This window comes from Dermacentor albipictus, chromosome 9 (assembly GCF_038994185.2).
Source record: "Dermacentor albipictus isolate Rhodes 1998 colony chromosome 9, USDA_Dalb.pri_finalv2, whole genome shotgun sequence".
NCBI lineage: Eukaryota > Metazoa > Arthropoda > Arachnida > Ixodida > Ixodidae > Dermacentor > Dermacentor albipictus.
Genome location: NC_091829.1, coordinates 81,338,137 through 81,482,315, shown reverse-complemented (window position 1 = coordinate 81,482,315; position 144,179 = coordinate 81,338,137). Strand labels below are relative to the sequence as shown.

Here is a 144,179-nt window from a genome sequence, read left to right as displayed (position 1 = left end):
GGGTTTTGGCTGCACAATGCTGTATAGTAGAATGTATGCGAAGCGAGAGAACTTATCGACAAAACGAAACGCGAAAATGTAGCTATGGAATCGTTTGAGCTTCGATCTATGCTCTAAATACGCAGCAGAAAAGAACGCTATTTTGGGGCGGAGGGTGTGGCACGAATAATGAAACATCTGCTGCAGAGAAAAAATAGTAGAAAAGCGTAGGCAGCACAAGTTACACTCACAGTCAAAATTTAACGGCGATTTGGGCTTCTAGACAGCAACCGAGAAAGTTTTGTTTTGCCACTCAAATCAAATGAACACCATGTGCAGGAACCACGTTGATGGTTCCGGCACATGATGCTCACTGCGCATGTTCTTCTAGATTCTGCTATCTGAAAGGAGTGAGACAACAAAATGATGTCATTGGAGAGTAGCGCTTTCTCCTGTCGTCTTTCTAGTGCCCGTTGTTTTGCGCTAAGCAAAGTAATTATGAATTTGCTACCAACTAGCCCGCCAAAGCATTGTGCTAATTAATCACCAAACAATAATTAAACGGTGATCTTTTTTAAAACTGGCGCCACAAGCACAGGGGTTGATCTTGTACTCTCCGTATTGACAGTCCGTAGAAATCATTCTCCCATCTTTCTGTTTTGGATAAGCCAGAAAAACGCAGAAAATTTTGTATATATCTGTATACATAGGACAAATGTACTCGCATATGTGTAGGTATCTCTTGCTAAGGCAGGTTGTAACCTTAATTGTGAATTGTGGTATTACAGACGTACATTATATGGGTGCATTACCTATGCACTTCGCAGTCTATGAAATTTTATTCAACGGTTTACTTATAGGTTTAGTGAACTAATCATCGCATCAGCCAAAATTCAAAAAAGAAATCTAATGCTAGGAAAATGGATTTGCTTTGTTTTGTTCCTTCGTTTGTTTGTTTGCCGCAATATTAGGAGTATCTTCGTCACCATTTTCTGTGTATGCAACGACGGAAATTCGCTTTGATTGAAAAGTGGCTCTTCAATATTGTTCCTTAGATGAAAAGAATGCGTATTTCGTTTCTCCGTGTTATACATTAGAGTATACATCACTATGCTGCCGAAACAATGGCTGTAAAGCAGAGTTTAAACTTGGCATTTCTACACTACTTGATCCACGAGTGCTTTTATACTAAATTTCTCACTCTTTGTGGTTCATGATGCCATTATTCATTGGTTTTGTAGCTGATTTGACAGGTTTCATAGGCAAACGTAGCCTTGGTTATTTCATGGTTTAAAAAACTTGTTTGGTAAACACACACCAAAATAAGGAGAGACACAGTGCTCCGAACAGGTGCCCCTCAAGCGTTATATCGCCAAACTTCACCTGCAGTTCCCTTGTTCTGTGCAGTTCCCTGGTGTTGTGGCGCAGGAATGGCAACATGTATCAAAAGAGCAAAGACTTCTATTCCAAGAATTCATAGACGAACTATACGAAATAAGATCTGCATAATAAATGGACCTTTTTGTAGAGTGCAATTTTCAGCAGCAGTCTCAAATTCTCCCACAATGTCAAATGCAATTGATATACGTTTATAAGAATTACTGTTCAAAACCTAAACGCATTTTGCACGCTAGAATAGCAAATTGCAGCTAGTTGAGTGGCACAACGTCTGTAACTAATTTTTAATACTTTTCAAAAATTTTGGATAAGCAAAACATTTTTTGAAGCGGGAGAACAAGAAAACACGTGCTTCGCATGCGATGCCTACTTTTTTGTACAACGTCCATACATCGTGTGTGGCTCGTACACCGCACTGTGGTATAAACTTTTTTAAAACAGGGTTGAAGTGCCTCAGACAGGCTGGCCAACGTTTCGATAGGTGGACCTATCTTCGTCAAAGGCGGCCTCGTCATCCTCCGCGTGTTAGTTTTAAAGGGTTAGTGCAGTGACGTCACGTGCGGGTGTTGCCGCCAGCGACAACACCCGCATGTGACGTCACTGCACTAACCCTTTAAAACTAACACGCCGAGGATGACGAGGCCGCCTTTGACGAAGATAGGTCCACCTATCGAAACGTTGGCCAGCCTGTCTGAGGCACTTCAACCCTGTTTTAAAAAAGTTTATACCACCGTGTGCCATTCCATCTGCCAGCCCCTTTCTTGTTTTTGGACGTACACCGCACTATAATTATTGCCCCTCATTCTCGCATCTCTCTCATTTCGCATCTTTGAGCAAATTATTACGTCCTATCTATGAGATATTCTTTTCTACCATTTGCTCTGCGACACATCCAGTAATCTTCACATTCTCTTTCAGCTCGTAGGCTCAGTCGAATAGCCAGTAATGCTGCAAAGTATCACGGTTTATTCAGTCACATTTATAGAAAAATCTTATTACTATACACTACGATTCATAATTTACCCCCTATACGTCATCATGGGCAAACTTGTATGAAGACACAGCACAATCAATCAGCTCATGTCCTACAGAAATCATTTAATATGGGTAAAATATTTTGTGAATGTGCTACAGCCTTGAGATGCATAGAACCCTTAGAGCATTGTTTAAAGAAACCATGCGGTTCACATTTAACATAAAATTTTGTCGACGGTAATTTCGTTCGGCACGAGGTAACACGAACGCTGAGGGAAAGTTCTAAAAACGAATTAAATACGCGGAGCATGAATATTCTTCATCTGATTATTAGGCGCTACAAAATGAGAAAAACTATTCCATTAGTTTGACGGGCCGCACTGAGTGAAGAGAAGGTCCTGCATACATTAATTTGCGCGTCGTTTAAGAACGGTGCTCTAAATGAGGAAAAGACGCGTCACTAAAATACAGTAAATGCACTTTGCTCAACTTGCCTGTCATTTCAAAAAAATTCTTTACAATACTGACACATAATTTCTTTTCGCAAGCCATTAGCCTTTTTTGAGTGCGCGCTTCATGAAATAAGTGATTTTGCTTCGCGCGCAATTATGTTCTGATGCCCTTTATACAAAATGCGTATTTATTTTCTTATCACCAAATTATGAATTGAATGACTCTTTTAACGTAAATTTCTTCGCATAAGGTTTTACAATAGCTAGAAGACACATGCCGTTAGTCATGTAATGCATGAGATTATTTATTGCTAAACATTTCCCACCTCAGCAAATTTGGTGCTCCGTTACAGTCTATGTGATTCGTAATTTTAACATTTTTACTGTTGCATATGCCGCTATTTTCAGTCAATACATTATATGTTTCCATATAAATGCTTGTAGTGACGGCATGTATTAGCACAGGTAAACTTCACCTTTGTTTTCTAACCACAAAAAAAACGAGAAGAAAACCGGCAAGGTAGTAAACCGATTCATCCACAGATGAACACTCACTTTCTCTACGTTATGTATATTTTCGAAATGTTAATGACTACTAATTTCAAGAACTAATATTACCCTTTCAGATATTTCACATATTTCGAAAATTCGCACAGAGCATCCATGCTATGCATTTCAACTCGTGTGCCCTTAGCCCATATTACCTACCTGGTTTCATACCATGATCCCTTTTGATCATAAACTGCTACCGTTGTTCACCATTAACGTTTGTGTAGATTAAACTTCATTTATTATACCGTTTATTATAGCTAATATGCGAATAGTTCATTGGTTCGTTTGTTGATTGACCGTTGTTATTGGAAGCCGCTTTACACTTGACGCAGTGAAAAAATATGAACACAAGAGCTCAGTGTCAACGGATGATTGATATGGCAAGACAGCCATTATTGCACATGCTAGATTACATAGATGCACGGTACAATGGCTTGAAGAACACGTAACCGGGCAGCGAGAAAAACAAGGACGAAAAATGGAACGTACTTCCCCGCAGGGGCGTCTGCGCAAGCAGGCGTTTGGTGTGTTGCGACACCACGGACCCGAGCACACGAGGGTTGGACCCTCCCGCGTGTAGCCGTGCGCGGCTTAGCCGTGTCTGGGGAAAGGGGGATCCTGGAGGTTGAGCCGATGCTGGGTGTTTGGACCTTTAAGGCCCCCCAGCGGAGGCAACACACCTCTTTGGCCTCTGCTTCACATAGACGGCACCCCCGGACTGACCCACCCGGGGGAAATCGGCAGTCGCCTTTTTCATCTTTCCTGTCTTCTCTTCCCTTCTTCTCACTTCCATATTTCCTGGCGGCGAGGGTTAACCGTGTGTAATGTATCCAAACTTGGGTATATACATTAGGTTATAGTGGCTGTGTACTGCTGGCGCTGGCAGGCTGCATTTATACAGAATCTTGTCACGTCCCCGTGCTGGGCTCCATGGTGGGTGGCTGGCATAGCTGCCGAAATTTCAGTAATTTCTATGGCTTCTAGCTCATTCCCAAAGCTACCTGATCGACCTCTTTTGAAAAGAGGCCGCACCGATGAACCCTTCAACTTTTTCGCCAAGAGCAAAGATATTTTCCCACATTTTCACGTCATCCACACCGAAACGAACCAAAGGACTGTAAGAACGCTTTCTCCATTTGTTGTTGCGAAGTGCCTCACTGACACACTAGGCCCTGGATACAAAATTACTAAAATGGCCAGTGGCGACCTTCTCCTTGAAGTTCGTGACAAAACACAACACGACAAATTGACAAATCTTGTTTCATTTGGTGAAACCCCAATTTCAGTAACCCCTCACCGTTCCCTCAACAGCACAAGAGGTGTAGTTTCAGAGCAGGACCTTCTAGAACTGACTGAGGCAGAGCTGCTAGAGGGCTGGAAGGAGCAGCATGTCACGAATGTACAACGAATCAAGATCCGCCGAGATGACAAGGAAATACCCACAAAACACCTGATCCTTACCTTTTGTACCAGCACACTCCCCAAAAGCATCGAAACAGGCTATATGAAAATTAATGTCAGACCGTACATACCAAATCCACGACGATGTTTCAAATGCCAAAGATTCGGCCACGGCTCTCAGAGCTGCCGAGGTCGTACCACCTGTGCCAAGTGCGCGTCCCATGACCACCCTGCGGACAACTGCAACGACCCACTTCACTGTGCAAACTGTGACGGCGAACACGCCGCTTATTCTCGCTCCTGCCCTTCATGGAAGAAGGAAAAGGAAATCATAACACTTAAAGTAAAAGAAAATATCTCATTCAAAGAAGCGCGAAAGCGTCTTTCTATCGCACAGAGACCCACATTTTCCGAAGTGGCACGGCTGGGGGCACGGCCACAACGGTACTCGGCGGCTGTTAGGACCACCCAGAGTGGAACGGCGGCATCGCCACTCGCCCCCACTGCGGGACCAGCTAGTGCTGATCCGCCACCCTGCAACAGCCAGCAGCCCTCAGGGTCTGCCGTCTCTAGTGCTTCAAGGGCCTCTACACGCGTAGAGAAGCCCGCAACACCCGCGAGCGGACACCGCGAGCGGACATCCAGCGCCTCGTTAGAGGCCATGGATACATCACAAAGTGCTTTGGCGTCCCAGACGCCGAAGGCTCGGCGCAGTTCTCAGGAGCGCGCCAAAAAGGACAAAACCCGCATCACGGGGCCTGGAAAGAGCCCTGTGGGCCTAAAGTAGCTTCGCTTTCCTAAACACACAGCACATATTAATACCAACATGGATACATCAATATTACATTGGAACGTTAGAGGTCTTCTCCACAACCTCGACGACATCAAAGAACTGTTACATAAATATAATCCCAAGGTGCTGTGTGTACAAGAAACACATCTAAAATCAACACAGTCAGGCTTTCTGACGCAATTCGCCATTTTTCGCAAGGATCGTGACGATGCCGACACCTCTTCCGGTGGTGTAGCAATAATAGCTGATAAGTCCGTTGCATGCCGTGCTCTGGAACTTCAAACACCTCTCGAGGCAGTTGCGGTTCGGGCATTATTGTTTGGAAAATTAATTAGCATTTGTTCTATCTACATACCACCTAACTTTCGGCTCCATCGAACAGAACTCGAGGGAATTATAGATGCCCTGCCAGACCCATACATACTGGTTGGGGATTTCAATGCACACAACACCCTTTGGGGGGATTCCCGATGCGATGCAAGAGGTCGAATAATTGAACAAATCCTGTTTTCTTCAGGCGCCTGCGTGCTGAATAAGAAACAACCAACATTTTACAGTCTTGCACACAACACATACAGTTACATAGACTTAAGCATACTATCCCCGACCTTAGTACCCCGTTTAAAATGGAAAGTTATTCAGAACCCTTATGGCAGTGACCATTTTTCTGTGATCCTCCAATCTACAAGAGAACATGATCCTTTCACACACGCCCCTCGATGGAAGATTGCATCTGCAGACTGGGAAAAATTTAGGACTCTGACGTATATGCCTCGAAACGCTCTTAACGATTTTAATATAAACGACGCTGTTGCTTATTTTACCGCTTTTATGATTGACGCCGCATTGGAGTGCATCCCACAAACAAACGGGAGCCCGAAAAAAAGGCGAGTGCCCTGGTGGAACGAGGATTGCAGGAATGCACGGAAAAAACAGAACAAGGCCTGGGACATGCTGCGCCGCTCTCCAACAACAGAGAACCTTGTTAACTTCAAACACATAAAGGCCCAAGGAAGACGAACACGGCGCACGGCTAAAAGGGAAAGCTGGGAAAAATACATCTCCAGTACTAACTCCTACAAACAAGAAGGAAAAGTATGGAGTCGGCTGAAAAAATTAGTAGGCCACCAACCTTACCTCCTGCCTTTGGTCGGTGTCCAAGGCAATAACCTTGAAGACCAGGCTAACTCCCTTGGACAGCATTTCGAACATGTGTCCAGCGCCTAACATTATTCGGAGCTTTTCCACAAACTAAAAGAATCTGCAGAAAGCAAGCCGTTAAATAGAAAGTGTCGAGAAAACGAACCTTACAACAGTCCCTTTAGTGTTATGGAATTCAGAGCATCATTAAACACTTGTCAAAGCTCTGCTCCCGGAGCCGACCGTATTATGTATGAGATGATAAAGCATCTGGACTCTAGCGCTCAAATGGCTCTGCTGTCCCTCTTTAACACTATTTGGGCAACTGGGTTCCTTCCACTGGTTGGAGAGAAGCCATCGTGGTACCCATTCTAAAACAAGGTAAAGATGCATCCTTAGTGGAAAGTTACCGTCCCATTGCTTTAACAAGTTGTCTTTGCAAATTTTATGAAAAAATGATAAACCGCAGGCTCTTACATTTCCTTGAAGAAAACAAACTGCTCGATCCTTATCAGTGCGGCTTTAGAGAAGGCCGTTCTACAACAGACAGCCTTTTTCGCATAGAAACAAACATCCGCGAAGCTTTTATACACAAACAGTTTTTTCTGTCTGTCTTCCTCGACATGGAAAAAGCATATGATACAACGTGGCGGTTTGGAATATTACGAGATCTTTCAGAAATCGGTATCCGCGGGAATATGCTCAACATAATAGAAAGCTACTTAACAAATCGCACATTCCGCGTTAGAGTTGGGAATGCTCTGTCCAGACCATATACACAGGAAGCCGGGGTGCCGCAGGGAGGCGTACTCAGCTGTACGCTTTTCATCATAAAAATGAACTCCTTACGTTCAGCAATACCACCCGGCGTGTTCTACTCCCTATATGTAGATGATATACAGATCGGGTTCAAGTCGTGTAACCTCGCAATTTGTGAACGACACATCCAAATTGGACTGAACAAAGTGTCTAAATGGGCCAGAGAAAATGGCTTTAAAATCAATCCCAATAAAAGCTCATGTGTGTTATTCACACGAAAGAGAGGACTGACCGCATATCCCAATGTAGACTTAAATGGACAGCGCATACCTGTAAATACAGAACACAAATTTCTGGGCATTATTCTGGATAAAAAATTAACATTCATTCCGCACCTAAGATATCTTAAGCACAAATCCCTAAAAACAATGAACATTCTAAAGATCTTGTCGCATGCAACATGGGGCAGTGACAGGAAATGCCTCATGAATGTCTACAAAAGCCTTATACGTACACGCCTAGACTACGGGGCCGTAGTTTTCCAGTCTGCCACCCCAAGCGCCTTAAAGATTCTTGACCCTATTCATCATTTAGGTATCCGCCTGGCTACCGGTGCCTTCAGGACGAGTCCTGTGGAGAGTCTCTACGTTGAAGCCAATAAGTGGTCGCTTCATCTTCAGAGATCGTACTGCAGTTTCCTTTACTTTCTGAAAGTTAAAGCGAACCGCGACCATCCGTGTTATGAAATCATAAACAACCTTGCATCTGCAACGCTGTTTGGTAATCGACCTGCAGCTAGAGAACCATTTTCCCTGCGCGTTAGAAAACTTTTTGAGGAAATGGAAGTTCCGGCTCTTGAGCAACACCTTATGGCCCCAGCAAAACCACTGCCGCCGTGGCAGTGGCAGCACATAGAATGTGATACATCCTTCATAGAGGTTACAAAACACGCTCCAGAGGCACACATAAGAATGCATTTCTTAGAACTCCAGCACAAGTACCCGTACACAGAATTTTACACTGACGCTTCGAAGTCGCACGCTGGCGTTTCTTACGCAGCTGTCGGCCCATCGTTCTCCGAATCCAACGTTATGCACCCGGAAACAAGCATCTTCACCGCAGAGGCTTACGCAATACTGTCTGCTGTCCAACAAATCAAGAAAACAAAGCTACAGAAAGCCATTGTATTTACAGATTCCCTATCTGTCGTAAAATCTCTGACATCACTCAAGAGCCTCAAGAATCCCATACTCATCAAACTATATTCACTCCTGTGCAAATTATATTCGTGTAATAAACAGGTCATTGTATGTTGGGTGCCTGGGCACAGGGACATCGAGGGCAACACGCTCGCTGATGAAATTGCCAAATCGATTACAAAAAAAGCTGGCAACTCTTCCATAGGTATCGCACCTTCAGACCTAAAGCTATTTTTGCGCAAAAAACTTAGAAGGCATTGGCAACAGATGTGGGATACCGAAACTTCTAATAAACTCCATTTAATTAAGCCACACTTAGGAAATTACGAACCAATAACAAAAACAAGGCGAACTGAAGTCATTTTCTGCCGCCTTAGGATAGGCCATACCTATGGCACACACTCTTATCTATTGACCGGTAGCGAAGTTCCAACCTGTTGTAAATGTGGCGAAACACTGACCATCCTCCATGTCCTGCTGGAGTGTCGGGAAGCGGAATCTCAAAGAAGAAAGCACTTCCCTCTAGCGTACCGACAGCAGATCCCTTTACACCCATGTATGTTCCTTGGTGCGGATCCGCTTTTTAACCCCAAAACAGTTTTTAACTATTTACAAGATGTTGACGCATTACAAATACTAGGCCCACAAGTTTCGTAGCACGGCCTCTAATCAGAGGCTCCTGCTGCGAAAGCAGCGCTTTGTATAGCACTTGCCTCCGGGCCCTTTCAGTTAAGGACCTTCTTGAGGCAGCAGTACTACTGACATATATGCATTTTTAGTACCTCACACCTTCATGGTATAACGTTTAGGTTAACAGCACACCTCACAAGCCATTGTCATTATGTTAACATGTTTATACCCTGCTTCTTGTCTTATGCCTCCATACAGCCACACTATCTCGTCATAGATAGCCATCATACCCTTTGCTGTTACTTTTCTCACCGAGTACATAACACCATTGTTTGGCGCTCTTTGGCCATGACTGGCCCTTGCGCCACAAAACGCTATACATCATCATCATCATCATCATCATCATCATCATCAGGAACGTACTTAGGATGGGCGTCCTGTGCACGTTCTTTTCTTCGTTCTTATTTTATCACGCTGCCCTGTTATGTTGTTCAAGCATGCACAAACTAACACAAACAAGAGCTTTAAGAAGTGGTAAATGCATGAACAAAGTCGTAAACCATTAAACCAGAACAACGACGACAACATTCCATCGTCTTCATTCTGGTGTCGTCTTCATATTCCAGTCATGCGGTCGTCCTAATACGAGGATGATAAATCCTTCTCTTCTTCCTATAGATCCCTAGATCCCTAGATAAGGATTTACAGCACCCTGGTGTTTCAGCGCCTTGGCGTTGGGAGGAGATGCCAAAATAAGAAAAAAATGGTGCCACGCAATATCCTTAGAGTGACGTCATATTGTTTGGGACTCAGGGAAGAAGCGGGAGCAGACACCACATTCAATATTTTGTTGTCAACATTGACTTGACATTTCTATAACATTTTACTCTGTACCAGCATGCAGATAGAGAAGCGAGTAAGCAAAGCAGCAAATAATTTGTTGTAGTTTCTAAAAATGTGACAGGAAAGATTTACAAAACATAATTCCCTTCTTCAGAGCATTTCAGACGCTCTTTGTAACAATTTGCCGACACTCATACTTAAAAATAAAACGCTTACTGCAAAGAGGACAAAGACGTGCCATACATCGATGTGTTGGTTTGTGTTTGTCGAATTTTTAAAATTATATTAGAAAGATGAACTGTTCGCTACTCTGCGTAGAAAGAGATCTGGCATTATTTTTTGCGCATGGCTGAGGTTACCAGAACAATAGCGGAACCGGGAATTCGTTTCCTATGTCTTCGTCTATCGCGACATTGACTTGTAGGTTTTGCCACCCAGCAGGGAGCTCGTTCCATGAAATATAGGCACTTAGATATCCTATAAGCAAAAATTTGAAGGACGCAGGCACAGAACAAAATGTGTAATGCAGTTGTCACACGTTTTTCCATGGATGAGCACGTCATGACTATCAGTCTAAGTTTTCTTCGGTGTTTCGTCTTTGTAACCATGTGAAACGCCTTACCCTAACATCAGCTATCATCCATGTAAATTCTCCATGAACAAGTGCATGTCGCAACAACTATAACAACACAGAAAATGTGACTTTATGTATGGCTACCTCTAAATACATTCAGCTGCAGTATATAACCGAGCCGCTTGCATAGGAAAGGAGACTCAAACTCGGTAGACATCTGCTTGATAATAAAGTAGTTTCATGCATAACCTTATGTTAACGTAGGCTAATATATCTCATGTACATGAAGCGGCGACTTCAAAACTGCATGCCTGTAAGAAAGGTATCGTAGCATCTGTCTTTTCAAATGCTAAAACAAAAAAATAACTTCTTCATTGGTGTTTTGCAATACTAGACTCACCTAGATGTAATGGCTTCTAACTTTACTCATGCTTGAACGGTTCCGATGACCACCGCGAAGCAAGAAATTTTCGATAATCTCCGACAAAATAATTAGACCTTTTCCTGCTGTTGGTGATACTACAAAACTGTCCTTTGCACAGCGCACTGGCGCATAGACCAGTGCGTCTCTGTTTAGTGCGACATCTCGTCATTCACGCCCGCGCGATGTCTCGGCAAGAGCAGATGGGTCGGCGACAATCCCAACTTGCAATAGTAAGCACTGCGCCATCGTATATTCGGCAGCAGTAACCATGGTAACAGAGTAAAGAAATAACCGAACGGGACGTTTTGAAAATTACGTTTCTTCTTTCTTTTTCCGCATCAGTAGAATTTGTCGCGCTTTGCGCTTCCAATTAGCGCAGATACACATCTTGTCCAAAAGAGTAGTGCGCCTCTAACCAGTGAGATTGCGTCGAGAGGATCTTGTCATTGTCAGCGTGAAGCTCCTTTGGACGGGCACAAAATTGCAAGCTCCACTGGAGTGGTCACTCCGTCATTGTCATTCCTTCGTCGTACTGCATGGGCTCCGCATGTTCTAGCAACGCAAACTTATGTCGAGGTAGGTGATTTCTGGTGAAAATGTGCCTAACTTGGGCAAGTGCTTGATAGTTTCAAATGATCGTTAGAAAAAGAACAATGTTCTTTGGAAACGACAGCAATAGTCTCGCTTAAACCAATCTTCAGAGAAGATCTTTGCTTTTGTTTTTGTTTTGCATTTAGAGCTATAGCAGCCTCAGTCTCTGCAATAGAAGGCAGAGTCTCTTTCTTCTTTCTTTTGTACTGATGCGAAGGCACAGTTATCACTGCGTTGAGATATCCTCAAATTTGGCCAACGTAAACACTCTTTCAAGTTCGCAAATTCAAACATACTAGCACTCAAATCAATGACGTAGTAGTTCTTGTGCGCACTGGAGTACCCTCTTTAATTTGAATGTTGCTGCTCCTCGGCTTGTGGTCGAACGGACAACGCTGCACTGGTGCCAAAAATTTTTCTTGTAGACTAGCCCCTCGACGTATTTTTCGACGATTACGTGAAAAAGCGGTCCCGTAAGGAATAGCCACTGGTCTTTGTATGTGGGCCCATACTTTGCGTGCCCTGCAGCCATTCTATGCGGTATTGCGTGTCGTGGTCGAAGTTTTTTTGCGAGCCTTCTGCCACTGAGGCAAGAGGCACCTAACCAAACCCCGACTGCTGAGTGGCTTTGTGCCGGGTTAAGGAAGCTGGCTTAACAACCATGCAAACACGACTGCATGAGGGCGCTACTGAGGCATGAGCTCACAAAGGCTCTTTTGGAGAGCTTTGAATGGGCCAACTGGAAGGTGTGAGGGCCGGATTTTTGGGTATTTCTGTATTTGTCTTTGCTCATAGCAACAGAACTCGCGAAGGAGCGAACAAGTACCGGCGTTGTGGTAGTACTTTAATCAAGACGTTGGTGGGCAACTCGGGCTGCAAGAACAGAGGTTCAGGGAACTCGAAAGCCATTGCGAGTGCCCTAGATGGCCAACCGACTGAAACAATCTAAAATTATACTGCCCAACTAAACAAACTCGTCACGAATTCTTCTTCCTTCTTTTTTTCCCTTTTTTTAGTTTTTCTTTTAAGATGCTATTTGTAACCGCCGTGGTGGTTCGGTGGCTTATTACGCCTTGCTGAGCGTAGAGTCGCCGTTCGATTCGCGATTGATCGCGCAGAATGCAATTGTCTTCATGTGTTGCGATTTAGATGCACGTTAACGAACTCCACGGGATCTAAAATTATCCGGAGCCCTCCACTATCATCCGCTATGCAGCACCGAGGCGTTAAACACCGTCATCCTTTCGATTGTCGCCCCACACCTGGTTATTTCACTGCGCACACGTTTAATCAGGCCTTTAGCTTACCTTCTGTCTTGCAACCAGCTATATTTCCTTAAGTTCAACGTTCAACGTTAGACGTTCTATGTTGGTCGATTTCAGTGTTATTTCCTTGTGTCTAGAGTCTTGGTGGTTTCCATAAGAGCAATGACTAGTTAATATGCTACTCTGCTCGTCGGGCGATGTGGAAAGGACAAAATTTAGCAATGCCTTTATGCAGCGATGCTTCTCGCTTTGATTGCTATAGAAGTGTCGGTATCACAAAATTTGTATAACTAACGTTAACCGAAAAAGTGCCAAACATATAAAGTGTAAAACTAGCTTAAAGCACAGTTCTTGTGCTTCATAGATCCAGGTTATTCCGCTAACGCACTTTCTATTCGTCAATTCTGAGAACACACGCCTCTTCCAGGGCGTGATTAGTTTTTATTCGAAAAGAACCGGATAGCAAAAGCTGTCTCCTTGTTGTTTTTACAACCGCTCGTAACTTTTGAAACCTGATAGGGGAATTAATTATTTTTTGAGGGGCCTACCTTGATTGGATTTCAGTAGCTTGAATTTCTGAATGGTTCACATAGAAATTTATTATCGCATTTCTGATGATTAACACCGCTATTGCTGCATGGCACTGAGAAACAAATCCAGGGCTCGTATTCGTCGAATACCACGGGCAGTAAAGCAGTTTGTATACAATCAGCTGTAATAGCTTACAGAGTACTAACGGGGGAGGCCAGTGAGTTACAAGGAGCTCTTGCAAGCGAAAGGCTTTGCAAACTCATTCCTACTAGAATGACTTCGCGTTGCTCAGTTTCGGCGACATTTCTGTGCAAAAGGGTACAGTGCTTTTCTTGCAGCAGTCTACTCTTAAGCTGTTGTGTTCTATTTTTTTTGGCAATATGAAAGGCGAGCTTTCAGGACTTCTCATGAAAAACTAGTGTAGATAATAAGAACGAATGACTCTCCGCAGCCGTAAAATTTTTCACGTAATCGGAGGTCACCTTTGGAGCCACACCAACAACTTGCAGTGATGATGTGCTCTTGTTTTGTTGCATCTACCACCCTTATTTTTACATTAGCGGTAAGGGCTGCGTATCCATAACGGTTAACTCGTGCCTTTGTTTGAGCATTTCTGTGACAGATAGTTCCACCATTTCGGCAGGCGACTGGACAATCTCTGGCATGACTTTTAAAGCAACACGCCATCTTTTCAGGTCAAAGCATACTGTGTCGTGCCATCGCGTTCACCATAGTATGTGTTTGCTTTAGCGAGGAAGTTTTCTATATCCTATAGCTGAGAGGCTTTCCCGACACTTCGGTGAAGCAAGATGCCGCTGCATGGCTTTATTTGTAGGTGTCCTTCGAAAGCATACTTTTCTTTCCATGCCCATACGAAATCAATGAGGGGAGTGGATCCTGGCAGAGGTATTGTTATCTCATTGAATGCTTTTTTTTTCTTTTTCGTACTTCTTTTCGTACCTTTTCGTACCCTCTTCCTACGTTAGTATAAGGACTGAGCAATCACGACATTTTTATCACCGCTTGTTCAGCTTCTCCTAATCCTAAGTACTACATTAACTCTAAAATGAGAGGGCATTAGCAATCCAATCTTCAGCACTACGTAGCACGGTTACACTTATTGCCAAAACAAAGAGATGCGGACCCTGGAGAACATGTCTACAGACGGAAGCGTGCGATCGCGATCTCAAAAGCAGCGGATTATTGGCGTCCATGCACCGCATGTCTCGCTGTCCTGTGCGCAGCAAAGGCAGTCTGCGGTAAGCGACGAAGATCACGGTTGATGACTCGACATGCTTCGTTAGCACGTTGGCCACTAGTGAAGCATGCCTGGTGTTTGGTGGTAGAGTTTGTAAAAGGAAGCACTGATAACCGATCCCGTGGAAACAGGTGCGAGTTTTGAAAAACAGCCTATCTCGAAACGCATCCTCAAAACTCATCGTCAAAACGGGTTCTCCCGAACTGACTCATCTGGGGCACATGGCACTAGGACGCTTCTGGAGGCTTCGGCCTCACACTATATTAGGCGCCTAGGGCTCCTAATAAGAACAACAAATGTTTGAAACGTTCTTTTACAATTATTTTAGCTCTAATTCTGTCATTCCTAACATCCAACATTTTCCTTTGTTCAGTTAATGATACCAATTATTTCCTCTACATCAAGGCTCATTTTCGAGATTTATTAATTGAATCTAACGACAAAAGCGGCGGACGTTCTTTTCAGGGATCACGAAACACATATTTCCGACCTCATCGCTATGTGACCACCTCACCTAGGACTCGAACCCTCGTCGTCATGGCTGAGGGACAGAACATGGGGGTTAATCAGCCGCAAGCCTGGCGACATTTTCGTTTCACGTGTTCATCGTCGTTCCTCTTGTCGCGTGTACCTTTTTTTTTTTGTCCCAAGCATCACACTTGCGGACGGCTCTATAACTCTCTTTAGAAAACGTCCGTGCAACTTCATTAAACTATTCAGGTAAGAGAGCTTTGCTTACGCCGCAGCGTATTTAGTCACCAATATTGGTAACATCGCGCATGTAAGGAAAGTGAGAATTCACAAGTGCTTGTGGCGGAAGACTGCAATCGGTTTTATATACTCCCAAAATGAGCGAGCGAATTACATTTTCACTAGACGTACGCCTTCCCAAAAACAGTTATGTAGAAATTCACAGCCTATTTTCAGATTTATGATGTTACTATACCTGTCCGTCCTGAAATCGCTTTACATTACCTCCAGTTACCTCTCTTGAGAAGCTCGATATTTGAAGCCTGCGCAATATTATTTACCGCAGATCTCGCACAGCGCAGCACGTATCCCGCTCTCGCGTGACAGTTTTCTAAGCAAGTTTCCACGAAAACGAAATAAACGAGAAAGCGAAAAAATTGCTAAGCATGGTCGGCCAGTCTGTGGACACACAGGCGCCGCCTGTGAACAATAATGGCTGATAGATCACTTCGCGACGCGAAACCCGCGGTCTAGAACAATACGCTTAACTGGAAAACTTCACCTTTTTTTCGAGACAAAACATCGAAATGCTCTCGACCAATGTTCTCAAAGATTTATTACTTGGACTGTGCGTTCTGAACCAAACGAAGTTCTTGGAGTCATTGCCAAGAACTTTGAAAGGAGTGAATTTCGAAACGGCAATATTTCTTCATTCACTAGCGAGAAATAAGCGGGCAGTTATGCCTTTCCTGGCTCAGACAAGCCTAAGCCTCAATACCTCTTAAGGGCGGCCTAGCTGGGGAGCTATCCTGGAACGATCTCTTTCGGCGATACTATTGCTTCGGCCGTTAGGCGCACGTAGATTGGCTGGTTGAACAAGAGCTGATTGGCTGGTTCAGCATTACGTCACGCGAAGGCGCTAGTACTGCCCAAAGTGATCGTCCGAGAATGCAGTAGTCCTCTCACGCATGAGTAAAAGCTGTTTTTTCGTATTCTTTGTGTGTTTATTTTTGTTTGTTTGTCAATAATGTTCTTGTTATTTCCAGTTTTTATTTGCAAACAACCTACCACATTTTACTATACTTGAATTTCTCAAAGTGTTCAGTGAAGGTGACGAAGGGCGGCTTGCACGACCATTTAGTAATAAAAATAATAACGAATTTTAGAACGCGTTCTAGTGCGGGCTGGGAGTTGTCTACGGAACATTTAAGAACGATTCCTTAAATTCGTTCTTATTTTCGTTATTAATTGTTCGTGCAAGGCACCCCAGATCCGGTCCATGCATAAAGGGCGCAATTTTATCAGTTGCTCTTGTATAACTACGCTTTCCGTTAAAAAATGCCCACGTGTATAAAATGCAGGTGAAATTCACATATGTACTCGTCCATTAATGTCCTTGTCAGCTGATTCACTGTTAACTTACTGAAGATTGAACTAATGAACATGACAAGGCAGGAAGGAAAGAGAAATGCAGAAGGCAGGGAAGTTAACCAGAATAACGTCCGGCTGGCTACCCTAAACCGGGGGAATTGAAAAGTAAGAGAACAAAGAGAGGAGAGAAGGAAAGAAGGAAATTAGCGGTGAGTTCACTGACGTGTGTGGGCTGATAGTAATTGCACTAATAGTCACAGACGTTCATACAAGCCCATCGTCCTCAACGAGCACAAAAGTGCTTTCACCGCTTTATAGGCCGACGAGTGACGGGGGCCGTGTTCCAGCAGCACCTGCATGGAAAGCGGCCGATTGTCTAGTTTTTGGAGAGCGCTAGCAAGTTCTTCTCTTTCTGGGGCACATCGTTGACAGTGCCACAGCAGATGGTCGATATTTTCTTCGGTGCCGCAGCCCTTGTATGCTGCACTGTCGGTCATTCCAGTTAATCTAGAGTATGCCTTTGTGAAGACAACTCCTAACCAAAGGTGACAGAGAAGCGTAGCTTCACGTCGGGGAAATCCGAATGGAGGTCGGAGTTGCAGTGAGAGGTTTAATTGATGCAGTCGTGTAAGTCTTCAGTTTGGCGAGTTCCGCTGGGTCAGCGAGAGACTGCATGACAGGTGTCGAAGCTACCTTGCAACATATGTCCTCGAAAGTGTAATTGGAGCGCTGTGCTCTTCTTGATGTGATGTGCGACATTTCCACTGATTCCACAATGGCCAGGTACTTATTGAAAGACAACCTCGCGACCTTTTTGTTGGGCGTTATGGCGAAGTTTCGCGATTTCGTATGTCAGCTGTTCATGACATCCGCGTCGGAGAATTGACTGCATGCACTGTTGTTTCCACTTTTGAGTCAGAGAACACGGCCCATTTTCTAGGTCTTTCAGAATCAATGAATTCCAGTGCGGGACGCAGAGCCGTTAGTTCTGCAGCCATAGAACGTGACTAATATGCCCATTCAACAAAGTAAGAAGAGCCGTCAGAATGAGACTACTTTTATTTCTTCAGTTGCGAGCTCATGAGTTCAATAATAGTAAAGATTGATTGTAAAACTAAAAAAAATTCAGAAAGTACCAGTACTGTTGTTCACAGGGAGAAAGCAAGGTTAAAGAACAAATGAAATATCAACATCCATCATAACAATGCTCATACGTGCGCATTCCAAGCGCAAATAAAAAAAAACATTCTAATACCAAAGTGTTCATTCTTCTCGTAAGCGATTTGTTTCACTGGGTAACTGCTAATAAAAACAGACGAGCTCTTAAATCAATCAGCAATATTGTGATGCCTCGTTAGTGTTTGATAATAGTTATGCTTTGTACGAGTTTCGTGTCGAACGCTAAAGTGTGTTGTCGTCTTATTGCTATAACATATATTCTGTAGTTATTACAACGCTCGATCTCGTGCAAGTTTGGCAAAATCTTCAAGCTCAGGTTGTACTGCTTTGTTTATAGCTAGCGAATGTGAATCAACTGTTTTGTATTTGTAAAATATTAGCCTATTGTTTTTCGCTGGATTCTCTCTCGCCTTTAACTTACTGCGTTAACGTACCGGAACCGTGGGACTTGAGTATAATCAAGTACAACTATAACGATTGAAAGTGCTAAAGCTACCTATTTACCTCTGGTATAGCTTCTCGCTGCAGGCGCCTTATGAGAAAATAGCAATTGTAGTAAAAATGTCATACCCTTCACGTGGAATTGCCACCTATGGTCGCCGCATGTTACGAATGCTGTAAGGGCGTAGCTTATGTGAACGAGCACCTTAATTAAGAATGCTAGCAAAATACGCATTAGCGTATAGCTTATCCAAAGACTGTGGCACCGAGATGAATAGTTTTTATTTCGCAACTGCCAGCAAGCATTCAAATTGTATTAGACCTTTCTAAGGCTGTGTTGCAGGATAAGCCAATTTTTTTATTATTATTTTAAGTGTTTCTTATGCTGTCTTAGCCATTAAATCCGCAAAAGGACGTGCAACAACCGGAAGGCACTGTGCACGTTTAGGGACTTTTTCTACGACACGTGATTCAAGTGGAGAAAGTTCACCCGTCTTTTCTGGGCTACCAGTATCGTCATGGAGGGGGGCCGGTTAAGAAAATAAGTAGTGACGCATAACACAGCAGCACGTCGCTAACCATAGAATATAATGCAATATTCGTAAAGCGGTATCATTTTTTTTCTTTGTTGTTATCTTTCTTCTATGGCATGCTACAGTACACTCTCCTAATCTTCACCAGCCCTCCAATACCGCAACGTCAGCCGAACAGGTACGGTATACTTTCTTGCAATTCAGAATACTAAAGAAAATAAAAATTTAAGTGGATCAGCAGGCAGACAGGCGTAATGCGTCTCATCGTTCGATAAGTAGAAGCTCGTCTATCGAATCGGAAGAAATTGAATTTGCGGTCCCAGAATCTACCATGAAGGGATCAGCTTTCTTTTTTCCTCTCGAGTGAGCAACTGAGTATTCGGCATAGAGTTTGGCTCGCGTCTGTGTTGATTGAATAAAAGGGTTTATTGTTTTAAAACTACCACATATGTAGGACCAAAGGAGAAGACGGTATTGGGAAGTGATAGGGGCGTTGCTAGTACAGATGCATTTTCACAAATTCTTGCTCGTGAACATGCACTCAAATACCTGGCACACGACTGCCTTCCTGTGGGCCCTCAATTGTATTATGTCCACCGCTACTACATGTTCAACCCGCTACCCTACGCTCACCAGAAAAAACGCTCTGCCTATTACGAAATCCTTCAAAATTACTGCACACGGAGTTATTAAAAGGAAGTAATTTGATATTATGTGGTAATTTTTTCTGGCTTGCAATGTACAAAACGTAGATAGCAGGTCATTGAATGCGTTGCCAGAGAACAGTACCATTATCGCAATGCCGATGCACGTGTGTAACTCCTACTCGAGTACCAGTGCCATGATACTGCGAGGAAACGGATACACGTTGAGTAATTGATGCTATATTGTCCAGCATTCTCCCTGAAGAAACAAGTGCTTGTCCTATGGCCAACGATGAGGCTAAAGAAAAGAACACTCGTGGTTTTACATATAACAAGAAAAAATACCAGGAATCATAGACTAATAATTCAGTGTCCAATCCTCAGCCCTTAATCACAATTTTTCAAATGCCATATATATATATATATATATATATATATATATATATATTTATATATATATATATATATATATATATATATATATATATATATATATATATATATATATATATATATATATATATATATATATAATTCATTTTGGTGATGTGCAGTTGCGTAGTTGTATGATCGGTTATGTGACGATGCATAGATACGTCAGCTGGCACGTCTGCAAAGTTGTGTGTGCGTGTTCTCGGAGTCTTTTGGCGCACACTCACTTGTTTACGAGACTGTGTGTGCTTCGAAGTGTCATTATATTCTGTTTACTCGTGTGGGGAACTTCGTAAATGTTCGCGATACTTGAGTGTCTGAAGTATTTTTGGGATCTTGGTTTGGTTTCTCTTGTGATAAACTAGCAAGCAGCAGGCGCCGCCTAAAGCACCAACCCCACTTTTAGCACGATAAATACGTGCCCATTAACTTTGGAATCTTCGGTAATCATATTATTATTAGAAATTTTAGGTAAAGAACTTCATCTTTGCAGTACCTAGACATTGAATACGTTTCCCGGGTGAAGTAGTAAAATGCTATATAAAAGAGGAAACACGACTAGACCAGAAGCATAGTAGTCTTCAGTTCGTTGTACTTTCTCTTTTCCTTTTAATTAGCAGGAAGGGTTACCACATATAGCACAATTGTGAAATTAAATGCCGTCTTATTCTATGTCCTGTTCATTAGGCAGGAAACCTAAATACCACCAGCACTGAGATATCAGCCAGTGGAATGAACGACAAAACACATTGGGGTTCCGCATCTATATGTATGCGCTGCATTGCTCAAAGCCCGCTTTACAAAGGTTTCCTGTAATCACTTCGTCACAATGCTCAGTGCCCCGTGAAAATTTATCATGACGACACCATATTGCATATCCTTGTCCACTGCCACTCGTTTGATGATGTAACGAAGAATTTGCAGAACGCTATAATCTGGCTGTACGACAGGTGATTCACAGAAGAAAAAAGTATTCTGGCTAGGACTTAAGCATCATGTGAACACAAAGCCACCAGAGACCTGCTTTGCTGCGTAAAGATGACTGGGCTCAGCAACGGCTTTGAATGAGCCCTAAACTATGTTAGAGGAGCGTGCGCATAACTTATTCCTGTTCCTTTTGCTTTTCTTTTTCTTCCAGCTTCCGCGTCACCTTCCGCAAACCGGGTCAACCTGACTAACCTAGTTGCCTTCCCTTTTCTCTGCCTCTGTCTCTTGCAGAAAGATAAGCAAAAACGGCAGCGCATTCCGCCACCATTTCGCAGAAAAGACATCTCGAAAATTGTGCCGTTCTCTAGTGCTGCATTGGTCGATGCCGCTTGAGCAATGGAGCTTCGGGATTTCGGAATCTAGTGCATGTACAAAAAATGGCTGTGGCTTAGGTAAGGTTAAGCCCAGGATGCGAAGCATACTAGCCTTCATTTTAGTTGTTGAACCACTGTTTAGCCTGGTGAACTGCTGTTGCTTGGCTATATTTGGTTCGGCTAGACGAAGAAACAACTCATGCATTACTGCTTCGCCTTCAAGAGTGGAACGCGACAGCGTTCCCGTCGACCCGCCAAGGGGTGTAAGACAATGGGCTACAGGGCAGCGACTACGCGCCCCGCATTGGACGCAGTGAGCGTCGAGCAAAGCAGCGTTCGGCGCGGCAACGAAATGTGCGCCTGAGCAAGAGAGGCACGCCTTAGAAACAGCTCGTTTCTAAGGCAACACCGCATTCACTAGAGGCGCTTTTGTACCGCTGTGAAGCATCGTACTCGTGGCTCAGTGGTAGCGTCTCCGTCCCACACTCCGGAGACCCTGGTTCGATTCCCACCCAGCCCGTCTTGCAAGAGTTCAGCCAAAGCCACTTCTCCTCTGTCGTGACGTCACGGTGTCACGTGGTTTCAAGGTGACACCGCCGCGCCTGAGGAGCTGGGTTGAGCTCTCGTAATATGCTTCACATAATAGTATATAATTAAAATGTTACATGCTGAAAATGGTTTCAGGCAGCATTATCGCGGAATTTGTGATGCCCGCCACTTATAAAAACCTTTCGCAGAAAAGGTTATTTTGCCTCAAATTTCCTCCTTCTCATATTTCGGAAGCAGTCGGTGACGACAACCTGTTTGTACCTAGATCCTTTATGATTCATCTGAATCACTCTAGTGGCAATACCAGGTGCTGTACAAATCAATCAGTCAGTTATTATTAAGAGAGAACGTGCGGCTAGTGTTTAATTGCGAATAAACGTACTTCTATAGCAATTAAGAATGTCAATAACACTCTAACGAGGTTTCAGTGCCGACGGTATATTCCTGACAACTCTTTGCTGTTTTGTGATGTGCTGGATAAATTTTATCCATGCAGGCATGTGCGAACCACTAAGAACAAGTATGGCAGACAGCCGAAAATCTCACGTACTCCCATGATTTACTATTCCATGCGGTTAATTTTGAGGCCTCTTCATTGCTCCGTATCCTACAGATAGCAGCGTAATCAGAGTGATAAGCGCGCAGAACACAACCTATGTAATCTACGCCATACATGCTTGAACTCCACGAAAAGCAAGCGTGGCCTGGAGTGCGCGAAGGAGAGGGGCGCACCCTGTTAATTAGGAATTAAGCAGCAGACGAAATGGACATGTCCACCAGGTGGTCACTTACAGAGTACCCCCTCCCTCCTTCCAGGTTACTGTGAAGTAGAACATATGGGCAGTGCGCCAAATGACGCATCCCGCACCCTATCGCGCTTGTTGCACGAAGTGCTGATCACAGCGGTGGCGCTGTCGTCGCAAACGATTCACCGCGTCTAGCGAACCGTAACTCTACGAACAGCCTGTCTGGAGCGGGCACCAAGTCAGAAGCCAGAAGCACCTTCGATACTTACCGACTACAGCGCCGGCGCTACTGGCGACGGAAAACGCGTTAGGCAGAGAGCCGTGATCGTGCAATTCAAAAAGGTTCTAGTACACTTTAGTCAGGCACCTGCAAAATGCTTCGCATATTCCTAGCGTCTGCGAGATTTTCTTTTCATAACGTAATGCTTGCTTCGGTCGACAATTCGGCAGCTATCAAACAGTGGTTGACAGGTGCATGTCCTACAATATTAGAGGCGAAAACTGTTCCAGCCGGTCATAAAAATGTGTCCGATCTTTCGGCACTTTTTCTCAACATATCCCGCCCAGCCAGCCAGATCTCTGCCGAAGATGGAAACGTGGCAGTGCAATACAAAGATGAAGCAGACGAGTACTTAAGGACTGGCACTTACTTCCAACTCAGGTTTATCCAAGAAACGCGATATTTGTGAGAACAGCACGAGGCTTGCATGGGTCATGGCATTCGTGATAAAACAAATGGCAAATGTCAAAGAATGTGCAGGATGCCCCTTCGCCCCCCCCCCCCCCCAAGCAACTACATCTAGGTAGGCACCGTTATACAACCATGCGGCTAAGTATACCACAAGTGGTGACAGGCAATCTGGACGTTAGCACAGCGCGACACTTGCTTCCAAAAAATTACGGGAAGGTGAGTTGAAGCAGATGCGCTGGCCCACCAACTGATAAAAAACGAAGAATATAACTTAAAAAAGGAATGCTTCGTGGCATAACGAAACCCACAAGAAATACTTTGCAGTGTTTAATGTGTGTTTTATTGCCAACTTTATTAGCCGGACGCCTTGGAATGGACGTTTCTATAATCTGCTTTTTTATGAGTGCTTTGTAAACCAACATTGCGTTGGACTAGAAATCTGTAAGGAATGACGAGATATATCGACAGTATTTCACATGAACTAGCTCTGAGAACAACTAAGCTCTCTGCGAAGCCTCTTATCTGTATTTGTGGTAATCCATGGAACGTTCATTATAGCCTGACAGACGCATCTATCTATAATTATGTGTAAGCGGCCGGACACTGCAATTTTTAGCCAAAAGAAACAATACCGGAGCGACTGCAATGTTATAGATACCGCGTTTGGAGAGCCACAGTTGTGGCGTCTACATAGTTGACGCTTTTCACAAGCACTGACAGCGAAACGAAATAAGAGCCCCAAAAGTTTTAAAACACTGCTTCACACAGATATTGCGACGTCTGTACAAACGCTTTTGTGAACATCTGAAACCATATCCCCGAATATTAAGCAGAGAGAAGCAGTTCATTCATTGCTAAAATTGTTCTTGTGAATTCAAGTAGGATGTAAACTCTCATGCGCAATTTTTTTTTAGACCAGCGTGAAGTAATTTGCAAAAGTTCACAGGGATTCTTGTATACTTGTCTTTAATATGCAAAGTGGTACAGCGAATGCTGCATGTGACCGTCAAATACTTTTAATCGTTGAGGAGCTGAGGAATGCGACTAAGCAAACCCCTTGCGCTTCTATATTTTTGCTACGTGGAGTTCTCAGCTTTGTCATTTCAGAAGTCTTCTTCGAAGGTAAATGATTGTATACGTCAGGAAAATTGCTTGAATGATTTACGACGGTATAACTTTGCTTCTCTTTTTTCCGGAATTTTATTATAGCAAAAATGAAATAACACAAAACAGCATGCAGGCGTTCAGAGGTCTTCGTTTATACGTGCCAATGCCCGAATTTTCGCCACATTCAGCTGTTATTACTATTTGAATACAATTTTTTTCCGTAGACTCTGAAAGAGAGAGAGGAATATAGGAAGGCAGTGATGTTAACCAGTCAAGAGTCTGGTTGGCTACCCTACGGCGGGGGAAGAAAGAAAGGGAAGAGAGGGAAGGGAGAGAGAAAGTGTAGAGACGTTTACGGACAGCACGTGAGCAAAAGCTGCCCGCGCAAGGGAGACGTTCTGAGAAAGCACAAAAGAACACTACGAAGTCAATGAGAACACTACTACAGTACATGAAGTTGGTGCGTCTCTGCCACTGTTTATAGACTTGTTGCGCATCATCGCGCGTGTCTGTGCGATAGTGATCTTCCACTCGCCTGCTTGCTCTGTTTGGTTCCCGCAACCCCTTCGCTCAGTGCAGGGCAGCGTACCGCACCTGCGTCTGCTTTTGTTCCAGGCCGTGTCTCTCTTGTCACTCTCTCACTTCTGTGCAAGCTGATTCTTGCCAAATTTCACTGCTTACTGTATTAATAAATGCCTTAACTTTATAATCTAATCGATTGCTGCTTCGCGATGAATAAAAAAATATTTCAAATAGTAGGTAGAATTCAGAATAGAGAAGTCGTCATACGCGTGATGGCAGCGGCGTTATGTTGGAGTTGTGAGTCGGGGAGCAACTTTTCCTTTCTCATTGTTTCGTTCTGAAAGGCAGGCACACCGGCATCCAACTCAATCCTCCGCTTCCCTTTCTCGGCATGATTCATTGATAACAGCGACTGTAAAAAGAAATGGAATAAATAAAGTGCTTCGGGAGATAAGAATCGAAACATTAAAGAAACAAAGGACTATCGCTTTGTTCTGTGACAGGTCGTCAAGAAACGGTGAAAAACAAAAAAGAAAGCGGGAAGGAGCTTACCGTTCTGCCAAACGGAGACCAAATAAACAAAACACCTTCCGTAGCTATACTCGGCGGGAGCCGCCAAAGGGTCCGTGATAAGTGACCGTTCATGTGCCACACCTTTTGCATCGGTGGAGAGATGGAGAACGTGGCTCAATGCGACCGAGATGAAAAGCCGAGGGAGAGTCGCCACGACTGCTCGCGCAGTGGGTTTTCTATGGCAATGCTACGGAATCGAGTGGTGACTCTCGGGGCTGTTTCAGAAGGGATCCCGGCACTCCGGCTGCTATTTTGTTCCGGGGTCGAGAATCACGCAGCTTGGCGAGAAGTATATTGGCTATTTTTTTTTCTTTTTTGTCTCCACAACTTTCTCCGTTTTCAATGCTATATGCCTTTGTTCCCCATTCTTGATACGCACAAAAGCTTGCACGAGCAATGCCGGGGTGGGGAAAGTGGTGGCGCTTTGAACGGCGAAGTCACTTTATTACCACCGGCCATCATTGTGAGGGGCTGCGGAGGGTGGCTGTAACTGCGTCGGTGTGAGGGTTGGGGGGGGGGAGAGAAAAGTACGCACACAACGCTCACTAGTCCAGCCGGGGTTGAAGCGAGTGCCGTATATAAGTCTTAGTGCAAGGAAGGCTATTGTTTTCTGTACCATTGCCGCGGCCCGTTCAAAACTTCGCAGAATGGCGTAATGTAACATTATTTTTGGAGAGCTATTTTATTACGCAATGCGACCGTTTTCCCCTCAGAGAGGGCAGCTTGAAAAAGAAGTCGAATGCTGCTCGCGTCGCGCTCATCTGGTATTAAACAATACTAAAGATAAATTTTAAATGAAATAAAATATAAATTATGGCCTGCAATACATGCAAAGGTCTTTTGTATTCTTGCGCGGATTCCACAAGGCTATGATTATATTTCCTTGCTTCTGCTTACCATTTAGCTATCGCAAAGATGTGAATCTGCTTCTTATAGCTCTACGCTGTTGAACATGCGTTTTCCCTCTTGTTCAGTAATGCTAAACTCTGATGAATTTATTTCGGTTGAAAGTTTACACTGGTTAAGCGCTTACCTTCTACGCAAGTGCAACGAACACGTTTTAGTGGAACATTGAGAAGTGTGGTATCGGAAAAGGACTGAGCGTGTCTATTCATTCCGAGAAATATTGTGACCAGAAAATAATATTTGATTAGGTTCTAGAGGTACCGCTTCTTGTGTGACGCTGCTTGTGGAGAGTGAAAGGGACAAAACCGGCTGGTCTAATGGATTCCTCGTATTCACAAAAGCGGCGAGGGTGATGTTGGAACACGCGCGGGCTCATTTCTAAACGAATTTACGCACAGGATGTTTTTTTTCTTATTTTTCTTTTTGGATGGACTATATTTTAAGAAATTGGCTGTGGTGGATGGCACATATATAATTGTTTATCTAAATTACTGCGTGAGGAGGCCATTAGTTTTATGAAAAATAAAAATGCTTAATTGGATAATGAAGATATATTGCGATAGTTAAGATGCAATTATTTAATTTGCGGCACATATTTCAATCTACGAGTCGCAACTAGTGAGTATGCATGGCATATTGACTTAGAACAAATTCTGAGGGTGATACCGTTTTCGAGATATGCGCCACCAACCTCGCGGAAAAGGTGTATTGTTGTTCCACTTAATCTTTTAAAAGAAAACGGCTGTTTTATGCGTTGAAGCACACAACTAACTGTAACACCAATGCGTTTCATCGGCCACTTTGAATATCTCGAAACTGGCATTGTGCTGAAAATTCATGTTAAATGAGTATACCTTGCGAACGCACCGGCTACAATTCGTAGATAGAAATATGTTCCATAAAGTAACTAATTAAAATGTTAATTGGCGTAATTACGTTACTCACTTAAGCACTTTCATTTCTAATAGATGCAATGACCACCTCATCGACTAATCAAATCAAGAGTTGTATATAAACTGTGTATCACGGAGAACTCTTAAAAAATTACTGGACCTAAAAAAACGCTGCCTGTATTTATTTATTCTTCAAATGGCGACTACTTGCGACGTATTTAAACTGGCGGGCTAGATTGTAGACCATCTTCCAAACTGCAAAACTTGGCACGCGCAAGACAAAGATTCTAGAAGGGTGTGTCTTCCTCAGTGGAGGACTTGTCTATGGCTTTCTCTCTTCCAAAGAACAGGAACGAACAAGGAGGAGAGAAGAGCGTTGTTGGCCTTTGATCACACTGAGTCCTGTGTGTGCCACAGCGCCGTCATTTACTGTATATATATATATATATATATATATATATATATATATATATATATATATATATATATATATATATATATATATATATATATATATATATATATATATATATATGAGGATCCGACGTGTATCTTGGAATCTATGTGACGCGAAGCTTTGATAAGTGGTTAAAGAAACGCTGTAGATTTGCCCCTGTCACTCTTTCTTTCCCCTAACGGAAACCGACACGTGCATACGCTCTTGCACACCTGCACTACGGTATGTGACACAAGTGGCGATCATCTGAAAGAGCCAATTAGTTAGCTTTTTCAGTTAAGACTTATCACAACAGATGCATACGTAAAGCTGCGGCCAAATGGTCCGAGCAACAGGCTGCTCTCCTGAATTACCAAACATCGATTCGCACCACATGCGAATATTTTTTAAGCTAAAGCGTCAAATGGCTCGTTGAGCGATAAAACTGCGTCTGTAGCAGCGAAACAGTACCTAAATTCTCATTGGCTGCAACGCCACGTCGCGAGCATGACTCGGTGGCGCCGAGAGGGCGAGAAGGAACACCTGATGCCTCAATATTGCGCCAGGTGTTGCGCGAGGGGAGAGGGCATCGCCACGACGTCACGTCATCTTCGCCCTCCCTCTCGAAAGCCGCGCTTTAACCTCGCGCACTGTTCACGCCACGCGATACACTCTCTCGCACCACGCTTTTTGAGGCGCCACTGCCGACGCTCCCAAATTGGTGTCGATGATGATGATGGTTCTCTTGCGGGTATTTGCAAAGAGTCGCTGTCCTCTTCGCCACCGCACGGCGCACTGCCTTATGTTTATACCTTCCACTCTCGCGTACCATGTATTATCACAATTTATATATTACGGTACATTTCTGCAAATAGTGTCCCCTGGGGCAGTTGTTTTAGGCTGCACTATCTGCATGATCGGTCAAAGAATGCCTGAAACATACCCGAGGGAGAAAAGCACGGGTAGCTCACCAGGCCAAGAAAGATGTTTGTCTCGTAAAAAATTCTGTTATAACACATTCATCGCAGAAATACAAATATTCCTTGCTTGTCAATGAATATAGCACTGCGTTGGGGAATAAATATCCTGTACCACTCTCTTCGTGACTTTGCTTAACACACCAGCGCTACAAGCTAATCTCTAACGTGAAGTTTTGCCAGCGACACGCAGGCGGCTTCCGAGTTTTCATTCGGATGAAACAGAAGCACACACACACGCTGTATTCACAACTTGTGGCAGAAAGTATGGACGTTCTTCATTAACCACTTCAACGGAACTTACGCACATTACCGCATGTAATCACTATCCGTCTGTCGTCACTTCCGTTTCAAATGACCGTAAACGCCCTCGCGGAAAATCGTGCCAATGTGTGTGGCATACGCTTCACGGTATGCAATTGAGCCATTTTAAACGGGCTTGTGAACCGAGCAACGTAAAACCAATGTGGCCATGTCGGGGGCCTCATTTAGGCTCGAAAATTGCTCCACGGTACCATCAACGCGGTTGTCCATTTAAGCTTCCACAACGACGTGGGAACCAATTGTTCCCGTCTCTGTTTTCAAAACAGCCACGAAAAAAAGCCCCATCAAATCGCACAAAAAAAAGGGAAGTGCAATATCTAGCTGGTACTTGTAGTCGGTGTTTGTGGAGAACAAAAAAAAAATGTTGGAGCAGCGAAGACGAAAGTAAAAGTGTTAAAGCAGCATGGAGTCGCGTGCGAGGGAAAGAACGGAGTTGCAGAGAGAGAGAGAAAAAGAAAGGACGGACTAGGGCGAAGCGAGTGTTTCCCGAGAAAAGAATGGCGATATCTGCGGTGCGTGCTCCCTTGGGGCCGACGTGACGCAAAGAATGCGGCAATCCCATCGCTGTTCGCCTGGCTGCCTACCGGACTCGAGATTTGATGCGCGTCTTCTCGCTGCAGGCCGCTTGCGCCACGTACGAGTACGCACGCTGCACTGTATAGTTGCTGCCGCGCAGGAATTCTGTACGCGGGGCTCCCCCATCTTCAAATGGAAAAACGAAAACGTAGGGGGGGGGGGGGGGGGCATGCTCAGAAAACGCGGTGGAGTCTTTTTCGTCGCTGCAGGCGATGTCGAGAAAGTGTTTTGTTGGGAATCGCTGCAACGCATTGTCGTGGGGAGTAGTTCTCTCGAGCATATTCCTTCTTCGGGTGCAGGCCTACTTGGTTACGCCTGCCCTGAACAGCACTCCACGGGCCCTTCTTTTAGTTGAACTTCCCTGCAGAGGTCGCGGCGAGTGCTGATTTCAGCATTTACTTCTTGGAAGTTTTGCAACGCGAGCTGTTGGGGAAAACACTTGTTTATCACGCAGCTTTCAGTTGGAAGTTTATGCACGGCCAAGAACACCCCCGTCTTTCCAGAAATGCTTTTCGTGATAGACAAGCATATATCTAAGCACTTTGAGCGCATTACATGCGGTATGTAGAATACATGGAAAATAAAACTGACATCTCAGTAAAACTGGTAGTCCTCGAAAACTTATTTTATCTCTGTTTTTTTAAGGCCGAGGCATAACACACGAGAGCGCGCAGTCCATGAAACGAGGCTTATTTTAGCGCTTGCGTGGAGTTCTGTAAATTTTCGATTACGACCTGTTTTTTTATGCATTGCCATCGGCGATGGAAACATTGGAACCGAGAAGGTTTTACGAATGCTGCCTTTGTTGAGCGAACGTCACGACGTATGAGCGCATAATGCTGCCATGTTCTCGCACGCTAGTCTTTAACTTATGACCACTTCTGGAAAGACACAGATGGGTAGTGGCAAGAGTAGCCGGCCAGATATAACTGGGATAGCCTTTAAAAAAAATTTCATAGAAGAACGTATAATCTCACGACGAAGCAAAAGCTATTCAAGTAGTGATTTGATTTCAGTAGGTAACACTTACTTGCGCTGTTCCGAGTCCCTTCTGCATTAATAATTCAGGGAAATGGATTCAGGTCCCCCAGTCTCTTCCTAATACCGTTGACAGTGTGCCGCTTGATCACCTAATTCAAGCAGTGAGGGCAAGCGAATGGGCAAGGGTTGATCTATAAACTAGACTATCCGCAAGAAGAAGGCTGAAAAAATGTCTTCAAGATCCCAATTGATCGAAGCAGGACACGTGAGCTAAAGAATAGAGAAAGATGGAAAACGACCCATGATTTCTCGTCCATCGTCTTCTTCGCACTGCAATTAGTCAAAGGTTAGCCTTCACCAAACAGTTGAAATAATGTTGTGAATTTGTGCAAAATAGCATTTTCATTTCTGTGCATGAGGTTCCCGGATTGGGATGGATGGGAGTCGCTACGTGGACGCCTTCACTCACGGTCACGACGTTGGCGTGCGAGGAGCGCCGCCAGTCGAGGCTGCTGCGCGTGCTGATCCCAGAGCGAACGTTCCGCGTGGCCGCTTCTTTAACGTTTCACTGTGCTGCCTCTTCCGAGACTGAGCAGATCATGGGACCTTTCAAGGGATGTGGTGAGATCCTACGATCACAAGCAGCAACGTAGCACGCATTAACGCACCAGACTTTGCTCCATCACTGTCGCACTGTTGCCCTCAACAGATGATGACCTCCGACAATCGGCGACCAGGACGCGCTTGCGCCGTCGCACATCAAAACAACACAGAGTCCGCTCGAGGGCGCTTTGAGCATCCGTAAAGCTACCAGCGCAGTGAGGAAAAGAGGAGTTATCAAGGATGTGCGAACATTCTAAACTTCACATATGATTCCTATAACATTTTTTACTTAAACCAATACCTTTATGACAACTGATATTGGAAAATTTGCAGATCCGTTTGTGGTATTACAATATGGGATCCGTACGATCTTTAGGCCTTGTTGCATCGTTGTGTTACGTCTTTGTATTCCATCTTCTCCGAGTATTCAACGGTCTTCGTGTAAGTGAGCCATTGCACCTTCACAGATTCCTGTGAAGGCTGCGACACGACCAAAGGATTGGGCACGCAAATCCTACCGGGCTTTCATGGGTGTCCTTGCAGCGGTGGAATTGTTCGGTATATGACGGCTAGAAATTTGTAGCCGTTATTCTTCCAATGCATTTATTTCACTCGGTGTCCATTTCACTGTGCGGGTGCCGCTTTTCACTGAACGCCTGTCACGCCAACGTTTTAGCGAGTTGCGCCATGAAGGCACTGGGCCCGTGCCGCCCTTCAGTAAACCGCTCGCCAGCTTGGGTCACTAAGTGTGCGCCACTGAGTGTGTGAGGGAACAGTTCCCAGCGTTCGCAGGCACCGGTGCGCCAACGCCTCTCGTCTCGAAGGCCACGAGCGGACGCTTCGGCAGTGCCGCTAGATGGCGCAGAGTGTGCAAAAGAAGCACGAGATGAGAACCCTGCTGCCGCACGACGCGACGGCGCGCCATGCATTTCGGAGGCCACGCGCAAGCCTCGCAGCGACCAGTTTGCGGTATGTTTGTGGTGTATTTTATGATTTGCCGCTACCGTCGTATAACATACCGGGTTTCTTATTTTATTTTGTTTCACTTTTGTATATTATGTGGCTCGCTCGCCTCTAAGATAATTTGGCGCTTCAGGCTATGCAAATAAGTAAATATATCCACGTAAACGAACAAACAAATAACTAAATGAGCTGTTCCACGTACTTTTGCAGTAACTTCCGTTCCTGGTCCTGCTCCCCTGTGACTGTTCCAAACATCAAAAATGCTGGCCACAGCCTTTGACCTTGCTTACCTTCGGGTGTTTCCTTGCACCTGAAGCTTTTCTCAGTATATCTGCACTAAGAATTTGTATCTATTTTTCTTCTGATGTAGCTAATCTCTTGTGTGCCTACTTCCAGCGTTGAATAAACTAGGCCCGTTTACGCACCCTATGCCTTTCCTTCATCGTCAGCTTTTTTTTTCCTTTTTGAGCCCAGCACCCCTGCACCAGTGTAAGCTGGCAAATCAGGCGCAACATGGTTATGCTCCTGCCTATATTTTTCTTTCTGTCTGTCTCTCTCGTTAACTCAACAACGGATCTTTGTCGACAAACATATGGCAATTCTCTGTGTTTTTCGAAGGACTTATTATTGAGGCCCAATTAAAGCCAATTGCTCTAGCTTTCCTGGCTACGAACAGAATAGCGAATGATCACTTATCTTGAGGTTGGCGTGACTTCGAGAATTTGTCTATTTCTGTAAAAATTTCTTTTTTTCAGCCCCGCTACACAAAATCACTGTTAATCTAATGTGGCGGCAAGTTGGTTTCGAAATGTAAAAAAGGAAGTGTGAAACTGAAAAGCTAAAATTCCTCTAGCATGATGAAACGGTGCGCAATGCAAGAACGCACGAATGAACACACACATGACACAATGATTTCTTTGAAGGCCTCACTTTTTTCTTCCAAAATGTGGGATAACATGACAGCATGACATTTTTTTTCTACAAACATGTTACGCACAAGTACCACTCAGCCACACACATGTGAAACGATAACTCCCAACAATGGCACTTACACACGTGACGACAGACAAGCATACGTGCGGGGCAGAGACAATGACCATTTCAGTTCATTGGGCTATAGGGAAAAAAATAACTCTATGAAACGCGGATTCAAGTATTGGATGGTAAGAAAGCGGTGACTCTCATAGATGCAAAACCACGAAAACCATGCACGGCTCGATGATGTATATCATTGCTTGTGGCCTATAAAAACACAACTTTTGTGGGTTGAAATGACTCCGTGTCGCCAAGCAACAATATCGATGAACACCTAGCATTCGCGACAGTTGACAAATTATTCACACAGTGAAACACTCTGCATGAAGGTGGAGCTACCCTTGCTAGGCTCTGACGAAGTAAGGCGACGTGAGTAACGGCTCTTGCGAGGTCATCTTGCAACCAAGATGTCACTTTGCAGCTATAGTGGAAGGAAGGCAACATATTCAATGCGCGAAATATATTAGCTACGATAAACATCTACGGCACAAAGTTACCACCACCAAGTTTCTTCCTAAGAAGTCAGCTACGAAGAACAGTTCGTTAAAACTGACCTTCAATCTTGGATAGCCTGCTTGCTTTGTACAAAGGGCACGCACTCACAAATTTACGCCAATGAGACAACACCAATTACAATTTGCAAGAAATAGCACATCCAAAAAAAGAGAGATAATATGGTGGTGTTTTTTTAGCACACTCCGACAGAAGTGTTGGCAAAGCCTTGGTTGGCTTATATAGGCTTCATTTTTTGCTGTCATATCACAAGATTCAACTTGAGCAATCATTCGTTTCGTCTACCGGCCACGCGAAAGGACACATCCTTTCGTGACCCTTGGTCGTCATATTGTTTACGTTTAACCTCCCTGCCTTCTACTTTTCTCTTTCCCTCCCTCCTTGTTTTACGTTACCTCGAACTGCGCCAATTTAATCCAATCCCTGTCGCACACACATTTGATCACTGCAAATTAACCCAACGGGCTTTGAAAGAGTAATATTCCTTGGCATGTCACACACAGGGTGAATCTTTTCGCAAAGTGCGACATCGCAACGTTGTCAGCTTCCGACGTTACTGAAAATTCAGGTTGTAGTCACTAGGTGAGAAAAAAAAATTACCGACGATTACGTTACTTCCTAATGCGAAATTTGAGCGCAGCAAATAAGCTGTTTCACCTTTTCGATAGATTGAGGCAAAGAAATCGAGCTACACATGTCTGCGCTATCACAGAATTTTTTTTTTATTTTTCACACGTATTCCTTTAACAAAGACTCCACTAACAGTTCTTGACAGTCATGAAGGAAGCTTTGTGGTCGGAGAAATAGACTGATATATGTTCGACTTGGTACACCAATGCTTGATTCTCAAAGACGAGATCTATACAAGTGCCTCGCGAGGTTGTCACAGCCGTGGGACGCGTTACGAGCGAGAGGAACGGGATGTTCTCCCGCATAAGTGTTAGGAAATTGCTGTTTGTCTTTATGTCAACATTAAAGTCCCCCACTACTAACATCGGTGTGGATCGATGGACGGTTAATGCGAGTTGCAGGAAGTGCACGACGTCTTTCGTGAGTGCGGTAGCGGACTCACGAAAGCGGTATCAGTCGGTCGCTGCTAGCGCTCGGGGGATGAAAGGGGGGCGGAGCTGGTTACGAGGCCGACGATAGAGAGTTTTAGCCCAGCGGGTTTACGGCCAGCGGAGCGGAGCGGGCGAGCGGAGACGCGACTGCGCATGCGCACCACGCTGAGGCGGCCAGCGGTTTTACGGAGCAGCGTTTACGCCCGCTGGAAAGCACTCCCCAGCGGAGGGTATACGCAGCGCGCGAGCGTGCGTAAGGGCGCGAGGGCGTGTATGGGAAATGCAAGACGGCAGCCGCGAACATGAACGCCGGCAGTTCTGCATCGAGACGGCGACTGCCGCGCTGACCCGTACATTAGTACTCAGTACATTATTAACAAATAATGCACTGAGAACATGTAATATATCTTTATTCAACATTTCTTGCATAATAAAAGCAAGCGTAATTCAATTTCATTTCTCAGTAACTCCTATTCGAACCACTAGGTGGGGCAGCAGAGCGCCCCGCTCTTTACCCCGCTCGAGCGGGTTATCCGCTGGGCTAAAACTCTTTTTTCGCGAGCCGCTCCGCTGGCGCAACGGTGGAGACCGCTCCGCTCCGCTGGCCGTAAACCCGCTGTGCTAAAACTCTCTGATAACGCCGACGACGACGCGAAACCCAGGAACGGACGCCAAAGAGCCATTTGTGTAGCCAGCCCTCCTCCACAGTCTCTCCTCCTCCCTTCCATCATCCTCCCTCGCCCGGAGAGCCGACAGCGCGCATGCGCGGCGGCGGAGCAGATTCGTCGGCGAGCTGGTTACGAGGCCGATGACAACGCCGACGACGACGACGACGACGACGCGAAACCCAGGAACGGACGCCAAAGAGCCATTTGTGTAGCCAGCCCTCCTCCACAGTCTCTCCTCCTCCCTTCCATCATCCTCCCTCGCCCGGAGAGCCAACAGCGCGCATGCGCGGCGGCGGAGCAGCAGATTTGTCGGCGAGCTGGTTACGAGGCCGACGACAACAACGCCGACGACGACGACGACGCGAAACCCAGGAACGGACGCCAAAGAGCTGCGCTCTAAAAAAAAACACATGAACTCTCAGGCATGCAGACTTAACATCCCGGACTGAACCGAGAGCTGTAGCAATCTACCGTGATGCTCCTGAAAACTTGTAACAAGACCGTGGGTGTCGGGGAGCCTCGTCTGACATTATTTCGGAACAGGTAGCGACGCTGCCCATGTCTGGCACAATTATGCAATGAGGAGCTGTCCTATAAGCGCATGCTTGAACATATGATTCTACAGTTTTAAACGCCGGTTGACAAAAATCGTACAATTAGCTCTCATGTTCCTGAATCACCCATGCCTGGAACGTACATTGTATCGAATTGTCTGTAGAATCTCTAGTCTTCATTTCTTTAGCGCAGCTGTTAAGTGCGGGGACCAAATCAACTCCCAGACATAAACACGTAATGTCTTGCCATACGCAGGCATCAGGCTGCTTCTAGAGTGCTATACAGATTTAACGGGCGAAAACACATTCCAGGTAGTGAAAGATATCGTTTTCTGTCTATAATTCTCAATTTACACTAAATTTGCAGGGTTGTAGAGTTTCACGATTGTGTAAAATTCGCTGGAAGTAGAATTTAGACCTTATACAAGTATAGATTTGATCAAACATGCTTAGACACATTTCGTCACGACGCCCCGTTACTAGACAATGCACCAGCTTCGAAGACACTTCCACCTTATTCAAATTTAGTCAATATTCAAGCGCACGGCATGTGAATATGAAATCAGACATTTTATTTCATAATGTTCGCGTTGTGTGCCTCAGTCGTCGGTTCGGCCTTCGTTACTTCCACCCACTTAATCCGGACGCACCCATAAAAACGGTCCATCACGTCCAGTCACACAGCAACCCAGCTGAGCAAATCTGTCACACTTTGAGAGGAACGCTGCAATGCCGCACTCATTAACATGAGAGTAGGAAATCTAGGCACGTTGTTGCATAGTCTTATGCCACTGCTCGAAAAAAAAAGTGGTAGTTCACAGGAATTCCAGAGCTTGCGGCAAGGAAAGGGCAAATGAGCAGGACAACAAACATGACACACTCCGTAGGAAAGATTCTCATGTCCACTTTCTTTTTCTGCTGGGAAAGGCGCAAGCACAGGCCTGTATGACAGAGGATCAGAGTCTTTATTCACTGTCGTTCACATTCTGTATAGAAACCGCCAACGTCTGCCTAAGACATTTCGTACCGGCAGGTGGCGGCTTCTGTGCCACCAGTGGCATTGGTAGCACAGGTTGACTGTATGTGAGGGTACAAACTCAGCAGAAACTGATTGTGCTCTTCTTTTTTTCATGTAACAAGTAAAACTCATAAGACCTATTTTTTCAAGAGTAATACTTTTCCGACTAAATAAAGAAAAGAACAGCATGTACGAATACAAAGAAAACTCTTGGCAATCAAGCATTACACAAGTATTAAAGTTGATTTAGATGTTGAAATCACAAAGTAATATGGTACAAAGACCTGAATAATCGGACCCCCCATTTCCCAGAATTACCAGAAGGGGTTTATGACGTAGGCTGTTCGCTGTTTTCGGCTATCTGCAGCCGAGAGAATTAACCGGCTTCCAAGAGCACTTTCGGAAAGTTGTCATCTTTCCAATTAGAGACAGGAAATTGCAGGCTAGATCAGATTTGGAGGTGGCCTTAACAGCCCTCTGGAACGAGACGGGATGTTCCAGATGACCACTTTATGTCAAAAATAAAGTTAGAACACCACACCTCTTGTTAACGAACCCTGGTGTTATTGTACTACCATTCAATTACCTTCAAGAGACGTCTGCATCTTCCATGACAAAGTTGCAGACATCGAAAGCGATAGAGTGGAAATTCAGTGGAAATGTGCCGTCAAAACATGAACGCCACTATGCAGAAAAAAGCGGCACGGTAAATGCATTTCGACGACCATCGGCTTCAAACGCAATCGTGAAAAGGCAGTGGCCTAGTGATCCGCCGCCGTAACTTGGCCATGTTGTCTATGATGAGCTTGTTCTTGGGATCGAGAGACAGGGCCACCTGGTAGTGCCGAAATGCGCCCGCGTAGTCGCTCTGGAATGAAAATTCACAATTGCACTACGAGAATAAAAACACAGCCCTCTCTGTGAGCTTTCACACAGGAGGGAGAGGGGGGGGGGAGGGGGACAGGGGGAGGACATGTGGCATGACACGAAATACTGATTCGGAAGATTAGAAAAAAAGATTAACGCAGCAGCAGAAAATGTAAACAGAAAGCAAATAAAAAATATTAATAAAAAGGAATAATTCGAGTTACATAAGCGTTATCTCAGTATTCTTCAAAGATGACAATAAGTATCTAGCAAAAGAGCTCTGCGTTTATATCTTGTCGTCAGTGCGACCTCCGCTAGCATTCCCTATGATGCATTCTACTCCTGATGTTACATACAAAGTTAGCCAGAGAGAGAGAGAAAGCAAGGACAGGAAACGCTGGGAGGTCAGCCAGAATAGTTAGCCAGAAGATTTAATAAAAAGAAGGGGCTATTGACACGAAGACAGGCGTTTAAAGTGCATTAGCAGTACTAGCGCACGTTGGGCTACAGAACAACTGTCATTGCTAAACAATTAGGCCAGTTATACGAATATATTAGGCTAGTTACCAGCTATGACCCTCTATGCATCCCTGGAGATGGTGGCGGAGTAGCAGAAAGTAAATGTTTTCTTTGTGTTCGGGCTTCTTGTTTCGTTAACGCTTTCAGTGCTCATTTTTTCTGAGCTCACGCACACACGGCGTCGGATGTTTTTGTCGGATATCGTAAAATAAACAGACGTGTTTATTTTTTGTTATGCATGGGGAATAAATTAAATGGTTAATGAAAACTGCGCCCTTGTTATTCGAGGGGAGAGCATGGAGAACGTAGGATTACGTCAGTGACATAGGACAGAAACGTGAAAACACACCTGTTCATCAGCGACACTGAAATGGTTAAAGAAAACTTAAAAAAAAACGTTTAAGTCCTTTCCATTAAGGTCGCTATATTAAAAACGAGACATCCTAATCTAGACGCTATTATAACGCGTAATGTTTCGAAACCACTATATAGTAAATGCGACGGGGTGGGTTATTGCAGAGTGACTACTATAAAGTATTTATCTGTTTAAATAACTTCTTCTACAGATACTTTACTTTACTACAGTGCTAAGGCTGAACTCTACATGCACACAGCGGTTCATGAAGCCCAAAATGTGTAACAGTCGCAAGAAAACACTGCGAAAGTTGACCACAATTTGGCGTAATAACAGCGCCCTAAATGCTGTTATGATGCTTGTAATGATACCCATAATACTCGCGAACCCACGTAATACGTGCGAATTAACGCTACTTGCATTCCTGTGGTCCATGTGCCTTGGCGTAATGATTATTTTGCACTCAGGCGGTACACTACAGAGACCGTGATGCAAGTCTGCGTACATTTTACATGACGCGCTTCATTCTATAATTAAGAGTTACGTGTTTTCAGAAAAAAAGCAATGTCACCTAAAGATCAGAATATCGGTACTCACCTCTAGGTGTTTTATCACGGCAAGGTTCAAATGAGCATGAGCGAGGTCTGGATCAAGATGAATAGCGACTTCGTAACTCTGAAAAAGAAAAAGAATTTTTTTCAATGTTTCTGACCTTTTCATTGTTGTTATTCTTCGCAAAATAACATTTCGAGTGATAACGAAATAAGTTCTTGAACGTGCTTTAGCATAAATATCTGTACGGTTGAAGCGAAAATCGCTTCTTCGACAAATGACATTTGTCCAATATTTACTTGCAGTTTTATTGACAGAGGGGACGCGAACATTGCGTTTTGTGAAAGTGGTGTGCATCGCTTACAACGCAACATCATAGACATAGTAAACGGGAAATGATGATTGCTTCTGCCATGCGATAACATAGTTACCGAACGTTTGTCGTCGCATAACCAATTATGTATTTTTATAATGGCAATGACTGCAGCAGTTACCAATAAAATTACTATTATTATCTTCAAAATTGACGCCGATCATTATGCGCAGCATTGCTTAGTTTCATGTAAATATCTAGCCAAATTGACTAAGTGTTCTAATTTACCAATGCCAGTTTTTGAAGTAGCAGTGTTTTTCCTCCATCATTTTCAATCGTTAGCTCGCTACTGTAGTCTCCCCATCTACCTAACGCGAAAACAAACAAAAATAAGGCGCCTCATTAGTATTTTTATCAGCCCATAATGAAGCAAAATAAGAACATCATACCAGAGCATGCTTAATACTTTGGCTGTAAGAGAATAGGTCGTTCGGGCACACTACTTTCACGCCCGAAAACTTGCCTTGAGCAGCGTCGTAAAGATTATCACACTCTGTGTACTTACCTGTGCGGACGAGCTGAGGTCGCCTATGTCCTTGAGTATGTCGCCGTGATCGCTGTGTATTCTTGCACAATGCGGTTCATCGACGCCGCACAGCTTTAGAGCTTTCAGTATGTAATCCAGGGCCTGCAATATCAGAGAGCATTTAAAAGCCTATGACAACTACTCTGCTTACCCTTGGGCTCAAATGCTACTACACTCAGCATTGCAAGTTTGACAGCGTTATAGATTTAAAATGTATAGCAAAATTATCTGTAATTCAAGCCGTTTATACAGCTCCCTTCATCATTAGTCTAGTGGTAAGCGCAGCTCCAAGTAGGAAATAAGCGAACCAATAATTCACCGCCCACCTGAAATGAGCTTGGAGAATAGAATCTGCCAAAAAAGCGTTAGCAGTCAATGTGCGCGTCCTGCAGTCCAAAGGGTGGTGAAAACTTCACCGCACGATGCAGCACTGTGTGGCTAAGCCATTCGGAAATTTAACTCATTTGCAGATTCATTGCTACGAGTAGGGTCGGCTGTGCCTGTCGCATTAATAGCAAAGGTTTTAGCACCTCCACAGTGCCCTTCATAAATCACACACGACACAAAGTCCACTATTAAAGTTCCCTTAAGGAATCATGTTATTTGAGTGACACAAAAGGTGACCAGTGCTACAACAATAGCGGGATTAGCGATTCTGTTACACTATCTAACCTATGATAACACATGCAAGGTAAGAACCAACGATTCGTTTCTGTGAGCGTCACGAGGTACATTGAACAGTAGGACTTCGAAGCGCCGGCATGCTAGGAGCGCGCTCATCTAGGCATCTTATGTGCTCTGCAGAGTCGGATGCTTGCATTGTTCTCCCTAAAACAAGATCGTTATGAATAACATTCATATACGATGAAAGGTACCTCGACTGTGCGGTTGATGTGGTTGTACAAAAGGGCAGCCGTGTGCAAGGCCCCTCTGTCGGTGCTGTTGTTCTCTATGACGTCCAGAAGGAGGTCTTCAGCCGCTCGGAAGCTTCGGAGCCTAATGAGAAGCTGAGCCTGGGAATGAAAGCATAAAAATGACCAACCATTCCCCTACCTGAAAATCGGGGTAAGCGAAGCTTGTCCTACGTACACTTAACCTTCGTCACGGTTAAGCAACCGAGGAGTTGTTCGTGCGCCTACGTGCCGTCTCGTGTTTCCCTTCTTCGTGTGTTGTTTTATTCGGCGCCGTTCTTGTAACCACAAATAAAGGTGCCGGATTGCTTCGTCTTAGGATGAAGTCCTAGCTCCCGCTCCTTCAGCTCAGAATTGCCTGGGCTCGGGCGGCTATAAAGGCGCGTTTATAGTCCTGCGTTATCGGCGCGAAGGCGAGCGTCACTCGACGTCAGGCACGTCGGAGCGCCTGGCTGCGGTTACGTTGGCTGCGGCAGCGCGTCGAACCATCGGTGGAACTATAGACGCTGTTGTTCTCGCCAGCGTGACGTAACCTGTGTGCGCGCTCACGCTGCGCCGGATTATATTTAGCTCTGAACAGCTGGACCGGCGCGCCGACGGCGAGTCTTTTCGCGGGCGAGTTCTTGCCGCCGCTCGTCGAAGGCTGCCCGTTCGTGGGGGAACGCAGAACGCCTCACCGTACAGTGCGTAGTCCGACACTGAATTGAACGGAAACGAAGCCGACGCAGCATACGCGCAATCCTTTCCTGCCATTACCCTTCCCAGCGTGAGGGAAACAACTCTGATTGCTGGCGCGCGTGGCGTGAGCGCGCGCCTATGCAGCTGCTAACCTCGCTAATGACTCACGGTCCGGCGCCGGCGCAGCTACACCTCATCAAACCGCTAATTCCCGCAGTTCGTCTGCTCTAAGCGCAACTCTTTCTTTTTTTGCGTGACCGCGACAACGCCAGGAAGACATCCAGGAAGACATATTGAAGCGTGTACAGGTTAAAGCAAAACGGAGACACCAAAATAGTTACCTTACGTCAGCATGTTTGCAGAAGCATACGTTCAACGTCTCGAAATACATTTCCTACTGTTCAAAAGAGCATGTTTGCGTAGCCCCGAAGTTTCCGTCATGCCTTCTCGATCGTCCAAATGTGTTTTTGTTTCTAACATGCCTTACGAAAAAGTTAGTCAATAAATGAAAACAAGAATATTCAACATTATTTTATGTCAGGCGGATACGACGGTCTTAGCTTTGAACAACAGATGACTGCAGGTAGGCAAAAAGTTTTAAGAGCGCTGTGTGTCTCCCTATGTGTCTTCTTTAGTCCCCTCTTTTAATCGCGCTACCGTACGCCGCTTGTTAATCCACCATGCGCCTTCTTCGGGGAGTCGGCAACGGCAGCAGGGCTGGCCACGTTTGGCGGACCATGTAATTTGGTTCATTTGCCGTGGCCTTCATGGTCTATTTGCAGCAAGAAGAGCTTATCTAACAAAAGCGTGCTTTGCGGTACGTTTTCCTCGGGCCCCAGGATTCGCCACCCTCTGCTGACACTTGTGGCGACTAACGGAGAAAGTCAGCTCTGGAATTAAGAGGCGCCGGCTGGGGTCAGGCGTGACCAGCTGGCTACGAGGACCCGCTCAACTCGGGTTCTGGGAATTATGTGAATGTGTGAGCCCTCCTCCTCAAAGGCGGGTCGACTACACCCAACGACTGTGGCCGGTCCGATTGGACGAAGGTTGGACAGCAGTTTTCCCTTCCCTAGGGATGTAGGGAGGACAGAGGCTTCTTAAGCAGCAGTTTGTCGGCTGCTAGAGTGTGCTCGTGTTCGAGAAGCAGAGTGCTTGGAGCTTTGTGCTGGTGGGCGGTATGCTTCGTCTTGTGTGCTCCATTTGGCTAGACCGTTGAATGTATCTCTTGTTTTAACGTAAATTTGTAAATAAATCTTGCACGCCTAGTTCTCGATGAAAAGAAGTTACTCCCTACAACCACGTTTCAAGCGTGAGTTCGACGATGGCATGGGCCCGCTGCCCCATAGTTCATGCCCGTCTACAAACCTTACAATGTTTACCTGTGTGCGCGTGACATCGTGCTTGTTGATTTAGTCAGTAAGCGAATGCTTACAAATTTGTACGGCCGATAAAACTACTATCCTCAGTTCGTACTGCTATCTACATCTTTGCGATCGCAATCACTGCTTTATCTTTCGGGAGAAACTTGCGAAATTTTTTTGATGCGCTAGTGCCATCCAGTGCAAGCATACCTATCGAGGGAAGACTTATGCAGATATTATGCTTCAGTTTACCCTCAAGCATTTCGCACCAACGTTTTTTGATATGTAACTAATTAATGAAGGATACTTGCAGTCGTTTTCATCGTTCAGGCTAGAGCTCATCATTTATCATTTTTTTATCATTTATAGACTCTATCATATTTTTTTTATTTGGGCAGATTTCTCTCAAAGGTAAATAATAAGAGAGAGAAATACCTTTTGTTTTAGTAGGCTTATAATGTCATTCGGCTAGAAATAGAATGACATTGTTCAAAGTAAAGCTCTACTTTCTGAGGGCCCTCACATGGTGAACCTTGCTGTCGCGATGCTCTGGGAAAAGCCGATGAATTTTTTCGAATAGCTGCCTTGCTTCGTCCAGGCGACCAGCACTGACGTAGAACACAGCCAGGTTGTCCATCACTTGAGGGTCTGGCTCAACTGCGAGTGCCCTGTTCAAGAAAAAAAAATCAGACAAAATTTTAGAGGTCACGCAGAGAAACGTATTTCACGCATAGGAATGTTTGAATCAATATTTAAAGCAAACAATGTTTTCAACAGCTTCTTTTAAAACCTATTGAATTTGCTTCAAGTAGTGCTAGCATCCGATTTATTAAGCGTCACCTTTTAAGATATTGAGTAAAACCAAAATATATTCTAAAGAGATGATGCCGAGTCCGTCTTGTGTAGGTCAAGGATTGTAAATAACGCACTTCTCCTGTGTTTTATATAGTGTTAGTGTCCTGCCGGTTCTTCATATGACAATTCAAAACATGAGTTTAGGCCTCGTAAATTGTATTGCAAACTCAAAGCAACATGGCAAAAACCACAAACGACACCTATACTAAATAACATGAAAATAAAGTATTTGAAAAATGTATCTTAAATAACAATAAATACCATTCCTCGCACTTGTGTCCAGAAAGCAGCGCACGCGAATATACATTGTGTTGAAACGTGAATCCGAGTACAAATTGCCAGCTGACCTTCGTGTTTGCAGTCTGCTTCCTAAAGCTCGTAGATCAGCAATCTCGAATACGGTATAGTCAATTTCCCAGGTTTGCAGCAACTCAACTTGCTAACACATTTCAAGACATTGCAGTTTGCGCACACACTTTTCTCACCCGTATGAAGGACAGGCAACATCGATTTGCCCATCTTTTGATATCTCGCGTTGCTTTTAAGGGGGCAATTACACGGCCGTCTGACCATTCTCAGTTTATCATTGTAGCCGAAAGTTTAGGGCTCAGTATGGCTATGCACGCAAAAGAGTGGCTCTAAGTGTGCGTTTCAAGTCAAAATTTCGGTTTAAATTTGCTGCCTCTAACCCCCTTCCACAGGAAGCGCGCCCATTATTCTTCCCATGGAGGAAGCAGAAATATAGGTGGGAGCAAAACGTCACGCAGTCAACCTTGGCAAGTGAACGCTCCGTGAAGCCACAGTGGTAGCCCAACACGTGACCTCCTCGTCGAGATCACGGAGCAGGAATCGAGGTTTGCTGAGACATTTGGTTCCCAGTAGCTGTGCCAGTAGTTTCTATTCCGTGCGCGCATGTTCGGCTGCCCTGACGTGGCTCTTCGCGCAGAGCGGGAATACTAAAGCCAACCGCGCACTTTGACGTGCCATCACGCGCTGGGCCGACCGGGTTGGCTTCAATCGCGTTGCTGTATGCTCCCTTCTATCCATTTTTCCTTCCTCCATGATTTTTTTCCAGTGACTGTGTGACATCAGGAAATTTGGGGCCGACGCAGTGTCATCTGCTCGTAAAAAATTCGAGGCAACATCAAGGATGTTCGAGCAACATCAAGGCATCATTCGAGGATGTTTGGCCCCGCATGCACTGAACCTCAAACTGCGAAGCAACGGCGTCACCTTCGAATTGTGCTCGCGATTCCTTTACACTCGCGATGAAAGAAAGCAGCAGCTGACCACCTAGACGCGCATGCAAAAGGAAACGAAGGACGGCTGGAACGACGTATTTCGAGTTTTCGCAATCATTTTCGGTACAGGCAGTACACAAAAGCACGGCCTTCGAGATTGGCTTCAATCACTCCGAGGTAGCTGATTCCGGTCTTATTTATTTCGTCACCATTGAGTGGATTCAGTGTTGCCAGGCAGCGTTGTTTCGTTCAACTGCGATATAAAAAAATAATAAAAATTTTATACCGCCGCCAAATGCACACAAATTTGGCCAAGTTGCTCTAGGACGCATATCCTTTGACTTTCAGTGCAGAATACAACCTCGAAAATGTGTTGACATGGCCCCTCTCAGATTACAAGAAACATTTTAAATGTAACATGATATTCTAGATACCTCCAGTGAGGTACAGAAAGGCCCCACCACACCCTAAGTTATTGCGGCCCTTCTCAGGTTACAAGACAATTCTTTAATGTAACATGATATTCTAGATGCATCGAGTGACTTAGAGAAGGGCTCTACCAATACCGCAAACATGCTCTTTCATATTTCGAGCAAAGCACCAACGAACCTGGGTCGAAGGTAAGCCTGAAAACAGTCGGCTGGCGTCCCCTGTTTGTTGGCGCCTTTTTATGTTAAATCCATACGAACTTCCCCAGAAGTCGGTTCTTTCGTAGATGCCTTTGGTTGCTCAATAATTTGTCTTTAGCCTGTATTTTATGCGTCACAAGCGTAATCTATTAGCGTACCTCTTGTATAGGCTCTCCGCCTGCATGTTGAGGTTCATGCTCCGGAGGCTTCTAGCAGCGTTCAGGAGAGCCACGGTGTGGTTTTGCTGGAGATCTAGGGCTCGCTGGTATTGCGTCATGGCCTCCTCCGCTCGCCCTGTGTAGGAAAGAAAATATCTGCATCAACAAGCCTTATATTTGGCGTGTTATGTGCTCAAAACACTACATAAAGAAAAATAAACTCTGAGTATTCATTGGTGTTTATTGAAACATACGTTGTCTGCCATCAATTGACTACACACAGATAAAACTGCTTTGCGAAGGACACCCTACCCACTCTGTGCTCATCAGATGCGGAAAGAAACAAGAAGAGAGCAGAATAATACGCAAATATCAGACAGTAAGATTAACTGAAGATTGCAATAGAAAAATATAGGGTAAAATTTTTCTTATAATTTATATGTATATTATATTCGTTAATACCGAAACAATCAGCAATAGGGCAGAAAAGCGACAACGTGGGGAAAACGTGCAAAACCCAATACAACGAATAAAGATATAGGAAAGAATAGCACGCGAAAAACTACACAGTGCACAAATAGTGTTTGCCTACAGAACCAAGCAAGAGATAATTCCTAACCTTGTTTTTGTTTTTCTTTCTGAGGCCATAAAATTTCCTGCACTAGGGAATATCAAGGGTGTTTCATTTTAGCTGGCCAAGTTTTCATAGATTGCCTGTGGCAAATAGCACAACGCTAAACATTCATCTAAGTTACCTGGTAAGGCAACCATTCCTTCATTAAAGATATAAATCATTATTTGAATAATATGACGTAAATATGAAATGCATTTTAATTAATTACTTTACGCCACATGCTTTAATCTACGAATTGTATAAAGCTAATGAGTTTTGCCAGAATGAATTCTAATAATGGCACTGAATTCGAGAAATGAGCCATCATAGCTGCGGTAAAAATGTAGTGTTGTTCCACTTGTTTCTTGAAGAAAACAACCGTGTTTTAGATTAAAGCACGAAAGTAACTGGAAGACCAGTGCACTTCGTCGGAGACTTTTAAAATCAATAATTTGAATCTGGTAGTCTCCTCAGAATTCATTCCCAGTGGATAGGCGTTGCGAGCTCACCGGCTGCAATTCATAGATTGAAGTAGGTGCCGTTAAATAATTACTTTAAGAAGTTTATTAGCGTAATATTATAAATTATTCAAATATATATTTTGATTTGTCGTAGAAGTAGTGACCGTCTGATCAAGGGTTAGAATTGTACTAAGTGCCACGGGCAATTTTAAAAAATTTCGTGCACCTAAAAAAGAACGCCCTCTATTAGCAATATCACAATGTTTGTATGGGGAAATCCAGTCTTAGGTAAGCCTGTGTCTTTGTTTCATCGTTAGGTTTGAACATCGGTGTTCGAATTCGGCTGTACCTAAGATGGTGTTGTGTGTTGTTCAACAGAGAAGATGAAGATTGAGTAGAAACGTCGCATAGAGCAGGCAGCAGCACTTTCCAAGTGAACCGCCATTTAGCATTTCGAACGCTTTGAGCCTCGCTTGTGGTATGTTCACGTGATCAATATTACAAGAGGACATACAAGTACAGAAAGTAATCTCTTAAAACTTTATGTACTTGAATAATTACCGCATCAATGATGACATCAGGATTAGACTTCAAGCATCAAGCTCATGGAAATGCCGTCGCAGCTATGCAAAGTCTTGCTTACCGTGTGACTGAAGGAATGTTCCGTAGTTGTTCCGGGCGTCAGCATTTCGGTCGTCACTCGTTAGCGCCATCTGGTGCAGCCTCTCGGCTTCGGCGAGGTCTCCCCTTTCGGCGGCCAGCGCTGCCAGCGACGAGTAGGCCTCGCAGAAATCGGGCTCCAGCTCCACCGCACGCTCCAGCAGAGTCCGGGCAACCTCCTTTTGGCCTTGCTTGCTGCGCGTGAAAATTGACAGCTAATTTTTGAGGAGCCGGAACAACGTTTATTCTCGGATAGAATTACATTTTTCCCCCAATTATTAACGCCAACGCTTTGGAAAAGCTCAAAAGCAAATCAGAGCCGCAGGCTCCTGTGTGTGATACTCTGTTTTCCTGCAACCATACATTCACCTGCGGGATACTATATTCTGGTGCATGCCCTGCTAGGCGCCAGTCACCTGCTTAACGCCCTTATGTTCGGTGCTTTCAAGATACGTCATCAAATAATGCAGAATAGCAGACGAAAAGGGGCTACATTACACAGGATCAGCTCGGCCTGGCTAGAATACAAGGTCGGAGCAATAGCGCTGAGACCCGGACAGAGAAGGCAAGACAACACAAGCGCTTGTGTCATCTTGCCTGCTCTCTCCAAGTCTCAAGTACGCACTACTGCTCCCTACGTTACCCCGATCGCACGCGGATAAGGAAAGCATATCGAGAGTTTAACCGTTCCTGAAACCCCTTGTTCGCGGTATAGCACATTGCCTTCAATGATCTTCATGAGTCACTCGTAAATGATCGCTTAAGCTCATTATCCCTAATATCAAATATAATGCCTCTGCATCTCTACTGAGAGGATTTAGGGATATATATTTTTTTGAACTTTAGAGAAAAAAAGACATTATTTTAACTGAGACCTTGTACCCTCGCAGATGACGAAAAGCAACTGTGAAGTTCGTTTCGAACAGCACAAGATGAGACTTAAATCAAGAATGTGGCGTCAACACGACAGCCCACCACAACGCTACAACTTCAAATGTGTAGTTATGCAAACAAAAGCGGTTTTTATGATACCAAACGCGAAGAGATGATTACTTCGTCCGCGTGAATGGAGATGCGGCTTTCGGCATGTGATCGTGGCATTTAAACAAAGAAGGGCCTATGTACGTAGGGAAAATTAAATAGGTTCTAACTTAGGAAAGTTCAAAACAGTATGTTTCTGGCAGCCCCATTTCGCAGAATGCCAAATAAATTGCTTTAAAATCAATAAATCAACGAAAGTAAAAAGGAATATTAGCACGCGCAACCATTCACCCATGCAAAAGAGAAAAAAGTTAAAGCCGAAACACTAATAGAGGCGAGGCATGGCAGTATTGAGCAAAGGGACAAATTATCATCATCCAAAACCTTAAGATTAAAGCAGAGCTGCTGTTTTGCGCGACAATTAAGGGGCAGTCTGGCTTTTCACATTCCTAGTATAACAGTTGGTCATAAGAACTAATCTTAAAAGTGAGTGTGTCCCTCGTCTATGTTCGAAACAGAGGAGGCTAAAGTAGGTGTGAAAAATTTTTGAAAACACCGTTACAAAAAGGAAAATCCCATGACTGTCAGGGAAGAGTTAGTCTACAACATTATTTAGTCCACTGTCACCGTCTATTGTTTACAATGCTGCCATGCTTCTTTCTAGATAGCGCTTGGTTATCATGACTCGTATGTTTTGATTTTCAGTGTGAACTATTCCCCCCCCCCCACCAACCCCGCACGCACGCACACACACACACACACACACACACACACACACACACACACACACACACACACACACACACACACACACACACACACACACACACACACACACACACACAGCCAAAATGTGCCCATGTAGATAAATATGCATGTGAACTGAGCTGTTTGAAAAGATGCAGAATCAAAATCCGAATCAGCCATCATTCACGATTACATATGTATCAGGTGGCAGCATGGCACAACCGCTCTCAATAATTAAATATGCCTAGACGCTGCTAAAAACGCGCTAGGTAGCTCAGTTTGTTTCTGTAATTGTAGATATAGGCAGAAATTTGTAGTGTTAGCGCTACAGGTTCAACATCACTTGTATTCGGCAGCGGGTTTTCATTTTATCAACGCACATCAGGCTCTATCAATTTCACCCCTTAACTGCTTCACGAGAGGTGGAATAATTCGTACCTGTAGATATTGGCGAGGTTAAAATGAGCCCCTGGATGGTTTGGGTTGACACGCAAGGCGTACCGGAAGTGACGTTCTGACTCTTCCGTCGACGTCAGCACAGTGCCCAAGTTATTGTGCGCGCTGGCGTGCTCGGGCCACAACCTGCGTAAGGAATCATCAATATGTCTAAGCCAACCTTATCGAACTGTGCCTAATGCCAAAGTCAAGGAAAGGGCGGGCAGATGGAATAGCACTGTGGTATACAAATTTTCCACAAGGTTAAAGTGCCTCAGAAAGGCTAGCCAACGTTTCGATAGGAGGACATATCTTACACAAAGGCGGCCTCGTCATCCTCGGCATGTTAGTTTTACGGCGTTAGTACAATGACGTCACGTGTGGTTGTTGTCGGTGGTGGCTGGTTGTAAAGGGAGACTCTCTACCTTTACACCATTACAGTGACGTCAGGCGCGGTTGTTGTCGATGGCGACTGGTTGCAAAGGGAGAGTCTCTCCCTTTACAACTAGCCGCCATCGAAAACAACCGCACGTGATGATGTCACTGTACTAACTCTTTAAAACTAACATGCCGAGGATGACGAGGGCGCCTTTGAGGAAGATAGGCCCTCCTGTCGAAACGTTGGCCAGCCTTTCTGAGGCACTTTAACCCTGTTCATAACCTTTATACCACAGTGTGCCTAATGACGTATTATATTCTTCAAAAAAAAAAAAATCACAGCGCGATTGTCAGAGCAACAGGAAGTGCCAATAACAATAAAAAAAGGAGCCTGTCGCCACAGCGTGCGACGAATCCACTCAACGTTTTCTGAAGGGCACGTTAGAAAGACCCGGCAACTTCTAATGGAATTACGCCCGCCGTGTCTGGTTGTTTATGGCACCTTTCGCGTTAAGACACGTCAGGCGTAAGGACGCGCTAAACGGCTGAACGCATGCTCCCCTCAAGTCCACGCTCATTTTTTGTGCGTTGTGGTGCAGCGTGCATGAGTGGGCGTAAATTGGCGTGCTGTTTATTGCTGCAGCGACTGCGCGTTTTCAAGGAAAAAAAAACGAATTCCATGAGAATCTCTACGACGCCGTACCGTGACAACATGCACTTCTTGAACATACGTCGATGATGTAATTACGCTCGATTGCCAATCCACTTATTTGATTGGTTGGAAATGCATTGTGACTGCTGCGTTTAGCAATTACGAAGATGTGGATGTCGAAACTCCGATGCAAAAATTAATAGAAACGTTATACAACCAAGGCGTACGAACTCGACTTTTCCCCATGCTATTTTAGCTCCGTTAGCCGTTCTTCAAGTCACCTTCAGTTTTAGTTTGCGATCAGATGTGAGTGAATCTTATCGTACTGTTTGCTTTGTCGCTCAGAAGCAGTCGTCTGTTCGTGCTTCGCCGAGGCCGCTTTATTCATCCCGCTTTGCGGAGGACTCATAAACTTGGAAATGGGTAGCGCGAACTTACAGTGTCGTAAGAGTAGTTGTTGTGAGTACATGTCAAGGCATATTCGGCCATATCCACGCACATTGTTACTCTAATGGGTTTTCATTTTTTCGCTGCTTTTAAGTAGTGGATGCTGAAGAGGTGGAGTTCTGCGCAAATGCGATGTAGAAGCTAGGAACGAGCACTAACTTTGACAGGGACGATGGAGGACGCAGATCAAGCACTTGTCCTTGACCGTTTTCAGTCGTTGGTTAATAAAACAAGCACAGAAATCATCGCAAGGCGGCCGTTTCGTTAGAGTTGCTGTAAAACCTGCCATCGCTACGATGGGTCATTGAGTTGGCTACCAGTCCACACGCACGCACGCACGCACGCACGCACGCACGCACGCACGCACGCACACACACACACACACACGCACGCACACACACGCACACACACACACACACGCACACACACACACACACACACACACACACACACACACACACACACACACAAATCGTGCTAAATCTAAAGAATGGTATTTTTTCTTGCAGTTTGCTTGACGGGAAACAAACCTTATTTCGCCACTTAATCTCACAAGGCAAATATGACAGCAAATAGTGGGCGTTCTCACTACTGCTGGACGGCAACATCAATCGGATCACCGAGACACGCGTTTCGTTGAGCTTATTGAGCTATATTTATGCGCGCTAGAGAGCCGTGGAAAACAACGAAATAATATTTCTGCTAACGGATCGCAACGAACGACTTGTACGCACAACTCGGTGGTGATACAGACGTGGCTGATAACAGGCAGCGAGGACGTGCAGCTTGCTATCTTTTGCCACAGTCAAATGTATGTGGCGACACCACTTTTTTCGCGTGATAAAAAGTGCCACAAAACAAAACCCTATGACGCGGAATCTAAACCCGGAAACGGCATGCTAATTCCAGAACCTGCCCCCATGCCACTTCTGGAACTTGCCCAGCTGCTTCTCTGGTTGTAATAATTAACACTGCCCCAAAATGGCCCAGTCTTCCAACGCATTATTTGGGTTGATTTCAAAATTTCGAAGCCCGATTATTGCGCAGTTTACCTGCATTCTGCTCTAACCTAATTAGCTAAGACATATATAGCGTTTAGAGCCTCTTCTAAACTCCTCTTTCGTTAGAATAGCCAGATCTCAACAGAACTATCGCACTGATTGCTGTCGAATTGAGGTACGACAGGTTCATTCTCGTTTCTTGTTCGCGCAGTATGCCATCTTGCACATTTCGCGACGAGAATGTAAGAGCGTATGACAAGTAGCTCCCCATACTTTCGGCTTCACATGAAACGCGAGCAGCACAGCGCGGGGGCGAAGCATAATTGAAGGTGTTGTGCGCACCGTCCAATCATCACCCACTGACAGAGCGGCACATTCGATTCGACCCTCAGTGCGCGGTGATAATAATAATAATAATAATAATAATAATAATAATAATAATAATAATAATAATAATAATACAGACGTGACACACACACACACAAACAAACACACACACACACACACACAACACACACACACACACACAAATCGCTCCACCATTTACTGCGACATTTTCGTTTCCGTTCTGTCTCCCTGCTATTTTGAAAGTGAGAGAAGATGACGCTCAGTAATGAGTGATGACGGCGCAAACTGTAGCACGTACAACCACTATTGCTAGTTTCATTTGAAGCCGAGAGCACTTAACGGTTTCACCGCTCTTGGCGATCAGACTTGCCCTATACTGCGATACTTTAGCTTCTTGTTTATTTTTTTGTTATTAGCTCGTGTTCAAATAAAAGCTAGCCAGAACAGAAACGCAAACATCGCAGTATAGCAGGATCATCAACGTGCAGTGCTGTCAATCCGGATGTGTGCGCCTGTCGTTGGTGCAGACTGAACCACGCACACTATATTTTAAGTTATGCTTCGGGAACGCACTCCGCCAGTCGCACTTCAATTGACGCCTGTATAGTGTGCGCTATAACCACCGTACTCCGCAGCTAGTGCCAAGGTTCGTCTAGTGGCAGTTGCGGAAGAGCTTTCTTTCTTTATGGAATCGCCGTATCGTTAAGAAGACAAGGTAGACTGTTCGCGCGTACGTCGGACGTAGCTGTGAATAAGGACGTCATTAAAGAAAATGTTGCGACGGGAGCTTTACTCGATTGCCAGCCTGTAGTGTTTGACGGCCAGGTCAGAGTTGCCGATGTCCTTGTGCAGATTGGCGTAGTTGTAGTGCATCTTTGCGTTTCCTGGGAGGTCCTTGATGCCTGATCTGAAAAAGAAATAGTGCCGCGTTCATCTAACGTACTTATATTCAGCACTGGAGCAAAAGAAGAAACTGGGAATCCTGTTCAAAATTTGAAGGACACAAAGTGCACACAGAAGTTTGAACGAGGTGAAATTAGGTCCTATTTCAACTCACTCGAACAAGGTTTCTCTAGAGGCCCACACGCCGTTCCTACTCCAGGTACGCGCAGCAAACAGCAGCACTAGAATGAAGCAGGAGACCCAGCTGCACCATCTGACCACTCGACCGCACTGCGTGTGGAGGCGGTGCAATCCTTGGGCCACGAGTAGAGCAACGCCGATGCTGCAATGGTGAATAAATGAGTGTACAAGAATGAGTACGCATCGGTGAACAGCGAACGAAAAATAAACTTAAAATTTTGGTAGCAAATATTAAAAAAATAATATTCTATGAAGCATGAAACATTTCAGTCCACCAACGCTGGGCTCATTCAAAGAAAAAATCTCGTGTGGAGATAGAAGTCATCGAAAAAGAAGTCCACATGGCGGATGGCTAATACTGAATGTCGAGATGTGCCAACAGTTCTGTTTAAAACCGCATTTGAAGCAACGTCACCGTCAGAAAATGGTAGACGAAAAATGCATTAAAAGCTCCTCGAAAGGTCAGACAATCGCGAGCAAGGACATGACAGCCATTTAGCCTGGGACCAGAAAGCAAAAAACGCGTTTTTGCTCCTGCACCACCCCAAAATACTCCAATTATTCTTTTAATAAAGACTACCTCATTCTCTCTCTCTCTCTCTATTCTAATAATCCAACAACGTCTTTGTCTCAGCTGCACCACGCAAAAAAAAAAGACGCACTGCACTTTTTGTCTGGCAGCAGTACATTCAATATGCCGCAGGTTGAAACAAAGTAATACCACTGTGAGGAGAGACTGCCATGTGGTCTGCCGTTTTCTGGTTCTAGGCTTTTAATACCCAAACACAGTTCCACGTCGAATAAAATTTAAATAAAATTATGAGCCATTCCACTCAGCGAAGATGAATGACAGAATCTTGAACAACTGTAGAAACACATTTGAAAGTCCTGATCGGTGTTCATCGCGACGATAGACATGCACACACATTCTCGTATAACCCGTGGTAAAAAATACCTAATCATTTCTGTGCCTAGCGAACAAGAAATTGGTCCATCTCGTAAGGCAATGAATGGCTCATACGCCCATGCGCAATAAAAAAAAAGAGATATCTACCTAAGAGGCTACTGATAACTAATCTGTTGAATATGCATATCCACGTTATGAAACGTATAAGGTTTTGCACAGGATAAAGCGATTTTGCATGAAATTCGGGAGCTTCGTTTTTCCATACGCACATTTGTTGAGCGACACGTAAAATCCACGCAACGCTAGCCTAAACAGCTTCAATGTAAGAGCACTCCCTAGTTCACCTTAATTTGAGTTATTTGCATTATAACTTGATTAGTAATGTATTTGTTTGCTGATATATCCATAACTTAGAAAACGCCCTAACCCATAGAAAACGCTAGCACAGGCTACGCGTAAGTTAATCGTGCGCAAATCAGAATATCCATGTATTAAGACAAGCATAGCATATCTCATACATTAGACATTATAGGTTTAAACATGACGTAGGTAAATTATTTGGCGGTTTTGTCTACAGGACGTCAATACGAAAGTGGCTCATCTGGCCCGTCAGCATCGAACACATGTGAGGACGTTTACGCGCGATATTGCACACTGAAGTGTACACACTGAAGAGCCCGTTTTAGTCGAATGTCATGACTACATTTAGGCAATGTAAAAGAAAATAAAAAAACACTTTTGTTAGTTTTCTCTTAGAGTGGCATGAGATATCAGCATTTTCATTGCATGTTTCCACCCTACAGCAACACCATGTTTAGTCTTGCAGTTATCATTCAGATCATTATCAGTAGCACAAGCTCAACACAGTATAGCTTACGTATCTTTTGATGAATTTTGACTCTCATTTTCTTTAGTCTGTAGAGGGAGTGGTGCCACTGCATAGTTAGAGAACAGAGATACCGCTGGCCAGCTAGTTGCGTTAAAATTGATGAAACAACGTTCGCGACTATATCTTTTTTTAATCCCACCTTTACTAAGCACTTTCCCCATCCGACAAACTAACCAATAGGATATTGTAATAGTAAGAACAAAAATGCAGAACGCAATGTCGACGTGAAACGCATTGTGGCAAGAGGCCCGTTGTTGGCAAAGTAAAGCAACTTGAGGATAAAAAAAGACTAGTGCGTCTTTGACAGGTTCCTGAATGAATGAGCAACGTTATGGGAGTTATGTTTCGTAATAAAGTATCAAGAAAAAAATAGAAGACAGAATGAGACAGCGGCTGCAACAGTAAGCGCTTACAGCGCTCTGTGCTAAAGTAGAATTCATTCACGCACTAACAACCTCTGGAGGAAAAACAAACAAGCAAATATTTCTGAACAAAACAACACAACCGTTCAATACGAAGCCAGCCCTGCCGCTGTTCGAGACAGCAGACGACCAGCTTCGTGGTGAGCAAAACGCAGCAGAAACTCTCGATGGGAAGAAAAATCAGGTGACGGGCAATTGCTGCAAGCGAATAACTTATTGCTGAGAGTAGACAACGCGTCGAGAAATGGCTGGGCCAGGCATTTAAAAAAAAAAGAAAGACTGGAATGGTGCCGAACGACCGTTCTGGCAATTTACTGCAGCAGTGAAGCAATTGCGTGAGGATGTGCAGCATGCCGGCGAGCGTTCTTTAGAAGCCACATAGAGGACACAAAACAAATGCAAAACTAATTGTTTGCAAACAAATCGTTTCTGTTTGCGTTGTCATTGAAAGAAGTGCTCTGTAAAGACATTTGTGCCTTTGCGTATGCATTTGTAGCGGCAGCAGCATCGGCGTCGCACGAGAGTTGACGTAGACGCTCGCGTCTACACGAGGCTCGAGCGGCTGGCGCGTTCCGGCGCGGGCTAGCGTTCCGAAGATCATTAAAAAGAATGCTACGCTAAGCGACGGAGTGTTGGTTTTTCCTCTCCTGCGAGAGCCCGATACTTTGACGGTCTACGTGGTCGCACGTCGCCACAGTTTGGTGACCCCGGACGTGATATTGCCATACGCTCCTGTGGTAGAGACGACCATGGACCAGACCAACGCTACGAGAGCTCAAGGCCAGAACCCTTCCGAGGAACGTGGTGAGCCCTCCTGTTCCGCCATCGCTGTTCGCCTCCCACAGTAATGGGACCAGCATCCTTCGGCGTGGTTTCTTCAGGCCGAAGCGCAATTTCAAGTCGCTGGTATCCGCTCTCAAGCCTCGAAGTTCCATTACGCCGTCGCAGCACTCTCGCCCGCCGCCATTGACGAGGTAGCAGATTTGTTGAACTCCCCATTGTCTGCCGCCGCCTATGACGATCTCAAGGCAGCACTGCTACAGCGCACAGCAGCTTCACAGCGTTCTCGCATCCAGCAGCTTCTGTCCGCTGAAGAACTCGGCGACCGACGCCCTAGTCAACTTCTTCGCCGAATGAGCCAGCTGCTCGGAAACAACGCGAGATCCGTCGATGACACGCTGTTGCGCGAATTGTTTTTGCAACGACTCCCGGCTAACGTGCAGATGGTCCTGGCGACAGCCTCTACCATGGACCTTACCGGACTTGCCGCTTTGGCCGACAAAGTCATGGAAGTAGCCACCCCAACCATCGCAGCCACGTCACCGTCTCCGGGTGACAATACAACCGCTCTGCAAACTCTTCCCTGCTCTTCTGCAGTGCAATCTCCGCTCGACTCCTTGTGTGAGCGCCTGGAACGCATCATCTGTGGAGCGGAGCATCGCCGCGCGTCTCGTCGCCCACGCAGCCGTAGTTCCAGCAGATCAAGACGCACGGGCACCCAAAATGAAACCTCAACTACAGCGCCTGGCGTTTGCTACTACCACCGCCGTTTTGGAAACGACGCTCGTCACTGTCGGCGTCCCTGCGCATGGCAGGGAAACAGGCCGGCCGACCTCTAACGGCGACGAGTGGTCCGGCCCAGCACACAAGTCGCCTTTTCTACGTGACGGACAGAGTTACGGGACAACGATTTTTAGTCGACACAGGTGCTGACGTCAGCATTCTACCCGCCCAGCACTCCGACCGAAAAGCGACACCTGTCTCGTTTTTGCAAGCCGTCAATGGCACCAGAATTCCAGTTTTCTGGTCACGCTCCGTCATGCTGAACCTTGGCCTTCGACGAGCGTTCCGCTGGATTTTCCTGGTTGCAGACGTCCGTCATGCAGTCATTGGAGCAGACTTCTTGCATAACTACGGACTCCTTGTGGACATCCAACGACGTCGTCTCATCGACTCCGTGACCCAGCTATCCGTTCCCGGCGTCCCATCATCAGGCACATCGCCCATAGCGCCTATTTCTGCCATGTTGGACGAACCTTTCGCCGCACTCCTACGCGAGTTTCCCACTTTGATGCGCCTACCGGACTGGACGCAACCGGTGCAACATGACGTGTGCCATCACATCGTCACCTCCGGCCCACCGGTCTACTTCCAACCCCGGCGTTTGTCCCCGGAGAAACTCAAGATCGCTCGCGCGGAGTTCGAACACATGCTGCAACTTGGCATCATCCGCCCTTCTTCCAGTAACTGGGCATCACCACTTCACATGGTGCCTAAGAAGACGGGTGACTGGCGCCCCTGCGGCGATTACCGGGCACTAAACAACGCCACAGTTCCTGATCGCTACCCTCTACCGAACATTCAGGACTTCACGGTAGCGTTGCACGGTGCGACGATCTTTTCTAAGATCGATCTCGTTCCCGCCTACCATCAACTACCGGTCGCTGAAGAAGACATTCCCAAGACCGCCATCACCACACCCTTCGGTCTTTTCGAATTTCTCCGCATGCCTTTCGGTTTACGGAACGCGGGCCAATCTTTTCAGCGCTTCATCGATTCCGTCACCCGAGGTTTGCCTTTCGTTTTTGCATACATTGACGACCTCCTCGTGGCAAGCTCTTCGGCCGAAGAACATCTTCACCGCTTGCGGTTGTTGTTTTCACGCCTTGCCAGTAAAGGAATTGTCATCAACGCCGCCAAGAGTGAATTCGGTCAAACCGAACTCGAGTTCCTCGGTCATATCGTCGACGCTAACGGCATTCGACCACTGCCGTCCAAGATTCGCGTCATCGAAAACCTTCCCCGACCGACCACACTCACCAAGCTTCGCCAATTTCTCGGATTTGTCAATTTCTACCGCCGATTCATTCCCGAGTGCGCACGAATTATGGCTCCGCTAGACGCTCTCCTGGTAAACAAACGCAAACAAGTGCTTCAGTGGACTGAAGAGGCCGCAGACGCTTTCGCAAAAGTCAAGTCTGCCCTCGCCGCCGCCACGCTGCTTAGACACCCAAAGCCAGACGCACCCACTGCCATCATGACCGACGCTTCAAATACCGCCGTTGGTGCCGTTCTGCAGCAATTCATCGACAATGAGTGGCATCCACTCGCTTTTTTCTCCAAGAAACTGAAGCCTGCGCAGTCCCGCTACAGCGTTTTCGGCCGTGAATTACTCGCTGTTTACCTGGCTATCAAGAATTTTCGCCATTTCCTCGAAGGCCGTGCATTCACTGTCTTGACTGACCACAAGCCCCTTGTGCACGCAACGAATCGTTCGGCGTCCTGTTACTCGCCCCGCGAGATTCGACAGCTTTCCTACATCTCCGAGTTTACAACAACGTTCCGCCACATCAAGGGCACCGACAACATTCCAGCTGACGTTCTGAGTCGTGTCAATGTCGTTTCCACGTTGACATCGGAACCTTTCATCATCGAGGCCGACTTACTCGCCAGTCAACAGCGTGACGACACTGAACTTCGCACACTCCGGAATTCGTCAACGTCCCTGAAATTGGAAGACGTCGTTGTGACCCCAGATGGTACGTCCATCGTCTGCGACACTTCTAACGACACACCTAGACCATACATTCCGGCATCCCTTCGCAGACGTCTATTCGAAACCGTGCACAACCTGTCGCACCCTGGCATACGCGCGACACAGAAGCTTCTTTCCAGTCGTTTCGTTTGGCCTCGGCTAAACGCGCAAGTTCGCGATTGGGTTCGCTGCTGTTTGTCGTGTCAACGTTCGAAGATCCAGCGTCACCCCATTCCGCCTGCCAAGTCTTTTCTTCCACCGGATGCTCGTTTTGACACCGTACACCTGGACCTCGTCGGTCCTCTTCCACCTTCGAAAGGATACTGCTACATACTGACATGCATCGACCGTTACACACGGTGGCCAGAAGCTACACCTATATCTGATATCTCAGCGCCCACTGTTGCAGCAGCGTTCGTGTCTACGTGGATAGCAAGGTTCGGCTGCCCATCCACAATAATCACAGATCGCGGTCGACAGTTTGACTCAGCGCTCTTCAACGAGCTACTCAAACTACTCGGAACGACACGTTTTCGCACAACTGCTTACCACCCGCAGTCCAACGGACTAGTTGAACGTTTTCACCGGCATCTCAAGGCCTCCCTTATGGCACATGAATCGCCGCAGAAGTGGGTCCTGCATTTGCCTCTCGTCTTACTTGGCATCAGAGCCGCACTCAAGAGCGACCTAGGTTGCTCCTGTGCTGAGCTAGTCTACGGCACCCACCTACGCCTTCCGTGCGATTTCTTTGTCGCCACCCCCCAAACGCCTATGCCATCCCCTGCCGACTACGTAGCCGAACTGCAAGCTTTCTTCAGCCAGATGCGCCCCGTGCCTACACGTTCACAAGAAGCAAGGTCTCCGTACGTTTCTCCCGCACTCAGCTCTGCTACCCACGTTTTCGTGCGTAACTGTGCCGTACGGAAGCCTTTGCAACCACACTACTCCGGGCCATATTGTGTTCTAGAGCGTCGTCCGACGACGTTTGTTGTCAATGTCAACGGCCGATCAGACACAATTGCCCTGGAACGTCTCAAACCCGCCTACATCGAAGCACCCGCGCCCTCAGCTCCACCAGTATGCGACGCGACTCTGCTGCATCCTTCGCCGCCGCCAGCGCACGTGACACCGAAGACCAACGCCGAGACACGCCGCGTCACGTGGACTTTCCATCGTTCGTCGAAGTTTCCTCCTCTCTAGGGGGGGAGCCCTCTGTAGCGGCAGCAGCATCGGCGTCGCACGAGAGTTGACGTAGACGCTCGCGTCTACACGAGGCTCGAGCGGCTGGCGCGTTCCGGCGCGGGCTAGCGTTCCGAAGATCATTAAAAAGAATGCTACGCTAAGCGACGGAGTGTTGGTTTTTCCTCTCCTGCGAGAGCCCGATACTTTGACGGTCTACGTGGTCGCACGTCGCCACACATTAAATGGTGCCAATGCATCGTTAAGTAAACGTGGTACATATGTAGAAATGCAAAGTGCATACGACCTTGCAGCATGTTCGAATACGTCGATATAGTCAGCGTTAGAGCAAGGTATGGCTGCGTACTTACGATGATAAACAGAAGCACTTTGCAGAGGCTACTGTGCGTGTCCCTTCACCACAGTTAGTTTAACGTAGAACACAATAATAAAGAAAGCGCTAAAAGACAGGCCGCTGTCTGGTGCGTCGTGTCATACCTGGACGATATGAATACAATCTATTAGCAAACGTGCTGTCTTTTCTGTGTCAAGGGAAAGAGAGCGAAAGGCCTTATTTCGATGGGGAATGGAGAGGGGTGGGTCGCCCGTTGTGGTCGGAGCCCCCAGTAAAGAGACCCCGCGGTAGTGGCAGTAATTTCGGCTCTGGCGGTCAGCTGTTGCTGATCCTCCAATACCGAACTGGTCAGTGCCACCTCCCCATACACGTGCGTTGCTTTTCGATTGGGGTATGTTAAAGGGATTTTCCGGCAGCCCCATATAGAGATAGTCTAGGGTAGCTCCCAATGTACAGAAAGGACAAAGGGTTTGATATGGCGTGGCGGAGTGCGAGGTGAGGATAGAGCTGCCGAAAAAGCTGATGAGCGGATGAAGCGGATAGAGCTGATGTTTAGAGCTGCCTCCAGGCCGTGGCTTCAGCTATGGTAAGCTATGGGTGTGGTGGCGGCATCGTTTTTACCGAAAGGCGGTAGTGTTGAAGTATTTCATAATAAGTGTGTAGTGCTTGTGGAATGAAGTCCTCTGCCGTCTCTTGCAGTCCCCGGTTGCAGAGTCCTCGGGCTATCGTGTGTGCACAGTGGTTTAAGCTGACAGCTTCGCGTCTCGGTGTCCAGATTATCGTGTTGCGGGATGTATCGTTGAAGCGGTTGCGGATATCGCAGGTTACTTTATGGAGATGGCCGTTCCAGTAGGCTCGACATGCTGATTGACAATTTCTTATATACTTTCATATCCTGTCTTGACGCCGATATTGCGAAGGCAATGGCGGCCTTCTCTGCTGCTGAAGCATCATGTCAGACCATAGCCGATCGGCCATGGTTCCACCTGTACTGTAAAGTATTTTACACCCTTAAAAATGAATAGGCGTCTAAATAAACCCTATAACTTTCACCCTTAAACTCTTCTGAATGTAAGGATGCTAGCTGCAAACATATTTATAGCATTTTTTCATCGTTTAGGAGTGTAAATTAAATTACAGTGCAAAGATGCCAGGAACACCGAAAGAGATGACAATCAGTTTAGACGCTGTGAGCGCCCAGAGCGGGAGTTTTAGGAGAGATTAGAATGAGCGAACGCATATTTCGCCCGTTATTTGCGATCAACGACAGCCCGAGCGCAGCCACCGGGTCAATTCGCACTGAATGAGATGCACAGCTGCCGCTACGTCTGATAACTTAATTTCATTTGCGTACGTCGTATTCGATGTATAGCGCATGTTCACTTTACCTAAGTAAATCACGGAAACAAAAATGTGAACGGAGCAAGCGCAGCGAGGGAAGCACTGTTTACTTACGTAGGTAAATAATTTACGTTTGCTTGCGTATTACGACGCGCCGTGGTTGGCTCGGTGGCTATGGTGTTGGGCTGCTGAGCACAAGGCCACATTTCCACGGAGACGAAATGCGAAAACAGCCGTGTAGTTAGATTTAGGTGCACGTCAAAGAACCCCAGGCGGTCAAAATTTCCGGAGTCCTCCACTATGGTGTGCCTCATAACCAGAAAGTGGTTTTGGCACTTAAAACCCCATAATTTCTTTTTTGCCTATTACGACGAATAATGTCTTTGACGCATGAAGCCGGCATAGGTTTTTTTCATGTATTTTTTTTCCATGGTCAAAAGCAATTATTCACTATGAAGCCATTTTCTGTCACACCCTGTAATTTATACGACAAGATGCAACTGGAAAAGTTATTATTAATATAACTCACTGATTCCTAATCAGCATGGCTTCCTCACTGGCCGCTCCACTATGACAAATTTCGCCGGTCTCATGAAGCAGACCTCCGCACCGGTACTTCAAAGGGGGCAGGTTGACACCGTGTACTGTGACCTCAGCAAAGCTTTTGATGTAGTCAGCCAGTCACTGCTCCTGATCAAGCATATGGACTTTAGTGTTGACTCGGCAATCGTAAATTTTGTGCGCAGTCATCTTCTTCGTAGACCATGCCATGTTAACGTCAATGGCCAAACTTCTTTTTTCAACATGGAAACTAGTAGCGTCCCTCAAGGACCAGCATTAGGACCACTTCTATTTTATTTTCTTTAATAATGACGTGCTTTCCGCTATTCGGAACCTTTCTTTGCTTCTATATGCAGATGACATCAGGATTAGGAAGAAAGATCACACTGTTCATGACTGTCGGCCCCTGCAGTCGGGCCTGTTTTCTTTTTCTAAATGGTACAGAGGTAATAAATAACCTCATCTTGAATGCGGCTAAGACCAAACTCATGTCTTGCACACGGAAAATAGCAAGCATCTCCCTTTCCTAATACGCAGACTCTGTATCGTTTTATCAACTCTGTGAGATCAATGATGTTGGTGTACTTTTACTGTGAGAGGCAATTGTATGGACACTTCAAGCGAATTTCCGCTTTCCCCGTCACCGTCGCCGTGGCCGTGATGTTCCGTATAAACTCCAAACAAGATGCCATCGTAGCTGCGAGGGTCAGCCGACCACCAGAACTCAATCTCACGCGCGCGAGGAACGAAGGCGGAGTGGAAACGCGCCGTCTTCTGTCGCGCGTGAGGCGCAAGGGGAGGTGCGAGAGAGGGAGGGGGTGCGTTTTACTCCAGCTGCTGCTGCTTACGGGACGGCCGTGCGGCCACCATATCTTCAAAGCGATCTGCGCTGTGGAGAAAGCGCGCGCTCGCGCGGGCCTCATCTTCGAAGCGATCTGCGATGGGAAGAAAGTACATGCGCCGAGTACCCGTAGCTTCATATAGGCTGTGGTTTCGACGTTTAGTTCGCATTCCAGCGAGAGACAACACGAAGGTCAATTCGCTCGTTGCGGCTGCCGCGTTTCCTCACTGCAGCGTTTTGACAGCGAGTTTCCGCGGTCATCGAGGACAATGTGTTCATGTTTGTCTGTGTACTCGTCACACTATGCTTGTTAATTTAGCTAGTAAGCGAATGCATACAATTATACACGGCCGACAAAAATAACATCCTTACTTTGTATAGCTCCCTGCTAGTTTCCTATCGCAATCGATGATTCGCCTTTCAGGTGAAACTGCGAGTTTTTCTTTTTTTTTAACAATCTTACACTTTTCTTGTTACACTAATTTGTTGCAATGCGGGGTTTGCATTATCTTGGCTTTGTTTGCACACTACCGAGGGAATTCAAGTCTCCTACATCATTCCGCAAGTTGTACACACAAGCCTATCTTCGTCAACTCGAATACGCGTTGATCCTCTCGAATAGTTCTTCTATAAAGATTCAACAGTGACATTACAGATCGGGTCCAGAAAACACTTCTAAGCACTCCTTTATTGATGGTACATGAGTGTGGATTTTATTTTCTTATTTAATCATTTGTTGTTTATATAATACTGCCAGTAGCCTTATGGCAGCCCAAGCAAGAGTGTTACAGGAAGAAACACGATAACAAATACAAGGGTAACAAATATTGTCGGAACATAGAAGCAACGCAGCTGGCGAGGGTAATATCGACACAAAAAGAAACCAAAAGGGCCCTAAGTCACTGCACGTGGCGAGAACAAACTGAAGTGGGTAAGCAAAGCCAAAAAAACATTCTTTTTTTGTTCCGCCCTTTAATTTTCCACATCTTTCTTCTCATTTCGTATCAAATGATGAGCAAAGAACCTTATTACGAAATATAAGAGACGGCTGATAAAAAGGATGCGAGTGACTTCACTTGTGTTACCTCGTTTGGCAATGAATTCCATTCCGACATCGTTCGCGGAAAGAAAGAACAGAGATATAAGCGTTGGCTCTCGTTTGGGGCATTAACAACGTTTTTTCGTGTTTGCCACAAAGTCTGTCTGGTGGTATTTAATGTGTGTATGCGAATGAAACTCTAGTTTTGTTGCACAGGTGACGGTACTGAAGGGAACCTGCAGTCGCCGAAGTTAGCGGCGCGATTGAAGTATGGCCAGTACGGATTGCGTGCGCGAGTTTGTCACAGATACGTTTCTGCCATGGCCAATGTAGATAAATCGGAGCGCCCTGTCTGGGACCTCTTCTATGCGACTAATATCCGTCTTTGTGCGCCGGTCCCCGACGGCATCGGCATATTCAAGCAGCGGTGGTTTGATACTCGTGTAGACGACTAATTTTGGTTAACGCGTGGCGTACTTCAGCCGGTGCTTCAGCAGCCACACTTTCCTCTTTTTTTCTTTTTTCTTTTTTTTGATGCAGACGACACCGTGTGGTGCACGTTAACGCTACAACCTAAGTTTGAAGTGATGTGGACGCCTAAGTACATGAAATCACTGACCGATGCAACTGTTCTGTTACTGATCATTTGTTTGCGATACAGTGCATGTTGCTTTCGCGTCATAGACATGTGGGCGGATTTAGGAATATTAAAATGCATATCCCAAGTGGGACACCAGTCACACCATGGCTGCTAAATGTCTTTTGACAGTATGCTGGCCTCTCTCCGATTTTACGTCAAGGTACAGAACGCAGTCATCCACGAAGATGCCTTCCACTGGCAGAATACGCATCCATGGTGTGTGGAGTGGAACTTTCAAATCCCACAGTGATCGACTCGAAAGAGTCTGGAAAGGAAGTTCGTTAGCGATTTACCGCCGTTGTTCTAGCACTGGCATTGCTCAATCTTGTAGCGCTTCCACTTTACTCTCAATACCGTCCCTCACCTGCCGACGTATTCGCGCAGACCTTGCGTTCCTGTATAAGCAGAGCTTCACGGAAAACTGGATTGCGCTGAGCAACCGAATTGTGACGCGCTTCCTAGCCTGCAGAAAGCCGCGAGGGAGCACATACCATTCTTCGCTCCTGCTCGTCACAGCAAACATTCTGCTGAGTATAGAATTCAAAACATGTGTAATACCTATTTCGCTGATCTTGATATTTTTTCATTCGTCGCTCTCGTCGTTATGCGCGCAGCTTCGTATTGTCGTGTGCTAGTTTTTTTTTCTCATAATACATACCTACTCTCCTTTGCCATGTGATATAACACATTTTCAGCTTTCCTGGCCATATGTCTAATGTTTCAGCGGTTTTTTTTTTCTTTTTCTCGTGGCTTTAATGTTCTTCCTGCATTGCAATTACAAGCATTTCTTATGAACTGTCTGCCTGTCTGAAAGCACGCTCGTCTACTGTACGTATAGTGCAGGTACAACAACACCACGTGTCAAAAAAAAAAAAAGAACTTCGGTGATCTCTACTGTAGCACCCATCCTAGCCCACAGTGAAACTTTGGAGCGTTAAAACCACAATATTTTTTTATATTCGACATTTCATCAAACATTCCAAGGTTCATTTTCTCAAATATACGTATTCGACGCGATTAAAAAGACAGCAAGGTTCGAACACCTTCCAATAACTGAGCACGCAGGCACGCGTGCAATCCCTGCCATTCGCACTGATTTCATACCTGTCCGCCCAGGTTCCGCTGTTTCATACCTGGGAATGTAGAGAACTCTCTCGGCGACAACGAAGCCGACGGTCACGAAGAGGTTTGACGCCGGCAGGAAAGGTAGTACGGTCAGGTGCAGTGCCACTAGCACTCCCGAACATGGCTCGTGTAGTTGCTCGGGAGTTCTGTAGTAGCAGCACTGCTGTCTTGACTCACTAGCAGACTTGATGAAAAATTTAAAACGGTACCGAGTTAGTGAAAGCAGCGATCGGCCAAGTTACACCCAGCTCACACACAAGAACACAAGCACACACACACACACACACACACACACACACACACACACACACACACACACACACACACGCACGCACGCACGCACACACACACACACACGCACACGCACGCACGCACGCACACAAACGTACGCGCGCGCTTGTGTGTGTGTGAATCCGCTTGAAGCCTTATACAAAATTGTCCGTGTACGTGCATTCGGTGCACGTTGAAGAACTCCAGGTGGTCAAAATTATTCCGGAGTATTCTACAACGGAGTGTTTCAAACCATATCACGATTTTGGCACGTAAAATTTTATAATTTAAATTTAATGAGTGGAATTATTTATGTGGCGAGTCGGTCGAAAAATTCCATGCGAAGCCCTAAAACCTCTTTCCCAATACGGGGAGACGATGCGCCGTCTTAATTCCATTGTGTGCGCGGTTGATAGCTGCGATCCGGAGCAGAGTGACAAACGATCCATTGTCCGCGATAACACTGGGCGCGCCGTCGCTAAACATTCGACGAGGCAATCCGCTTCCACTCTTGCCCTTCGGTTATACGTAGAAAGGACGCGTTATACCTTGAGTGACGAAACCTAAGCCTATAATAAAAGGGGAGGGGCTGATCATAAGCAGGCTGCGACGCTCTGGTAAACACCCGACCAGCGAGGAGCCAGGACGAGAGGATGCGATAAACCAAGGCAAAGGAAAATTAAGTGGAACCTCCCTGGACGGGAACTGTCAAAGAGATGGGTAGCATTATCGGCAGGCGGCCTGGTGCGGAATATACATGCTTAGAATTGTAATTATTGTTATATCTCTGATCATACTCCTCACGCATATGTAAATAACGCACACTACAGCACCACAATCTCCACCCATAGCACTTTAGGATGTTTCTGCGTATAAGTAGTCTTAGAGAACAATTGACGCTAACTTTCCAGTCAAGCGACGCGCAACAGCGATTTCTGTAATCTGAAGTTTTAGATTACGGTACTTTTTCCTTCGATGCGCCCACGACACAACTGCCACAAAATGACAATTTTCATTCACGAAAACGTGGACCGATGTTCAGACATCGTGTGACTTAGAGCCAGTACGCTAAACACACACAAGTTGACATAACGGTGCAATGATTGGGTATTTGCAAGCGCATGCAGGAAACGAAAAACTGTAAAACAAAATTTCAACTCACGTTGCATTTTCGATGCCATGGGCTCGAGGCCTGCCAGGCGAGGGCTGCTAGCGAAACGAATATAACCAGTGTTGCCAGATTCCTAGGATCTAGTGGTGACGTCACGAGAGGTACACTGCCCATCTGCCAATCGTAAGACAGGGTACGTGGACACAAGACGAGCCAGGCGTTGAAAGCGCAAAGGTAGCTGTAAGTCAGCAGCCTGTCATAAAGGAAACATGACAGTGTCAGTCAGCAGGCATCAACTATCCTTTTTATTCAGTAAAGTGACGGCATGGGTTTTCGTGCAGTTTTCGATCGCTTCTGCATTGCTGGTAACGTGTTCCGTTATTTCCTTGCAGTGTGCTTAACACAGGATGAATGTCGTTTAAAAAAATTTAATTATAGTGTGTTACGTGCCAAAACCACTCTCTGATTATGAGGCACGCCGTACTGGGGGACTCCGGAAATTTCGACCACCCGGGGTTCTTTAACGTGCACCTAAATCTAAGCACACGGGTGTTTTCGCATTTCGCCCCCATCGAAATGCGGCCGCCGTGGCCGGGATTCGATCCCGTGACCTTGTGCTTAGCAACCGCAACACCATGGCTACTAAGCAACCACGGCGGGTACAAAACAATGACATCTTTGTGGAAAAAAGCAATAATTGCTGCTGCAATAATGAAACTTACTAAAAAAATTTGTTTCTTTGGGATTCAGCATTTATTTTTGCAAGAGAATTCAAATTTTCTCACATTTTCTTCGAGATGTTCACTATTACTATAATTTCCTTGATTTCCTTCCTGCGTGACACTTCTCTTATTGCTTATAGCTGTTCTGAAACTTTTCGCTAAGCAGGCGGGACTTAATATTGAGATCGTAAGAAAAATTTCTATGGTTAATTTTGGGACTTTGTATCTCAAACACAAATAGAATTGCAGTCTTGTTTCATATTTTAGAGCCAGAAGGTGGCCAGTTTTGTTCCTACCAGTGAAAGCTCCCAATGGAAAAGTAAAGTCGTTGATCAAAGCATCTCGACGCTAAAGCACGGGGCGCCCCCTCCAATTGATAGCCTGCTTGTCAAACGCAAACACGACAAACGTTCTACGTCAAAGCACTTGCTAGCGTGCTCTGATACTCTCTGATACTCTGAGGAGGTTTCAAATTATTTTGAAGAATAAATGTTTTTAGCACAAATATCGGTATAGAAGCCACAATCAACAGATAGATAGAATTTGTATTTTTGCTATGGAGCATTTATCTTACACATGAAACTTTTTACACTAGCAAGATCACCATCATTACCATCTAGTTCAATGCCTTTGCGGTAGAGTTAGTTAATATTGCAGACATGCGGGAAAAGAAAACCCTTCGGGGCACTTTTTAATTGATTAAGTAGTGAATGAATCATTAATAAATAATGACTTATTGTTTGATTGATAGTCTGATCGATCAAAAGACCAATCGATTGCGCGGAATAAATGTAACAGCATTTCATGCATAGCTTTGAGACATCAGCATCACTTCATGTCTCCTTCTTTGTTTCATTTTTTACTCTTTGCAATATTCAGTACACTCGGTAAACAACAATATGACAGCGCCCAAAGCGCACTCCTCAGGTCAAGCCTTACCAACGCATGTGTGTTTTGTACCACATGTCAAACCCATACTGTTCGAATGAGAAGATATGGTAAATATCGTTAGTTTGCTTAAACCATTTTGTTCACCTCGTTCCACGCTTTGGTGAGAAGGAAGCAGGGTTGTCCATCTCGGAAAATTCGGGGAAGCTTCCTTGTAGCATCCATAGCCTGAAGCACAGTAGTAACGTCGTCTGCAAAAAAAAAAAAAAAAAAGAAACCAAGGGGGAGGGGGGGGGGCATGAATGTAACATGATACAAGTTATTGGTATGCGCCTGTTTTGTTAAATTGTTTATAAGAGAATCGCTTTGAAGATTTCGTGGGGATATTGCAATGAAAGGAAAGAAGTTGTCGTCCACGTTACAGTAGCGCGAAACTACAAATGAAACGCCTAAATGTTTTTTATCCGAAAGATGGATGGATGGAAACGACGTTATTGCAAATCCGGCGAAGTTTAAAGACCCGGGCCATGAGGGGACCCCGAGGCCTAGCCTCGTCGGCCCGAAAGCTTTGTAGTTCATGAAAAATTCGTCTTGCTCGCGGGACCGAACCCAGGCATAGAGCCTTTCGGAGTCCCTTGCCTAGCTATGCAAACGAACCAGAATCCTAACAGATCACAGGGCAAATCCGCTTGGTTAGCTGATATGGTAGAGTGGCCACGCCAGAAAAGCGTTGGTCCTGGTTAGATTACCCGATTATAGACCGATGTTCCTTGAACTGTGGAACCCCTGCGGACTTCCTTTGTAACTCGGGCCGCTGTCGAGTGGACATTTTCTTTTTCTTTTTTTTTCGATACAAGAAACTTCCTCCAACTCCAGGATTTACGGAGAACTGATTTGCTGTCATCATTGCAGTGGCTATCACGCCAGATACGCTCGCTGTTTCGGAAAGTTCGTAAATGTCATTGGCAGTAGGGTGACAAGACGGGTTTATCGATCTGGATGCATGAGCCGCGCATAGTACTGCGCGTTGTCGAATCTAAGCTGGCATTAGCGACTGCGCGCCGAATATACAATGACATTTGCGTAAATAGTTAAAGGGCTTCAAACAGGAGTGTAAATCCACCGAACGACGGCTGGCCATCTTTTCCGCAATGGTCCGTCTCGCTTGCTACATGCGAGATCTCTCAGTTAATAGTTTGAACACACCGTGGGACTCTTGCATAAGTAAGAAGTTACACACAATAAAACCCCTGCTTGGCGAGTGGAAGTCGTGCAGTCACCAGCAACGCTTGCATGAGGTGATTCTCTGTCGAGATCGAATTGGACATACACACCTGACACACAATTTCCTACTTCCAAACGAAAACGCGCTAACTTGCGAGAAGTGCCGTGAACCACTTACAATAATGCACGATATTATGACATGTCCACATACTGAAACACAGAGACGGAAGCTTTTACAGAATCTCTAGCTATAACCTACACATACCTTTACACTCCGCTCAATACTGGCCGCTAGTGCCCTTCACTGGCATGTTGAGCTTTTTAGAAGAAACAGGTTTTTCGCAGAGAATATAAAGCAACGCAGCTTTCGCTTCTTTAACATTTGATTGCTTAATATCTTGTGATTGGCGCAGCGTGGCCTTAGTCACTTTTGCGCCATTAAATCCAAATTAAGTAAATAACATTTACGTTTTCTCCTGGTGCTTCCGCACTTGCTAGCTCGTGAGAGTATAAGTTAAACCCGCTATATTCAAGTGAACAAGCACGTCTTGTCCTTAGCATTTCTCATAAGTATCTGTAGCATCCACCGATCGATCCGCAACACCCTTTGGTGAACGAATGATTTCGACAACCCGGTAGCGGACCTCACGAATTTTTGAATACGCGGAAACGACCTGGGTCAATAAGATGCAGCGCTTCCCTTCGTTCCACTACAGTTTCTCTAATATCTCAAAATTATGTTTTAAAGTGTAGCTACCTTCTCCCCGCCACCTTTTATGTCTTGTCGTAGCACGCGAGGGTTTAGTCGCCAGTTGCCATCTCCCAAGTTTAGGTATCACGTGACGCCTTACGTCAGGAAGGATGGCCTACATCTGACGCCAACGCCATGAGTGGCGGCACTGTCTATATTGCACTGCCTGGTTTAAGTCTAACACACATACATAAATTGCCAAGAAAATAGACGGAGAAACGGTTCCGAGGTAGTTCAAATGGTAAGAGTATCGAACGCGTAAAACGAAGATGTGGCTTCGTACCCCATCGGTGGTCATGTGTTTTCCATACACTTGGGCCTCCGCTTGTCCATAACTTTTACATTCGAAATGAGCAAACGAACAATTTCCCCTACGCTTCCCTTTTATTGCCTGTTGGCTTCACATGGTTGGGTTTTCCAATTATGCAGGAATTGCGGAAAGAAATGCGCTCAAACGCTCCCTAGACGACGCGCTCACCCTTCTAGAGTGTAACCAAAATGGGCAATGGGGCTTGGTGAGCAGTCTGCCCAGTTGCTTACTGTGCATGTGAACCATGTTTTGGTTCTCGTTGCATTTATTTTGCATTTATTCATATTTTTATACCGTCATCTCAGAAAAATATGTCAATACGTGGCCGGATCCCTCTGAGCTCCGTGATGCAAGTTTGATTCAAAAACATGTACAAACGCTCAAAGTGAGCCTTGCATAATCTTGTTCATCATGTGACTCCTTTATAATGCGCGAACGCTGAAATTTATTTTTTTAGAGGGAGGGGGGCGAAGGGCTGTCACACACGTCACCGGTATCTATTGCTTATTTGAAGCTCCTGAGCAATGAAAATGCACAAGTTTTATTGAAATAAAAGAAGTTTCTTGCATCCTATACCACGGGTAAATTTCTGAAATAACATTACGAGAGTCAAGGCACAGTTAGCGGGAATAATTCTGTTCGTTTTTTTTATTTCTTTTCATTATGCTTGCAGCCTACTAGCATTACTATACGGAAGGGAACTGTATTGTATATAAGGACATATATGTTTTTCAGGCTTTGTGCAACGTAGCAAAAGAGCGGCGCACTACGTCCAAAACCAAAACAACTCAAGTACTACTACGACGGTCCTACAATGATAACTAGGTTCATAGGAGAAGCCATAACTACCCCAGATGCCTGAAGACAAGAAGAAAAGAAAGACAATGTAAAGCCTACTAACTCGAAAACTAAACGCGCATAAAGTATACCAAGACACACATCACACCAACTAACGCCACAGTCAGTCCGTGTAAAGTGTAAAGCATTGCGCTGCTAAGCGCGAGACCGCGGGATCTTGATGGCGGGCTAGATGTAAGAACCACCATGTACTTATATATAGGCGCATGTAAATGAATTCCAGGCGGTGAAAATTAATCCAGAGTCTCCTACGACGGCGTGCCTCATAAGCAGATCGTGGTTTTGGCACGTAAAAATCCCTAATTTAGTTTTTATAGTGTAATAAAAATGGGTTGGAGGGCATACGGCATCCTGACTGAAAGCTTACCATTATCATTAAAAAGAAAGGTGTACAATCATTGGACTCTACGGGTGCTAACATATGGGGCAGAAACTTGGAGGCAGACAAAGAAGCTCCAGAACAAGTTAACGACCGCGCAAAGAAAGGTGTAACGAAGAGTCATAGGCGTGACGGTAAGAGACAAGAATAAAACGCTATAGATCAGAGAGCAAACGGGGATAGCCGATATTCTAGTTGACACTAAGAGAAAGAAATGGAGCTGGGCCGGTCATGTAATGCGTAGGTTAGATAACCAGTGGACTATTAGGGTTATAGAATGGGTTTCAAGGGATGGGAAGCGCAGTCGAGGACGGCAGAAGACTATAGGTGGGGCGATGGAATCAGGAAATTCACCGGCGATAGTTGGATTCGGTTGGCGTAGCATAGGGGTAATTGGAGAGAGAGAGAGAAAGCAAGGGTAGGGAAGGCAGGGAGGTCAACCAGAACAGCATCCGGTTTGCTACCCTACACTGGGGGTGGGGGAAAGGGGAATAGAAAGAGGAAGAAAGGGAGAGAGTTAGCACTGAGTACATGTGGGAGGGACACCTTACACAATGACACTATAAGCGGTCTCTTAAGCCCGTGCACTTTAAGTACCGCACTAGTGCACGAATCGCTTTTCGAGCCAGTGACGGTTGTGGCCACGGTCCGAGTATCTTTGACTCGGTGAATGGTCTCGAGTCTAGTCTGTGTAAAGTTGCCCGCAGAGGGAGGCGGTGGACATCGTAGCGAGGGCAGGTACACAATACGTGCTCGATGGACTCCTCGCACCCACAGGAGTCGCACATCGGGCTCTCGGCCATTCCCATACGGTAGGAGTATGCGTTCGTGAACGCCACTCCCAACCACAAGCGACACAACAAGGTTGCTTCGCCGCGGGAAAGGCTAGGTGGCAGTTGTAGCCGTAGCGTGGGGTCCAGTTGACGTAATCTGCAATTGAAGCCACTTGATGTCCAGAGATCTTGGGACTTCTTGCGCGCAAGTAGGCGAAGTTCTCTGGCAGCGTCCGACCTCGCCAAAGGTGTTGGACGCGTCTTTGTATCTTCGTGGGCACACTGGGCAGCCTTGTCAGCTAGGTTGTTGCCGACGATGCCACAGTGAGCAGGAATCCACTGAAATACAATGTGGTGTCCTCTTTCCAGAGCATGGTGGTGCAGTTCCCTGATTTCAGATGTCATTTGCTCGTAAGTTCTGTGACGTAACGCGGACTTGATGCTATGAAGGGCTGCCTTGGAATCACAAAATACGACCCACTTCTCTGTTGGCTCTTCGGTGATGTACATCATAGCGGCATGGAGAGCTGCAAGTTCTGCCGATGTAGATGTAGTCGTGTGCGACAGTTTGAATTTAACTGTAACGTTCTTGGCTGGAACGACGAATGCGGCAGTTGAGCTGGTAGGTGAGGTTGAACCATCGGTATATATGTGTATGCGGTCATGATACGTCTGGTGCAGTAATAGGAGTGTAAGTTGCTTCAGAGCCGGCGATGGATGATTGGACTTTTTTGTAATTCCAGGAATATCAAAATTCACTTGAGGCTGTCGCAGGCACCACAGGGGGGAGGAAGGCTTCGCCGCCGGTGTAAAACTTGCTGGTATGTACTCTTGATGAGCGTTAATCATTCGTGAAAAGGTCGCTTGAGGTCTCTCGGCTGGTAGGGAGGCCAAATGGTGGTCGGGGATCCTTGACAGATGGCGAATGTGCGCTCTGAGAGAGTCGACAGCTACATGTGTCTGGATTGTATGGTCTCCTGCGATGGCAATTGTTGCTGCTGTTGACGTGCACCGAGGCAGCCCCAAACACGTGCGTAGGGCTTGACCTTGTATGCTCTCCAAGGTGCGAAAGTTCGTCTTGCATGCATTGGACAACACTGGTAGGCTGTAACGTAGGAGTCCGAGAAACAGAACCCTGTACAGCTGCAACATAGAATGGACTGGTGTACCCCAGTTTTTCCCGCATAGAAATTTGAAGACTTGAGCAATGGCGACTAGCTTCTTCTTCAGATAGACGCAGTGAGGGCTCCACGAGAGGTTGCGGTCAATGATGACGCCCAGAAACCGATGTGTCTTAACATAGAATACAGCTTGACCATTGATGGTAACAGGATACGATGACATTTGTTTCCGCGTAAAACCAAGTAATGCGCACTTCTCAGTAGACACACTGAGGCCTTGTTCTCGGAGATAAGAAGCCGTCATGGTTGCCGCCCGCTGAAGCCTGGCTCTTAGCTGAGGGCGAGTCACCGCAGAGGCCCAGATGCAAATGTCGTCGGCGTATATTGAGACATGTACTGTCTGCGGTAGGTAATCCGCTAGTCCTACCAGGACGAGGTTGAACAAAATAGGGCTCAACACTCCACCTTGCGGCACACCACGGCAGATGTAATGGTCTGAAGTTGGGCCGTCTTCGGTCTGTAAGAAAAAACGCCTTTCAGTCAAATAGTCTTGAAGCCATTGATACATCCGGCCACCAACTCCAACAGCCTCAAGTGAGTTTAGTATGGCCTCATGGGTGACGTTATCATAGGCTCCTTTTATATCCAGAAAAAGTGCCGCAGACAGGCGCTTGAGGCTTTTTTGATTTTGGACCCATGTTACGATGTCAATGACGTTGTCTATGGTCGTGCGACCCCGACGGAAGCCTGTCATGGCGTTCGGATAGATGTTGAATCGTTCTAGGTACCATTCCAATCGGGCAAGAATCATTCTTTCCATCACTTTGCCGACGCAGCTCGAAAGCGCAATCGGACGATATGATGAGATCTCAAGCGGTGACTTTCCAGGTTTCAGAATGGGGATCAAGCGGCTCGATTTCCATTGTTTAGGAACGGCGCCGTTCTGCCAAGACTCATTGTAGTAGTTGAGAAGCTCATCACGTGCCTCATGTCCAAGGTGGCATAGGGCAGCATACGTGATGCCATCAGGTCCTGGTGACGAAGAACGCCTGCAAGTCACCAACGCAGCATCGAGCTCTTCGAGTGAAAATAGCACGTTGATTTCTGGTACACGTGCCTCAGGGATGTCATTCAATGCTGCGTCAGTAATGATGGCCACGGACCCAGCAATCCGTGCGCAGAACTCTTCAGCCAATTGAAGTTCCGAGCGAAGTTGGTAGAGGGCCAGAGCAGCGAAGGGCTTCCTTTGATGCGGAGATGAGCGAAGACCCCTAACCGTTCTCCATATGTGCGAGAGCGATTTTCGGGGATCAAGCGACTGACAGAATGTTTTCCATCGCTTATCTTCCAATTTATCCATGCGACGCTGGATTTTCTTTTGTATGCGCCGTGAAGCCCTCAGATCCAAGACGGACTTCGTGCGCCGATACCTCCTCTCCGCCTGTCGGCGTGTCGCACGCAGCCTATCCAGTTCCACGTCCAAGTCTGTTCGCCTTGTTGACCTTGTAAGCGAGCACATGGACGTTTTCAATGCCTCTGCGATTGTTTCTTCGAAAGTGTGTGAGAGGCCTTCCCGACAAGTGTCATCCATATCCTTCTTAAATTTTGTCCAATCAACTGTACGCAACACAGTAGAGGAGCGTTGGTCAATTCCTCTAATCGTTATGTATGTTGGAATATGGTCGCTTCCATGTGTTTCTACGTCTGTAAACCATTGGACGCTCGAGGCAAAGCGCCGTGACACCAAAGTCAAGTCCAAGCAGCTACTGTAGGTCGTGCCTCGCAGAAATGTAGGGCTGCCGTCATTTACACAGCACAAATCATGGTCGGCAGCAAAGGAGGCAAGGCTCCTGCCTTTGGAGTCCATTTTAGTGCTTCCCCATAGCTGGTGATGCGCGTTGAAGTCACCTGTGATAACCCAGGGACCATTGTTCATTAGTAATATTTTCTTGAGTCGTTCGCCGTCAAAGTGACCCGCTGGGGATATGTAGGCACCAATTAGTGTAAATGACACATTCTTCTTTTGGACATTTAGGCAGACATATTGGTTGTCGTCATGAGGCTCTATTGCGTTAGCGACATATGTGAAGTCCGTGCGGATGTAGATGATCACTTTCGTGCTCGCACCGCGTGTGGACGAGACGAAAGATTCATAACCGGACAGTCTGAGTGGAGTTGATGTATTTGGTTCGCAAATGACCAGTATGGGGAAGCGATTTGTGAAAATGAATTGGCGAAAGTCTGATATACGGGTCCTTAGACCCCTGGCATTCCATTGAAAGATCGACGCACTTTTAAGTTCAGTGCGGAAGGGGACTATTGGTCGAGCCATGGTGCTTAAACGATGCTAGCAAGCACTGGATTTAGTGCATCCAGTATTTGCAGAGCGCTTCGAGCTGCTGGTGTTTGCAGCTTGTTCAGTATAATGCGCATTGTATTAATTAGCGATTGCAGCATATCAGCCACCTGCCTGTCTTGGTCGCACACATCGCCGACAGTAGACGTCGGGGGTTGTCCAGCGAAAGTTTGCTGTGATTCTGTTGGTGAATGTTGTCGTTTTGGTAGAGCCGGCCAAGATTCGGCAGATGTGGCCTTCTCAGTGGACTTGCTCTTCGCGGTCCTTTCCACATTGTCTGGCCTAGGCGGTGGAGGAGGAGGTGGTGTTGTAGGAAGTGGCATGCGCCTTCCTTGAGAAGCCTGTCTTGAGGAGCGCCGGTGACGTGAACGTCGCTTCCTGATTTTTTCGGCGGCTTCGCGATGAGATGAATGATCTCTCGCCATCTCTTTCAAGATGGCCATTTCCTTCTTAATATGTGGGCACTTCTTCGATGAAGCTTCATGCGATCCTCCGCAGTTTGAACACTTCACCACAGTCGCGCCACATTTATCTGCAGTGTGGGGCTCTCCGCAGCGGGGGCATGCTGCCTGATTTTCGCAGACGCTGCTCACGTGTCCCAGTTTCATGCATTTGCGGCACTGGAGAGGTTTCGCAATGAAAGGCCGCACTGCATGTCTGAAGTGTCCAACCTTGACATGCGAGGGTATATGTTTGCCCTTGAATGCTATTTTCACGCAGCGTGAACTGCCTAGCCGCTTAACATCAACGATGACCTCATCATTGGCTGGCTTGATAAGAATCGGCAAGTCGTTATTAAGGATGGCGACGTCTACGTCGTAGATAACGCCGGTGACTACGTCAGATCCCAGAGGGATGTAAGAGCGCACCTGAATGCCATCGAGGTCCGTTACGCTGCGTAGAGTGGTCAAAGCAGCCGCATGCTGGACATCAACCGCCAGAAGATTTTTTCGGGTGTTCACTCGAATGTCCGATATTTCATTTGGCACCAAGGCATCCAGTGACATCGACACAGATTGCCTGTTAAGTAGCTTCATGTTGACGTTGGGAAGCAGGGGCACAAAGATGATGGTATTGGCGTCCGGCCTCTGTGTCTGTCTCACTGTTTCCGTGCTTGACGATGAGGACGTCCTGGTGTTCCGTCGCTTCGCTCTGCGGCTCTGTACAAGCTGGAAGTCGTCATCGGAAGTGTCCTCACTGCTGAGAGAGTAGACATGGGTGTCCTCGCTGTCGGTGTCGCTCTGCTGACCGATCCGCTTCCTGGAGGCGGCCGCCGCTGACGCCGCCGTCGCCGGCAGACGTGCGGGGTCGTCCACTTCCATTGCGACTGAGCAGGGAGCGAGGACCAGCGGATGAACTTAGGTTTTCACAGAAATAACCCGGAGCTAGAAAGAACAGCGCTGTATCAAAAGACACTTCGTCGTCGTCACCGGGGGGGGGGGTAATTGGAGATCGCAGGGAGAGCCTTTCGTTCTGCAGTGGACATAAAAAAGGCTGATAATGACGATCATGATCACGTATCTTGTATTTGTTACGCGTTTTGTTATTACCTACCGAGTATGTAACGTGTTCTCTTCTTTGTATACCCATACAGTTCCAGGCGTTTTATTACATCGCCTTATGAAGGCTGTTACATCTTTCAGATCTATTACCTATGTAACTGATTTTCGTTAGTGATTCACTTTAGTTTTCATAAAATAATTTGGCTTTGTTACTCAAAGCTCGTACTTGACCGTTACAGCTCCCTTGGTCTAATGGCTGAGTACATTCTGCACAAAGATCCAACGTTAGCTAAAAACTTTTTTAGCGACTAATCAAACAGTTTCAAGAATGCTTCCTTTGGGCGTATTGCCTATTTGTAGCGATTTGTCTTCCAGAATGCTGGTCGGGATTTTAGAGTGCAATTATTCCAAGATGTCTGATGAAATTACCAAATTTGCAGGCACAACTTGGAATTAGCTGGCGCTCATCAGCAGGGACAATTGGAGATCGCAAAGAGAAAGTGGTGGCAGTGGACATAAAGACAGGCTGACGATGACGATGCCGACATGATCCGCAGGCCTTATACTGGCGAACAACTTTTTCTTCTTTCTTTTCGGAGGGGGGGGGGGAGGGGGGCTTACAAAGCGAAGAATATGCATCGACTCTTGCATCTCTGCAGGAAGTATACCCGCCGTTTTGCTGACGTTTTCTTACGGCGAAAATAGAGAACAGTATTGTTTTGCTTTTTGACAGGTTAATGCATATTTAGTTGGCCTTTCGATACTTCGCACGCTCGAGACCATCGCAAGTTATACGCATTTCTCAAAGGCCAAAATTGGAGCCTGCGCGTAACGGTGAATGTTCGTCGCTCGCCCTCCCGACTGTCGGCTCAGCTGAGAAACTAATGGGCATGCTCAGCAGCAAAAAGTTGTCGAAACACAAAAAAAAATGTTTGTAGCGTCTACGGGGGCACCAAGCATATGCATTGAGAAATAACAAACGTTGGCACGTACAGTCAACCAAAAACGTTTACGGACCAAGAGATCTGACAAAAAGCTAAATATCTCCTCAGTCTCAAGACACAGCCTGTTATTTCTATTTCCAGCCTTTCGTGGCATATGGGAACAACATTATGATGCACAATTTTACTGGCTGCGTTTAAAGGCTGCTCGTATATTTTGAATTTTCTGAGATCCCATGGTCTGTAAACTTTTTTGGTCGACTGTACATAAATAGTGAACCAGTTGGCTTATGCTGCGTCGGCTCTACAGATGCCGGCGTCGGCTGAGAGTCCTAGTCCTAACCAACGCCGAGATCATACTACCGCTACGAGGCTCCGAGGCAGGCTGCCGTTGCTCGCTGTTCAGAAGTCGACGCACATGTGTATTGGATGTGTATAAACAATGATTAGCTTGAGCAATTTACGCCCAGTCCACTGTCTGCCTTCTCTAACGCTAAAGAGCTACACGAGGTTAAAGAAATCAAAAACGGAAACCCGTGCAAACATTGTCCAGATTACATTGTGCACATGTACACATATAGGTGCAGAAGCTCGGCTGTCATAGCTTTCACTTCATAGTGGAAAAAAACAAAAAGAGTTTACCGCGAGTATATCAGTCATGCTTATGTGGCATTTTTAATAACACGAGCCTCACGCAAATGCCGTACTCCAATAATTACCCGATGTGGCGAATAACTTTCGCCTGCAATGACCCCACGTGAAAAATAAGGAGTCGCTTGGAGCTCATTGGTTGCCAGGGTGTAAGCTCATTTAGAAGAGCGTGTCGCTCAAGAGTCTGCTGAGCCTTGTCGTTTCCAAGAGCACGTCATTTCCGTTGCGAAGCACGTGCACGAACCGCTGCAAGGTGCATTGTACGCCTTTCTGGCTTTCAAGCAGTAATCCTGGTCATCTCCTGCTGCAATGACGCGCGCTCATAACGACAAGGCGTGCCCCTTTTTTTTTTTGCTGTACGAACGAGTACACACCCCGTTCCCTGTAACAGAAGGCGCTATAGCAACGACAAACGCGCTGGAACAGGAAACAATTCGAGTGAGTGTCGCGAATGGGAGATTCCGCTCTGGGTGTTATGGCACTACCGTAAGGCGCCAAAGTGACGTGTGCTTCACTCCCGCCTACGCATGTACGCACGAAGGCAATCAACAAAGCAAGCCGGCACACGGTCGCGCATAGAAACGATGCTCATCAAGAGAGACACGGCAAGAGCAATGGTTACCACTGGGCTTTGTGCCACCACCTCTCCGGTGCGCCCATCTGATCGATGTGAAACGAGGCACTAATTTGCACCTGGTACCGCACTACGTCTGCTATCGATCGGCATCCATTGCTTGCGAAAGCGTGTGGGCGGCCACCCAGGTGGAAAGAAGCAGAGCGTTTGCATCGCTCACACTATGCCTCCATACTACGCCGGCTGTGACATACTTTTCCTGTGAGGGAACGACACACTACAAAGCAGCTGTGAGGGCACGATGCGCCATTTACACGTTACGCCTAAAATTTTCGTTTTCATTGTGTTTTCATTGTGTTTTCATTGCGTTCAAACGCTTTTCCAAGAGCAGCACATATTAGAAACATATTCTCGGAAACGGCTGGCCGGCTGCGTAGGCGGTATCGCCCAGTAAATACCTTGCTAACTTTTGAATAAGTGCGGTATTGAACGAAGTAGCGCGTGTATTGAAAACCATTCCAATGTGCAGCGCGAGGGTCTACGTAACTACCATCGTAAAATATTTCTATCTGACTTAGTCGTCGCAGTCTACCAGCCCGTGCCAACTGCCCGGCGACTTCCCGCGCTCCCTGCAAGCACAAGCCATGCATCTCGAGGTGTCGACAAGAGCCTTCCATCAATGACAGGCTCAGGGTGTGCACCGTACTTGAAGGCGTTCAACAATTTGATCTGTTTGCTTCCTTTCCTTGCTTTTTTTTCCACGAACATAATTTTGTATGAAAGCACGAACACAACGTTGGGTATATCTTTAGAGTCGTTGCGCCGCTATCGCTAAACCTCGTAATTGTACGAACCTACTTATATTCTTTTTCAAGGTTTATTTGACGCTCTGGGGGCTTCGAGAAAACCACGTCTACTATTTTGTCTTTTCTGTAGACTTATTCTGCGCCCTCACTGTCGCATTTTTGTTTTAGGCATCCGACCAAAGCACCACCGCAGGAAGTGGCAATTGTAGATTATGTCTCAGAATGGTAACACGCCCGCGAATGGTCATTCCATGGGCAAGTGACATAACGACTAGACAAGGGAGCAACATTGGAAACGTTGCGACGCGAAGCTTTATTAATGCGGTGAATTATATTAACTAAAATTGCAATTCATGCGGACGCACTCTGTCAGACGTACACACAAAGATGTCACCAAGGACGAAGGCGATGTGTTACGCTTCTTGAGGGAAGAATGGCGATGTCAGTCGTACGCACCGAAAGTACGGCATGCATCAAGTAGCATTTAAGAATTCTACACCTCTCGAGTCATTGCGGGACATGCCCATCGTGGATGACTGGCCAAGAACGGGCACATTCCCAGTGGTACGTACCAATTGGCTAAATTAAACAAATTCAAACAATCCGCGATGTATAATAAACTATTTAATAAACAAATCAATGTGCCTTAGACATATCTGTAAACGGTTTTGAAATGTTCACGTCTTATACCGCAATCATAGTGGGACATCGCCATTATCGATGATAGGATAACAATGCGGATACGCGCATACTTAGTGTCTAAATGAAAAGATCTACACTGAATCGGAGAATCCGGTAAAAATATTTAATGATTCTGATAATTGATCGGTGTGCGTTATTCATGCGTGATGGAGTGCTTTATCGGTGGGCTTTACAGACCTGTGAGTGAACATTATATATTCTCGTTTTGAGCGGGAATTATATTGAGTATATTTTATTAATTATATTATTATAATATAATTATTATAATATAATATATTATATTATATTGAATAATACTAATTAGGTTATTACTTGGTCAGCATGCAAGGGTTGTATAGGCCACTTCGCTGGTAGTTTCATTTTACATTTCAAAATATATCCACCGAGAGAGCGGCCGTGCTCCAAAATTCTGTTTGTGCCCTTGGACATATATTCCTTGACAGTTCTTTATGTGCAGTAGAGGCTTCTTGTATTAGCTGATTTCTACTAGATTTCGTTTTAGTGTCTCTTGTCATGTCACTGTCGCGAATTGCCGACCTTCATTGATTTCATATGTTTCGCTAAGTCTAATAAACTTCTCTTTCCGACCTAACAGCACACATTAGCCTGGAGCCAGGTAGCCACGCAAAACCTGCAGAAAGTAGGCAAAGAAAGATTCGCTTCAAAAAAAGGGCTGTGTTGCATGCTTCATCTATTTCTGGCCACGGTACTCCCGCTTTTACGTAGTGGGTATATATATCTATATATATATATATATATATATATATATATATATGATTGTTCACCGGCTTTATAGGAACAAAAGATCGTTAGTACAAGGGACTAATACTGTAACGTTTACTCCACGGATGCTTTTCCCGAACTCGGGTTTGCCGCCTAATCAGATCGTAGCTTTGGCACGTAAAATAGATGAACTTATTTAAATGTAATGAACACGTAATCATACGTAAAATGTGGACCTCTCCCGAAGATAGTGCAGTCTAAAAGTCTAGGATGATCGAAATTACTGCAATGAAAAAATTAGCCCGACGCTTCTCCTATTCCCCTCACGCGAGGTTGGACGTCATAGAGTGCCGTGTGCCGTAAGTCCGCCCCAATCGCGCTCACAACCAGCTAAAGAAGGTTCTGCCTTTTATGGACTTCGAATGGAGGTTGAATTGACTTCAACTTGATGTTTTCATAAAATGCGCATCGTGCTGTGAGAGAAAAGTTCAGGGTGATTATCTAGAACACGTACAGACACACGCACATACAAATACTCACACACATATAAATGTAGACACACACATACAAATACACATACGCACATTCAAATACACACACACATGCAAATACACACAAGCACAGATGCAAATACATGCACACATGCAAATACACGCGCGCAATACAAATACACGCACACATGCAAATACACACGCGCACATACACACACACATACATATACACACACGCACATACATATACGCAAACACACAAACAAATACACAAGCACATACACACACATACATATACACACACGCACATACACACATATATAACTACACACACATACAATTACACACATGCACATACACATACATACACACATATACAGATACGCAAACTCACATACGGATACACACATGTACATACAAATACACACAGGCACATACACACACATACATACACATACAATTACACACACGCACATACACACACATACAAATGCACACGCACATATACACGTGCACACACATACAAATATACACACATATAGATACACACATACACAAGTACACACGCGCACAAACACACATATACTTATACATACAAACACACACACACCAACACACGCATGCGCGTGCCACGATATCGAAACTGGCGCGCAGCAAAAAGAAGGGATTACATGTCTTATCCTGCCGCCACAAATTACTGGCTACATTTTTGCTAGTTAGCAGTCACAATTACCACATCCATATGCCGAAACATGCTTTCCACGGCTATTCACGTGTATAAAGAAATCGGTCTGCTGAATATAGTGACCAATATTTCCCTGCCCGCCTTTTCTTGGAACGTGCACCCCCCCCCCCCCCCCCTTACGAGTGCTCCCAAAAAACAGTCTATACTGTCACGGCATCCATGCGTTGTCTGGTGCATTTGTACGAATGGATGTGACCGTAGATTTGTCTCTCAAGTTCGTGCGCATAAAAACTGCAAGTATTACGTTTTGGTTTTAATTTCTAACCTAAGAATAAAGGCGTTGTAGTGTTACAACAAGGTTAGGGCGACTGGCGGATGGCATTGAAGTAACCTGGAATGATTGAATTTACTGCGGCAAGTGCACGGGATCCACCACTCAATTGCGGTTCATTTCGTATCAATTAACTATCCTGAAGTACGTGGCAATTAAATATTAATTGTTTTTAATGATTTCTGGACCTCAGCGTGCGGCTATGTATTTTGAATGCCGAGAGATACGGCTCAGCTTGCCCTATGAAAATCACTAGCTAGGTTATCGCAGACAAAAAAAAAATTGCCTCCTCCTCAGGCCACGACGTTGTCGGTCATACCATATCACGCTTTGGACCACAGCCTCCGGGCTTGACTGAACAGAAGATGTGCTCCCCGGTGAGCGACCTTGGAGAAGGTCGTCGGGTCAAAAGGTGTGTGTGTGTGCCGCTTTCAGCATATGATTAAGTGGACGCCATTTAGTCTAAAACATTGTTCGCGATTTTAATTTCGAGTTCACTGACTTTGTTAGCGCAATTTGATTTCTGGCTAACTTTCAATCGCCTAATGCGAACCTAACAGAAAAGCCTTTTCACTGTACTAACTCCAACAAATATCTTAGGTTATGGTGATGTATCCACGATTCATCTATTTTCCATACATCATAATAAATTATTTCTGTTTCATAATCCTGTCGCAAGAAATGTATGTTTCTAGCCCATCCAGGAGAACGCCTTAAAGCCTGCACTTAGCGTGACTTTTCAAGCTGAGTTGCTCAGTAGTGCATTGTCAAGCGCAATGAGAACAGAAAAAGGTAGAGACAAGTATGCTTTAAAAAATCACCATTCAAATTCCACGTATAGCATTCCTAGAGCGTGCGTCTCGCAGAGCCATCAGCGAGGTGGAAAGTGGGTAATTCCGGCAACCCTGTGACGGCAAGCGATGGCGCTTGGCGTGTGACTACACGGATATGCATTTGCACAGTATCGTGGCCTCGGTGCCACCATGACAATTTCACACAGAGCGACAGCTGCGCAGTAATCAGTACTGCATCGCGCTCCATCTGCGTGTCAAAGCGCGAACCCCAGGGAACGCATTCCGGCCTTGATTACCGGGCGCTCATAACGCAGTCAGGGGTGAACGCGACGCAGTTTCGTCAAAGAAACGTACGAGCAGCGGGCTCAACCTGGCCAATGCTGCATTTGCGTAACGGCCGTGGAGGCACATTAGAGCCGGCAGCGTATATTCTCGCCCACCGGAGACAAGCATAGACTGCGGTGCACGAATTCAATGTCGCGCGCTTTGTCGACCATGTTACATAGGGCGGGCGGCAAACGAGCGACGACTCGAAAAGACTCGTTGTAGACTTCGCGTGAGCGAGCTTTTCCCTGTCGCATTGCGAGGGCTGTTGGTACCGCAAAGACAGGTATAATTGCCGACTTTTCATGAAACACTTGGTTCTTACGCACCCTGAAATAATTCTGCCATTTTTACTCCCCAAAACTACAATTTTCATTGTGAGGGCATGCGCCGTGTTGCCGGACTGCGGAATAATTTCGACTATCTCTGGTTGTTTTTATTGTGAACCCAATACACGGTACACGAGCATTTTTCCATTCCGACTTCATTTGAGTGCGGCCACTGCGGTTGGGATTCGAACTCGCGACGTCGTCCTCTGCAGCGACGTCATAGCCACTGACGTTATAGCCACTGAGCTAATGCTGCTAGTGTTTTTTTTTTTAATGTATCCTCCGTATATCTATGAAATAAACACGAACAACACTACTCTAAACCTTTCCAGCTTTCGAACGGTTAAAGGACATAAGATTAGAGTACTGGTTTTCCCTTTCAGTGACCCGTACGGAATAGCTTCGATTAATCCGCAGTACATCGGAACATTTTACTTGCGCGTCAAGAAGTTGCAGAGTCACTCTCACTTCAGAAGTCTAGCCGTATTCGCACTCATGTTCTAGCGCAGTTTCCCAGTAGGCGTCTATATTCCAGTGTACATCTCAACACAGGTTAATGAGAAAAATAGTTACACTTACCAATGCCGCGAGAGCGGCAAGGTGAGGATCCAAGAAGCATCGGTAGACAGTGTCTCGTATGCAGTTTCTGCACATTGGCCTGAAAATTAGAGAAAATCGTTTTGAGAATCCAAGCTGTGTTTCTGAAAGACGTAGATATACGTATGGGTTTTGCGACATCCTTCGTGAAACACTGAATGATGCTCGGAGTTTATGCCTAACCTCAACCGTGACTTTCCACACGCCGTTTATGAGAATTCAAAGAGAGGAACGGTTTTCTCGACTGTGGATGTTCCAGGAAGGAGGTGCCGGGAAGCAAGACTGCAGGGCAGAGTGGTGTTATACACTCGAAGCTGATTCCTTTTTTAAAATTGTTCTATCCTTTTGAGAGCTGCTGTTGTGATTTCTCAAATTCACAGACAATGGGCCGTTCAAAGGCTCGGTTGACTACCCCCGATTGTTCGGGTACTTTGAATATATCGTAACGAGTTTAGTGAAGCTTTAAGCTACGCGGTCAAGGGACTCATTGCGGTACTCGGCTTTGGTGCAATGCCGATTCGCTAGACACAGTGCAGCGTGCGCACAGAGCGTTCACTCTGTCTTGCTTTCCTCTGTCTATATTACCACTTTCCTTAATTGCCGTTGAAGGGTAGCAAACCGCAGGCTCCTCTGGTTGACTTCCCTGGTTTTTTTTTTTCATCTTACTTGCTCTCTCAGTGGTCAGTGCACTGTACATCTCTCCCACTATTTGTTTATCACACGAGCGAAGTCATGCGAGACAAATCAAGAGTTCGACGGTCACCTGTCCGGCGAGGAAGGAACACGAAGAAATTAAAACGAAAACTCGCTAAGAGTAGAATAAAAATGTAAACACTTGACGTTTCCAAGTCCGTACGGTTCCCTTGTTCACAATAGAAAACAATGTTCGCTATGGAAACTCAAGAAAAAACTTTTATTTAGCGATGTCTCGTAGTGTTCACTGGAGTACAATCCCGTTAAGAGCTTCATGATTTAAATGTTTTGTCAGTAGCGGTGGTCCATAGATCTCTATCCCGAATGGTATCGGGCGAAGCTAAAAGTAAAATTAAAATTTTTATATCATGGGACGGGTCGTGGAAACTTTCAGAAACAAAAGTGAATAAATGTAAGGCCCGATATTCTTAACGCGGTAGTTTTCTGGGCTGTTAGTGCATACTGATAGGACCTGTCGAGACGCTGTAATTATCCAGGTTTGGCCACAGGGACACGAATGACAATGGCGTTCTCCTTTCCTATATAGTGTCATTGCGTTGGGTTAGGCTCACCGAGTGCCCTGAATGCGTCAGCGTATGATTTCAGAAGTTGTGGCAAAATACAAAATTACACCCTCGTGCCTAATAAACGAGCCATGGTGGTTCTTTTATGCGAAGCATATTACGAGGGCTCAACCCAGCTCCTCAGGCGCGGCGGTGACCATGAAATCACGTGACACCGTGACGTCACGACAGAGGAGAAGTGGCTTTGGCTCAACTCTTGCAAGACGGGCTGGGTGGGAATCGAACCAGGGTCTCCGGAGTGTGGGACGGAGACGCTACCACTGAGCCACGAGTACAACGCTTCAAAGCGGTACAAAAGCGCCTCTAGTGAATGCGGTGTTGCCTTAGAAACGCGCTGTTTCTAAGGCGTGCGTCTCTTGCTCAGGCGCACATTTCGTTGCCGCGCCGAACGCTGCTTTGCTCGACGCTCACCGCGTCCAATGCGGGGCGCGTAGTCGCTGCCCTGTAGCCCATTGTCTTACACCCCTTGGCGGGTCGACGGGAACGCTGTCGCGTTCCACTCTTGAAGGCGAAGAAGTAATGCATGAGTTGTTTCTTCGTCTAGCCGAACCAAATATAGCCAAGCAACAGCAGTTCACCAGGCTAAACAGTGGTTCAACAACTAAAATAAAGGCTAGTATGCTTCGCATCCTGGGCTTAACCTTACCTAAGCCACAGCCATTTTTTTAGCAATATATCGTTATCCAACGTCGTTTGTGGAGCTGCAAATTTCATGTTAGAACGCAGCCCGCTAACTCGTTAAAATCGCCTGCGACATTTCTTGCATTATTGCGTTCATTCTGTAGTCCTTCAGAAGTGACAGGCCTACAGACGCAGGTTCATTTCTGTTTCTCATTCACCTGCGTACCTGCTACCTGTACACTATTACTCTCGTTTCAAATAAGTTCCGAATGGCAGGTGGAACTATTTTAGAGTTGTACTACGCTTGATTTGGGGAACGTGTAGAGAAAAAGATCATTACGTTCGATTTATTTAGTGGCTCTTATGCGGAAGGATATTAAGAGGGATATAGTTTAGCTGCGGCAAGAAGCTCAACCCTAAACGACATTCGTTCCATATAGGTTTCAATTGGTAAGTGGAACATTTATGCAAATGTGTTCCGTTTCGTTATAGAACCTACGTCGAGCTTTGTTTAGAAGTTCAGTAAAGTTGCACACTGGGCTCGTTGGTATATCATGATGGAGGCAAAACGCATAGCGCATCAGAAACAGGACGAAACAAAACAGACGACGCACATGTTTGGCTGTGTCGTCTGGGTTCTTCTTTGGTTGAGAGTTTACTTGCGAGCAAGTGGCACTGTGTCAACTCGTTATCACCGTGTAGTACGTAGTACGTGCTGGTAGCATGCGACAAGGGGAACTGGTTTTGCAGATAGCACACAAACAACTTACCAGCATCGTCGCTGAGCCTTATGGCATTGCGTCTGTCCTTCTGGACTCGTAGAATCAAGGACTAACGTGCGTATCCTCAGGGCCATGCACAGCGGTAGCACGGTGATGCCTTGCTCCTTAGAGAGCAGCGCACACACGGACAGTAGACCACAGGCTGCGAGCCACATCGACCTTGCGCGACCTCCTCTGCCATCACTGGAAACTTGGCAGCTGCGACAGTGAAGAGGGATTACAGTGTGTCTCCTAGACTTCAACAGAATACTGTGACTTCATCCACTAGCGGCGAACACAAATAATTATTTCATAACGTTTTGTACAAAATGTACGCGTACGAAATGGCATTAGAAGTTCTTGAGAGGAAGACACGTAATTAATAAAGTGGAGAGTTTTCTATTTCGGACACCCATTCTCGATGCTTCTCTGGGAAATTACGATGTTTTCCATTCCAGTATACCATTCGCGATACGCGGAGGTGTAGCCTCGCAATAAACAACGGAAGACGAGAGCTTAGTTCCAACACGAGGAGAAAGGAACTAAGGTCTAATTCGAATGATGCAGCGTCAGTGCATGTTATCGATTGCTTGGGCGACAATCAAGAGAGTGTTAATGAAACGGCGGCTACGGAGAGTAAGTTGGCGGATAAATTATCATGAGGCATAAAGATCAGAAAAAAAAAGGGGGGGGGCGGTGTATCTTATGTTTTTATTGATGTAACAATTGCAGTTCTGTACTTATTAGACACTCCTAAAAGTCACAGCTAAAACAAAAAGAAATAGGTCTAAGATGTTAAAAGAAATATGATCCGTTTTGCCTGTTATCTCGGAACAGGGCAAGACGGGGAACAATTACACGAAGTGAACTGGATAATTGACATGGAACAGTCCAGTCGCTCAGAAAACGCGGTGTTACTTTAATAATAATAATAATATTTGGGGTTTTACGTGCCAAAACCACTTTCTGATTATGAGGCACGCCGTAGTGGAGGACTCCGGAAATTTTGACCACCTGGGGTTCTTTAACGTGCACCTAAATCTAAGCACACGGGTGTTTTCGCATTTCGCCCCCATCGAAATGCGGCCGCCGTGGCCGGGATTCGATCCCGCGACCTCGTGCTCAGCAGCCCAACACCATAGCCACTGAGCAACCACGGCGGGTGCGGTGTTACTTTCAACACTTCATGGCGTGAAGAGCACTTGCATTTCCTTTTAATTATCAAAATTGAGAATGAGCGTTTATGAGTAGTCCTCGTGAATGCCTACTCATAAACGAAAACCACGTGTGAACATGGATAACATCTGTACGTAATGCCACCAGTTGAAGAAAAAGTACAGGACGAGGTATGTAGGGGGAATTTGATATAAGTGCATTACTGTGTGTTTCCTAACGAAAACAGAATTAAAGGAAAAGAGTTTTTATCACAATATGTCTTTATTTTCTCTTTATAGTCTTTCTATATGCTCTCGAGAGAAAGTTGTTTGAATCGCTCGACTTCAATAGCAGTCTCATCGACGTCGGCGTCTTGAAAGGCCCCGCTACAGCGTACCAATGCAAAATCGCGACGTCCGGCTTTCTTCTTCGATAACAATCTGCGGGAGAATGGCTCTTAGAAGGGAAAAAAGAATACTTCCTAGCCGTTATGAAGAGATGGGACGCAAAGCTAGATTTTGAGTTTAGCGTGTTCTGCCGTTACGCTTCTTTCCGGTGCGCTAGCACGAAGCTGTAGCGCTCCTTCGCCGTACGAGGCTTATCTGTAGGCAGCTTACGCATCTCTCTCTTTTATGAAGGAGCACAAAGAGAAACAGCCAAGAACCAATCATCTTTCTTCAAAAGGCTCATAACGGGCTTTCTCCCGAAGAAAAACTGCACTCCGCTCCTTTGAAATCCAAAGCCTATTCCCTGTATTTAGGCGTCCATTAGGGCTTCTACTCCCGCAAGGCGCGGTCTCTAACAAGTGCGGCTTCTTTTTTTACGCCGAACGTCTTAACGAAGACTCTGTGCTTGAAGAAAAGGCATGCGCTAATGCACAAAACTGCGGCGTCAGCCCCGACAAACCATTAGCAAGATTGCTCAGAAAGCGTGCGCCAAGGCGTGTCATATTTTCGGGACACCCTTTCCGAACAAACTCTTGCGCGCGTCGGCAACATTGTGGACTTGGAAACATTGCGTACTGTTAGCACGCTCACATCGCTGCGAGGTGCAAGCTCATACTCGCTCAGCAACACGTAGTCATCGAAAACGTATTGATCAGATGCAGTAGTCGCTTCACCGGTCTGCGTCAGCGACAATCCTCGGTCTGGTTGAATAAAAAAAAAAAGACTAGATTCTCTGTGATTTTCTGTGGAGGCAATATGTGAGGTTACGGCAGGTGGATACAGCGTGTATCGTAACGTTCAGGAAGACGAACATGCTGGGCAAGGGCAGTGGGGGAAAGAACCCCGATTTATTGCACATGTGTACATATATAGGTTTTAGGAAGGGGCGTGTCTTTTTATCAAGAACAGATAAGTTGTTTGCACAGCATGCACATGGTGCATGCCTTTTGACATACGATGCGCATGCGTGGAACACGTGCGGCAATCGGCGCCCGAGATACGATACACAGTGCCTGTCTTTGTGATAATAGGCATCTTGTTGCGCAATATTCTGGCAAAGAGAGTTACCTATGAGTTGGCCAACTTGCAATATTGAACGTTTGTGTTCTTCCCACTTTTCAGCGACCTGAGTATTCTCACCTATGACATCTTGGTTCACTAACACAGGCGCAATGTTTTAGCTATCAATTGCGGAACGTATAAAGCTAGGTTCGGTGAACTTGTTTGACAGCACATCGAAATGGGAAATAACTCGGATCTCCGCTTAGTGATTAAGTAGTTGTAAAGTTTCAAAAGCGACTATATTTAGGACCCTTTACCATTCGAATTAGAATTAGAAATAACCATTAGAAATTATTTAATGTGGAGCAATACCAAAAATACTGCTTGCTCCTTCAGGTTGTTTTTAACAATAAACCACTGGTTGGTGCACGTTAGCTGGGACAACCGTATATTTAACGGCCTTTTAAATGTGCTCTTCCAGATACCTAATTTGATCCTGCTGTTTCCCGCACGTCTCAATGTCTGAGATGCGTGACCAGTTTCTGCAGCAAGCATATTTGTCGAAGTATCGCAATTAATTTAATTAATTAATTATGGAGATTTACGTGCCAAAACCACTTTCTGAATATGAGGCACAGTATAGTGTAGGATTACAGAAATTGTGACCACCTGGGGTTCCTTAACATACACCTAAATCTAAATACACGGGTGTTTTCGCCTTTCGCCGCCATCGAAATGCGGCCACCATGGCCGCGATTCGATCCCGCGACCTCGTGCTCAGCAGCCCAACACCATAGCCACTGAGCCACAGCGGCGGGTGACATCTGGCAAGCTGGTACATTCAAAAAACACTACCCGAACGAAATTAATTCTAGCCTACGCTTGCAAAATTATATTCAAAGTCCAAATCGTGCTAGACAGCACCGCAGGCGCCGGGATCACTGTTTTAAGCGCGGTAATAAAATGGGTGCGGCGAATGCGGTGATGCCAATCTTTTCATAAATATCTATCAAGAAAAGGTAAAAAAATATGTTTTTTTTTCTCCCTTGTGTTTCGAAGCACGCAAAGTAAAATTAAAATTAGACATTCCGTATAAAAGCGAGAAAGTGTAAAGGCGTATAAATTTTACAGTGTTGCCAGTTTGTTGGCATGATGCCTATACGTCCACGTGCCATTTTTTTAATATCGTGCCGCTGAGAGCATTACTTATGGCAAGCGCTGCAGAGGTTGACTTTCTCGCAGTGTTGATCGACAATCTTTAGTTAAGCGTCTTAGACAGGCTGCATCATAAAATAGAAACATGCTCGAAGCACCGGTTACAGAAAGGCTTTAGAAATGTTTGTGGCATCGCATGTGACGCGCACCCACGCCACCACGGCATAGTCCAACCACATCGCAGTGTGAGACATGTCGTGTACCATGCAATCACATGTAGCTGCACTACCTATGCCTGCTCAAAAGCCAACTCACCAGTGGTAGCAGAGTAACGAGAGCAGAAAGAAGAGGCAGCACAGCACTTCGGCTCGGACCACTATGCTGGACACCTGCGCGAGGGCGACCGATGGAACTTGTCACACGACAGGTCACCGGTGCAACGCATGATTTCACGTGCATCACGAGCACAGAGCGAAGCGTAACACAATGCTACACATATAAGCGAGAGCGAAGTAACGAATTCTGTGATGTGAGAAACCTTTGCACTATGAATTGTTGTTACAAATTCTGTCATGGCGCTCTCGTGATGAGGCAATAAAGATGAATACCGCATTGAAACTAGTTGTGCAAGGACGTATTTGAAAAAATAAAGTCAGGTTAGTACCAACACGTTTACATTCTCATTGACAAGAAACTGTTTTTAATCGAAAGAAAGAAAATCGTGAGAAAACGCAGTTTACATGCCTACTGCTAACACTGTTCGCGAAAGGAAACTATTTGTGGCCGTCCGCTCATCAGCCGCTTCGGAACAGGTCGGTCATAACAAGAAGACAGCGTGGTAATAAGCGGCAACTGTCATCGGCTCACTCAAAGAACATGTGAGAAGTCAACTCTTGCGCATCGCATGGCGCCTGACAATTGTGCTCATTCTCGCGGCCAATATTATGGAGATCAAGTCGTGTAAACGTCACCCCACGTCTCCGTATATGTAATAAAGTTGCTTGGCTTCTCTTTGTTCTGTGTGAAGTCACACAGAACAAAGAGAAGTCCGTTTCTATAAATATACTATATACTATAAGTCCGTTTCTAGCTTAAAAAGGCGGTTTCCGAGATTCTCGCAATTCTCCCAGTGCGGACTCAGCGGTGATTGCCGAGTGGACGTCGGAGTGATTAAGTTTTGATTCCGTATCTGCTGATTGGTTGCCTAGATGTAGCAACCGGCTGGGTACCCATGCAGTAAGGCAATAGGACGTGGCTTATTCAGATGACCAGTTTCTCGTTTCATCCTCTCTTAATGGCATCCAACTCATTACAAAGCTGACTTCACATCTAAAAGTATTGTCTACTGACATAGTACACCAACAAAAACAAAAAAGAGTCTTAGAACCCTTAGGACACTTGTTAATTCTACTTGGGTTGAAAATGTTTTCTGAGTGGTCCTACAGGCGTAGCTGCTACTACTGTTGTAGAAACATGTCTGGCGAATGTCAGGGGAAATGTCACTATTTATCGTTAATGTAAGAAAACCGCGACTGTTCGAGAGGATATTACGAGTGGTTTGATAACTGTTCTAAGTGCTGACAACGTTCAGTATCGGAAGGAAGTCACCCCTGACGAAAATGTGTGGCAGCCTAACAGAATAGCACACGAACACTCACGGCCTCTGTGTGGACCGGATGCGCAGCGAACAGCGTTGCTGCGAGGCACGCGTGGAGGGCAGGTATCCGCGTCACGCAGCGTGCGACGATGGCCACCAGAACGGAGCATGCGCAGTGCAGAGCCACGTTGACCATGTGGTAGCCGCGTACCTGGCGCCCATTGGCGTAGTAGTTGGCCCTGTGAGTAAAGAAATGAGTACACTCGTGAGAACAATCTTCCCGTGTAACGCGTGAGAGTTTGTCCACCGAAGGAGTCCCGACACGCAATTCGGCGATGTTGCAAGGGCATTTGGCGGGAAGACTTTCCTTTTGTCATCGAAGTTGTGTTGCATACTGCGTAGAAAAAATGACTGACATGTAGGCTGCAATTTGAGTGGCAGATAAAGTAGCGGTATTAGAGCGCAAAATGTCACTCGTTGAACAGTCATGTCATTCTAATCAAATAATCTTTAGGCAGCCATAAAAGATCTGGTTACACCACCATAGGTTTGTACCTGCTGTATATAATAAATCATTTGCAAGTGAATATGAAAAAACCTTCCTGCGATTGGAGGTTGCAGGGAGAGGCCTTCGTCCTGCAGTGGGCATAAAATAGGCTGATGATGATGAGTATCATCATCATCACCATCACCACCAAGAATCTTACCACTCTATGTCTCTTTAGGATCAGAAGCATACTGTCATGTTTGGGTAGATTGTCTCACAGTTTGGTTTCTAAGTTTTTTTATAATCTTTTTACCGAATGTAGGGGTGGGGGTTCACTGCCTAAAGATGTTGCCGCTGTGCATAATGCGGGATGGGCACAAAACAGACGGATGAGAAGGCAGCAATAGAGAACACAAACACCAACTATCAACATTTACAGAGGACCTGTATATAATTAGGGTGCCATAGAATTTTTGAGTCCGCACACAAAAACTACCGTCATCAATGGCTGATACCTCCGTAAGCAAGGAAAAATGCAATGGCTTATAACGCCGTAAGCCAAAGGCTGCAAGCACTCAGCAAAGTGAAGCGAACGGCGCTTACTTCCTTTCTAATCACGCTTGCAACGTACAGAACAGCATCTTGAAAACTATCATCATCGATGGATAAAAGCAATCATACGCCTAAAAGCAATGGCTCATACCTCCATGAGCATTGGCTCACACCCCCGTAAGCAAGCAAAAAAAAAAAAACACGCACAATAGCTCATAGTCCCGTAAGGTTTGCGGCTACTCAGTTCGCGTTGTTTAGTTGCGATGGCAGTACCCCTGTTGTTGTTGTCGGTGATTTCAATGTGCATGTTTCGGCACCGAACAGGGAGTGGAGTACGCGTTACGAGTTGCACACATGTGGCTTGCGATGCCACACCAATCCGGCCCAAGCGATGACCCAGCGGTGTACGTGCATTCGTTTGATATTGTCAAAGAATCTGTTTGCAGTTCCGAGTATACGAATTAGTGTATATCATAGCGACCCCAAAGCCATTGTAACCGTGCTTACTAAGTAACAATGAGTGATGCTTATGAAGTCTTTTCACAAGTGTTATTACCACGATTTTTACAGCTGCGCTGATCATGAAAACTTATACAATGCTGGTGATCATAGTGATATTTATTGACATCCTCTTTGAAATGGAGCGGTGACAAACAGTCATCTGGCCTACTTGATCTAATAAGGTTTTGCTACATCTATCGCAGTGTAGCATTTTGCCCATGTTATCGTGATATGTTCATTCTTCGTTTAAACTTGTATCTCTATGTTTTACTGATAAATATACCTGTAAGGCTACCGGTTCCAGTATTCTCTGTCCTTCTTTTTGTTGACACCAATACTCTGCACGTGCTTTGCTCCTATAAACTGCTGATCAGTTAATACTTCCATACGCTTTGAATCCCAACGCTTCTAGAAGGTGGAGTTTTCATACGGTTCTTGCTGGGAGAATATTTCGGCATTACATTACAGTGTGTTGAGTCGATGCAAGAGATTTGCTATAGCATATTCATGCCTCATGTTGTTCCAGCACAAAACATCTTTTGCAAGCGGCACCTAATAGCGACAGCAAATATTTAAAACAAAAAATTTCGGACAGCTTCACCGAAACCAAGCGAAGAAACAACAGCTGACGGATAGCAAATATAAATCCGTGACACGTTCTGCACTGACGACCGCATTCTTTTTCACTCAATAAAACAGACCGTTGCCCAACCAGGGATTTCCAACTATGTGAATTGAAGTGTTCTGCCTGATTGAGGCTATCTGAAAAACGTTAATACTTAGTGTTGAGGCGACGTAAAAAAAAAACTTAAGTTCTGTAGCTTTAGATGCAAAAACCACGATCTGATTAAAAGGCGCGCCGTAGTAGGAGACCCTGGATTTCCTTTGACCACCTGTTGATCATCAAAACTGAGAGCTGGGCGAGCTGGTCTGATTCCCCCTGTGGTTCCACCTGTGGATCTCTAACGTGCACCTAATGCACGGCCCACGGGCGTCTCTACGTTTAGCTCCCATGAAAACGCGGCCACCGCGGCTGGGGTTCGATGCCGCAATCCCGTACTTAGCAGCCCAACGTCATAGCCACTAAGCCACCTTAGCGGTACGGCTGCCTAAAGAACTAGGCGAGGAAGGTATTGTTTTCACGTCATGTATTTAAACCAAAAGCATCAATAAATCCCGAGTTCTGCGTCAAACAACCTCATCAGATTAGTCACCGGTTCCTCACCCTTTGAATAACAATACTGCTGCTCGAATTGTAGCGTTTCCGCGTGCATGAGCTACAATATTCCTATCTGATAAAGAGACAGGTTCACAAGAAGGCAGATACTTGGAATGATCAATCCTGACACCCGGATGTAGAAAAGCCTTCCTGTCAAAACATCCGCTATGTACACATCTCTCTGTCAACTGTTGTTAATGTTCCAATCTAAGAGTGGAATGCGAGCGGGCAGTGAGAGCTAATTGCAATTCTGTGATAGCCTCTCCAAGTATAGACGAGGCTACAAGAAAGCGCGGTGCTAGCAACACTGATAGGTCTAGCTTGTTAGGAAAACCATTATGCACTTTGTTTTCGCCGTTATAGCGAAGCTCGCTTAGTAGCTGATATAATGCGAAACAGGCAGTGGCGTGTCCATCGACCGCGTGCAGCAGGGAAGAGCAGCCGTCGTCTTCATCAGCGTACGAGGTGTAGAACACGTGCGGCGAATTGCGGTGACGACGGAATCACGTGCAGCGTCATTACACGAAGCCACGCGACTCATGGGCTGTCGTCGCCCGGTGTAACAACACTGCCGAGTCGTGCAATTAGCGCGTCTCGTTCCTGACGAGATTCGCGCACACTACAACTATTAGAGCTGCCTGCCTCCCGCAAATGGCATTGGCGCCTCTGGCGACTCCACCCTACGCACTCTGTGCACCAGTGCATTCGAGTGTCCTTTTAGAGCAATTCTATGAGCATTTATTTTTGGCAAGGATGCGTCGCGCCGAGCAATTTAAAATTTAGGCAACCATCATCCAGAAAATATTTACTGTGCTCAGCCTTGTAGGTATGGAATGATTATCTGCCACATTGCGTGGAATATTACATGTCAGATACATAACTGCACCTAATGCAACGGGAAGGCGAGAGGTGATGATAATGATATGATGGTGATATATGGTCATGACGATGCTCATGATGTTTATTTCTAAAGCCTATATCACCTTCCAGTGGGTACCATCTACTGCACACTTAGGAGCCGTTGTATTCTCAATAAATTTAGCGCTTTTGTGAGGTCCCTTTTTTTTGCACTTCTAAAATTATCCAACGTGCCATTTTATGCTTTTCTATACCTAAAGAACGTCGTATGCGGTGAGACGTAGAGTGCTTCGAAAAAAACATGTCCTCTAGATTTGATGATATGTGATGTCTAGTTGCGCAAGGAGGACCAAGTTTAGCCAAAAAGCACCAGGATTCCTCCAGATATCACACGCGTGCCTTTAATAAAGGCATCTCATTCTCGCTAAATTTCCAATATGAATACCAAGTATTCTTGAGGAACAGGAGCTCTATTAAGCACATACGTGCAATCTCACCAATTTGCCCCCGCAGGGGCGTCTGCGTCAGCAGGCGTTTGGTGTGTTGCGACACCACGGACCCGAGCACACGAGGGTTGGACCCTCCCGCGTGTAGCCGTGCGCGGCTTAGCCGTGTCCGGGGAAAGGGGGATCCTGGAGGTTGAGCCGATGCCGGGTGTTCGGACCTTTAAGGCCCCCCGGCGGAGGCAACACACCTCTTTGGCCTCTACTTCAAGTAGACGGCACCTCCAGGCTGACCCACCTGGAGGAAATCGGCAGTCACCTTTTCCTGTCCTTCTCTTCAATCTTCGTCTTTCTCTCTCACTTTCAATCTTTCCTGTCTTCTCTTCGCTTCTTATTACTTCCAGACTTCCCGGTGGCGAGGGTTAACCTGGTGTAGTTATCCAACCTTGGGTATCGTATATTAGGTTATAGCGGCGATGCATGGCTGGCGTCTGCAGGTATTTTCCCGACCTTGTAGCGTCCCCTTGTTGGGCTCGGTGGTGGGTGGCCACCATCGCCGCCGAATTTTCCAATTTTTTATGGCTGAAGCTTTTCCCCTATTACCTGATCGCTCCCTGAAGAGGGGGCGCACGGATGAACCTTTCAGCTTTTTTATGCAACCAAAAGAGTCCTTCCCGAAATACCACGTCGTTCACAGTCAACACGAAACTAAGACTGTCCGTATGATATCACCTTTTCTTGTAGCGAAATCCCTCACTGAAGCAATAGGCCCAGGATATAAAGTAACAAAGATGGGAAGCGGTGATCTTCTTCTCGAAGTTCGCGACAAGCCACAGTACGACAGACTCTCAAAACTTGTAGCGTTTGGGGACATTCCCGTCTCAGTAGGCCCACACAGGACAATGAATACAGTGCGCGGGGTCATCTCGGAAGATGACCTTCTGGAACTTAGTGAAAGTGAATTACTAGAAGGATGGCAAGAACAGAACGTTGTCAAGGTGCAAAGGATTAAAATAAGAAGAGATGACAACGAAATACCAACTAGGCACATAATCATAACTTTTGGAACCAGCATTCTTCCTGAATCAATCGAGACCGGTTACTGCAAGCTACGTGTCAGGCCATACATTCCAAACCCACGTCGATGTTTTAAGTGGCAACGTTTTGGGCACGGGTCGCAAACCTGCAGAGGGCGTGCTACTTGTGACAAGTGTAGCTCCATCGAACGCTCTTCTGACGTTTGCAGTTCAGCAACCCACTGTGCCAACTGTGAAGGAGACCACCCTGCTTACTCGCGATCCTGCCCTTCGTGGAAAAAAGAAAAACAAATAATAGAACTCAAGGTAAAACTAAATCTGACTTTCCCAGAGGCACGCAAGCATTTCCATTCCAACAATCAGACCAGTCCTTCTTACACGGAGGTGGCACGCCGGGGGGCAGCGCCACATCGTTCGGCGGCCGCCCAAGTCACTCGGAGAGTGACGGCGGTCACGCCATCCGCCCCCCTAACTGGGACAGCCAGCGCTGTTCCGTCGCCCGCAAATGAGGGCCAGCAGGCTTCCGGGCCTGTTGTACCCAGGGCCACTGCTCGTACAGATCGGCCCACCACTCTCGCGAAAGTGCCTGCCCCGCGGGCATTATCCACCACCTCAGACGAGGTGATGGATACAAGCACAAACCCGGCGTCTCAGACGCCCAAGGAACGGCGCAGCTCCCTCGAGCGCGCCGGGAAGAAAGAGAGAGCTCGTATCAAGGGGCCTGAAAAGGTCTCGTGAGCTTATATAATCTACATTTCTTAGACACACAGCACAAAACACACACATTATGGATACGCAGATAATACAATGGAACGTCAGAGGTTTACTCCACAGCCTAGACGACATTAAGGAACTGCTAAATACCTATAATCCAAAGATGCTGTGTGTCCAAGAAACACATCTTAATTCTTCACACACGAACTTTCTCCGGCAGTATGCCATTTACCGCAAAGACCGCAACGACGCCCTTACCTCGTCTGGCGGTGTGGCAATAATTGTAGATAAGGGTGTCGCTTGCCGGCAATTACCGCTTAAAACACACCTAGAGGCAGTTGCAGTCCAAGCGATACTGTTTGATAAACTGGTAACAATTTCCTCACTATACATCCCCCCGAACTACCGTCTTTTAAAAACAGAATTCCAAAGCCTTATGAATGAACTACCCGAACCTTATATTGTCGTCGGCGATTTTAATGCACACAATACTCTTTGGGGAGGTTGTCGTTGTGATGCCAGGGGACGCCTAGTAGAAAGTATCCTATTCACTACAGGTGCATGTTTGCTAAATAATAAAGAGCCTACATTCTATAGCGTGGCAAACAAAACATTTTCATCGATCGATTTGAGTATTGCATCTGGTACACTCGTACCGTATCTAGAGTGGAACGTGCTTAAGAATCCATATGGCAGCGACCATTTTCCAATTGTCATAAAATCAACAAAACGTGATGAATGTTCTCCATACGTCCCCCACTGGAAAACCGAGTCAGCCGACTGGAAACGTTATAAAGAACTCACCCGCATGACTTGGGAAGACATCTCTGCACTTTCTATTGATGACGCCGTGGCATATCTGACAGCATTTATTGTTGATGCGGCATCACTATGTATCCCTGAATCAAATAGATCGCTCTTCAAACGACGTGTTCCCTGGTGGAATGCGGAGTGCAAGGAAGCTCGTAAGAATCAAAATAAGGCGTGGAGTCACCTTCGCGAATCTCCAGCTGCCGAGAATCTGATCAATTTCAAGAAAATAAAGTCACTAGGCAGAAGAACACGCCGCCGGGCCAAACGGGAAAGTTGGCAAAAATACATTAGTAGCATTAACTCATATACAGACGAGCGGAAAGCCTGGAATAGGGTCAACAGAATAAAAGGCCGCGAAACTCATCCTCTACCTTTGGTAAACACTCAAGGAGACACTTTTGAGGACCAGGCTGATTCGCTAGGAGCACATTTTCAGTACGTATCCAGTTCATCTCATTACTCAGATACATTTCTAAGATATCAGCGACAAGCGGAACGGCAGCCTCTGAATCAGAGAGGAAATAAAAACGAACCTTACAACCGGCCATTTAACATGGTGGAATTTCAGGCTGCACTGAAGTGCTGCAACAAATCAGCTCCTGGTGGCGATCGAATAGTTTATGAGATGATCGAATGCCTACACGCCGAAACACACAATACCCTACTATCAGTTTTAATTCCATATTCACCGCCAGTTATATTCCATCTGTCTGGAAGCAAGCAGTCGTAATTCCTATTCTCAAAGAGGGCAAGGATCCAACTTCGGTCAGCAGCTACAGGCCTATAGCCCTGACAAGCTGCCTATGGAAACTATTTGAGAAAATGGTTAATAGACGCCTAATTCATTATCTTGAAAGCAACACAATACTAGACACCTCGCAGTGTGGTTTTAGGGAGGGTAGATCTACGACAGATCACCTTGTCCGTATGGAGGCGAATATCCGAGATGCGTTCGTGCACAAGCAGTTTTTATTAGCGGTATTTTTAGACATGGAAAAGGCATACGACACAGCCTGGCGTTTTGGAATTCTTCGTGATCTGGCTAGTATGGGTGTCAGAGAAAATCTGTTGAACCTGATCCAAAGCTACCTCTCTAATCGTACGTTCCGTGTGAGGATTGGTGAAGTGCTGTCTCGTCAATTTACGCAGGAAACAGGTGTGCCACAAGGTGGTGCGACTGAGCTGCACGCTCTTCATCGTAAAAATGAATTCCCTCCATAGCGTAATACCACGAACAATGTTTTATTCAGTGTATGTGGATGATGTACAGATAGGATTTAAATCATGCAACATTTCTATCTGTGAGCGACATATACAGCTTGGCCTAAACAAAATATCTAAGTGGGCTGACGAGAATGGATTCAAGTTAAACCCCCAAAAAACACATGCCTTCTATTTTCGAAAAAGAGAGTTATATTACCTGACCCTGCTATCTATCTTAATGGACAACGGCTATCTGTCAGCCACGAACATAAATTTTTAGGAATCATCTTAGACTCTAAACTAACATTTGTCCCTCACCTTAAATATCTGAGAGCGAGATGTCTGAAAACAATGAATTTGCTAAAGTTCTTGTCCCGCACATCTTGGGGAAGTGACAGGAGATGCCTTTTGAGCCTCTACAAAAGCCTTATACGGTCCCGTCTCGACTATGGAGCAATAGTATATAGCTCTGCTGCACCTAGTGCTTTAAAGATGCTAGATCCCATTCACCACTTGGGTATACGCCTGGCTACAGGCGCTTCTAGGACAAGTCCCGTAGAAAGCCTGTATGTGGAGTGTAATGAATGGTCATTACATCTCCAAAGGACATATTTAACCTTTTCCTATGCTCTCAAGGTCAAATCAGATGTTCAGCATCCATGTCACTCATGGATGAAGTTCATGAGTGACATGAACCTATCATGTTCTTATTCATGAAGAGTCTACAGCCAGATTATTTCGTAACCGCCCAGCTATTAGACCTCCGTTGAGCCTTCGTTTGACAACACTGGCAGAAGAAACAGGTGTCTTAGTCCCAGAGAATGTCCAAATGCCACCCACTCGCCTGCTCCCACCATGGGAATGGCAGACCATTGAATGCGACGTCTCCTTCGTAGAAATAACTAAGAGGGCACCAGAAGCACATATACAATTCCATTTTCGTGAACTTCAGGAGAAGTACTCCTGTACAGAATACTATACAGACGCTTCCAAGACCTCTAAAGGAGTTTCCTACGCAGCTCTGGGACCTTCATTTTCAGAATCCGGGGCACTAAATCCACACACAAGTATATTTACAGCTGAAGCCTACGCTATACTATCGGCTATACAAAACATAAGGCTCACAAAACTTTCTAGGGCTATTGTGTTTACAGATTCATTGAGTGTAGTCAGAGCCGTACTTAGTCCAAGAAAATACAAGAACTCAGTTTTTAGTGAGCTGTACAGTCTGTTGTGCTCCCTATATATGTGCAATCAAGTGATTGTCATATGCTGGGTACCTGGCCACAAAGATATAAAAGGCAACGAAGCTGCTGACGAAAGCGCTAGGTCAGTAATTTTTAGTCATGCAGATTCAAATATCCCCATCCCTGCCACAGACCTAAAGCCCTTTCTACGCAGTAAATTGAGGAATCACTGGCAGGGCGAATGGGACACACAGGCAATGAATAAGCTTCACATAATAAAACCAAAACTGGGAAACTGGATAAATGGGAAAATAGCAAGGTACAAGGAAGTACTCCTTTGCCGTTTAAGGATAGGCCACACATACGGAACCCACTCTCATCTCTTGACTGGGGACGATCCTCCAACTTGTGTTAAGTGTGGCAATAATCTCACTGTCCTCCATGTTCTTATTCAGTGCCCTGCATTAGAAACAGAGAGGAAAAAGTATTTCCCTGCTGCATATCGCGAGAATTTACCCCTTCACCCTGCACATTTTCTTAGCGATGAACCTCTTTTTAATCTGCAAACAGTCTTAGAGTTTTTAGCCGAAACGGACACCCTGAAGATCATCTGGCCAGGCAACTTTTAAGCACACGACTAACAGCCCTGCTTTCAAGGGCTCTCTTGAAACTCTGTTGTCAGTGTTAAGTTTTATTGCATCATGTTTTAACAAAAGCCGAATGCCATAGCCCACATCACATCCTAGTCACCGTCATTATTTTAGCACCTATGTATTCTACTCCACTTACAGCGGAAGCTTTTAGGCCCTTTTACAGCCATATCTCATTTACCATGATGCGATCATTGTGCACGTCATCCACAACACATCGTCAACATTACCACCTGTCATGGCGCTCTTTGGCCAAACCTGGCCCTTGCGCCATAAAACACTACACATCATCATCATCTCACCTATTTGCTCCATGTCAAATACGTGATGGTAAAAGCCTGCCAGCATGAGTCGAGTTCAACAACATCAATAATTTTCCGAGGTAAAGTGAAACATTTGTACATGGTGTTCCAGCTAACTTGAGCCATGCCTTCAAAATTTCAATCAACGTGTCAGCTTCGAGAATGCAACTAACTTAGTAGGTTCAGTAGCCTCTTGAGCAACTCAAAGAAATGTTATAATTAGTTTAGACCGTTATTTACAATTATTACTTAAAAGGACCCTGAAACGATTTTGACGAATTTGTCCGAACGTACCGAGTCGTTAGAGTAGATCCTTCTGATCATTAATTGACGCACCTAAATGCTCCGCTTAAAGCGCGTAATTTAAAATACATTTTGAGTATATATATATATCGCTGCCTATCGCAGCACATCGCTCGGCTGAATTTGAAGCAGCCCCTACCCATGTGACGTCATTTACCCGTATGAAGGTAGTAGGGCGAGCTATACGATTGGCTGCCCAGGGAGCGTAATCAGTAATTTTTCAAACTTTGTGGTGAACAAATGTTGTGTGTATTAGTTGGAATGTTAGTCAATTTGTTTCTATAAAAAGAAAGTAGCAGAAAGAGAATGCAGAAGAACAATCCATTATTCGCTAGTAGCATGCCTGATAGCACTACTGTAGCTGCGCGTAAGTGCCTTGTCACGTGGTGTTGACCAAATGTCGCGCAGTTTCTTATTGCAGCCTCCCAAATTTAAACCACTGCAGCTGTCTGCACGAAGAGAATTGGGTTCTGCAATACTGCATTATATATATATATATATATATATATATATATATATATATATATATATATATATATATATATATATATATATACAGTGAAGTAGACGCGCGTATGAAGCGGTTTATTGACGTTTCGGCCGGGGTCCGGCCTTCATCATGATTCTGATGAAGGCCGGACCCCGGCCGAAACGTCAATAAACCGCTTCATACGCGCGTCTACTTCACTGTGAATATTTACCCGGACCCAGAACTGCTTTTTTTCTGGTATATATATATATATATATATATATATATATATATATATATATATATATATAATAGTTGTACAGAAAACAACGCGCTACGGTTAGGTTACTAGGAGGGGTAGAAGCATGGTGCACCTTAGAGATAAAATAGAGAACAAAAAAGAGAGAGGGGGGAGAAAACGTTAGAGTCCGGTACAGGTACATATACAGCCAAAGAAAATCATGAAACGCAATGAATTCATGTAAATATTTATGTGACGCTGCTACATCTTCGTGTCGTTGTGTTCTTTGTCCACGAACCTTGAACATCTTTTTTTTCTTCGCGCCGTGTAACAAAAATAAATCGAACTGAATGTAAGAACCAGCAGCCAAATGACTCGGTAATTCACAGACGCCTATCGAATAAAACAAAAAAAAGTGCGTCAGGGAGTCATCTGTTCCGTCAACTCACCATATATAAAATGGCGCACTTGTCGGCGAACATGTCACTACGACCATTTCCCACACTAAAAACACGCTTTCGGTTGATCGCGCAGGCCTCTATTTTCTGTGCCTTTGACGAATCTTCCGAGACTATTGAAAAATCTGTCTGTCGCAAAAGCGAAGCGATTGTTAAAAGTGCAGACTCAGTTTCTTGTTCTCCTTTTTTACGTGCCTTAATTTCGTCGATGTTCCGAACGCTATTCCCGCTTCGAAATATAGACCGACCTTGCAAGTATTCCGCTTTATCATGAGGTATATTTCTCCCCCCCTTAGCCCATCGTGTAGGAAAACAGTACTTTTTTTCTCTCTTTTCTCTCTGTCTCTCTCCTTTTTCTTCCTTCGAAGCAGAGCGCGCCGATGGAGTTCTTTATAACATCGCTAAAGAGACCGAAAAAGTACGACCACCTTGAAAGTGTACCGCGGCCGTAATAATGAAAGTCCGCCGCAGCAAGAGACTGGCGACATTTCTTTTATATTCTTTTTATCAGGCTCTACCATACGGATTGTACTTTTACTTTTTCTTTCTTTTGCAGGCTAACATTTCACGTCGTGTCTCGTGTGCACTTGAGAGCCGTCTTCCGTAAAAAAGAAAAAGAAACTGTCTTTTTGAGAATTACGCACCCTCCTGATGATGTCTGCTATCTTTTGAGCGCAGTTCTTTCTTCTCACAGTATGTCATTCATGCGATATCAGCTGAAGCCAGACGCGCCATAGCTTCTGCAATGTTTTGTCGTCTGTTCTCTTCTTTTTGCCAGGCGCCATTCCCCCCCCTCAAAAGCACTCGAGCAGCGAATGGGACTGCGGCAAATCTTCCTTGCTGAAAAGAACGCGTGTCGCAAATGTGAGACTCCCGACGTATGCTTTATAAAAGCAACGAGACAGGAGAGTTCTCCTGGATGAGGCAGAGTAGCTCCTGTGTTGTTTCTTTTTCTTTTCTCCTGCATGCATACTGTAAGATTGACTTGTTATATTTGGTTCTAATGCTACAACGACCGCGTGAGATAAAACTCTCGCTTTAACATGGTTCCTGCAGCCATAAAAGAGCAACCTTAATTTCAAATAAAAAGAAGGAAAGAACATGATTCTTATTAAACGCATCGACTTAAACATAACAGTAAGAGTTAAACAACCGGCTGTTCACGACATGCTGCGCCTTGTCATCTCCTTAGGTCGGACTTCTTCCGTATTCGAGATACGCGCCATGCATGGAGAATTATACAAAAGTTGAAGTTGACATCAAAAATTTCTGTAGCTGCTTCTACGCTTGAGAGATAGGCCTACTTTCTCAACATGCAAATTAAGATGCAAGTATGTCCGGTATATCAATATTGATGAATGAAACAAATCAATGTCGCGAACGATCTAGATTATTCCCGCTTATGCTATTACAATTCTGTGTTTCCTTCCAGCTGTAATTCTATTTGGCTTTCGGGCAATATCCTCGCCCAACTTCATTTACAAATAAGCATAAGTAATGGCAGATTACGGTTTTCAAAGTTTTTGCAACATTTGTCTTGGCGCAAATGCTGCAAAATTGCCTAATGGGGGCTCTTGTAATGTGTTGGTACAGTGCTATGCATGCATTATAATAAAATCCGTTGCATTACCATAATATAATGTTTTCTTTTCTCGATGTGTTTACAATAATTTCATTTCAGATAGCTCATCGCTCATGCCCGTTCTATAGGCCCTCTCTACAAACGATAAGTTTTTGCGCGGTCTGTGTTGCACCGGAAGCAGGATAGCATGCGAGACAAAGCACCATCTGCAGTTGTGCATCTGGATGACCGCGAAAATAATAATAATAATAATAATAATAATAATAATAATAATAATAATAATAATAATAATAATAATAATTCCTCATTTATACACATCCAAAACCAAAACAATGAAACGGGCCTGTCTAAGTCTACGAGGACTTGTTCGACTGGGGCCAGCAGAGTCGGTGGAGCGATGCGGTCACATGTTTACATAACACAGTTTTTCCTACTATCAGACGAATAGTTGGTAGGATTACCTGTTAAGAGGCATTGACATAGCAAGCAAAGAGAAAAGCATAAATAACTAAAGTAACGAATCAGAAGAAAAATTCAATATTGCATCGTTAATTTCTTCGAATAACTTTTTGAAATTGCAGGAAATATAATGAGATGATGATGATAGGTTATATTAAAGGACGACGTGAGGAACTGCAGTGGATCGAGTAGAGGGCGAGTTTAGTATGATGCACTCTTAGATACAGTAGAGTGCCGCTAACTCTTTTGAGGCTAGAGGAACTAGTTTTCTCACGTTACACCATTTCAGGGATTTCTCAGACGCGCCAACGGAGTGAGTTTGATCTCATATTGTGCCTCATCAAGTGCACACACTCATCTATGAGCTACGAGAGATCCCCAGAATGGAGTCAGACGTGGGGAAATCTTAGCTTCCAGTTAAATCAGTTCCGAGTATTTCCTGCATCCTCTGAATGTGAGCGGCTAATTAAAATATAACTGGGAGGACAACGTGTCTGGCTTCTTACTCAGGAAAATCGGCTTGAGGTTGTAGTCGCTCGTGTGAATATTATAGAACCCGAACTAAATGCAATTTGCACTCACCAGATGTGGCCACTTATTTAGTCAGCACGGCTCAAACCTTTAATAAATGTTTGCCCGTTGGTGCGCATTTGGGTCTGGGCCTTTACGACATATCATGGGCTCACCATCTAAGCATTAAAATCAAGGCTAAAATAGCCCTAATCAAATACGCACAAGTGAAATGCTTGTCAACAAGCCTAACGTTTCAAGTGACTCTGCTTTCGCGGTCACTGAATATGTTGTCGTTTTGTTCTCGTTTTTAAATTTATTTTCTTATTTATATCCAGAATACAGTATGGGTAATTCAACAACATGCTAAACGGTTGCCGATTAGAGTTACACTTGTACATAGCAAGCTAAGAATTTCTTCTTTTCAAAATTTTGGTGCCGTTTAGAATAGTGTAGGTTATAGAGACAACCGCGTCCTTACGGTTGTAATTGGGTTATAGAGACAGCTGGCTTGTAACACTGCGAAATTGTGCGCGAAAGTTGAGAATTTGCTGCATAACATTCCTGACTCTCCGGCCTTTCCCAAAACACGACATCCATTCTTCTAAAGCGTGTACGCCTGTTTCTTTCTTTATTTACGTTTAGCGTATTTGTCATTATTGCTATCTCGACAGGCTCCATCCTTTCAAATATCGACCTTCAAGTACCTCTCGTTTCGTGCTCACATCCTTAGCCTTCCTGCACTCCTGGGAGGCGATCGGTCCCTGATCCCTGGCGCTTAAGAGCATATATCGCGCTCCTTCGAGTAGCGGAGGAGAGGGTGAGGAGGAAGCGGAGAGGCAGGGGATCGCCCTCCTGGAATGGTGTAGATGTGTTCGCCGAGGGCATCGATTAATCCCCGGGCACTTGTTATAAACGACGACGGGGTTCATATCGAAGGCTGACCTCCGAGCACTTCAGGGAGGTCCCAGACCCGCAAGGTGTATTTAGCTTCCCCTCATTGCTTTCCCGCTTTCCTTCTCCTTATTTTTTTCATTTTTCTTATGCTACCACACTAGCGACCTCCTCGTTATGTTTTTTGTTCATTGCTTCCTGGGTTATATAGACAAAAAAACGTCGGCCGCAGAGAACGGGGAGTAACTGTGGGCCACAGAGCAAGCTGCCAGGGTACAGCAAACGGTCGATATCGGTTCCGTTTACGATTTTCCACTGTCATGTCTAAAGAGCTGCATTTCGCTTGGCAGCCAGTTGTCGCTTGTCTGTGTAGTCAATTACAATTATGCGGTCCGATGCGCCGCATTAAAGGGTCGTCGTTGAGTTTTCTTTTTTCTGAATAACACACAATAAAACCGTGACTTTGGATCTGCTTCCTCACTTTTTTTTAGCTCCCAGGCTTATTTCTTGTAGGTGTCTTCAGTGCTGCTAGACTTATAATCGGTTAATGTGAACTCTCGGATTATGTGCAGCAAGACGTGGAGAGAAAAGAGACAGTTGTTCCATATTTGACATTTTTCTTGCGGAGAGAAACTAAAGGGTAGAGGCAATAACTTTAAAACCATTCATTGATGTTGATTCCATGGTTATGTTAGTCTTTGCTCGCTCAAAGTGGCAACAAAAAAATAAGTGAAATAGACCTGACAGAAACTAAGCTACCGCATATTCAATATGCAAAAATTTTAATGAACGAATGCTGGAAATGGTAAATGTTCAAAATGTCCTATACATCCAGTTCTTTACAGAATGTATATTTTCTCCCGATTTCATATATTTGCAAAAGTATCTGTCTTATTAGTTGTTTCTTCTGAAGAAAATAACGGTTTTGCGATTTCTGCGATCTGACTAGAGAAAAAACTATCAAAGTTTGTCCCAACACAGCCTCTATACATTGTCTTTTTTTTTATAGTCATTTAGGTTATTCCCCGCCAAATCTAACAGCGTTTTTCGAACATCACAGATATAGTTAAAAATATTTCCACATGTTTGTTTAAGTTCAAATGTGTTCTCCATGTTTACTCTTTTTCCAAAAAATGTTCAACCATTTTAGAAAGAATTACTTTTCCTGACCAGCTGATATCTAGAAGGCATAAATCAAAATTTTTTTTTCGAAGGCACATTGTATAATTCTGTCATTCAAATGTTGCGTATGGCAAGACAATGAAGAGGTGTGGCTGCGAAAGTTTCCATTTTTTGAAATATTTAAGTACTTTGAGTGCTTTTTCCACCGGCAAAAGCGAGTAAACTTGCTAAGTTTGAATACCTTTTTTTTCAGAACGCAGAAATGTCTAAAATGCGCAAATAAACATAGAATGGGAACTCGTTTGATATAGTATAACCGAAAGATATTTTCAAGTTTTGAAGATTTAGCCAATTGCATAAAAAATGAAACTTTCAATTTCTTTTTTTCAGAAAGCTTCGTGTTTAAGGTGAAAAAGTAACCTTGGTGCTCGATCTAAAAATTTATGTGACATATGATTAGATAGCTTTACATGTTTGCTATGCATGTGAGAAGTTACAAAAAGCTGTTGTAGTCTAAACAGGCAAAAATATATATATTTTTTTAAATGTTTGTGTCAGCACCGGCATTTCTCCAACGTGTGCCCAAGCTTGCCGGACTGGGCTGCCGACGACAAAGAGAAATTATCGTATGAAGCACAATCTCTATGGCTTCATCGGCAACAGAGATGACATAGATGTAGAGTCGTGCTCTGCGTTTTATTGCCGAGAGACGAACGCTCTAACACAATGCGGCGTGTGCTTGGTGTGAAGCAGGTGAATCGTACAGCAAAGCACATGGAATTTACCTACGTGCTAATTTCGTCAGGGAGTTCCGCACAGTGGAAATGAACATTTCATGCAGTTTATAAATAGGAATATTTGAACTTAAGCAGCCAGTAGAAACAGAAAGAGCACTGATATCATACACGCAAACATTTCATAAGATAGGTCATACTGCAATGCTGTGAAAAGTATCAACATGCATTCCGCAAACATGCAGGGAAAAGAGAGAGAGAGAGAGTAGAATTCAGGAAGGCAGGGATGTTAACCAGTTAATAGTCTGGTTGGCTACCCTACACTGGGGGATGGGAGAAGGGGAAGAGAAAGAAGGGAGAGAGAAGGCGTAGATACGTGTACGGACAGCACTTCAGTTAAACTCGCTCGAGTAAACCAGAAGTTCTGAGAAAACACAAAAGTGCCTTCACTGCCTTCTGAGCCGATGATCGGTCGGGACGGTGCTCTAATATTGTCTGTTCACTCAGAGGACGATCATCTAGCTTCCTCAATGTGTTGGACAAAGACTATCTTTGTGCTTGAAATTGAGGACATTGGCACAATAAGTGGACAATGAGGAGAACATGCAGGGAAGAGGACGCTTTTCCCTGGGACCCAGAGACTCTCATAAGACGATACAAGTAAAAATGCCTTGATAATTAGAACTCAATGCCTGCATAAGCGTGAATGAAACCGCCTGGTGCTGCCTGTTGCCACTGTTCGACAGCCTGAATATGCTAGGCTTTAAATTCATGCTTTATCATTCAAAATTCAGGCAGATGTGCTCAGACCTGGCTTACGTGCTCTTGTCGCGTTCATTAAAAAAATATGAGTCGAGGCTGTGACACTTGATGCCGCTTGTTTTCATATAGAAAAAATATATATACGTCACAATTTGTTGAGTAATTTCCCAAGTCTACTTTATTAACAATCTCTCCTTGCCAGATGGCAGGGATTCATGTATGTATGCCATCTTCGCGAACCACGTTCGAATATTTCAAAAAGTAATTTCTTGCTTTTCAATGCAAATACCATTTTGAGCAGACATGTAGAGCTATCTAATGATATATCACATATATTTTTAGGCTGACTACCAAAGCAGCTTGTTCGAACTTGAAAACGAAGCTTCTTACAAAAAAAAGATACATAAATAAAATGAACTTTACACTTTGTTTTGATGCGACATACTGAATCTTCAAAGCATCAAATACTTTTCGGGTATACTGCGCCAACCGGGCTAGCGTTCTATGTATAATTTCTGCCCTCAGGATTTTTCGGTGTTTCAAGCAAAAAAAAAATAAATAAAACTTTGCAATTTTACACCTTTTGCAGGTTTCAAAAGCATTCAACGTATTGAAACATTTCAAAAATGGGCTAATCTTGCAGCCATATGACTTGATTGCCTTGCCATACAGACCATGTGAATGGCTGAGTCATGCAACATGCCTTTAAAAAATAATGTTGATCGGTGCCTTCTAACGCAGCTGGGCAAGAACGATGAATTTCCGTATAAATGCTAGAAAGCTTTGGCAAGAAGAAGGAAAGTGGAGAATGAGTTGAACTTGAACAAACATAGGGAATTTGTTTTTACATATATCTGCGACGGTCGAAAAAACAAGAACCCTAGTTGATTTGGTGTGGAATGACCCATTGGCTGACCCGGCGTTGTGGTCCACGTTGCAATAGATCATGTTGAGCGAGAACTGCGGACGAAAACGCATAGTAGTATTGCAAGAAAGGAATGAATTGCAAAATACTACACTAAAACTAATTTCGTGCACAATTGTCAATACAAAAAAAAAAACTTTTCCTGCTCCGACCAGTCGACGCGCCCCCCTGATATGTCCTCTCAAAAGAGACTTAGATGTGCTACATTGTTGCTGGTTTGATGGAGCACAGTTACAACAGCGCGTTTTGACAGGACGCACAAAGAATTCAGCGGCTCTCCCATGGGCATTCTTTCTGTGCCCTGTCAGAACTCGCTGTTATAACCATGTCCTCTCAAAACTCGCGACGTGCTAACCCAACGTACACAGTCAGCAGGGCCGCTATAGTGGACCGTGATATAACAAAAAAAAACAATGACACGAATCCTGGGATGCACACTATGAAATTAAAACTCCGACCCCCCCCCCCCCCCCCGAAACTTAGGCCATGATAAACTAAACATAAAGATTATATTACAAGCAAGACCAGCAGCCCGGAACGAGTTACACCAAAGGACTCGACAGGTAAATCAAAGAAAACAGGGCGAAATGGGTAGAATCTGAGCTCAGCACTCCGGACGAACCGTCGGAGTCAGCGCCTTCGTCCCTAGAGGAGAGGACACGGTGTGTCTCACACATCACGAGGGCTCTTGCGAGGTCCGGCTTGTCAAGGAAGACGTCAGCTGCAACAGACGTGCAATTCTTTTTTTCGTTGGTCCACCGAAGTGCCACAAAACGGCGACTCTCCTAGATTTATTACTATAGATCTGCGCACTTCGAACTTGAGGCGTTATTAAGCGTTCCTTAAAGATGAGTGTAGGTACACATGCAGTTTTCCTCAAATAACAACAAAACGTATATAATGATGCGATGCGGACAAAAAAGAAAAAAAGAAAACACCCTTCGTACATGCACTTTCAGAAAGCGTGCTCTGTAAATCTTCCTGCCAGGAAAAAGAAAAAAAAGCACTGCTGCTGTTTTTCTTGCAGGCAAAAAAAGAGCCAACTGAGTCACGGCGCGTAGTTGGGGTCATTTGTCTTTGGAAGGCTAAAGACCTGCTCGCTTTCTATTTACTACGCGATTGCGTCAGCTGTCAGTAAAGAAGTGTTACAGCTTTTTCCTTAGAACTGTAACTCATCTGCTCCGTGCAGTGTCTTGATATTCTTCGAAGGCTTTAGCACCGCAGAGCCTTAGCGCTACTGACACAGCAATAATTATACCTAGCACGGAATGTATGCCTGTTGGAACCAATGTAACACGCTTACAGGGTGCTAGCACTATTCGTAGGTTTAGTGTGTAATTGAACCATGCAGCCCATGCGAACACCTGCTGTAGAAACATAGCAACCACGATTAAAGAATCACACAACGTGATGCATGGCGGGAAAAAGGTACACATCGAACTATCTGCCTCATAAAAATAGAAGTAGCACCCAAGCGGTAATGCCAGCTTACATTCCTCACGCTTCGTTACAATGGTGCTACCCTAAAAGACGTAGTATTTTTATTTCTTTAAATCAGTCGTGGCGGTCAATTCCCGTCGAGGAGTGAGGACACCGCAAAACAAACAAGATAACATATACAGTGCTGCCGCATTAAAGGCGAATATACGTTTCCTATGAATTAATCAGAAATACAACAATACACGCATGTTTAGATAATAAAAGGATATGCAATGATAACATTAGATTCAGAAACACGTGTAGGAGTCCAATGGAAACCATAGCGTAATACAATCAGAACGCACGTAAGAAATAAAAGAACAAAAATTCTGAGAGACCTGTAATCACAGTATGCCATCTAGCACCGTAAAGAGAAACAGCAGCTGACAGAGGAATTTCTGATGCAGAGAATGCGCAATAACTAGAACGTAAGACTGTGAAGCTAGCAAATATTTATTTGTTCGTTGATAACTGCGAAGTACTTACTATGTTATGCGTTAGCAATCAAAACAGTCTGCGCTAATGAACGCTGTAACAGTAACTTGATCCACATGTCATTGTTCTTCCCCTGTTCGCGTTCGCCTACAACTCCCATGCTTTTTATTCTGCGCATTGGGCCAACGAAGCACCACGCGCAAATGTAACCGAACAAGCGCTCCTAGCATCATGAAAAAAAAAAAAGACACGAAAACTCCTCAACCTCACTTCAGCGGCACGAAGACTTGAGCTTGCCGTGTGCTGCACGCATTTGCAAACGTCTGAGCAGAATGTTGCTTTTTTAAATTTTGAGCGAGGCCGCTTCACGCGGTGCGCGCTAACTGGCTTGTCCGTGCCGGCGTGCGTTATTGTGTGTAGGCGGCAAACGGCACGTGACAAGTGAGCCAAGGATACGGTCGAAGCCCGTCTCCGCCCACGCGTGTGAGGACAGCGAGGGGGGGAGGATGAATTGCTCATTGCTTGGTTGCCTCCCCGCACAAAGGCCGGGCAGCGAGTTGTGAGCCCCTTACGAAGGGCGCAAAAACGTCTGTGCTTTCATTCTTTTTCTTGCTGGAGCAAGAGAAGTGATTCCTCCAGCGCGCCAGGGAGAATGGAGGCGCGATTTTTAAAATTAATTCTGATTTTCACATCGAAACAACGTAAAATTAGTTACAAAGTGTGATGAAACGGGATCTGAAATTCATTTTTTGTGTGTGTTTGTGAAGGCAAACGATAAAAAAGAAATATATGCTGGCGTAATCTAAGGGTTTCCTTCTCGCAATTTCATGCCTGGTGATACAGGAATTTCAAGACCGCTTTCATTTCTCTCTGGTAGAAGCATAATGTGGTGGCAGCGTTGGCGCAACGTCGCTCGAACCGAGGACGAAGCGCGAAAGTGCAGCCTTGGGCCCTTACCTTATATACCGTGCCGGTATAATCTAGCGATTCCTTCCGCTTGATGCCATGCCATTTTTATCGCCCACCGATCAAGGCGCCGCTGATCCCGTTGATAACGCCGATGGAGCGCTGTGCTACGAGCACTGACGAAAACCTGAATGACCATTAACCATAGACGCATTACGTTATCTCGGCTACGGTGAAGTTCTTACCAGATAAACATTGCACGTTATCAAAGCCACCGCTCGCGTGAGTCTTCCACGTGCATGCGCTAACCTGTTGACACCTGGTAACGCAACCTGCTAACCCGTGCACGCTACGAATTTCTTCAGCTTAGAAAATAACGGCAAATCAAAGCGAGCAATAAGCCCTAGCTGTTTTATCTTTCGTCGTCTCCAACCATGCGCATGTATGAAGCAAGCTTTTGAAGCCGTCATTGAAGTAAGCCAAGTGGGCGGCATCGCTGCAGAGTGCTGTTTGTACCCACCCATAGAAGTCAACGTGAAACAACAAACAATACCTGTGAAAGAACGGTCATTAATCCTTTCTTCCAGAGCTATGGAAACAACGGTGAGCAAAACTCTGCGTGCACCGTTTGTCATTAAGGAACGCTTTGTCATCGCACGAGTGACTCGGAACTAGATTTTTTTTTTGCACCTTACCTTGATATACAAAAATAAATTGCAAATCCCTGTGCAGCTGGTACTTAACGCATGTGTCGTACGGTAAATAACGAGTTCGGTGCCACAAGTTCAGCAAATCCAGTGCAATAAATAACCTCACCTAACGGATAGAAAGAGAATGCGTATGTGGGCTCTTTATTCATTTATTTTTTCTTCGCCTTTTTCAGCGCGTGGACGTCCGAGCGCGTCCGCAAACGAAGCCGCTATCAATGGCGAATCGCAGGCACCGTGACCACTCATTGGCTAATGACCACGTATGACCGCTCTTATTTCACTATAGTTCAGAGGCGGCACGAAGCTTTCTAATACAAAACACGCTTGCACAAAACTAAGAAAACGGCTCGAAACACCCGACCACGAATCCTTGAAGAGTTCCTGTTAGCGCTTCGGTAGCTCAGCACGTAGCACATGAAAAAAGAAACAGTGAGTGTGGAGGAGGGAAGGGGGGTGTTGCGGGAGGGGGATATGTGGTCGCCTGCTGCCTGCGCCGCTATAGGAAGCCTGTCACAATGACAAACACCGTCACGCCTGAAAACACGGTAAAGCATACGCACCGCCTCGTCGAGAACGTCGCCGAGTGGGACCCCCTGCCCCACGCGTTGTTAAACGGCGGGTAACATGCAAGAGAACGAAAGCCGTCCGGAATACACGCAAAACAGAAAGGAAATTAACGACGCGCCAGAAAGTAAAGAGACAAGTAGGAAAGCTGACGTGATCGAGGAGCGCCCTAGCGGACGCTCGTGTGCGGTCGCCAGGGTGCCAGACGCGTCGGAACACGGGGGGGGGGGGGGGGGGGAGGGGTCACGGTTACTTGTTTGCCAGCACACCGCGAAGGGGCAGGATGTGTGCGAACCCAGCCAACCCCCCACCCCCCGGAGAGTAGCGAGAAGGTAGGGGGGTGGGGGGCGACCATTACAACTGCGCATTTTTATCTTATCCCCACCCCTCTTCACAAGCTGGGAGCCTCGCGCAGGTTCTGTCGTCTGCTAGTTGGGTGGCCTCCTGCTGCTGCTTTCCGACGCCCTGCCCATTGTGTGGTGTCGTCCGCCGACCGCGGTCACGCGCGCGCACCCAAGTCACGAAGCAAAAACTGCGCGGGTCCTTTTTTTTTTGTGTGTGTGTGAAGCCGCTGCTCGGCAAGTGGTTCGAAAATTGGACGGGGTGCGAAGCCTGTGGTCTGGAGGACAGAGACGAAATCTTCCATTCAGCCTCGCTTCTGCAGGTCGTCGCGCCGCTTCAAGTACGACGGCGGGGAACGCGCCTTGCATGTGTAACAACGCTAGTGTTCAAAAGTGTATGCGTCGATATTCTGCCACTCGCATCTAACGTTTTTTCATTGTTCCGGTTGCCGTAAATATCCCAGCGGTACAAGCTCGAGTAACTGCTGCCACATAATGAATAAACTACGCCAGATTCACATCTAGCACTGAAACTAGCCTTGCTTGATACTCGGTAGCAACTCCGTAATTTTAGTCATTTTTTTCAGAATGGTTACTCTATCTGGTGGTGAATGCAGCAAAATGTAAGCACGAAAAACTATTTTTAACTAGAGAACACGATGGTGTTAGTAACTCGTGATTTGCCCGTGCTTGTATAAAGTGTGAATCGAAGGGGCGAGAAAAATTTCGGCACTTTCGGCTACGACCGACGAGCCGGTAAAAAAAGCTGAAGTATGTATGTGGGTTGCCCTGAGCGGTCTGGTCATTATGGTTGGTTATTTATGTCCGTAATGTGTTGATCACATACTACAAGAAATTCTCGTTACTCAGTAATTAAGTACAGGTCGAGCGTACCTCCGACTCAAATTGTCAAAGAATGCGACTGTTGCGTTCCTCATAATCAAAATGAGGTGACATACGAACTCGGCGCATTGTTCCGCCAAAATTCGCGATATTAGTCGAACGAGTACACTCGCATCATACGGCTAAGCTATCCAGCCCATTTAGCACCGTGAGAAAGAGCGAAATAATCATACGCGATGGCATTTATCGTATCAGATTTATTTGCAGTACGCATTCGAGCGAATTCTATGCCAATAGCTAACTCTTTCTGTTGGAACTGTATTTTCCGTTGATGTAGAACTTTCTCACAACAGAGTCTTGTAATCAAACGCCGCTTAAGCATGCGCCAATCTGTGGCTTAGAAATCATAATTGAAACTACGCTTCTACAGCTTTCACGTAATCAGCGTCGATTGCCAACGATAACGTCGGTACAATCGGGTGCATTAATGAGCCGACTATGCAACTAAAACTACGTTACTACATAACTAAAAAGAAGTACATAGACGTTGAGACGCATTTACACGGTTGCTGACGTGAGTTGTCGTTTCAGTGACCGCGATGCGAGAGCAAACGTGAGCCAACAAGGTCAGATTTGCCCATGCGTTCTACTTGTATGTCTGCGTCGTTAAATATTTTAGTGTGAATGCTTCAGATATTTAGAGCGTACACACAAAGCGCGTAAAATGAGAGATATATGTGTCTTTATATATGCCATCGTCCATGTTGCGCCGTGGAGCTGAACAAAATGAAGCGTTTAGAAACATTCGTGTTTTTCAGTCGAAAAGCTTTTCTGTTTTTTTGTAGGCACGAGCTATAACCACGACAGAGAGCGTATGCTTCTGGAAGCCATGCTAATCGGGGCCAGTGAAATGGCAAGCCTTCCGCAGTGTTACCATAAATTAGGCCTTCATATTTCATGATATTGAAAGCCAATATCACGGATACCGCCAAATTACGCCTGAACTTTACAGCCGAGATAAGACGAAGCGTAGCGATAGCCTACAACACCAATTACTTCCTGTCAAGAAGGCGCACGAGTAAGAAATGGCTAGGCGTTGAAGCTTCAGTAGGCAAGCATCACACTGAAGTGCAGGTGTGGAAAGCTAGTCCGCGGGAGACCCATCGCAGAACCACTTCCGTGGTAAAAATGTAAGTTTGACAAAAAGTGCCGCTTTAGTGCGAGTTGTTAGCGGTCGTTTTAATGACAAAGCCATCGTTTGTTTCGATCACGATTGTTGCATATATATAGTCCGTCTCTAAAGAAAGAAGAATAAAAAAAAGCAAAGGCGGCCTCGCCCAGAACGTACACGCTCGGTAAGTTGGCATCCTCAGAGCATCGGAAGCTCGGTAAATGTGCTGTAGCAATTTCAGTGTGCGTTTTCGTTTACCTGCCTCCGCACTTTGACGGCATGTAGTCGGTCCGCATTAACCCTTGCGGCCGGGCATGCGTGTTTCTGGCAAAAAATACACAAATAAAATAAAATGCTCAGCTTTTCGCAGTTGCACTTCGTTGTCGCTTCGTTTCGTCGCGTCGCGTCGGTAGTAAGGTTAGCGATCAGTACAGAGCGGCATGCACCGTGCAGACAAAGCATCGTGTCGTGACAGGAATGGCAAATGGAGCCCCGTTTACTGTGCCTTCATGAACCGAGACAGACACATCCGGCCGGACAAAAGTGGGTGGGGAGAGAGGGGGGGGGCGCAAGCAGTCGGACAACAATGCGCGCGTTGCTGCGATGTTGCTTGCACAGGGGCTGAAGGGAATACATAGCGAATTATAAACGCAAATGCGCTGTTTCACGGAGCATCGCAAAGTGTGCGTTACGATAAAACCGTACGTGACGTGTAAATTGAAACGCCCGTCACAGCGCCGCGTGAGTGTAGGGAGAGAGAGGGGAACGCCGGGCGCGCATGCAGATTATACTTGTGCCTATGTATACGCGGTTGTGAAAGGCCCGTATTTGTTGAGGCGTGCCCCGTCCAACCCTCTCTGCTCTACCTTGGTATACTGTCATGAAATTCGGTCGAAGAACTTAATCGAGCAATAGCGCTACATAGGCGTAGTACTTGCGTGTCGAATTCTCTGGTGCCGTGCGTGACGTGTTGTGTCGTTCTCCGCGCTGCTGTTCTGTCGATGTGTGCAAAGTGCTCATGAGAGTACATTGACGTGTACTGACGCTGGAAGATTTTGCGCAGTTGCTTTGTAGGCTGCAGTGTATTGACCGTCATGTTGACCGTCAAACAGACATGTTGCCTTCCTTTTTTTCCTTTGAAAGCGACATCAGCAGTTCGCAGAGCATATGTAGGACACAGTTTCAAACTTTTGTGACGAATGGGGTTAGAGTACACACAGTTGCCTTGTTGGTGAAACGAAACATTTACTTAGGTATGCTTCCATCGCGCTCATATTGTTTGCCAAACGGGATATATATAGCATGAAGATATCGATACATAAGATATTTGAAATAAACAAAAAAGAACGACGCTATCTGATTGTAACAGCAGTTGTTAAGTGGTGTTATTACATAGCACTCATCATGATAAGTAAAGAACAGCCAATCATCAGCATTTGTTTTGTTTTCTGTTTATAGGTAGCAATACAGACGCTAGCAATAGTAATAGAAATAGACGTTGCTATAAACGTTTCATGCCAAATTTGTTTTGTAATATAACACTTGTCAAGGGATATAGGCGATGGTTATTCGAATCTGCATAGTGGTGATCAGTTTGTTAGCTTCTAAGAGATGCCACTAATCTGATACGTGGCCGTACGCTCCGTTACTTCGTGTTGACCTTAACACGAGTATCCATGCAATGGCAAAACCCTACTGCCCCGCAATAACTTTGACGCGCATTCCCAGGGCCTCGACGCTTTCCTTTACCAATGGTGGGTCATTATTTTCACTTTGTAAAAGGGATGAAATGCTCCCCTTTGGGGAATAGCTATCAGAATATGTATTACGTCTTGTGCGCATGCCAGGAAATATGTAAAAGTGCCGCATCAGTGAAATCAGCGGGAACGACTCGTCCAACTGCCTTTCGGCTATAAAGGTGCTACCTAACGCGCACCCTCGAAATGAAAGCTGCGCTTACAGTTTGGTCTAAGCACGGTATGCGATGTATTTACAACATCATCGCGCCTCACTGGAAATTTCGCCGGAACCGTATCAGTGCCCTTATATGCGCGTATAAATCCTCACCAGTTTTCGCCCCGGTGATTTCTGAAGCCTTTGACATGATACTGAAAAAAAAATGGTGGCGCGTATGGTGCACGTATAGTGGGCAATCAACATACACAATTATTAATGTGGTCAGCATGCTCCACTCAATTTTCAGTATAGTAACGGTAATTCATTTTCCCGCCAGTTTGGATCACAGAGTAGTCCCTGGTCTAATGCGTCGAGCCTCTGGCTGCTGTGCTGATTGAACCGGGTTTGAAGCCGACCGTCGGACGAAATTGAGTCACTGAATATGTGACACTAGGTATGTGCGACTATTCGGTAAAACCTCTTTCGCGCTAACTTGGCTCAATGGGTATATCAGCCCCTCCTGTATGAATTCTTAGAAATTTATCTGAGGCTGGTCGAAATAGAAATGCTTTGCAGAAGGATTGAAATCCGGGACAGTTGGTACATATTAGTTGGTGCAGTTGGTTGGATCACGCCACAACCAGTCGTTGTGGCGTGAACCTCTCTTCTTCTCTTTTGTGTTTTGTGACTGTTTTTTTTCCTTCAAAATAGAACCCGCGTTCTATAGCTATATTTATACAACCTTACCTGAATATATACTGCCACGCGCGCCGCACACGGACTTCATGGCGGTGCCGTCAGATGGCGCAGCGCTTCCAGTGGAGAAGCGCAAGACAGGAGCCCAGCTGCATAAACGCCTCATGCATGACGCCTTTCGCGGTTGACAATGCTTCGTGTCCGTACAGAGCTTCAATGCTAACCGCATTACCGTCGACTTTCGTCGTGAGATGAATTCTGCCTGAATTTTATTTGGAAATCCCAGAAATTTCAGAACGTACTTTTATCCAGAAGTCCCCGAAAAGTGAGAGTCTGCGAGCGTTGAATATGACTACTATGTCGCCATTTTAGGTCTCCATCTTCTGCCTTCTTCCTAATGCCTCCCTTGATAGCCTTGTTATGTAATCTTCATGCGTTATCTGTTATGACCGCGGAACTGCATAGTTTCTAGACAACGCTACTAAAGACTACGTAGATATTCCGACGTCAGCATTTACAGCGTAAGTAAACAGCCTTTAATAATTGAAATCTTCTCCAGCTGTCGCATGCCTTTCAGATATTGTTCTTGAAACACTATCATGGCATTCAAATTTTCAACAATAAAATAAACGAAAAAACAATCAAGGTATTTACTTATAAGACATAATCTGCAGCAAATGCTAGCACAGTAACCATTGTTACGTTTGACCGGCGGCAGCTAGCGATCTTCGGGGAAGCGACCGTCGGAATGGCGCCGGCAGAGTGCAAGAGGTCTTGAGTTTTGAGTGCAAGAGGTCCGTGGTTCGAATCCCGGTGCCGGCAATTTTCCACCGGATTAAAAAAGAAATCCACGTGTTGATAAAATTGCATAAAAACAGGCCTGGAGTGTGGCCTGATCCCGGTGACCAGAACCGGTAACGCACTCCCTCACCAGAGCAGGATTGGCCACCCTGGTGCAGTACTTGGCCAAAAACCTCCTATATGAACAACACAATCGAATACAAACAACAATGCGCCTAGTCAGCATCCTTCCGGCGCCACCATGTCTGCTGTGACGACTCACTTTGAAAGGACCACAATCGGCCGCTTACCCTGCCGTGAGGCACCGAGATGTCTAGACGGAGTCGGCGGGCCAAGAATTGTTTGAAGCATAACTGCGAGTCGGCCTAGTTGGAACAGATTCATTATTTAAGAACTTTTTGTGCTCAAGCAGGCAGGGCAAAGAAGAGGGGCAACACAAGGACCAGCGCTTTCCTTGTAGAAAAGCACTCGTCTTTGTGTTGCCCCTCTTCTTTGTCCCTGTCTGCTTGCGCACAAAAAGTTTTTAAATAATGAAGTATTGTTTGTAGAGTCGCCGCCGCCTTCACGGTTCGACTGGAGCGGAGGAATTCCTGCGGGAGGATATGTTTTGCGGCGCCGTCTTACGGGCCTTAGAAGTTGTCAGTCAATTACTAGACGCGGCGGCCACTGTCTGCGAGGTGAACTCTGCGATGAAGAAGCGCCTGCTCGGTGCAGACTCATGTCTGCGAAAATTGCTCTCACCTTGGAGTGGTCAGTGCAACCTGTGAAGAAGTGAGTGTGCAAACTCTCCGCCTCAAAGGCGGGCCGGCTACGATCACTTTCGACGCTCCGTATTGGTCGGAGGTTGAATGACCGTTTTCCTTCACCTAGAGATCTAGGGAGGATAGAGTGCTTATAAGCAGCCGTCATAGGCTCTTTAGTGTGCATTCGTCCTTCAGTCATGTTAAACTGATGAACTGTAAGTTCTCATGTAGATACAGTATATAAATCTCATATCCTTCGTTATAGATAAGAACAAGTCTCTCCCTTCAACAACGTCCATAGCGTGGATAAGTTGGATGACGGCATGGGCCAGCTACCATCTATTTCATAGCCGACCCCAAACATTACACCATTGAACAAAGCTTGTCGTACAGTTTCTAAGAGCTACAGAAACTTGGGGTGTCATATAAATATGAGAGGGCGCGTTCTCCAGTCTAGTTTCACAATGTCTAAGTAATTGAAGGCTTCCTTTATGAGAATGCAATAATAACGTAATAATTATATCATACAAGGTGTCATATTAGAAATACAACGGCGTCTGCCATGGAGTCCATAAAGGAAGTCATTTTGGCTGCTACAATGAAGGCGAACTACCCGTGCCTAATTTTATTTCTTATCTTTAACAGCAATGACGTACGCGAGATGTCTCCACGACTACCGTGAGCAAGAGTGCCGGAGAACTTTATTATCAGCAGCCCCGAGAGGGAGTTAAGGAAGTTTTGCGATGGCAGTGACGATCATCTTGACGACCGAATAGCTTTAAAATTCTTTCAGGTAAGCAAGGAAATGACACCTATAAAGCTCGCATGCCTGTACGCTTTCCGTTGATGGAGCAGAGCCGCTTCCGGTCGCATCGCGATAAAAACCGATCTTCCGCTGCCGGTGATTTTGCAGCGCCCGTAAACTCGTGACTTATTCCGATAAGGCAAGTAACGCCGATCGTCCCACTCGGAAGCATTAGGCGGCGTGCCGACGTCATCGTCAACGCAGCCGGGTTCGCCATCAGTCAAGCACCGAGACATCGCGGCGTTGAAAGTGCGGTATAAATAGCTCTGCCCCGAGATTTCACTTCGCGTAAACAACACCCATCGTCGAAATCACGGCGCCGACTTTGCGAGAGGGCGCACAAACAGGAAGGGGAACGAAAACGAGCGCGGGAGATAACGAGCTACTTATAAGAATAAAAAAATGGAACGGGGAGCTGATCGTCGCGCTCTGATTTTTCATCTATCGATTTTCTATTAAGCTGCGGGCGGCGCAAGATGCTCAAGCTGCTGAAAAAGATAAGCACAAGTGCGAGGCAAGGCTATTTATATTGTATTTTGTGTTTGTTTTTCTCTTCTTTCGCGGAACTTTCTCGACGGTTCCAGAAATCCGCTTGCGCAAGGACTATATTGACGAAACAGCAACATTGTGTTTACTTGGGATGGTCGCCTCTGGCGGATATTTGATTTCAAAGAACGCGTCAGTTAATTTAATCTGCACGAAGTGCGACAGGAACTTCCGTCTTCTGTGATGTCGTTACAACAAAACTTTCTAACGTCGCCATACAAAGGCCTTGGTTGAAAAGGAATCGTCGCATGTAGACGGCAATAGCTCCACTAAGAGTAAATCAATTTTGGCTCCGAGAATGGAATATGGGATACCTCAGGTTTTTGTCACTGTACAAAGATTTCCGACATCACAAGCGCAGTGCCTCTCCAAGCAGAACGATACGTTTTTTCTGCGTTAGGACAACAGCTTATGCTATTTTTTTTTGTCTTGTTGGATGAATTCAAGCGCTTCGACTAACTGGTCGCGAGGTTTTCCCATTGTGGAAAGCTTTCAACACCTAGGACTGATATCCATTCACCAACCGATAAGTGCACATTACAGAACAGGTATATAGGCCAACCCAATAAAAAAAATGCCAGTATATACGCAACAAATAAAGCTATATAAATAACATAGATAACCCTCCAGACAAACAGCTTGTGTTTGCAAGGCCCAATAATTATTGACTACGTCGGTGACCAGATACCTTTTTGTACGAATAAATATGAAAGACCGCAATAATAAAAATGGCCCAGCGTTTACTTCCTGGTAAATCACAGACGTTTCTTTACATGGTACGTATAACTATACGTCGCGAGATATACCTGCTGTGGACGTCTTTTCAAGAAGAAACAAGCCCAAAATGGGCGCTCTGGTTTGCGCATAAGGATCGCACTAATAATCAGAAGTTTGCGCACCTGGAACCAATTGGCAAGACACAAGTGGCTCAATGAAAATTTCTACTCAAGAAGAGCAATAACTGAAAAAGTAGTGAAGCATCACCTTCGCCGCACAAAATTTGCGTTAACATAACTAAGCGCGGTGAGGTCACTTGAATTATTGCAGTTAAATGAAGGTACATTGCAACAAATTACGCTCTTTTACATTCAAAAGTGCAATTTCCGATAGCGACGACTGTCAGATTGTGACGTATGCGGTAAAGCACCAAGACTCACACGATAAGCATGAAACATACGACATTGAACAGAAGATGAGCGTTGATGTTGCACGTGAATAACGATATCAAGATGTGCAGCTACCCTCCAAAGTTGTTAACGGTTTTTCTATGTATGCACAGGTACACCGATGTGGTATGTACACCAGAGAAACACGTTGCACTCTCTACACTTAAAATAATTATAGTGCGATTTCTAACGTCCAGAAACTGCGCAGTGGGTTACGAAGGAAGCTGCAGAGGTCTTCCTACAAATTATGTCTATACCTTAGGTTATTCGACGCGCACCAAAATATACCGTCCGTGTACAAGAGCACCCTTCCATTTCGCTTCCATCGAGTTGCGTTCGCTGAGGCTGGCAATATGGAACCCGCGACTATTGTTCAGAACGCGAACGCAAGAGCAAATGAGTCACCGCGCCTGACATACTCTCCATGTTTCATATTCCTTTGCGATGACAGCCATGTGTTAACGGCCGAATGGCATTACAAGCTGTGTTGCTTCAGAACTCTATGTATGCTGCGAGAAAGTAAAAAAAAAAACCATAACGTACGAAAGCATCTTACTTGCTCCTCCACAATATATATAACATGCATGTGCCTGACGCCAGCTAGCTATATTAAGATAGCAGGCCTTTAGGCAAACAAGGTTCGTCGAAGTGCTTCTTTTCGCATAGTAATAGCATCTTCCACGGCGGCACTCTTTCTTTCCTTTTTTTTTTGTGCGCTCGCGCGCTTTCTCGGAGAATGCCGGCCACCTTTTATGCGCACATGCGTAGGAGCCGGGTGCCTGGCCATCCTACTCGTGGCCGAAATTAATCGCCGCCGCGAAAGTGGCGCTTGTCAACAGAAAGGCTCCGCGCAATTTTTCATCATCGGGCGTTAAAATTTTTCGCCCACGGCTCCCGAAAATGCCTTTGTTTACTTTAGGCTTCAAAGAAACAAGAAAGGAAAGGAAAAAAAGAAAGAAAGGAAAAAGAAAGAAAGAAAGAAAGAAAGAAAGAAAGAAAGAAAGAAAGAAAGAAAGAAAGAAAGAAAGAAAGAAAGAAAGAAGAAAGAAAGAAAGAAAGAAAGAAAGAAAGAAAGAAAGAAAGAAAGAAAGCCGGGGGGAGGGAAAATGCCCGACACAGCATACCAAGGTGGCGCTGAGCATCTAATCCTTCAGAGAGATTTATTGAGGTGTCCTTTTAATATCGTTCCACGTAGGTTCCACTAGGTGAGTGCACTATATTTGCAGGAATGTTCCATTTACTAAGCGAATGCCGGTGGCGAAGATTTCGAGACATGTGCACGTCGCGCCATCCTTCGACGCTGGCAGCGCGAGCGGCAGTAACTCAATGAAGAACAAACGAAGAAATAACATTATATCTAAACAACAAAATTAGTTAACAAGAAATACTCGCGGTTACACCTATTAGGAAGCCACTTGGACCACTCGGTGAAATTCCAGTAGCGTGCCACGAGGCACGTACGTTCGCCGGACATTTGAATATCTTACAACGGTGCGTAATGAGAGTCTCAGTTACGGTAGTGGGTGTGGCCGTCACCGACAAGTGACGGGAAGCGTGGAGGCCTGCCACCTACAGGAAGAATATTGACTCGCAGTGGAGCAAAAGAACTGAGAAGCTTTAAACAGCAAGTATGCGACCGGTATATTAAGCAACACGGCAACAAATAACAATAAACGCAAAGTCCAAGAGGCGGAGACAATCCCCTGGACGATGGAAAAGAAACCGGTTATGAGTAACTTCTTCAAAAGCAAAAACAGAATCAGGAAAGGCACAATTCATGATAACTCAAAGGGAAGGTCTTTACTTTTCTATGCGAGATCAAGGTGCCTTAGAACGCGCAGTTAGAAAAAAAAAAGGTGCATCAAGGAAGCAGACGTATTTTCTCGCTGCGGTAAAGCTAGGGAAACAGTGCTGGTGTCTGTCGTAGCTTCTGTGCTTGGTTACTCGCAAAGGGTTGTTATGCATCACGCAGGAGAAATTCATTGTTGCATGCAACCGATTTCATTGTTAATCATATTAATCATTCTTCCCCCATTGCGCAATATATACATATATATATATGTATATTGTTTTATTGTATGTATTGTTTCTCATCCTGTACAATTATGTATAATCAATATACATTTGTTCATCACTGTCCTGATCGCCGCAGCACAAACGCATGTATACCACATGGGCCCACACTAGCCTTGGCTATGGGCCCAACAGTTGTTTGCCTATGTTGATGTACAAATTCATGATGAATAAATAATGTCTAATGTCTAATATATATATATATATATATATATATATATATATATATATATATATATATTCGTTTATAATATGACTGTTTACTGAAACGCCTTCGATTTCACTGGCTTTGATGTATTCATCAAAGTTGTGTATTTGTAAATTTATTCACTTAGCACATATACAAAATCTGCCTGACTCTTGGCCAACCCACGTGAGTGAACATCTGCCAGAGACTTTAAAGTCCCCCTCCTCCTCCCCGGCCCCACCTTCATCAAAGAATGCATTATACTTTATTAGAATGTGACGATATCTATACGGCTGTCGGTTAGGTTCCTCTGGCCTTCTGGAAGACCTTGGATTCATGAATACTAGCATGAAAACAAACATGCCCGCAGTGGAAATTAGTAAAAGGCGCTTGGAGGTTCGGTCGCAGAAAAGTAGGGACACCATCGAACTACGGAGGCTTGCGAAAACAAATTTGCCAAAAGTGTTCAGAAAGTTTGACGCTGGAAATTTTTGTTAGTTAAAAAAATGATAAGTAAGGCCTCTGACAACATAAGAAATAGAGTTATGTGGAGCAACCCACCGCCTCAATTCAATCGGAAAGTTCATGAAATTATCGGTCGGAAATCTACCGCCAGCTTGCGCACTGCTGCTTTACTTACACTGCTAAGGTGGCATCCTTGCAGAATTTCGCATCTCCCATACACAGGGGACTGAACCATTCTTTTATTGCACAACAAAACGCTTTGCACGAGTACAATGTCATCAAATACTACATTGCACTGATGCCCCAGAGTGGTCATCTGAAGTGCAGTACAGCGGCATCATTATTACATGTGTGCAGCTTGTTCGCAATAAACTAAATGAAATTTTTTATGAAGTATATTGTGTAGCAATTGTCAGCACGCCTTAAACCTTAAACCTTAAAAAAAACTGCTGCTGCGTTTGCTTTCTTGCAGGCCAGTATACAACGCGACGGCAGTTCTCCGAAACCGAGCATGAAAAGCATGGAAGACGTTGAAATCCTGAAGTGTCTCCTCCCGAATTATACAAAAGATACTGTGTATAAGTACTTACGCTATTGTAAGCCAATGGAGTAGCGGTTTAATATCAGTCGGAAAAATAAAAGAACTACAAAATTCAGGCCGCAACTACAATGCGGAGTACCGGCTTTTAAACGAAAAAAGAAAAAGAAAAGCAGAGGTAGACAAGTGGAGGTCACTGTCCAACGTTATTGTTAGAAAAGGGGGAAAAGGTACGATGTGTTTCTGGTGTCAAAATATATTTCGGTCCCGAGAGAGGTGAGGCAATGCGGGTGGTTCAAGTTGGAGCTAAGCGGAAGACGTCGTCATTGCCGCGTAGTGACCGCTTCGAGACAGTCGCGCGCGCTCCCGCGAGATTGAAGCCAGTCACAGAAGTCGCAGTATGGCGGTACGTTCAAAGTCGCCTCTAGGGAACACCGCCATCCAGTACTGAGATAAGAAAAAAAGATTTTAAAAAGAAAGAAAGGAAACAGTGCGACAAGCAAAAACGCAGCACCACTTCCGGGAACAAAGGCTGCGCGTCGAGTGAGCTCGCGGTGATCTCGTTGACGAGGACCTCGAAGGATGAGGAAAGTCGATATCATCGCTACCATCGATTCCCCCGAGGCGTTCGATGAAAGCGATGCTGAGAAATCTTATTGCCAGACAGCACCGTCGTCGTATATATGAGCGTATGAACAGAGGGAACGCGCGTGTCTGGGAGTCTTCAGCGGACAGGTGATTCTTGCGTTTACTGATAAGGTCTTGTTCTGAAGTCTCTTCGTGTGCTGTCATCAAAGCAGTGTCGGAGCATATGTTTTATCTTTTACTCCTCGTGTCACCTTCAACGTATCATAATGTCTTTACCAAAGCTTTCTTTTGCTCGCGATAGGTCAAAGTTAAGGGCATAAATTGAGTGATGTTAAAAAACTCAGTAAACTATATCACAACTAACCACTCTCAGCGACACAGAGGAAAAAGATACCGAACTGCTACCAGCGCCCGCACAGCTAAGGTTTTATGAATAACAATCCGGGTTGCGATACTAGGCGGTATTACCACAGACGCTAGCGCTCTAAAATGTGCAAATAGTGCAGCGCGGTATACGTGCTGCGTAGTGTATCGCGGTTAATGTTGCAGTTTTCGCTTGTAATGTCACTGAGCATATGGCGTCACTATGCAAGTCTAACCGAAGCTCAACTGATAAATGCGATAATGAACTTACGGTGCGCGTGGTGCGTTTACACCTCGCGAGCTGGTAATTGGTCCGTATTTTCGGTAAGACCTTCGCGTCTTCCGTTTTCCTTTCCTGCTCCTTCACTTCGTTTTCTCCCTGACAAATGTGTGCATGTTCCATAAAATAATAATAATAATAATAATAATAATAATAATAATAATAATAATAATAATAATAATAATAATAATAATAATAATGCGATGATGATGATGATGACGTTGGGTGCGCAGAATTAAAATCTTTGTCTTGTTTCTCGATTTGTATTCTGACACGGCATGGCTTAGCTAAATTAGCAGCTGATAAATTGCGATTCATGCTTTTGTACATCCAGGGTTCTGCATTTGCGGTTGCTGTATTTCTTGTTTTTTTATTTTTTTTATTCGGCGTACTTATTCAGCTCTTTCGTATACATTCCAAAAGTTCTGTTCCTTTTTTTCTTGCTGAATATTTCTTTACACATAAACTTTAACGAACATATTTCGGTGGATATACTCTTGCGTTATGCGTATACGGTTTATTTTTTTCTTACAAAAATTTTTCGAAAAGTTTAGCTGGCTGATAAACATGCTTTATGACTGCAGATCACGCAGTTGAAAACTTCATTTGCATTGATTGCACAAAACAAGAGTTTTTGAAAAGCAGCCTACTGCGAGGGCACAACACCGTACGGCAGCATGACGAAACAGGAATTAAGAGTCAGTGCATTCGGTATTCGATCACAAATAAAATGATAAAATATCACGCTACGCCAATACATGGCAGATGAGCTCCAGACATATGGTAAAAACTAGTAGTCATATCAACATAACAGGTAATAGGTCCGAAAGCGCTAACGCAGAGTTCACATCAAATTTAAATTTGCGCTGGGTACGTTACGACACCTAATTTGCACAGCAAATAATGCCAATAATGAACATATAGCCTAGTCACTCGTAATTTAGTTGCATTTCAAGGGAGCGGCATACCACCCCACAATATAATATACAAAATACCATACAGTACCCCACAAATTTCAACAATAGAATAGAAAAGAAAAAGTGCAATAGAAGAATTAGATGTTGTAAGAGCTATCTGTTCTATCCCAGGATTTACGCCAGCTGCTGCATTTCCCATCCAGTCAAGGTACGCATCGAGATGCTGATCAGGAGGCATCGTAAGTATGAAAGTTCATCGTCAAATATGATTCACACGAACATGAAAAACTCAGTTGTAATTTCCAATAGAAGTCCTTCCACCTTTACATAAATGTTAAGAGCACGTGCTTCATCGCCTATCCTCACTGTTCGCTTTTTTTTTTCTTGCCGCAATCGTATATCGTGATTTGTAGTTTGAAGAAGGTATTGTACTTCACGGCTTTCAAGCTGTTTGCATCTCCCGAAGACCTTATTCTGCCTTTATGCCAAATTGTCAGCTACGTATAAGTAACCTTGGATTTTTATTTCACGAAGTATCTGCGGATTTTGGACTCGGCGTTGTGAATACCAAAGTACTATACTTTTTCGGAAAAGCTGCATAATTCTGCAGCACTAAGTTCGCACACATGAACTCAAATCAAATAGCAATCTTATTGCCGTTCATTCAAAAACTAATTATTGCAGAATTGAGCCGATAAAAGGGCAACCGCAACGAAATTTTGTTTACACTAAATTTGTTATTAGTTTATACCAGTGAATCAATCTCGGCAGAGCCGCTCTGCTGACAGTTGCGTAGTTTTCTTGTAAGCACACTTCTCACAGCACCTAAGCACACAGCGCGGGCATCCGGTAGTTGTTGCTATGACGCAAGTCCCAGCGCACAACCTCCGAGATCCCTCACCGCACGGCACGCAGCCGCGCGGCCACCACGTTATCTCGGAGGTCATGCCGAGGACCCGCGCGCGTTAGGTCATGCGTCACTTCCGGAAAGCGGCAATGGTGCCCTTTTTCATAGTTTCGCAATTATAAACGGCCATTCTTGTGAGCTGTTTGTGACGCTTCCGCTCGTATCTCAAACGGCAGTTATTTTTTTTTTTTCATAGAACACTCCTGTATATTTACACTGTCTTATTCTAGGCTTCGTATGCGGTCCAAAATTGTGTAGCAGTAGGCATATAGCAAGCGAAAATACGTAGTGGGAAGCTTATACTATTGTTGCGCGTAATATCGCGTTACTGTGTGCATTTTTCTGGCTCATTTTCTCTATTCCTTCTCCTTTTATTCCCTTTAGCCCTTTCACCAGCACAGGGCAGCCAGCTGGTATTTACACTGGCTAACCTCCCTGTCTTTCCTTCCCTTTTGTCTCCCTCTTATATTTATTAACTGTTGCCCATCCGTCATGTTATGCAACCTCCCATTGTTGCTCATCCCTCATGTCGTGCAACCTCCCATCGCCAGTATCGAACACTTACTACTCATCCCTGCAAAGCTGTGAGGTGCTGCACCATACAGTTTCCACTTTCGGACCTACGTACGTTCGCACATTCTTCCTGCGGCAGCGAACAGCCCTGGCACCGATCAATAAGCGTGCACGTGAACTTGCGTGCAAAGGGCATCCGGTATTTTACCCCCGAGTTACTGATGGGAACCGCGGAGTCCATCACGATACACAATTTTGCCTAACGGGTATATATATGGCTTCCCTCTCGTTACCAGACGCCGCTGAGGGGCACAGTTCGGTGAGTTGCTTATGTTTTCTTTTTTTTCTTTTTCCCCCCACGTCTGCCGGCAACCACGCCCTTGGAAAGGGACTTTGCTTCGCGTGAGCTCGTTTGCGTGTGTACAGAAAGAGTCCTATAGACGCACGAGAGCCAGACCGTAGCCGATGACCTTTGTGTGCGTCTCCACACGCTGTTCCCTTAATACGGTGCAGCATGATGTGAGCCTGCAGCTCTCTTTCACCTGCTTTTCCTGACATCAGTAAGAATTTAGCGATACGTTTTCTTACTTGGGCTGGCTTCTTGAAATATCTGTGTATTCCGGCTATTGCTCTGTTGACTTTTATTCTTCTTCTGCAGGCCGCGGTGATGAGGTTTAGCGCTATTCAGCATGCGGTCGCAAGTCGCGCGAAGTCACACGGCGGCCGTATTCAGATAGCGGCATGCGAAAGCTTTCGTGTACCTTGCAGTGCGCACACGTTAAAGAAATCCTGGTGGCCAGATTTTTTTTTCGGGAGTCCACCACTACAGTGGGTCTCGTAGAAGATAATTGTTTTAGTACTTGTAACACCCAGAAATATTTTTTTTCCTCCGCTCCCGAATGTTTCATTGTACAGTTTCTTGCTTCAGGCAATTAACATGGAGAATAAGAAGTTGCGGAGAAAACTGTTATATCTCACTGACTCTGATGATGATAAGGTTCAGCATTGATTAGCTTTGGTTTTGTTGATAAGATATGAATTAAATGCAGACCTCGTAAACATTTCTCATTGGTTACATACAGATAACCTTTGGAGACTATTTATTTTTCGGCTCTAACTGCTTTAGGAGGGTATCTGTTTCGGAGACAACGCTTACCAAACGCTTCATCGAGTTATAACAAAATGCGAGAAATGACCACCGGGCTGAATCCTCTAGTACTTGTTGGTACCATGATGAGAGTGGATTCACTTTGTGGCATAAAATATATGCGTCAGTAAAAAAAAAAAGAAGTGACAATCATTTACGTCAGCACTAAATCTTTCCTTTCGGAAATGTGTTTTCATAATATATTGCCATTGTATTCGCATGTATATATGGCGGTTTTCTTTAACTACACTTTGTCCGTTGCTTTATAGACGGCGATTTAGTGCTAATAACTTGCGCCTACGCAATATGGAGTACATAATATGCATTACTATCCTTAACGACACCCTATGTTTTCAATTCGTGGCAAAAGATATAAGCTAATAAGAACTTTCTTCACCCGCTGTAATATAAACACTGTGTGTATTGCTGCACCGAGGAAACTAGTTGGGCGCCTGGACCCCGTCAGGCGGTCACCTTTTAACGCCATAGCGTTAAGGGCCCCGTGTCGCATAAAGTCCAGGGCCGGCATAGGCGTCGGCGGCCGAGAAACTTCACCCCGAATCACGAATATTCTATACGGCTCTAAAGTTCTATCGCTAAAGTTGCCCGCACCTTGTCCTTGCATTGTTTACAAACTTCTTCGTCGGAATTTTGGGAATGGCATCCCACAAACAAATGCCATGACAAAAAAAAAAAAGCACGGACACCGCATGCCTTTTATGTTAAGCCTTCACAGACTGAAATATCAAAAGGGCAAAACGATAGCAGAAGAGCGGCCCATGCGAGATGGCGGGGTTTTGCCAGAAAGTTCGCCTTCGTGCATAGATTTCGTCGCCAGCGTTTCCTGGCAAGAAATTACGGTTGCGTACAAGCTGCAGTTGCCTGGAAGCATGAGAAGCAGTAAGGGATATTTGAATGCCGTCGTGTTCCACTCTTAAAGGCGAAACTTAAGGGTCCTCGAACATTTTTTTTTTTTTTTTGTCCCGACATCCAATTTCTGGGGGAGGGAAAGGGCTTCATTCTTCAATTGCACACTTCTCGGTAAAGGTCAAGGCACGGAACAAAGTTAATTTATTTTTCTGCGTTTTCAACCGCCGAACACTCTGACGCTCTTAATAATGAGCAAAACAAAAGAGGGCGTGAACCATATTTCGTGTCGGAGCCCAGCAACGGAGAACTGTCTCAAAGAGGTTCTGCGAAGCAGGGACACCTTCCTCCTCTTGATTTCTGTAAGGTAACCCTCACCCAACTACGCGACTAATACAACTAATATAACAAAATACGTCTCGCCGTCGCTTGATTTACTGTCACTGTGACAGCCGCGCCGAAAACAGTGTCCACCAAGGATGAGAAATGAGGTTATTTTAAAGCATACGGGGCAAGTACATGCCCCCCCTATAAAAACAGAGCTCCGGCCAACGGAGCGAAATTACAGTGAGCTGGAGAATAGTGCTTAAGAGAGAGTAAACTAAGGCGACGCTGCTGGCGTGTAAAGCCATAGCCAACCTCAGTGTCTTGTTCTGTTTAGCAATAGATGAATCCAGCGTTCTATAGCTGAACCGGATGTGCGGATCAAAATGCGAAAAATTTTTGCCCTGCTCTGATTGCTTAAAAAAAAAAGAGAGAAGCAATTCCAGCGCTACGGACGCTCCTGTTCCCGACGCTAGCAGAGAATCTGGCAAGAGGGCTTTGCGTTTCACTTTTAAGGTAAAAACAGCAAAAACAAGTAAAAACAAAAACTATTTGAAATAAAGGCAGGCGCACTCACAAAAGTGCGAAGGTCTGCTTTTTTTTCCACATAATGTAGCCACGTGTTTTTTTTTTTTATCACGTCGCTTTAAAATCGATAAGAGGCCGTCTCCGCCTCAGAGGAACCACTTCAGAGTGTCCTGTAATCCTCGCAGGATCGTGAAGAGATTGAGAAATATCGTTTATCTTTCTTTACGCGCAGATCCATTGTAGCCTCTACTGCTCCAGAAATTTCGTCCAGCGAGTGAAGTTTACTGAAGAGCAGGAACGCTCTCTAAATTACTTCACTGAGACGCCACTGTGTGCAACATATATATAGCGCTATATGCCGGGAGCAATGGCCCGCCAATATCGCACTCAGTTGCGGTGAATTGTGTCGGCGTTCGGTATAAGCCATTAAGGAAATGGTCTACACAAGGGCACTTGCTGATGCGCTTTTTTATTGGGGGGGGGGGGGTTATTCGGAAGAAACACTTGTGAAAGAGCGTGACCTCGTGGATGTAGGGAACAAGGGTCAAGTGATAGAGGGGACGGACGTCTATTCACGAATAATTTAATACAGTCGACTGCATTGTTTATTCTGTCGCGGTATGTTGACACGCGGCTTTTTCTTTTACGTTCTTACGATCCGTGACCGTTGCTGTACATTTAATACAGAAGAGCAGCAGACGAGTATGCGTAAACCCGGCAGTGCTAGTATTTGAGCAGAACTGCAAACAATCGTTTTTTTTTTCTTGCACCGGAACTCTTAACACCATCTTCGATGCGTCACCGAAAAAGCAACTATTGAATTTTGGTGAGGCAGTAGCAATCATCATCTGACTCAGTGTAACTTTCATTGTCAACTGTAGCGTGGTTAACCGCAATCTTCTTCTTTTTTTTTTTGTAATGACGCTTTATATTTTGCACCAAAGAGTGCCCGTCACTGCTTTGCATGTCGTCGACAATGTTTCGCCAACAGGTCCGGACCATCGTATGCCTCTCATTATAAATCCTAATTTCCGCAGAAAGAACACGTGTTTTTTTTTTCCTATCGATGTCTTTTTTTTTGCGCACGCATGAGCTAAAGGCACGGCAAAAGCTTATGTTCAACTATTTCTTGTGAGACCCTCATAACGGAAAGTATGTATAGATTTCAATTAAAAGGCAATCTTTCACTGTATTTTGACCCGACAGAAGTATATAAGAAAATCTTGCTTGATCATCTGTAAAAAGGTCCATATATATACAAATAATACGGTATATACATGTATACCGCATTAGAGCGCATGCCGTATACCGTATAATACCTATACCGCATTAAATAAAATGAGGTATACACGTACATACCCAAAGGTGCATACATACAAATGGTTTTCCCGTACACATGAGCGGCTACACTCTGCTTATAATGTGGACGTAGAGCGTGCGTGGTATTTCATCAAGAAGCCTTACTTGTCGCCGTAGGAAACGCTTGTCATGGGTCGGTTGCCTTCACTAGCAAGACTGCGATAATAAGGCCGCCGTAATAGTAGGACTACAACTGGCCTGTGCCGTATTTGCCGCGCTATAGGACAGAGGGGCTTTAAGACACAGTCCTAGGTTTACATTTCAGGACATCGGCTTGTCCTCCTAGTGCTACGCCTTTGTCCCCGCTTCATTTGCCCTGTGTTTCATAATATTGCCTATATTTTATTGTAAAACTTGGTAAGCATTCAAATATCAACAGAAGATAAATTTACGAAACACTTTCCTACGCGGGTTCTTTCTGTATTCGTTGGGACTGTGCGCAAGTCATTGACTAATTGTCGCTGTTTGCTTCTGTATCTTTTGATAAGCGGCACTTGTGTATGGGAGTTAACAATATAACGGGTTTTCGAATGCAGTTCACCGAACAGTTTTCACCAAGCAGTTTAAGGCTCTCGTAAGCTGTAGCGGTTCGTCGGCGCAGGCGACAAACTATAGTGTGGTAGCAGACGGTACCATTTGCTCAGCTCACGAGCCAGCGACGGACCTTATTTACGAATGAAAATGTTAGTGAATTGAGTTCCGTAATCAGTGAAGAAACAGAACAAGCGCAAGCATCCATCGATATGAGTTGCACTGGCAACTGCTGCATACTTCTGGACACGCGCGCGAAGATGCACAATCTGTGAATTCCAGCGTCGCGATGAGAAGCTAAAGAACGCAATGGTTTTGACATCTGGAAGGTTTTGAATGAAAAACTTGGGAAAAGACGTATTCCGTTTCTATGTACAAATAAAGCCAACCGATATCACACAGGATATGTGATATGCGATATGCTTAATCGGACACAGGACAGTGCTCGTCCTGTGTCCTCCCTTGCCCATGTTTTTTTGGCGCTGTTTCAAATATGAATGCTTAATCGCTAATGGTGACATAATTCATACAGGCTGTTTTCAATCACACAAAAGCAACCGTAACTTCCGTACGCGATGAGGCTTCACAGGTTGTAGAGCGTGCTTCATCCGAGCACCGTTTCAACTTCGTCACCTAATTTACGGGCGAAAACAAGACGAATGTGAAGTCGTCGACAATGTTGCGATAATTCTCGTTGCTTCAGTAAAAAAAAGATATCTTCCACGAGCCCGCAACGCTATCCAGGCACCATTAAAAAGGAATTGCTTTGGTCGAATGAAAAGTCGTCCAAAGCGATTGAAAAATAGGAATGTGGGAAAACGCTTAAATTAGCAATAAGCTTTCCCAGACATCCTGGTATTCACGGTTCGAATCCAGAAAGCTTTCAGTTCATAAGTGTTGTTTTCCACTGAGCAGCTGCTTTCACTGGTAATATGCCCAGCGTCACGATTGGCTTGCATACGCAATTGAAGGCGTATCTAGCTGAGGAAATTTTTATTGCAAATACAGGCTCCGATTTGGTAACTGTATGCAAGTTAAAGCGGTCGGCGCACCTTTTTACCGGCTGAAATAAAGAACGGTGCTTCTTTCCTTTACTAAATTTCCTTTCCCAAGCAACCTACATCCCACAAACGTTAGGCTGCCCCGACTGTCGATCTTAGAACATAAAGCTCCATAAGGGAAGTGAGCTATTGAACTGTTTTCCTGTTAGAACATAATTCGTTTCCGGGCGAGCTCAATAACTCCATTCGAGATGTCGCTGATACACGCTCGCCTTTTACTCGCCTCTAGCGTTCTCTTCTAGACTCCATAAAGAGCTGACGTAAAAAAAAAAATGAAACGTGCGTCATGTAGTTTCACGGTTTTCCCCGAAACATTTTGCCACTACGCGTGCACAAAAAACCGTAAAGCACCTCTAACGCTGCCCGCCTGACGTGACTGGCCGGCTGGTGCGGGGTCATTACGCGGGCAGAGGGCGCTTCCGTAGTTTTTTTCTCCTAGAGTGCTTTCTTTCGCCTCTGCGAAACAAAACCGGTAGAACAAAGGCGAAAGGTTAAGCGCCCTATCGAACGCCAACCGACCCGCGCTCGTGGCCGAAGAAAACGGAGCCGCATTTGCAATTCATATGGGAGAGGAAGGTTCTTCTACGCCTATACCGAGTTCCCGGGGCGTAGTAGTTTGCAACACTGTGACTAAACTGCCGGCGGAGGGAGGGGGGAGGGTAGGAATGGGGTTTCAACACAATGAAAAGCGAGAATCTGAATATTTCGCACATCGCGGTGGCCTAGTGAGCACGAGAATGTTTCAAACGGAGAGCTTGTGTGCATCGCTAAACTTTATCCACCGATTGTCGGCGGCTCATTGACCACCGTCCAAAGCTGAAAAAATTATTGATGCCACTGTACCTAACCCGGTGATCCTTCACCTCTGCTACCCCGACATATATCCGTCCGACGACTGTAAAGCGTGCGGAGCCAGAGCGACGCTGCAGCACATGCTGTGGGCATGCGCCGGTAGCCAGCAGTAGGAGACTCCGACGAACGGGATAGAAATGGCAGTCTCGAACCGAGGGGCGCGTTGGGAGGCGGCCCTGCTCAGCCACGACCTCGCCGATCAACTGTGGGCCGTCCGGCACGCCGAGGAAGCCGCCCGGGTCCAAGGACTCGAGGCCGTCACCTAGGCTGGGGTGCTTATGGCCCCACCCCACCCAAATCGCCGGGCATTTTCAATAAAGTTTTCACCACCACCACCACCACTGTACTACCAAAAGGAATGTGGGACATTGCCCTTTCGGAAATTTCTTGAACTTCGTCGCGATCTGCTTGTCGTATATTTTTTTTAATTTTTATCCTGTACTCACTCCTGCTATGTCTCAGAAACTGAGACAGCAGTACTTGAAAATCATCATAATAATAAAAATACACCGCAGCGTAACTTAACGGGCAGCATGTTAATATTATATACATATATATATGTATATATATAAATGAATCTCGATCACAAGTTCGATCTCAATGCCCACGTCACCTGAGGAGTATTTTAACACCTCAGAAAGTTTTCTTTGGCAGTTTTAAAATACCGCAACCTTTTTCTACGTTTATGCAGTGCTTGGTCGGTTCATTTAGCTCTACCAGCGTTGTCATATTATCTTTGTCACAATGTCATAACCGAAAGACCTTGTTTCAGTAGCGCTATTGTTGCTTTTGTAAGTTCTCGTTCGCGAACTCCGGTCATATTTTCGCGAAGGCTTCTTTTTTTAGCACTCAAAACTGTCGATATACGTGCCAACGCAAAACAGTTTTATTATTCACATTTCTTCACGGCGACAAATGTCGGTGTCGTTCTTCTTTGACCACTGCATTCGCCGTTTATGTTATCATAGCTTACGTCTCCAGAAAAAAAGTTCATCACACGCATAAGGTAGTACGTTCAGAAATTTTAGAGCGAGACTTCTTCGCACATCAACGCTGGTTTCTGTGCGGTGAATGAAGTATCTTCACTGGCCACATTGTTTGCCGCTAATTTCGTCTACTCGAATCCCTTGAATGCGCAGAAGTGAACTCCTACGTAATCCCACTGAATATGGGACTATCAGCCGTTTACCGAAAATGGTAAGTGTACTGTACGCGTATTACCCTTCTGGCTGGGCAATAGTAAGGTATGAATAGGGGAAACAAACGTGTTCCAGAAAAATATAAATCAGTAATGAATCAGCTGCAGTACTTCATCTTGTTTTCACAATACTATATCGTATTGTAATACGGACGTGTATGCGTCAGCTTCCTCATTGAATTGTTTCACTTTAGTTTTACAATGGCATACATTGTATTCACAATGAGTATATAGTGACCTACACAATATAATACCATGGGCAGGCTCGTATTTGTATGTAATTTTCGAAATAAATAAATCATTTATATATATATATATATATATATATATATATATATATATATATATATATATATATATATATATATATATATATATATACACAATGAGTGCACTAATAAACTTGTGTATTCATGTAAGAGTTGTAAGGTTGGTTCATCGGTTTTTTATAAAGTCGTATCCGCTACGATTCATTCAGTTATTGGGAAAGCTACTTGCGATAGCAAGAATCTGCTTCCCCGGTCACACTAGTACTAAAATATGTCTTTCTATTAAATATTCTTGGCTGCTACTTGTCCTAATATGGTAAGAAGGCCATTCTTCGTCTTTGAGAACAGAATCTCACTGTCTCAGCATGAACACAGTCGCACCTCAGCGTTGCCTCACTGCCGATTCGTTAATCTACTACACACCAGCTTTCAAAGCATATCACCCCGCCAAAGCGAGCAAAATTTTATAATTTCTGATATTTCTGAGCGCACGTTCTCACCTGAAACTGAGCACTGTGAGCGGCCGGTACGACTTGTGGCTCCGGGGGTCGGCCATCGGTCGGCCCCAGAAATCGTTCGTCCAAAGCGACGACGACGACGAGGACAACGCGTGTCGTCTGCTCTCACCGGTGACGTCTGGGTTTCCCACCACCGCCACCATGTCGTCGTGCACGAAATCTCCATCCAGCGAGTTCATGTAACACAGCACAGCCACAACACCTGCACACACGGCGGGCATCCACGCGGCACTGGTCGAACACCACTTCCGTCCAACACCGTCGTCCACGCACGTCGGTACTTTGGCGCCGGCACAGTCGACGCCGTCTCGCCGCTTTTGCTGGTGTTGCTGCGGATGTTGGCGTCGATTGCAGTGGGAGGATGACCGCCGCTGCTCCTCTGCTGGAACTGTGCTTGAACTGGCTTCGAGGCTTAGAGGACGTTCGATGTAAGAACGTGTTCTCGCAGCTACGGACGCGCACATGACACTAAGTGAGTCGGTCAACGCGCCCACTCTGCCTGTACCGCACGCTGCTCTGCATCTGCGAATATCGCAAGGAGCCTCTCGATGACAACCTTTCCGCTTGCCATTCGATTGACTTGATTTTCCCTTTGCGCCCACCGTTGCGGTGGACGCGTCTCCGGAAGATTCCAGGTATGCATGGAGAAGGGTCGATTCGGCGCCTCCCGTCAGCCAGCCTCCTACAGCCATACTGTGAAGTGTCGCACAATAAACACAGTTGGGAAAGGTTGAAACACCCCCATACGGAGATGCCGCAGTCTTGGTCCATACGCTCTCTTCGGCAGCACTCTGCAGTCAATGAACTGCACAAACACCGTGGAATCGGACACGCTCTGGACTATCCGGCTCTTTCGAAGCACTTGCAGCGTAGGACGGCTTACTCACGGCCGCCGGAGTGCATCCAGGTGTAGGTCCACACGCGACCGCTGTCTCCTTCGACGCTCTCGAAGGTATTGCATCGTAATCCATGGTAAATCAGTGCAAAAGGCGCTATACTTCGACAGTCGAGTAGGCGACACGTACGAGACGAGGTCGATGATCTGCCTGCCTTTGCTGGTGTGAACGCCGGCCGCATACTCTGCACGCCAGCTGCTCAAACTGCGGCCGGTTTAATGATTGCGGAGGAGAAAAAAAAATACGTCAACGTGTAATTATCCTACGACGACCCGCATATCTCACGAAACGCCATCATTTTCCCTCTCGTTGGTTACGCATCATATGGGCCGGTGACAGGGTGCTGCGACGCTTAGGTGAATCGCGAGTTAGTACGCTATATCCACTCAGACTACTACATCTCCACGGTTCCGCATTACCCTGCTGACCGGCCGAAAAGACGGTGATATCTAAACCTGAGACACAAAGATTCAGGCCTAGTACTCGATTAGAGGAAAAGATTCACGATGAGAGGCGTTCACACGGCCTGATAGAGAGGATACAGAGTTCATCAGCGTGCATAACCACGCGGGACCGTGCGCGCGAAATGGGCTAGCGGTCGAGCGTCTGATCTGGCACTGGCAAAGAGACGGAGAGAATCTCGCTGACCCGACGAAGCGGGGCGCCCCTGGTGGCACTGCGCATCGACTGTGGAGAAGAGGCGCTGGCGCAGCGTTCGCGTTCGAGGGGTCCAGCGAGGGCTCTCCAGTATGTGCCGCCATCTGTCGGTCGGCACACAAGTTAGATGCGAGGGCGCCGCAAAATACCGTTTGTTGGACGGACGCAGCTCGAGGTGCTGGATGTGCAGCTCAAATTTGCCCTGGCTGCCGAAACGGAAAATGTACAATCGAATGAGATGAGTAAAAAACAAAAAAAATACAGCAATTTGGAACTTAAAGAAAGTCAAACAAAGGCCCATATGAATAAAGCAATGGCTTAAATATATGTACAGGAAATACGGCGTTCTCAAATTAACAAAAAATTAATTACCTCAAGGATAACTTATGTCAATGTTTTGTGTGGCCAGATCGACCACTGAAAGCACGCGAGGAACGAAACATTCAGTGAATAAAAGGTGCGTAAGTGTGGCAGCGGTTTCTTTGTTGCTATTGTATTCTGAAGGACTCAAGGAAGCGATGCCATCTACCGGTCGTTAAAGAAATGGGTGCGAAGGTACCAAAACAACTGGTATTATTCGCTTACTTCAGCAACGCTGCTACCCAGTTCATACTTAACTTTGTTGCATGGACAAAAAAAATTAGAGAAAATTAATAGACCCTGGAATTCAG

At 45.3% G+C, this 144,179-nt stretch overlaps 1 protein-coding gene across 3 annotated transcripts; it reads right to left on the bottom strand.

Moving 5' to 3' along the window:
* Positions 1–35,577: 35,577 nt before the first annotated feature.
* On the bottom strand, positions 35,578–143,456 carry LOC135914993 (protein O-mannosyl-transferase TMTC1-like). 3 transcript variants are annotated; one of them, XM_065447926.2, is made up of 19 exons: positions 117,459–117,547; positions 113,991–114,089; positions 95,005–95,182; positions 93,662–93,735; positions 89,598–89,807; positions 86,912–86,990; positions 69,855–69,958; positions 68,149–68,350; positions 66,725–66,900; positions 53,857–54,024; positions 53,593–53,706; positions 49,977–50,120; positions 47,794–48,005; positions 46,077–46,212; positions 43,717–43,861; positions 41,119–41,256; positions 40,223–40,345; positions 39,390–39,467; positions 35,578–37,919 (listed from the first exon to the last, which is right to left on the bottom strand). In XM_065447926.2, exons 3-19 carry the CDS (start codon positions 95,137–95,139, stop codon positions 37,785–37,787), a joined length of 2,373 nt encoding a protein of 790 aa, XP_065303998.1. In that variant the 5' UTR covers positions 95,140–95,182; positions 113,991–114,089; positions 117,459–117,547; the 3' UTR covers positions 35,578–37,784. The 3 variants fall into 3 exon arrangements, with proteins under 3 accessions (XP_065303998.1, XP_065303997.1, XP_065303999.1); XM_065447925.2 differs by lacking the exons at positions 113,991–114,089; positions 117,459–117,547 and adding an exon at positions 141,938–143,456; XM_065447927.2 differs by lacking the exon at positions 113,991–114,089 and having other exon boundaries at positions 117,459–117,543.
* Between the last annotated feature and the right edge of the window lie 723 nt (positions 143,457–144,179).

Excerpts from the sequence above, each read along its gene's own strand:
- LOC135914993 (XM_065447925.2), bottom strand. The coding sequence starts at position 142,647 with ATGGCTGTAGGAGGCTGGCTGACGGGAGGCGCCGAATCGACCCTTCTC. Across the intron at positions 86,991-89,597 it reads AAGGCTCAGCGACGATGCTG|GCCAATGTGCAGAAACTGCA; the intron begins GTAAGTTGTTTG and ends TCTAATTTTCAG. Across the intron at positions 37,920-39,389 it reads CCGTGATAAAACACCTAGAG|AGCGACTACGCGGGCGCATT; the intron begins GTGAGTACCGAT and ends TTTTCATTCCAG.